General features: G+C 38.4%; 4 protein-coding genes across 8 annotated transcripts; 1 reads left to right on the top strand and 3 right to left on the bottom strand.

Annotated features, from left to right (window-relative positions):
* Nucleotides 1-85,138: 85,138 nt before the first annotated feature.
* suclg1 (succinate-CoA ligase GDP/ADP-forming subunit alph) lies at nucleotides 85,139-109,293 on the bottom strand. Its single transcript, XM_059337717.1, has 9 exons — nucleotides 109,154-109,293; nucleotides 105,721-105,821; nucleotides 101,612-101,728; nucleotides 101,182-101,394; nucleotides 100,630-100,687; nucleotides 99,961-100,044; nucleotides 96,137-96,288; nucleotides 92,203-92,391; nucleotides 85,139-85,561 (listed from the first exon to the last, which is right to left on the bottom strand). The coding sequence occupies exons 1-9, from the start codon at nucleotides 109,185-109,187 to the stop codon at nucleotides 85,535-85,537; spliced, it is 975 nt and encodes a 324-aa protein (XP_059193700.1). The 5' UTR covers nucleotides 109,188-109,293; the 3' UTR covers nucleotides 85,139-85,534.
* A 1,937-nt stretch (nucleotides 109,294-111,230) lies between these two features.
* Nucleotides 111,231-117,041, top strand: cisd2 (CDGSH iron sulfur domain 2). The gene is made up of 3 exons (XM_059337465.1): nucleotides 111,231-111,458; nucleotides 114,993-115,207; nucleotides 115,415-117,041. The coding sequence occupies exons 1-3, from the start codon at nucleotides 111,356-111,358 to the stop codon at nucleotides 115,502-115,504; spliced, it is 408 nt and encodes a 135-aa protein (XP_059193448.1). The 5' UTR covers nucleotides 111,231-111,355; the 3' UTR covers nucleotides 115,505-117,041.
* Nucleotides 117,042-117,054: 13 nt separating this feature from the next.
* si:dkey-162b23.4 (sodium/hydrogen exchanger 9B2) lies at nucleotides 117,055-133,434 on the bottom strand. Of its 3 annotated transcripts, none has more exons than XM_059337421.1 (13): nucleotides 133,295-133,434; nucleotides 130,658-130,923; nucleotides 129,679-129,880; nucleotides 129,255-129,425; nucleotides 127,092-127,234; nucleotides 126,631-126,758; nucleotides 124,585-124,760; nucleotides 124,046-124,152; nucleotides 123,484-123,633; nucleotides 123,200-123,308; nucleotides 120,302-120,438; nucleotides 119,839-120,061; nucleotides 117,055-118,852 (listed from the first exon to the last, which is right to left on the bottom strand). In XM_059337421.1, exons 2-13 carry the CDS (start codon nucleotides 130,790-130,792, stop codon nucleotides 118,791-118,793), a joined length of 1,743 nt encoding a protein of 580 aa, XP_059193404.1. In that variant the 5' UTR covers nucleotides 130,793-130,923; nucleotides 133,295-133,434; the 3' UTR covers nucleotides 117,055-118,790. The 3 variants fall into 3 exon arrangements, with proteins under 3 accessions (XP_059193404.1, XP_059193419.1, XP_059193411.1); XM_059337436.1 differs by having other exon boundaries at nucleotides 119,878-120,061; XM_059337428.1 differs by having other exon boundaries at nucleotides 130,658-130,944; nucleotides 133,295-133,418.
* Nucleotides 133,435-133,484: 50 nt separating this feature from the next.
* bdh2 (3-hydroxybutyrate dehydrogenase, type 2) lies at nucleotides 133,485-142,587 on the bottom strand. 3 transcript variants are annotated; one of them, XM_059337460.1, is made up of 10 exons: nucleotides 142,525-142,587; nucleotides 139,975-140,065; nucleotides 138,651-138,729; nucleotides 137,007-137,103; nucleotides 136,034-136,142; nucleotides 135,639-135,699; nucleotides 135,369-135,482; nucleotides 134,934-134,992; nucleotides 134,687-134,778; nucleotides 133,485-133,897 (listed from the first exon to the last, which is right to left on the bottom strand). In XM_059337460.1, exons 2-10 carry the CDS (start codon nucleotides 140,044-140,046, stop codon nucleotides 133,873-133,875), a joined length of 708 nt encoding a protein of 235 aa, XP_059193443.1. In that variant the 5' UTR covers nucleotides 140,047-140,065; nucleotides 142,525-142,587; the 3' UTR covers nucleotides 133,485-133,872. The 3 variants fall into 3 exon arrangements, with proteins under 3 accessions (XP_059193443.1, XP_059193431.1, XP_059193438.1); XM_059337448.1 differs by having other exon boundaries at nucleotides 133,485-133,885; nucleotides 134,686-134,778; nucleotides 142,525-142,586; XM_059337455.1 differs by having other exon boundaries at nucleotides 133,485-133,885; nucleotides 134,686-134,778; nucleotides 139,975-140,062; nucleotides 142,525-142,559.
* Between the last annotated feature and the right edge of the window lie 1,592 nt (nucleotides 142,588-144,179).

Raw genomic sequence — 144,179 nt, 5'->3', positions numbered from 1 at the left:
ACAGGACGCGTAAATGTCACATTCAACGTGAGGCCAGCTAGAGGGCCTTACTGACACAACTCGTGATCTGATTGGCTATCGCAACTATCTATCAACTGTATTTGCCCGTTCACTTACAGTGCACAGACGCCCGCATTGTTGATTCTGAAGGCCCGGGCAGATTTCATACAGCCTGGCAACATAAGATAGCTGAATTCTGATTGGATAAAAACTCTAACCTAAAAATAACAGCACTGGAAGGAGCATAATATGACATGAAGAGAATATGAATACTTTTAGATATTTAGGGAAAGAAAATTAAAAATTAAATTAACCTTTATCATAATTATGATCATGATTTCTGGTTATGTTAGGCCAGCAGAGAAGGCCTTGCTGGCCCTGACGGCCCACCACTGCAGAAAACATAGAGCAAAAACAGGAAAGAAAGATGTTATGACAGTTCAGGTTCAGGCAGTGGGAGTCAGGTTTTGTAGGCTTTCTTGAGAGGCGGGTTTTGACTTTTTAAAATGGGTGGAGAGAGTGAGAATTGTGGATGTTTAAAGGGAGGGAGTTCCAAGGCTGTGTCCCCCACGGGACAGTGCTTGGTCCTGGTGATGGAGTTCTGAAGGTTGGCGTTGGAAGATCGAAGGTGGCAAGTGGGGGAGTGACGTTGGAGGAAGTCTAGAAAAGTAAGGGGGGGGCAAGGTTTTGAGGGCTTTGTAGGTGATGACCAGGATACTGAGGTGGATTCTGTGCTGAATTGGAAGCTAGTGAAGGTGTTGAAGGATGGGTTTGATGTGTTCTCGGGAGCGGGAGCAGGAGATTTAGAGTTCTAGACATATTGTTCAGTATTCAGTATTCAGTTCTTAAGTATTAATCTACAATGTTGAAAGTAGTAAAAACAAAGAAAAAACATTGAATGAGAAGGTGTGTCCAAACTTTTGACTGGTACTGTATGTGGTTGTACTGGGAATCAAAAGCGAGACATAAGCGATGCTTACGCGAACTGAAGAGTGCTGTCCATTCAATCCACACCGACTCTGACCTCTGTTCACCTATCAGTGTTTTCAGAACCAGCTGTCCTGTCACCAACACAAGGACAAGTCCGTCTTCACTGGCTGACTGACAGCTGAAATCTGCGAGACAAGAGCACACAGGAAGAAAACTGCACTTCTTTATTTATTGATTTTTTTCTCTGCCCATAATAGCAAGCAGGGGAAATCTACTGTTGTGAATCTGAAAGCTCTGAGCAACATGTGAGGCTTTGTGACCAGTATATATACAGCAGGAGATTTATTTAGTTTGACAGCTTCATGCAGCTGCTAGAGATGACCCTTCATTAAGCATGGCAGATAAAAAAAATAAAAGGAGTCCTGTGGTGACATATGTCTCATGTGTATTAGAGTCTGTGAAACATATCTCGTTTCATGAGACGAGCATCAAAAATGCTTCAAATAACGCTTTCTGCATAAGTTGCCTTTAAGTATGAATTGAAAAGCTTAATTATTAACAAATCCAATAGCTTGTCGTCAGCAATCTTCTAACATCATCTGGTAGCTATGGTTACATGTATGCATGTCAGCACATGGGTGCAGGGCTTCCTTTGACCAATAAAATAATGAATAGGGATTAAACCCAAAGGTGTGTGGCACCAGTTGAAAAATACAGAAACTATACCACACATGTTTTTGTCCTGTTTCTGCCTCTTTGTCATCATTTATGACATATCGAGGACTAGTTATACTCTGCTAGACTAGACTATTAATGATCATAATCAATGATGTCCTTGTGAGATCTTTGTGACATGAGAGCAGATCACAACACACTAACGTGCTCCATTACTTGTTATCAGTATTTGGAACTTGATTTCCCAACATGAGTCTATGTAGTGCTGATTATGGGTCACCTCCTTCTCATGGCTGACATGGCTGCTTTTGTGTTTTAAAAAGAAGCTCATGCTCTGAGGTTTATAAACACCTGAGAGCATGAAAGGCTGAGATACAGTGAGCAAAGATGGAAACTTTAATATACCATAACTCTGACCTAACCAAATTAACTGACATCACTACTGTTCACAAGACAAAAGCAATTCTGACTCTTCAACATTCATTTATTTTTTCTAGTAAATCATGTAAAAAAAACTTGTCAAACAGCAAACTTTGGCTTTTATTGAGCATTTTTATCCTAATAATTCAAAACAAATGCTTTGACATGCATCATATTATACATGTCAACTCAATACCTGTTTATTGAAGGAAGGCAAATCGGTTTTTATATCAGCAACATTTTCCTCTTGCTTCCATCTTGAACAACTTAGAATTATGGAGACGGTATCAAAAAGCCTACTAACAGACATCTTTGATTGGATGAGTAATAGTGCTGAGGCCATGATTCTTGATGCGACTGTGTTATTCTGAAATAGTGAATTTTCATGTTGTTCATCATGTGAATAATTTGTACAGACCTTGGAGAGGTCTCAATATAACTCCTTGCAGTTTTCCATTATTAACTCGGAAGCATTCTGAGGCTAATTGGATGGCTGGCTTCATTCTGGTTATTAAGTGTTGTAGGGGGACTTTGAAAGAGGTAATACAGCACAGAGCCAAAGGAGAGGGGGAATGGCAAAAACCTACTGGAGTCGATTGGATGATTATTATTAAAGGCCAACATCTGTTAAATGAGACAAATCAGGGTCATAGGAAAAGAGTTTACTACCTGGAGGTAGCAATTAAACAGACAACATTCAGTTGAAATCTTGGACTTGTTCAAGAACACTAGAGTTAATGAATAACTCATCACTTCAACACATGATTGACAGTTGGCTAATATATTAATGGCATATTTATATATGTATTCATGTGACTTTCATTGAGCATATGCTGTTTGAATGACAGAAACAGCCTGGATGTGATGACTAACAATGACTCTCTTCCAGCATTTACATCACACATGGACATTTTTATTGGTCTAGTTCAGGGGTAGGCAACTTGCAGCTCCGGAGCCAAATGTGGCTCTTTAGGACGCATGCAGGGGCTCCCCGGCAGTGTCAAAAATATTATATATATATATTTTTACATTTAAATTTTAATTTACCAATGGTGTAGGCCAAAAACTATTTGAATTCTTCAATTGTAAAATTGTATAGCTTTTTTACAGCATATTAAAAAAGTTTTGACATTTAAGTCAACTAAAATGTGCTTCATAGCTTACAAAAGTCTCCAGCCTGGCACCTTATCTTTTAAGTTTTGCCAGCTTTAAGTCTAGTTTTGAGTTTCCCTAGATAGACTAACTTTCAAAATCATATTAATAAATGCTCAATATGATTATTAATAACGTTGGTAGATAAATTTAATAGGCTTTCATTTTAGGCTCAAAATAAGGTTTGCAGCTCCATTCCACAATTTTTTCGCTTTTTTGGCCAACATTGGCTCTTTTGTTAGTAAAGGTTACTGACCCCTGGTCTAGTTTATGTCATACATACCATTGACCAATGTCCACTCAAACACCTGATATATAATCTTTGGTCATGCAATCTGTTTCTGATGTTATTAGTTGACAGGGGCTGACTAAATGCAGATTACAGTCATACTGACAAAAAGTCTGATGTATTCCTGCAAATGTCTCTACAATAAAGAAAACAATATTTTTTTTAAAGCAGGGTTGAAAATAGGGGAGTTAAAGTACAATTAATGTGTTGCCTTGTGAAATAAAATATACTATGCAATCATTAAACAAACAAAAAAAGGAAAATACTCAATGGATAGGTCAATAGGAAGAAAACTGATCAAATCAAATTGATAAAAAAAATATTGATTAATCCATAGTCCAGTTGATAAATGAAAGGGCCATGTGGGCCACTCACTGAGTTGAGTCAGGTGTGCCCCTGCTTGGTTGCAACAAAAACCTGCAGCCACATGGCCCTTTCATGGATCAGTTGAACAACCCTGAACTAGAATTGCCACCTTGCGGTTGTTTGCCTCCACCAACAAGCCAAGTCACAGTTGACAACGCAGTAGATAAAAATGGATGCTGCTGCAAAGAAGCTAAAAATAAAAAAAACCCACACATCTTCAACCCCGCAACAAGATTAGTGTGACCAATTCCATAATACCAATTCTGTTCCTGGCATTGAATCAGGGCCAGAAATGGATTTAGCAGAACATTTTGATGTCAAAGTGAACTTGACCTTGGGATATAAAATATCATCACTTGATCATTTTATCCTATTAGATATTTGTGTGAAACTTCATAAGTTCTCGATTTATGGCCCAAAATTTTTTTGTGAGATCACAAAAAACCCTTAACCCTTGATTTCCAAAATCTGCATCAGTTCTTCCATGAGTCCAAGTGGATGTATTACCACATTTTGAGGAATTACTCACAAACATTCCTGAGTTACAACATTCAGGAAAGAAGAAAATATGGATGGACAGGCGAATGAATGGATAACTCAACAACATCACACCTCCAGCCACAGCTGTTGCGGCCAGCACAGAAGCATAATATAAACTCCTACAATTAGTTGGTTCCAGCTTCTAAAAAGTGAGGATTTACAGATTTGCTCTGTTTTATGTCATTATAAGTGGAATAACTTTGAGTTTTGGGGCTATTTAAACAAGCAACTTACAACCCTGATGCTAAATAAATCTTTTCGTACCTTTTTGTAAAAGCAAATATTTTTTGAGCAAAAAAAAGATTCCACCAAAATTAAATTTTCTGTAATGTTTATACGAAAGCAAAACTGACCCTAACCCCTAAAATATACTCACCTAAAGCATAATTTACAATTCTGTGATTATGTTTATGCACTAAAAGCAGCTTTTGGATCAACTTGCTGGGCAAAGTGTAATAGGAAAAATAATCATTGGTTGCAGCCCTCATTTACAGTGAAGATCAAACGAGCTACTTTGTCCTCCGTCGGGTGCAGGACAGGCTAACTAACCTCACAAACCACAAAGCTGCTGGGATTCTGGCTGATCAAGAGACACAAAATCAGGAATCCAGACATCGAGAATCCGACAGCACATGCATGAGTGAGACCACAGCACGAACAGAAGAAAAAATGTGGCCTGAATTAGAGACCTTCAATTCCCACAGCACCCAACAGTGATCATTAGCTCAACAGAGCGACTGACAGCTCATCCCCAACCGGTGGCAGTTCTCTGATACATCATTTCTGCTGCTGCTTGTTTGTTTACTTACTCAAGCGGAGGCCTGACATTCTGATAAGAAGCTGACAAAGAGCCCTCGGGGGAAGATGAAAAATAAAAATGGCGTCAGATATTTAGACCTTATCTCCAGTGTCTTCAGTGTAAAGGACTGTAAAGTGCAGGAGGGGAGGGAGGGCACTGGTCATGCAGGAATATATGAGACAAGGAGACAGACACAAAGAGAGAGAGAAAGAGAGAGGAGAGAGGGCAAAGCATTTTCATCGTCTTTACCGTGAGATTAATGGTTAGAGGAAGGAATTTCGCCATGCCACATGAGCCGCTGGGACATGGTGAAAAGGCAGTATGACATCTGATAAATACGGCTGGGTTCTGACAGTGTTAAGGGGCACTCGAGGGTGAGCTCAACTTATTTTGCTGTCTCGCTGTTGTGTCCAGTTGTTCTACCTTGGTGTGGGCCGTGTTAGTAAATCTGTATCTCTTATGGCTTCTGTTGATTGTCCAGAGAGCTGAGGATTTCAGTCCAAACTAAATTTTATTTTGAATTTTGCTATACATGACCCTTACCCTACAAATGACTTTTTCCACATATTGCATCTGAATACTTCTGCAAACTGGGGTCTCTAAACATCACGTCTTGGGATTGCGTAAATTGGCTATGAAAAGCAGAGACTCATAGTAGCATTTCATTACAGTGAGACTACTTTCTTGAAACTTGACTTCACTGTATAAAATGACCTGCTGTGATCTTGATGATAATATACAGCCTTGTGAAACCATAAGCTAGACACCTACAGCATTTGGAAGATGTATGGCTTTATATTGACGATAAGGAGATTTCTCAGAAGTAAAAAAAGAAAACCCCAAAAAACATTTAATTCTAGCAGAAATCAATTTTGAAACCAAGCACACAAAAACCCTCCGTGGTGTTCTTCAAGGTTTTAGTATTGTAATGTGATAGTGTAGAGGGAGTTTCAATTTTCAAGTGGTAAAAAATGCAATTTGCACCGAATCTGTGTAACAAATCAAAGCAAGAACTTATGAGACATAAATGAAAATGGGAATGGCCTTCAGAAACTTCTAGTATAATGTTATAAGCCCATTTACACTATAACAATATATTTTAATTATTATTTGTCTTATAATAAATGTTTATCACAGATTTCTGTGGGACAATCAAATTAGTTGCCAGGCTGCTAGCTTTCAGATGATATTCACTACGTCTATTTGGCATCAACCATTGACCTGCTTTCTCCCCCTGAACATCCCGTTCCCACCCCTCTAGGGGGTTAATATGGTTACATTTTCTATGAATGTATTGCCTGTTTTGGGCATTACATCAGATTTGTTGACAATAAAGATTACTACTAGACATATCCTTTTGGACAAAACACAGCAGTATGCAATCTTTTCTTGAATATAAAGATAAACATGACAATGGAAAATCACAATAAATGGCAGGAAAGTGATAATTTTGGAGAAACACCGTAACTCTACTGTGTTTACAAATTTGAAGACTGAGAATATCTCAGTAGGTCTATATTTTATATCAAAGGAAACAAAATTGAGGCATGTACAAACACAGCTGATTTTGTTTTTCTCCCATTTGTAAAAGTGAGCACCATTACTTTCAGCCTTTTTTGTGTGTGTGTAGTAAACAATGTCTCTCCCAAACTTTCCAAGAACAGATGACAGACATTTACAGTCCTTTACCAGTGTGCTACTCTGGCGGACGGGTGAACCAGTGGACAGATCCAATCTCATTACACTGGGACTGACAAACAACTCCTGTCAAAATGTTAGTGCCTCCTGTGGCTGAGATAGAAGCTGGATATGTCACACAGGCATACAGGTTAAACTGTAGTCTGATACGGCCTCACCATCTAACACAAGGCTTAGGACATTAATCTCTTTTATGACAGTCCCCAACTCCTACCTCCACCACAGCACTGGTCCGGAGTTTATTGCAAGGTACGTGGCAGATAGCTATGACAAAGGAAATTCTATCTATCGCAATATGTTTGCACGAAATAACTTATGGCAGAACAACAAAATGATAATACAGTGTTTGTGTTTTGATAGCTGCCAGCACATCTGTCAGTAGAGTTAGCAGCTATATATCTTAATATAAAAATGAAACCATAGCATCAGACAGTGATTTACAATGTAATTTTAGTATTGTTACAACCGAACACACAATCTAAAGTACAAATGAATAAAATAACAGTGACATCGTGCAATATTATGCTTTTCAATGCTAAAAACTGCCAAGCAAACTATCCCCAAGAAATACAAGATGATTTTGTCAAATTGCCTTCATTCAGTGGTAATGATGGAAATTAACCCTTCATTTAGTTGCTTTACTTTTAGAGATGGGAAAAATAATCGATAATCGATTAATGGTCATTAAGAATTTGGTTGATCATGTGGAATTTTTAATCGATCTGTGTATTTTTTAATTTTATCTATGACTGTGTATCACTCAGCTGAATCACGGCCGAGCGCTCAGTTCTGCGGCCGTACAAATTAAGTTGGATAAAGCTACAGTTTGCAAACTGAAAGTTGCAATAACAATTATAAAACACACAGAGTATAAATTTGAGCAAAACTAGCTGACTGTATCGAAACCTTGCTAGCATGAATTACTAGGTTTAATTTGAACACAAAACACATTTAAATATGCAAGATTACAGTGAAAACTAACCTTATGCCTCTTCGGTGGCTAAAACATAAAACATTGAACTCCTTGACGTTATCTTTATAGTTTAATCTCATGTGAGTTAGTTTTACAATTGGCAGGAAGTCTCTTTTCATCCTTTCAAAATAAAAAATACATACTATAATTTAGTATTTTCAAAAAAACAGCAATTAATTGATTTATTGATCATTAACGTTATAGATAATCGAAATGGCAGGTTTCCTCCAAACGCCCATCCCTATGTCCATACTTTAAATAATTGTGTAGTAGTCATAAAATATCCCCACACATAAATGAGCTAGTCGCTGCTACACCTATTGTTTTGGGAAAATCTGCTTTTCTGTCAGTTATGCAAATATTTTAGACATATATTAGACGTATTGAGGAAAATCGGATTGTAGTTCCCGGTCTCATAAAGTTGACTTTATCCTCAACATTTCAACTTTTTTTCCTCAACATTGTATTTAAACTTAATTTCATAATTTTTACTTTTTTCGAGAGTGGAGCGGCTAAGTGATATAATCTTTCAGTTTATGATACAAGCGTGAAAATTGACATGAACACTCTCCATGGGTCACTTGACAAGAAAATTGTCCGAGACATTTAAAATTTTAAGATGGCGCCCATTTTTCAAGATGGCCGACACGTAAGTGGAGCAGTTAAGTGATATAATAGTTTATTTGGTGATACAAGCAAACAAATTGGCATGAGAAGTCTCTGTTGGTCACTTGACAATAACCCACCCACAGTTACTTGAAATTCCAAGATGGCGGCCATTTTTCAAGATGGCCGACACCTTAGCGGAGCAATTGAATGATATAATGGTTTATTTGGTGATACAAGCATAAAAATTGGCATGAGCAGTCTCCATGGGTCACTTAACAAGAAAATTGTCCGAGACATTTGAAATTGTAAGATGGCGGCCATTTTTCAAGATGGCCGACACCTTAGTGGCGCAATTAAATTATATAATGGTTTATTTGGTGATACAAGCACAAAAATGGGCATGAGCCGTATCTGTGGGTCACTTCACAATAACCCACCCACAGTTACTTGAAATTCAAAGATGGCGGCCATTTTTCAAGATGGCCGACAACTTAGTGGATCAATTGAATGATATAATGGTTTATTTGGTGATACAAGCATAAAAATTGGCATGAGCAGTATCTGTAGGTCAATTGACAATAAGCAACGCACAGTTACTTGAAATTCCAAGATAGCGGCCATTTTTCAAGATGGCCGACACCTTAGTGGAGCAGTTAAGTGATACAATGGTTTATTGGGTGATATACGCATAAAAACTGGCATAAGCAGTATCTGTGGGTCACTTGACAATAAGTCAGCCACAGCTACTTGAAATTTCAAGGCGGCAATTTTTTTTTTCAGGATGACTGCCGTCTGCCATGTGGATCTTTAAATTATGATTATTTCTCATAGAAATGTATTGGGTTCCTCAAGAGAGGTTGTTTGACTGTGCTTTGTCTGACTCCTTGCCCACGACCTGTACAGTTTGGTAAAACCTGACAGGAGTTCCCTCCCACCGGCGTAGCTCTCCGGGTTCACCGAGGTACACAGGCTCCCTTACCATGACGGCTTTTTAAAATACTTTTTTAAATTACTTTTTTTATAACTAACCATTACTACTGCCATTAAACATGCCAAATAAATACTAAGGGGTGGGGAAACACAGTTGTGGTGCTGAACGGACAGTGCTCCAAAATAATAATTGAGCAATGGTTAATACTGAATGGCAATGGCAATGACAGATACAGAGGCAACAGCAGCTCTGGCTGACACGGAACCATGACAAACAGTATCTGAAACTATACTAGGGAACTAAACTGAAAATGTGAAAGCAATGTTACAAAGTAAAAACTGAACATGTCACAGTATTAGGCTCGTGACAAAATAGAACATAATGCGCCGATGTGGCGAGGGGAAGCCGAGCCATAGGCCTACACTTGAAAACACAAAGGACAACAAGGAATAACACTAGCAAAAGAAACAAGCAAATAAGTTCTAGCAGGGGCAACTGAGTCCATATCTGTAGCATTTACACTTTCCAGTACAAGCCTTGGTGCACCCACATTTTGTCAACTCCCAACAACTCTCCGCAATAGGTGGAAGTGGAGTCCAGAAGACTTTCCACACCTTGTCCTGTTTAACCCATCCCCAGTCGGACGGGCTCAGCATTTGTGGGTGTCTCTTCAATGCCTGTCCCCACACATATCCAGCCTCATAAGAAGTCTGGGATCTTCTTGACCTCTTGACATGGATATCTTTGGTATATTTAGTGTCTTTAGCAGCAGTAGATGCCTTTTTTCGTGCCCTTTCCAGCTGTGTTTCTTGTCAATGTGCTTTCTATGCCATCACCTTCATCTAGTCGGGTTGGACTACGTAAGGTAGGCAGAGCATTTATTTTATGAAATAATGGAACATTTCTTGCAATGGTATCATAACCAGTATGATCTTGGTGTCCTGCTGTTTGTTATCTCAACTGTTATGATGGCTTCTGCAATGTCTGCAGCAAATTCAAAGGCAGAGGCCGAGGGTTTAGCCTTTTACCACCTTTTAATAAGCACTTTGATGTATGGGATACAACTAAGTTCATGCCTTAACCCTACACTTAGTCCAATCGTTCATCCAATGCCATTTTTACCCTGTACGATCTGTACACCACCTGGTTAACTAAAACTACTCAGAGAGTTGTCGTCTCTTCTTTGACTTCACAATTGGCTGACACTGAACCCCACTCTGAGTTTAACAGCAGTCATATATCACCAGTGTGCCCTGGTAGTGCAGATACTCACTCTTGTCTAATCTGTCTATGATCAACAAATCAACACAACTGTATTATGATGTGTTAAAACTTGTTTTCCAGAATAATCTAAAACCCGATACATTTCTATGAGAAAATTGATCTTTTGAGGATCCAGGGGGCGGCCATCTTCAAAATATAAATTTCAAGTGGCTGGGAGTGTTTTTTTGTCAACCCAAGTAACTGTGGGTGGCTTATTGTCAAGTGACCCATGGAGACTGCTCATGCCAATTTTTATGCTTGTATCACCAAATAAACCATTATATAATTTAATTGCTCCACTAAGGTGTCTGCCATCTTGAAAAATGGCCGCCATCTTGGAATTTCACGTAACTGTGGGTGGGTTATTGTCAAGTGATCCACAGATACTGGTCATGCCAATTTGTATGCTTGTATCACCAAATAAACCATTATATCATTCAATTGCTCCACTAAGGTGTCGGCCATCTTGAAAAATGGCCGCCATCTTGGAATTTCAAGTAACTGTGGGTGGATTATTGTCAAGTGACCAGCAGAGACTGCTCATGCCAATTTGTATGGTTGTATCACCAAATAAACCATTATATTGAACTGCTCCACTAAGGTGTTGGCCATCTTGAAAAATGGCCGCCATCTTGGAAATTCAAATAACTGTCGGTGGGTCATTGTCAAGTGACCAACAGAGACTGTTCATGCCAATTTTTATGCTTGTATCACCAAATAAACCATTATATCACTTAACTGCTCCACTTAGGTGTCGGCCATCTTGAAAAATGGCAGCCATCTTAAAATTTCAAATGTCTCGGACAATTTTCTTCTTAAGTGACCCATGGAGAGTGTTCATGCCAATTTTCACGCTTGTATCATAAACTGAAAGATTCTGGCAAAAATGAGCACTTAGCCGCTCCACTATAATGATTTTTTCTTTCATCCTCTCATTTTTTCATTACATGTTTAGGCCCTAATCCTCTTCTGTGCAAATTGTCTCACTTTTTAAATATTAGGACTGTGTATTGGCAAAAAATATGGTTATATGATACACATGATACAGTGGTTAGGATTTAAATTGCAACATATTAAGAAATATAAATTAAATATTATTATATTTACTTTTTTATGCTGTCAGACCAGTGGGCTCTCCATTTGCATTTATCACAGTCCCTGTTACATCCAGCAGCACTGCACTACGTTTTGTTCAATCTGTCTGCTACAAGTCTTTGCATGTAAATCATTAATAAATATTCAATTGTGTTTTTGAGAATTAATACAGCAGTCGTATCACAAAACATAACATTGATACTGAACTTCTCAAGCTTTTAAAATGTTGGCAATGAACACAGAAAGATTGTTGTTGTTGCTGTTACTGTTAAGAACACGGTTGGCCATGAGAAAAATGTAGTTATTACTGGATTCAATCATAGTTTTTGTTCCTGTTATTTTGTTTACCTCCTTCTCAATAGTGTATGAGATCTACAGGCAGTGTAGGTACTGTTTACTGTGTTCAATATAGCCCTTGTTGTACTAAATGGGCCATAGGGATATTTTACTTGGTGAGTAGCTTGGCAGGTTGTCTAACTACAGAACGGATGGATGCCATACTCTCTCAGTTAAAATATAATGTGTATTTGATTATGTGCCATGCTTGAGTATCTAGAGACCATTTTTGTGGTTGCACCTCTGCTCTTGTTGTTGAAGCCTGTTTTTCTCCTGGCAGGTGTTGTCAAAAAAGATGTGTTTAAAAATGTAGAACTACTTCCTTTTGAAGCGTGTATCCAAAAGGTTAAAGAAGACTGGGCTTTTCAGGGGGAGGCAGCATAGTCAGTAAGGTGTAGTTTATAAAAGGGAGTGAGACTGGCAGCTGTGAGAGAGGCAAAGCAATCTAGCAAGGACCTCAGTTAAAGAAGATTTGTGATCACTCTTTGGTAAGTGTTTAGCAAAGGTGCTTGCCAATAGCTTGGAAAGATAACACTGCCAAATTCTTATTCATAGAGATGCGCAAGGATTTATATGACATATGTATTTCACTTCAGATTAGCTGGACGGGTGGAAGACAAATTTTAGCACACCTCTATATCAAAGCTAAAGCCCCTTCTGCCAGTGGGACATTGTTGTTGACATGTCATTGGGTAGTGAGGGAACAAAAAACAAATAGATACTTTACAAGTGTTTTATTTGCTAGTTTGCCTTTTTTATGGATATATAAGAGCATAAATAAAACTTCTACATCTAAAAAGGACCATTCTCAAACCATTTAGGAACAGTGAAGGGGAAACATGCCTACTCTATATATAGGTTGTCTTTTAAAGTCTTGGCAAATCAAATGAGCTGAACTAAGACGCTGAGGTCAGCAAAGAAACCATTCAGTGTCTTTAAGGTCTGCTGATTGAAATCCAGAAGACGGGAGAAAGTAAACCTTTTATTTTACACTTTAACAACAGTGACAACTAAATAGTTCTTCTGAACATTACAGTTAATGAGGCAGTCTTGTGGGACATATTTCACCAATTAATTTGTGAGACAATAACAAAATGGAAAATAGTTGTTTATGTCTAGTGCTGAAGTCTTTAGTCTATTTTTGATCGACAGAAAGTTATTTATCAGCCATAAAATACCCTATTTTTTGCTATCTGAGGATTTGATGATTTTCTCTGTTATATCTTCAAGTTTTGGACCAATGAAAGACCATAGGTGATTAATCCATTTATCACTATTTCTCTGACATTTCATAGGTTATACAAATGGATTAATATGTTTAAAGACTAATCCACAGACTAATTTATGATGAAAATAATCATTATTTGCACCTCTGCCAATGGCTACACAGTTGACCTATAAATCAGAAACAATAACTATGATAAATAAAGCAGCTTCACATTGAAGAAGTCATGCATAGAATAAATCAGGTCTGCAACTAACAACTTACTTACTAAATGGTTCTTATTTAGCTCAAGCTTTTAAATTTAGTTGGAAGTTATTTTAAGCATGTGCTAACTAACAATGAAGTCAATATATAGGAGTTCTCGAGTCAAACATATGTCTATTATTTAACTGCTGCTGATTTAGCCGCAAGTAAAAGATAAAAATAAAATAATATCACAAAATAATAATCGTAAATAGGAACGGGTTTGGAGAAATAATGCGCTCAAGGCGAGGTGAGAGCAGTTTTTAACCCTCTCGGAGAGCTGACGTTAGCTGAGAAACTAATTATCTAATCTGGACAAGTCTGCATCATCCACAAGTCTGACGGACACAAACACAACAACAATGCAATCTTAAATTCAATAAAATATGGTTTATCTGCTCAAGTTCTCCAACAGAAACAGCAGAAGGGATTGTGTGTCAGTACCACAAATTACGGCATGTAGGCACGTATTGCGGCTCGCGTTTCAAGGAATATATGTACGTATCGCGGCGCAGGCCGGCTCGCGGCTCTCGCTACAACGTTCTAAGAGTAGCACACACGTATGGTCTACGGTTGTAAAAAAACAGCTGCAGTTTCTGTGGATTTATGTTATGACCTTAGGTTTAGGGCAAAAAACGTCTGGTAAGGCGTTATAATAGACAGTTTAAACAGTAAATAAATGTATGTAAATGCTGGAAATTAAGCAGTTACACAGGTCACATGACTGACGCAAGTTACGTAAAGGTGATTCATGTAACTTACGTAAAGAACGTAACTTAAAAATGGTTTACTTTTGATTTCACACGGGACGCGAACCCCACTCTCCTGGGTGAAACTCCCCTGCGTGTTTGAACCATCCACCAACCAAATATGGGAATCTGTCCTTTTAAACTTTACTTGGCTGTCAATCACTACTACGTCAGCAAGATGGTGGCAGGAGAAGATGTTTTTGACAGGAGAACAGGCTGATCTGCTGATTGCGTTGCAAGCCAAGCTGTACATTAACAACTATGTGTCTATAACATGAAGCAGAGCAGCCAGCGGGTATCATATTTTCTCTGTTGCATTTTCTCATCAACAATTAATCAGACAGGAAGCCTTGATCTCTTTAACAGATCAATGTATTATTCAATGTAGTTGACACCCCCCCCCCCCCCCGGGCAAATGTGCCGCGTGAAAAGAAGCGCACCTACTGTTTGGCACGCACAACCTTCAGCAAAAATAGCAATGATGTAAGATGGCTCACCCTCCAGCATGAAAAACATGCGTGATGACATAACCGACCAATAATCAGCAATTAAATTTGTCTGCAGCTACTTTTGCCATCGATTTTTGTCGACAGTGTTGACTGGTCGTTGCTCCCCTATGGAATAAATCTTTGATCTCTGGGACGTGCATGCCTGTTGCTCTCATAAACAATGCTCGCTCTTATGTTTCCTGAGACAAACAGAAGCTCTTTGAACATGATGCTTCAGGAAGTGTGTGTGCCTTTGTGTGTGTCTGTTCCAAATATCAAGAAGTGCCCTTGGGTTAATATTGAGATGAGATCAAAGCTGACCGAGAGCCATTCACACACAGAGGCCACCAAGCATGGCCCTCCTTCAGCACCTGTCCTGAGGCTGGAGCTCAGCTGACATTTACAAAGAAGCACTTGGATTTCTGTGTCCTCTCTCTTTCTCTGCAGGAACTCCACTTGACTGACACAACTCTTGGACTGCCTCTCACTTAGTTTCATGTCGGAGCACTTTACGTTGTTTGGCTTCCGTGTCACTTTGCTCACAGGGCTACCACGTGATATCACCGTGTTTTTCACTGTATCTGAAGTGAGTGGTTGCCTAATCATGTATGCATAGCGACAGCCTATTCACAAGTCACTGTAATACGGTGCATGTACACATGTTGGCGTCAGGTCAAGCTGAATGACATTTCAGACGGGAAAAAAACCCGTCAGCTTCATTTGACACAAGAGATGAATGTGGAAGAGGAGGCGGAGGAGGGTCGAGGTGACTTCAGCCTCCCCCTGCCTCTATTCAGAGCTGAGAATCATCATGGCTGGGGAGAAGGAGCGAAGAAGTGGGAGTATAGAAGTGGAGAGAAAAGGGAGCAGGAGGTGAGGAGGGTATTGGTTGGGCTGGTGTGAGGATGAAAATTGATTTATTGCAGCGCTGATGAGGAGCGGCATGCCAGGAGACAGTGGGTGCTCTCCAAGCCATGCTGCGGCAACATAAAACGAAACAGGGGCCCTCCCTCCTGTTATAATTGCTGCAGAGATCTTAGCAAAGGCTCGAGGTCTCTGTGTAAAAATGTATGCAACCCTGACCGTTGGTACCACGCCTGTTATTGCCAATCTCCATGCCTAGATGCCGCAAGTAGAAATATAGGACATGCTTTTTGCTCTGCACTATTGGCATCTTTAACTTACAGTGTAAACACACACACACACAGATCAAAGGCACACTGTAAACATAAACACACATTCGTATAGGATACACATCAGTTGGTTTATCTAGCCGCCCTTGAGCAAAAGCTCTCTGAAAGAAATATAAACATGCCTAATGCGGTCAACAACCTAATCAGCGAAAAGGAAGTTTTTTTCAACTCCAGCGGTGGGTTGTTGGTACCGGTCAAGTGTGAAATTTGTAAGTAAAGTGGGCCTCAATCACATCTATTTGAATTCAAATCATTCACCGAGGCCATGAGTCATTTCACTTCAGAGTTTAAATAACATGCTTGTTGTGTGAATGAGACTTTAAACAGAGCAGCTATTGTTTAGGTGCAGACAGATCTTTTGAAAAAGGGAAAAAAAAAACAACAACAACAGTACGTTCTGACCTTTTCACTGAAATTAGTACTTCCACTGCGGGGCATTTAATCAGGAAAACAAGAAATCTGTCATCATTTAAAAGTACAGTATGTTTAAGTATTCACTTGTGGCTCATTTGTATAAAGTACGGCATTATTTTAATGTAGGGGACGGGTTGTGCTTGGTAAGTATGCCTGCTTAACATACAAATAACACAGAATGATCCAGCAGTGCTAGGCTATTGACAACTGTCTCGGGCTGCTATGTTTAAGTGCCATATAAACAATCCATAGTTTTACACTGGGCATTTTTATGGGGCCTGAAGCTTTGACAGAGGAATTTACTTGAGCACCCCAAAGAGCTTCGGAGCGTGCTGCAGTGGTTTAAGGCAGACACAGCATGAGGGCGGGGGGATGCAGTGAGGGGAGTTAGCCGATACTGCTGACAAAGGTGGTGGTAAGCTTGTTTGTCTGAGTGAGAATGTGCGTGTGTGTGTGTGTGTGTGTGTGTGTGTGTGTGAGAGAGAGAGAGAGAGAGCTGCCTACACATGTGGACGTGTAACTGGAACTGACTAACACAGGCTGTTAATTCAGCAGTGTGAGAGGCTGTTTTTCTTCCCCCACATTCAAATGCCACTTTCTGTAATCATGGGTAATCTTCCATCAAAATGTCTCAAACTAATCAAAGCAAACCCAGCAACAATCTATGTTGACGCTATCGCTGCGCCATCACTAATGACACCTTGAATGACAATTACAAATGGCATGCGGTGATAACTGGCAAAGACAGAAAAGTGAGGGAAGCAGCTGCACACAGAGTGCATCAGTCCATGCTCGTTTCAGAAGAGGTCAGCAGAGGATGAACTGCTGACCTGCAGCTGATCCTCTGCCAGGGCAGACAGCTCATTGGGAGAATCACCTATTTGTCACGGTTATCTTTCTGGCAAATAATGTAAAAGTAATCTGGAGTTCTTCAGATTGTAAAGCCCTTTTGAGGAAATTTGACCTTTTGTTCACTAGTGCGAGAGAGATATGTTTTTTTTTTAATGAATGGGTCCATTTGTTTGTATCTAAGTTATGCAAGAAGTTGCATGAAACACAGAACAATGGCATGTGATCGACAGCTGGTTGAGGTGAAGAACTACGAAATGTAGCAACGGTGTTATATAAGGTAATGAAGAAGAAGACATGGTAAAGTAAAACAGAGGAAACATGGATGCACTACAGTACCAGCCTGTTCTCCCGTCAAAAACGTCAATATAGGTTGTGTCTACATGCAGCGAAAAAGAACCGTCCGTTGTAATGCGGCGGCCGCTTGTTGACGTAGTAGTGATTGACTATTGCGTCATATTTGAGTCATTAGTCGCGGAGCGTTCACACATCTGCACTCTGTAAATTATTTCGTGTCACACACGCAGATTCCAACTGCCGCGCGCACTTGTTTGATCTTCGCGCACATATTCAGCAACCGAGTGAAGCAGAGGCAGGCGTGCGCAAGTAAACAAACAACAGCAACACGCACAACAACACTCTCTCTCTCCCTGGTGCTCGCTTGCAATGGAGCTCTGCTCGCTCGAAGCAAAGACTTTTGGCACATCGGGGGCGCAGACCAAGGCTGACCCCGGCCCTCTTATGATTGGTCATTTTCCAGCCCTCCATGTGGGTGCCTTTTCAGTTTTCTGCTGACAGATATGCAGTAGTGGCGGCATCATCTAAACAACAACGGTTGTTTCATGACGTTCACGATCACAACTCTCCGCTTCATCACTGGTAATAAAAAGGTTAAAAAGTGCTGTTTCTTGTTTCTATTCGTGTAAATAAAACTACTGCTAATAATAGTATGGATTAGAATGTATAATAAATTGTAAATAAATACATACACTGTTTTATATGCCTTTTACAATGGACATCATACAAATGATCATAAACGCCCCCGGCCATTATATGAGACCGGCTATTTATTGAGGAAATATGGTAACTAACCATCATAATTAATGATGTAAGGTTGAATAAAACCAACATAGCAGTCAAAATACTTAAGAATCAATGAATCAATAAAGGCTGGATCCAAGCACTCACTTGGATCGCGCAACTTATGACTCAAATATGACACCATAATTGACAGCCAAGCGAAGTTTAAAAGGGCGGATTCCCACGCTTGGTTGGAGCGCCTTGCAACCAATCCTTTTTTTTCCAGTGGTCACTCAGGGTATTACAGTAAAATATATGAAAAGCATATACCAGACAGCGCCATTACGAAAGACAACTCCATAAAACTATTGACAGAATGCCTTGACCTGAAAACAAACTCAATCATGACTCGTTTTAGTATTCATTTTTGATTCATGAAGGTATATCTTTCGTAATGCAATTGCAGAAAGTTTTGTGATTCTGATATTAGGATTTATTGGATGTCTTATATTTTCAAAACTTTCCTTCTGCCCACAAAAGAAATTAATATAATCTGTGACATCATCACAATGTAAAGTCTATGGGCCAAGTGGGAACTTGTGGCTTGAGCCAACAACAAAACCTTGTGTTGTCATTTTTCAATGTTTTGAATGAAACAATTCATTAAAAAGTTGAGAAAATAATCACAACTTGCTGTCCTACATGTCATTTATATTGCTCGGCTGATTGTCTACATCTGCAACCCAACTGATGAAAAAATATAAAATAAGTTAATGCAGCCTTAAATATGTGTGATGGACTGCTGCTTTAGCCCTGAGGGATGTTGTATGCATAAGTATAAAACCCTGATTTCCTACTTGAGTATGTCTTTTGAAGCTGTTCACTTTGCTGATTTTGCCATTTAGGGGAAACACAGCATCAGGGGGATTCTAAAAACAGCAAGGATCTGTGGAACAAAACAAGTTGAATAGCAATCAGACTTCAGCCAGGGTGGCTAGCATAACATGCATTATGATAACTCGCATCAGCCCCTTGGTCTAAATAATTGATGCTCCTTTTCCCCATTCATCGGCCAACTTCTGAAACCCAATTCCCACCAAGATGAAGGAAACAAAAAAAAAAAGAACGGAGATGGATGGAGAGAAGGTGAATTAAAAGAAAAAAGAACTGAGGCTGCACAGCTTTCTGCTGCGGAGGAATTCAAGAGCTGCCTGTGATGGCTGAGACTCAGAGGAACAGCAAACCCAGGAGGCCTGCAGCCGCGCACTGTGATGGGAATGTAAAATTAGATGAAGAGCTACCTCAATGAGATCTTATCAAAAGCAAACACAAGCTTATAGGGTGGGAGGGGGCCTCAGCTTTCATCAGGGCAGGTTTAACATCCTCTTAACCTTTGTTGACAAATGCCACAAAACGGATGAGACGCACAAAATTGTCGTCCAACAGCAAAGCAATCTAACAAAATAACTGAGGTAGGCAAAAGTCGTTTTTGGTTGTAGCAGGCAAAGCAGGAGCGTCTGAGGCGATCGGGTTGGTAATTAACCTCAAAGCTGTGGCAAAAAGAGGACAAAAATCCTGCCAGGCTTTAATCTGCTTGTCTGTGGTCGGTCAATAAGAAGCCCTGGGTAGACTGCTTTATTGAAACACTCTCACAGGTTGGCCTGCCAGGTACCCGGGCATTAATATTGGCTCCGGCGAGAAGCTGTCAGGATTTATTAGTCAGTATCACTGGTACTCAGCCAGCAGGTGTCAGCTTTGGCAGCGAAGGGGAGAGCGAGATAGATTCATAGATATATATCGAGAGAGAGCGAGAGACAGAGAGAGACGGAGAGAGACGGAGAGAGAGCAGACAGTCAGACGGATCCGCAAAGACACTGCAAAACATAAAACTAGCTTTTCACTGCCCCTCTTATTATCAGTCGACGAAAAAACCTACGTGCAAAAGTGTACACATTGTATTTAAATGTATTAAATTTTAATTAGTCAACTCTCCATTGTAGTGTTTCTCCTCTCTTAGTTAGATGCTATCATTATGAAGAGGAAGGACAGGCAATTAGATGCTTGTGTTAAGAGACATTCATTTTCTGATTGCTGAAAGATGCTGAGACGCTCTCTATCTAGGCCATCTGAGTGTGAGAACACCCACATACACACATGCATAAACACATGCACACACACATGCACACACACAGACAGACACACACACTTGCACACAATATTCACTCTGGGTCTAAATATGGGCTCTTCTCCTTCTTGATCTGTGTTTTGGCCTTCAAAAGTTAACTTAATTGTTTACCGTTTTTCTCCGCTTTGGACTACCTTAACATCGCCAAGCACTCCAGAAGGGGGGCATTTTCCTCTGTTGCTAAGCAACAGGCACAGCCTAACTACCCTGCCAAGGAATACACAGCCGAGCAGTTAATGAGGATACAAAAGACTTAACTTCACATGCCTGATGTTGCTATAGACAAAATCAGAGCTTGTGATTTGGGTTGGAGGATGGTTGTAATTTCAAATGAGATATCGCTGGATGGCACAACGCACAGTCTGCATTCCAGCATACAGACTTCATGTGTGATTTTTGATTAATGTCTCCAGTGACAAGTCCCTGAGGCTACGTATAGATACACTGTGTGTCTCGGAGAGATAACAGCCAGAAGCATCAGGTTACAGATGGAACAGATTGTAATGGTGATAAACTACAGTGACATACAGTAGTAACTAACTGGAACATAGATGTTTAAAGGACAAGTACAAGGGCTGCATCGCACAATTACGACCAACCACGATTAGAGTTGCAACACTATACTGGTAGCTGTATATCCTCGCTGCCGGTATAACAGTAAGTAAATGATTAATTTTCAACTCATTTATTTAAACCTATAATAATAATAATAATAATAATAATAAAATAACTAGAAAATTTCCTCTGGGGAAATTCTGAAAGGGCCGCGGGGGCTACTGCTGGTGTGTGTTCACTATGATGAGATTCTTCAGAGATTTCAAACAATTAATACTTGTAACGTTGATACTATATAATATATAAGCAGCACACCTACAACAAGCATTCCCTTTCAAGTATTTATTTATACAGCAACCTATGCCCTTTCATCCTAAATATGTGTATGTGTGTGTGTGTGTGTGTGTGTGTGTGTGTGTGTCTTCTGGCACAGTGACAGCAGCCAGAGGTAGACAGACTGGAATTTCTGGCCTCGAACAGAAAGCATTTTTGGCAAAACCAAAATACCTATTATTGATCCAACTTCACTTTGAGCATCCTGAGCTCTTCCTGAACAGCTACATATGTTTTTTGTGAAGAAAAATTAAGAAATAGCTTTGTAAGAGCGATCTCAAAAACTTGTAAATGTAGCGTGGGGGGCGTGGCATCAACTGAGAGGGGCGTGGAATCATGCTCAATCACCAGCTCAACCAAAAGGCTAGAGACGTTCCCCTATCATGTTGCCTTCAGGGAATGTAGGAAATGTATCGAAAATGATTTGGCTACACCATATGATTGGCAGTGAAAATACTGCTGTCAGTTTCAGATTTTATGTTTTCAAGTACAACAATTTTAACCCTGATCTAGCTTCATACAAACAATTAAGCAATTAAGTCTGTTTCTCTCTACTGTTGCGTTTCATACAGAGCAAGGTTATTCAATTGTAAATTCAAATGGGCCAGATTTTAAAACCAAGAAAGTCAGCTGGGCAAACACCAATGAATGTAATGAAAAACAAGCAATGTCTATTCATTGTTCCCTTTTTAAATTTGGTCACATCTAACACAGGCACATTTCAAAGTGCATCAAAAAACATACACAACGTATGTTACTAGGCTATGCTGAATGTTGCGTAAAGCTGAAGGCTTGCAAAATGTGTGTTTTCTTCGTTTTCCTCTGCTTTTCTTGCTTGACCACAGCCTGGGCCACTTGGGGGTTGCTCCTGGCCCGCATGTGGCCCGCCATTTGAATAGGTCTGACATGGAGCCTATGTTAGCTGTGACAGCTGACAGTAACCTTAGCTGACATTAGCAAACATTACCGTAACCGTAAGCTGACAGGCTTCGGAGCAGGCTGTGGGTGGTTTCCTTCTCTATGGGAGTGAGAAAAGCTACTGCACAAAACACAATGAAACTGTGGCGGGACTAATTCATTAATGGGAAACACTGGACAATAGACTGAATGACATTAGGCTTAAGTATTTTAATTTAAAAACAGTCCTCAATTAATTGAAAAGACAATCTTCCCAATAACTGACAATGAAATAATAATTATTTAGGCCTAGCCTATAAAACAAACGTCTAATGCCAAGATCACAGTTCCAAATTATTATTTTGTCCAAACAACACGGCTTTAGATATTTGATTTGCAATCACAATTTGAAAAACATTTAAAAAGCTAAATTCAAACAATGTCCAGCATTTTTGCTTGATAATGGACTGGAATGACGTATTTTCTGTCAATTGCCTAGTCATCATAGTGCCACTTCTAGCTTCAATAAATTAAGTACAAAATACATAACTAAAAAACATGTTGGGTATTTAATGGCTCAGCTAAAGTAATTGCACCTCTGATCAAAGAAAAGAAGGCTGGTGCCAGAGACACTGATTTATCATTAAGGGTATCCTTGTTGTTCGGCACATCTGTCTGTGCGTGGTCAGCCTGAAACTCAAATGAGGAGAAGTGCTTGATTGTTTATTGTAGTAAGAACATTATTCCTGAGGCAATATGCATTGTTACAGCATGAGTAGCACGGTGAATTCTGCAGAGGTCCCCTAGTCTGTAATGACATTTAAATAGCTGCATTTCCCTGAGCTAATCCCTCTTTGTTTTCCATTCTTGGCAGGTGTTCTCATTAGCAATGTTATTTCATTCATTCATTCAATATCCTTAACCGCTTATCCGCATTCAGTTTGTGGGGGCTGGAGCCGATCCCAGCTGACATTGGGCGAGAGGCGGGTACACCCTGGACAGGTCGCCAGACTGTCGCAGGGCTGACACATAGAGACAGACAAACACACACTCATTCACACCTACGGGCACTTTAGAGTCACCAATTAAACCTAAGTGCATGTTTTCTGACTGTGGGAGGAAGCCGGAGTACACGGTGAGAACCCACGCTGACACGGAGAGAACATGCAAACTCCACACGGCGGCCCTCTTGCTGTGAGGCGAGAGCGCTAACCACTACACCAACTTGTAGGCCTAGAAATGTTATTCCATTTTACATTAATTCAAGAAAAAAAACACTTGCGTAGAGCCAGAAGTTTATTTAACTCTGCATACTCTGGAGAATTGACCCTTTTCATATTATCCTCTGCAGTATGAATTAACACAAATGTATGTGAGAATGTGTTGACCAAATGCCCTTGCAAACAAATTGTGCTGCTGAAATGTTAAAAAAAATCCTATTCACAGAGAGGAACTTTTCTTAGGTTTGTCTAAATACAATCGGAAAGCCATGAAATCAGCTGTGAGGAAGCAGATCTTTAGACTTACACAGTGAACAAAGATAAATATTATAAAAATACAGTTCATGCCTTTCATTTTTCCCAGTCACATTACTCGACACGTTTGTAACGCTTTGGATGTCTTGAGACTTCTTCAAAGCTGTTTTTTAATTATCTGTATCAGAACGAGGGTGGGTTGGAAGTGTCTCATGCCCCACAGCGTGTTGCATCTACAACGCAGCAGTACTCCACTGGATTACAAAACCTTTAAACTGAACACAAACCCATGTGATGTCTCTAGACAGCTATGGCTGCAGGTGAGCCATTTCATATTGTCTGGGGCATTGTGGAGGCAGTGAATAAAGCTCCATATACAACATATTCCAGCACTGATGGCATACAAATTGCATTGCATTCATTTGTTTAATTATTGATCATCCTTTATTCTTTAGTGCTGATGGTGCAGAAATGCTAAGACACTTATTCGGATGACTAACTTCATTCGGGGTCAAACGTTTCTCAGCGTGGCCATTTATTGGCTGCTGTATTCAGTATTTTTATGTTTATGAGAATCTTTTTTTTGTTTTTTCATCTGAACTGAGATAAAATAACTTTAAAAATTAGCAGATTTGGCAGAGATTCACTGCATTTTCTTACCCAATTCCAATGTTTAGTTCTGAACCAAATTTCCGTCTAGGAAGTAAAGTTGACAGCACCATTTAAAACCATTTTGGTTACTTTTATTTTATGGAAAATCATATATATGAACTTGTAAATGTAATTAAGTCCAGTGGCACACAAGGAGTGTAACCCAGGGTGTGAACAAAATACTTTTGCAAAGCACAACTGCAGAAACTAGAAGATTCTACCTTTCAAATGAAGCCCCATACATTTATTTTGGGATTGCAGTTCTTCTGTTGTAAGCTCTGGCTCAAAATATTTTTTTGGTCTCATCCAAAGCCTTTCCCAACCCTCAACCTACACGGGCATGAAATGAATGAAGCTATGAAATGAATGATGCTACCTTCAGGCGCTGTAAGAAATTTTAAGATCCTCAAAAAGCTCTGATGGAAAACAACACAAGTGTGCTTTAAAGTCTATTTGTGCTACATTGGAGGGTTAAAGTCCACAACAAGGTGTCACACAAACGGGCCATTGAAGTCATTGAACTCCCAAACCACCACACAACCCTGCAGCTTATCACCACATTGCCTAAATTGGTGTGAATGCAGCCTATGAGATTTAGAAGGAGGGATGTGGATGTGTGGTCTAGTGTCAACTGAGAGGCAACAGTCGCTCATCTTTGCTACAGTGTCATATTGAACAATGTGAGTTCCATCATGCAGTAGTGCAGCAGTTCAATAAAAGCTGTAATCTCAGCCAGCAATATCAATACTCTATTGTCTAGCAAATTCATCATTCCAGTTTTTGTTTCCAGTATTGTCACAGAAAGTCTACAGACACAAATCTCATGTTCAGGTTTCACTCAGTGAGGCCACAGCAAGACTTTAGAGTCAGAGGCAGCAGTGATGTGTTGTGGATGGAAATCTGTGGGCTTGTGTAACAGAGGATAGACACCACAGATGTGACACAATGTGGACAAAAAACATTTTTTGTTTGTTTTGCTGTCTTTTTCTGTTTTATTATTTTCTTCTTTGGAAACCAATATGCAATTTTTGTACGAAGAATTTTGATATCACAACACAATTTGGAGCATGTGTTTGCAGTCTTGCAAAATGGGACACTTTTCGTTTTTTCGTTTTCATGTTTGTCATCTATTCCTTAAAAAACTGAAACTATTGTTACCAACAATATATCTGAAAAATGGAGAAAAAGTTGGCTTATTTTAACTAATGCATCAACCAAAGAGTTGTACAACATGGACAGTAATAAACTGGCAGATAAAGAAGCGATGCTGCTCCCAGATGACTTTAAAGATGATGTAAAGGTATACATTTTGGCGAGGAAAAAAACTGGCATGGCCATTTTCAAAGAGTCCCTTCACTTTTGACCTCCAGATATTTGAATGAAAACTGGTTCTATCGAGTCTCTTCTTTACAATAATTCACACTTTATGCTAACCCTGTACAGTTTTAGGTAAATACCATTAGGGTTTTTTTGCATGCAGTACAAATGTGTTATTTTCACCTATTGTATTCATTTTTTTATGCACACTGGGGTCCCTAAGTCTTGGAATTGCATAAATGGAGGATGAAGGCTGAGACTCTTGTGGATTCAATGAGCCCATTTTCATTCATGTGTGATGATGTGAGTCCCCATTGTCTCATTTCATTGTATTCAGAGCTTTTTTTTTATTTGCCCTCACTGTATAAAATGAGCTGCTGTGACCTCTAGGATAATCACAGCCTCAGGAAACTTTACAAACACAAACTAGAGACCTAGGATGTGTGGCTTCCAGATATATCAAAGGTTTTGCCAAAGTCAGAGCATTGGTTTTTCTATGATGTTTCTTAAAATCTTGTGTTATTTTGGAGATATTTTTGAACATTTTCATAAATTCTCAAGTGGTCAAAAATGTTTAAAAAAATAAAATAAAAAAAAGGCACTCAGCGTAAAAAAAAATGATATCAATAAAAAAAGAAAATTGCTGCAACAACTTATCAGACTGAGAATGGCCTTCATATACCCTAAACATAATGGTCTAAGCCCTTGTGCACTCTAAACTTCAAAGTCAAAACAAAACACAATGTTTGTTTCAGATGCATGAGAAGAAGAACTTGACATGCGGTGCTGCCCTTCATATTCAGGTGGTGTGCACCACTTATATGTGGCATAGGCTGTTGACATGCTATCCCTCCTAAAAGATCCCCCGTTCCCCATATAAGAACAAGAAAAATTGGCTCTCAGATGGAATAATCCAGTTTAGCATTAATTGTGACTTAAATTTTTTTGTGTTTACAGCTCACAAAAAGAAAAATATATTTCACCTAGTTTACAAACTGCACTCAGGTATGAATATCACCACAACAAAAGAATGGAAGTGTGCTTTAAAAACAGCCGACTTGAATTGAGTCACTTCTGAAAAGAGATTTCCAAATGTTTTTAGATTCTACAGTCATGTGACTCAGAGTGTGATTCTGTTACGTCTTGAAGTACTGTAAAAGATTTTTAAAAAAATAAAAAAATGGAGATTTTCAAACTTTAGGTTGATGCAAGACAGACAACATGCCCTGTCTAGCAGTAGTGAGGGGAAGAGGTAAGTCTTGTTCCCATTCCCATTCAGCCAGTGACTACACTGCAGCACAAAACAGAGGGCAAAGGAGCACCGAGTGGTCAAGAATATCCCCATAATGTATATGTTTGCGAGAAAGTAAAAAAGATAGCAACCCAACAATGTAGCGAGAGGGACTGCAGATGATATTCCTATATACTGTGGAAATTGCAAAGATGTATGACAATGACTGACAACCACCCCTCCCTCCCTTCACCAATACCATGTTTAAGCTTCATTTTCTTTCATGTCAGCTATCCTATAAAGTCTGTCATGACATTCCATGACGAGAGGCAGTTGTTCATCATGTGTGCCCTCTCCCCGAAGGGGGATATTTTTTACCATAGTGAAAATGTAACTCTGACAATATCTGTCAGTTCAAAAAGCAAAAAGTGGACAGAGTATTTCCATAGCAACAGTGGCAAAAGCCAGTCACGGCACAGCACATCGAAATTTCTGGGCTGTCAAGAGATTATTAAAGTATTTAAGGCTTTTCTTATACCACTTTCATACAGGAAACCCATGTATACCATGCTCTACTGAACACGTATTCGACCCGTGCTCGACCCATTCATAATCCCTGGTTGTCAACATTAAAAGACTCAAGTCTGCATCTGTAGTTCCACACACGGCACTGCTAGACCACAGAACCAGCCTACACTGAATGACAGAATTACATTTTATAAAATAAGTAGCAGTAAAGCTTCAGTTTCAGATAACAATAGTTCTGTATATTCAACAAATAAATTATTTTTTTTCCATAGAGCACATGTTTACTAACACCAAGCAGCTAGGAGGAGGAAATCCTGGTCAGACAACTCTCATTGATCTATTCAACAACTGCAGATCAGGGCTGGTTAATGATTTTTTGATACCAGTGCCAAATGTATTGTCAAGCTTCAGTACCAATACCAAAATTATACTTATTTGACACTTAACTTTATAAACATATAGGGCTGGGCAAATAGCAGTTTATACCGTGCAAGATTTGGCAATACTTTCAACCATGGATTAACATTTTGAAACGGGTACCGGACCCAAAGATGGTATCTATTAAGTTCAATGTGAATTGTTCACCTGGCTGAAGTGAAGAGGGCGAAGAGCATGTTATAGATAAACTAAGGAGAGAATAACTGATGGAACAAGAGGCCGCTGGACAAAGAGTAAATGTTGGACTAGCTTTAAGAGAGCTTCATGAAATAAAAGGCTGCAAGAGAAACACATAGCTGGTCTTCTTGCTGTTGGACCTACGTCAGAAAGTAATATTGGCTAGTTTGCTGTGTTTTGTGTTGCTGCACTTGCTTGATGTTTGGCTATTTTACCAAAGTTGTCAAGCAGTTTTTGATCGACAGTACAGCAAACAAAAGAAATGCTTGTGTACGGCTGTTCATATTTAGTTTAACGGTCTATCAGTGAACTGTTGGGACGTTAAATAGCAAAAAAAAAAATCCTTAGCCGATACCGATCAGTTTAAAATGCTGTGATCGGCCCAGATACCGAGCCTTTGGCATTTGATTGGGACATCCCCTGCCACAGAACTAAGCTTTAAAATGTTATAGTCTTTAAGCTTAAAGGGCAACCATGTCTGGTGTTGCTGTTTAGTAAGAACAAATGCTTTAATGATCCTGCTCCAGATGGTGCCACCAGATTCACATTATGTAAGAATTCACTGAGAGTGTAGTCTTTGAATTTGGTAATTAGTAAATGCCATAAATCCTACATTCTTGATTTGATATCAATTTATCAGGTGTAAGAGACAGAGACAGAGAGAGAGAGAGAGAGAGAGAGAGAGAGAGAGAGAGAGTGAGAAAGTTTGTGTGTGTGTGTGTGTGTGTGTGAGAGAGAGAGAGAGAGAGAGAGGGAGAGAGAGAGAGAGAGAGAGAGAGAGAGAGAGAGGGAACGTCTGTAAGAGATCACTTGGTCAACAACATATCAATCACTCAGCCTTGGGTACTTGGCTAACAAAGCAAGGTGCTATATTCTCTCTTTTGTTTGATGACCCCAATTTACCTCTGTCACCTCTTGTCCCTGCTGACTCAAACAAGGCTAAAAAGAAAGCCATGTTTTCAGGTTTTCATTTTGTCCATCAGCACTATTCTATTGCTAAAGGGGATGGTGGGGGGGTTCCTGTTTACAGCTACCTCTTCCATCTTGATGTTCTTTCCAGCACAGCAGGTTTGGCAGCACTACAGTGAGCACATTAGCGCACGGTTGTGAAGAAACCACATGTTATCTCCTCTTTGCTGACAAACACAGAGAGAGAGAGCAGCGGAATACCTACTGGCCCATTTTTACAGGACACCTATCATCAAGAAGCTTTTTGTTAGATTATAAAAAATGAACAATACATTGCACCATCCCTTGGTTGTAAAACTTTTAACAGCACTCATTCCTCATACAAAGATCACTGCAATGAGAGGGGCTGATCTGGAGACAGCTATGCTGTAGTTATACCTGTCCTTTTTGACAAGAAAAATATCAACTTTCTTTATTGAATTTTTACAGCAGTGTTGAGGTTTTGTATTTTTAGTAGGATACGGCTAGGGGAAGAGTTACGGGTGAAAATGGTAAAACATGACCTGTTCTAGTCATACATGCTCAGATATTAAACATTATGAGCTTCTGTATGAGCAGACAGGACAATAAATAATTTAGAGGAAATACTACAAGGCTCGCTTAATCAAAATGCACATTGTCAAAAACTGCTGCAATGGTAGAAAAGTGTGCTGATCAGCCAAAGAAGGTAGCTGTTGGTACGGTTAACATGTGCAATGCTTGTACATGTACAAACATTGTCCATGTAGTAGAATTTCAGCATGACATAGCTATCTAAATAAAAGCTTTTACATTTTACAGACTTTTCTTCTTTTTTTTAACTTCCCTACCAAAGAGCACCTTCATAATACTGTTTCAAACTGCCAAACACTCCACACCTTTTGTCCTCTGAAGACATGTATTGATAGGTTGTGGTTTTAATGCTTAGCTTAAAGCTTAGCTTATTGTGGCATCGTTGTAATGTGTATTTTTGTTCACAGTTCAATGTTATAATACACAATATGTCATAATATTATTAGTTCTCTTTGTCCTTTCTATTTGTAACATCCGGTGGTGTTGTTTTACAGCAACACAGTGATGATCTTAAAAACAAATACTATATTATTACATTTTAATTAAACATCATAAAAACAATGAGAAAGCAAAGCAAAAACACACAAACCCCACAGAGGCAATGTGACAAAGTGAGCTAAAAGAGAGGATTTAACAGATGTTGATTTTGCCTGCCAAAATCCCTCGCAATATTTTGCAAACAAAGACTATATGCTTTGCTTGGTTAACCTTTGTATCAAATGTTGATAATCTATGAAATGGATATCAGGCTTAGAAATGGTTGCTCACAGCCGATCTGTGATGCAGTGATACGGCTGTGTTTTAGGTGAGTGTGTTTCCATTTTGCTCTCTTATTGCCTTCTGTATCTGCTTAGATTGTGTATACATTTCCCCAAACCTCACCTCATGCAGCCTTTGACAGAGGGCACTCTACCATGCTGCAGACTGTATTGGGCTTTAAATAAAATTGTGGAGGGTATGTCACTGAAATGACTGAGCTGATGGGTGGTTTTGGAGGAGGACAGAGGAGGAGGGTGTGTGAGGCTGGTGGCTGATGTGGTGTGCATTCATAAAATACACCTAATGGCTTGTTTTATGAACAGCAGTGATTCATTCTTCGTTTTTTTTCTGTTCTTTTCTTGAGACTGATTGGTTTTGAAAGATTGAGACGATAATGCTGTGAGATACAAATGAGGAAGCTGTGAAAAATCTCATTTGAAAAAGCAAGGGGAAGCGTAGCCTTGTAAACAAAATTCTATTTCACATTGTTAAAAGGTAATTTGTCTCCATCGTGCCTGGCAGAGCCTTCATAAATAAAACAGTGCACATTGCAGGTGAGCACTCCTTCTCCTTTCTTTTGTTTTTCTCCACTTTTTGTTTTGTTTGCTCTACCACTTGCATGCAAATTAGACATATAGTGAAATGGAAGATAAGAAGGAACAAAATTAATAATAAGTAAATCCAGTGTCTGCATTTTGTTTTCTACATAAATTAATACTAAGCGTGGTTTTCTATTAACTGAAGAATATTGTAATTTTACTGTTAAAAATGAAAATAGCAACATTTTTTTTAACATTTGTCTACTATAAAATTACCTAAAACCTATTTGATACAAGAAATGGCATTAAGCTAAATTAAGAAAAATTTTAACCACTAGTAGGACCGAAGAAAGATGAATAACTCAAAAAGCAAATAGCATTTAGTTGATAAGTTATACTAGGTAACATGCAAATTTACTCATATTGAGCACACAAAAAGCAGCATCAAATTCAACTTTTTTTTTTCTTGCTATCTATGAATGTAAAGCTAACTGGTTTGTAAATATGAAAGGATTCTACAGTTACTAATGAGTCTCCCCGTTACATAACCACTATGATAATAATGATGATCATCATCTAATGATGATAATCCAATGCTAGTTGAGACAAAAACCATGCAGTTTTTTCTCATGCAGTACAATTTTTATTTTATTTTTGCTCATTGTATTTGTATATTTCTGCATACTGGCGTCTCTAAACAAGCTTGAAATTTCATAAATTCAATATATATACAAAACAATAACAGAATAAAGTAATATGTGTCTATCTCACAGCTTCTGTGAGGTTTTTTATTTTTTATTTGACCAAATAGTTTCATCAGAGATATTTCTGAGAGCTTTAAGTTTTTAGTTTGTAACAGATGTGTATGGCATTATGTGCATTCGGATTGAAGTTCCAACTGTGGCCACTATACCAAGAAAAAAATCACCACACAAACCAACATATTTCCTTAGGCTTGTCTTTAACCCAGACTCAGCTAGCATGTAGTTGCAGAGCCTCTATTATATGCAGGCTTTGACACATGCTGTCAGGCCAAGAACGAGTCTTTCTCAGGAAAAGCACACCTGGAGACTTAACCAACTGGGTGCCTAGCAACACAAATTGAGAGTAAATGGTCAGAAATAAACTTATTGTCAAAAGAAGATTAAGTCTGTCAGTGAAAGACAAAATATCTCTTGGAGAGCCGTTTTGAATAGCAAATGGTAGTGAATTTAGGGACAAGTGCCCTTAAATCATGGATGACTTAAGCTTGAACACTGAATAAGATATTATTTTACCAATGTGTTCTAGCTTCACTCTGCTATGGTGAATAATTGATAAACAGGTTTGATTCCTCTTTCTATCCCCACCAGTTAATCAAGTAGCATTGTTATCCTTTTCTATTCATGATTAGACCAGATAACTGTTATAATATAACTGTCAGACAGGAACAGTGCATCTCTATCTTTCACTCTTCCTGTACATACACATACAAGCAGGGATGGAGAACTCGAGTATTGGACTCAGACTTGAGTTGGATTCATGATTTTAATGACTCGTGGCTCAACTCGGACTCCCACTCTAATGACTTTTCGTGACTCATGACTCGACCTTGCACTCTGATGACGCAGACACGGACTTGGACATATTTGATACAAGCAGGGGCATTATTCACAGACAAAAGATGTCCAGAGACACACCCGCTTCGTGCTGTTTGCTTTCATCAATTTCACCTCCAAATCAGGAAAGGCAGCACAAAATGTTCTTTTTGCCAAAGGACAATTGAAGAAAAGACTAGGACAACATCAAATTCCAATAAATCCTGTCACAGTTGCACCCAGAAAAGTAAGTGAAAGCTACGTTAGTTAACCAAAGCTAACATTAGCCTGAAATGTGACTCGAGGTCAAAAAGTTTGGTTAGGTGGTAGTAAGGGAGGACATCATATCATTAGAGCCCAGGTGGATGTGACTGTTAGAAAATAACACACGTAATAGTCCTTTGAGAGGACAATGATGAGTAGCTTACAGTTCTCAAAGTTTCCTCCGTCATGGACACTCCATGACATGTACTTTAAGCACATGGCTACTTATGATGAACAATGGCATCATTCTGCATAATAAGTAGCCATGTGCATACTTGTTACCACAACAAGCCTCCTGTGGGACCTGTGGTAGCACTTGGACTCTGACTTGAACATTGGGGACTCAGGACTTGGACTCATACTTGAACGCGGATATTGATGATTCGACTCGGACTAGGGCACTACTTTGGTGACTTGAACACTGGGGACTCGAGACTGACTTGGACACGAAAATTGGTGACTAGACTAAATGACAGTTGACAGTTAAGACATTACAGCGATGTTAAGACACCAACAACAGGGTTGAGCTCATTACTGTCATCGCCATTTGTTGTTTTTTTCTAATCTTGACCAAGCGCCCACTAATCTCCCATCAATCTCTGTTCTGCTCAGCCAAGAAGAAAAAAGGGTTTTCCAAGAATTAGCAGCAAAAGTTTCTGTCAAAGGCAATCAATTCATGAAGTCACTGTGCAAGGACAGCATTCTGAAAGACCTTAAGATTAAAAAAGAAAACGGCTCAAAGAAAAACCCTCCCTTACAGTTTGTGCACGTCCATCAATGTCTCACCAGTTACAAAGACAAGACAGTCAGTGAAAGTGGACTGGACGAACTCCAGTTTTATAGTTTGTTTCAGAATAACTTGGCCAAGATACAGAGTTGTATTTCATTTAGACAAAAAGCGGTGTGTTTGCTTGTCCGATTAAATATGTTTTCTGTGGGTAAATAGCAGACATGCACTAAGGTTTGTTAGAGGAAGCTCTACACCTGATCAAATAGCCCTGCTATAAATACTTTGTGAAGCTTATGATATTCAGTGTTTTTTTACAGTCTCACAGAGGTGTTGATTCAATACTGAGGTGATTCTGCAGCTATTGGTGGTGTTGTGTTGCATAATAAGATGAGATATTAACATTCATTGTTTCTCTCATGTATGTAAATGAAGGTCAACAAAACACTGCATCAAATTGTACAACTATACCTCATAAACTGAAAGCTCCTGTTCTCCACAGTTCTCAGCTATTTTTTTTAAGCATGGCTTTTTGCTGCACACCAAGTTATAGGTAACATCGAAGGATTGCATCTCTATTGAAGCAAACACCCTGCATGTACCTTCACCCCGCTGCCACTACAGGTAATGTCGTCACTATGGGTGTATTTTAACTGATAATATGTATATACAGAGTCATATGATAGCAAGCTTTCACAATATGTATATATATTTTTTTTAAGTCTGGACTAGGAAACTAGGAAACTATGTTTTGGCTCATCTGTTAACACAAAAATTAAACTTTTAAGATATGGTTAAAAAGAGCAAAGGGTTTTCACTTTTACCTGGTTGATAAATGGCAAGAGGCTGCAAAAAGAGACCATTATGATCCAAAACTAGGCCATTTGTTCAGGTTAAGTGCAGCAATAGGCCTATCTTACTACTGCTGCAGCTGCCAAACAGGCCTCTATATATAATGCAGCACATAAGTATTTTGATTGCACATACAAACGCGCACAAAATATAACAGCTTTATGCAACAACAGCAGCAGGAGTAGAGCATAAAGCAAATTCCTTATGAATAACATTTAAGCGATACACCCAAGACATCAAGCAGCAACCAAACTCTCATTTAAATTAAGAAATGAGCTCCATTAAATATAATCAATAACCCATAACAATAGCATATGATAGAATACAAAATGTTCTTACCTTCTGGCGTTTTTCTTTCTTGATTTCCTCCTCGAAAAGTCCTTATTTTTTACGATTAATAAATCTGTGGGTTTTGCAGGAGACTATTGTAGTTGGCGTTGCATCAGGTACATCATGCTGTTGACCTCAGTTGACATCTGCTGCCAGCGGTTACAGTTATGAACCGTTGGAGGGCGACATGACATTTGGAAGAAAAGTTCGAACATTTTCGAGAAATAAATGACTTAGGCATTTTTTTAACATGCCTTAAGCAAGATTTGGTAACACTTTATTTTGAATTTGTCTACATAAGAGTCACACAAGCCTGTCAGAAACATGACATGACAAGTATCATGAGCATTAATGCTACTTCAAAGTGTCATAAATGTTCATGACACATCCCATGTCATGTTAATGACACGCTCATAGATTAGCTAGCTACTATAACTCCTACTCTCTGTTGTTAGGTCCGAGCGTCTTTATCTGCCTCCATCAACCTTGTGCTGGAGCAACAGGTGAAACAGATAATGTGTGATGTGCTGAGGGTATGGCAATGTTTGCTAAGCTGGCTGTGCCTTTGACTGACGTTTTTTAATGTATCCGGACATACTAGGCCGATAGGCTAATTGCTCCGAATTACCTTATCTGACATCTTGAAGATCCACCGTTACGCTGTTTGAAACACACCGCCATTGCAGGTACACCTCGCTGCAGGTGAAGTAGGGGGCGTGGCTGCCTGTGCAGTCCCACCCCCCTATGCTACCCGATGGTACCCCACTATGGTCCCAAGCTCTAGCTTTGCTGCCCCCTGCTGGTACAACCATGCCAGTACACTCTCAAACACCTCTGGTCATTGTTCTGGAGCTAAATCTAAAATAAATAATGTATTAGGCCCATAGACTGTATAAATAATAGGCCAATAAAATAGGCTACACAAATATCTATAGTTTGTATAAATATTAACCTGGCGCATTCACAATACTACTTACAATACAATACAATAAATCTTTATTATCCACCATGGTGGAAATGTGCCTTCGGATCACCGTAAAGATATAGAATTTCACTAAAAACATACAGCACTTGAGAATGCAGTTAAAACATAGAATAAGAAAAGAAAAAGACAATTAAGAGCAGTTCAAAGTTAGTGCATCACTTATGTTGAGTTGAGGAGGCGAGTAGCGTTGGGGATAAAAGATTTTTTAAAGGCTCCCTTAGCTAGTGGGACCCTCTAATGTCTCCCGGACTTCAGGAGCTCGAATTGGTTGGTTAGGGGGTGGGAGCGATCTGCTGTCATTTTCCTGGCCTTCCTCATTGTCCTCTCTGTGTAAATTTCTGTTAGTGACTTTTGGCTTGCCCTCGACACAATTTTGTTTAGTTTGGTTTTACATTTACAACTTAAGTAACCAAACCAGGCAGGAAGATGGAAGGTGAGCACACTCTCTACATGTGTGGTGTACACCAATTCTAAAATCTTCTGGCTGACCCCCAGGCTGCTCAGCCTCCTTAACAGGTTGAGTCTCTGTGAACATTTTTTTACTTCAACAGGGTCGTCTTTTTCTTTAGTTTGTTCTGTACGTAGAGCACGTTAAACATCCTACATTGTGGATTATGGGTAAGCATTTTGATTAATACTTTTTTTTTTTTTTTTTTTATATTACAGTGTATTTGTGTTTCTCTATGTGTGTAAAAACATTATACAACAGACTTTTATACATTAGTACTAAGTGCAATACTGAACATGCTGCATGGGGCCAGTGGTGTGGCGGTATATTTTCATATATATACCACCTGTTTAGACAATGGTAAAAAATGACAGGTTAAATTGACTCAAATACATCATCTGAGGAGAGGAGGTGAACTCTACAATTCCAGATTAGCCTCTGCTGTGACAGCGGCACAGTACATAAATGATGAACAGCCATGAAAAGCAGAGCATTTTTATTCCCTATAACCTCTGTGACTGAGGATTGAATCAGTGATTCAGCTGATAGCGGCACCACAACAAGATAAGAAACAGCTATCTGAACTCGTGTTATTGTTGGCTCTTGCCCTAATCAATTGTGACGCCGTTAGCCAGCTGGATGTAGCCTAATGTTTCTCATGAAAATGAAACAATGCCATCATAAAAGACTAATGTTTCTGTTGATAGTCTTGGATCTTCTTTATCTGCAGAAGGAACACAATGGGAGAGGTCAGCGGGGAAACACTTAGAGATACGGTATGAAGGAGGACCTGCACCACCTTCACAGGCCTTCAGCAAATGCCATTCACTAATGTCTTTATTCATTCCAGTTTCTCAATCCCTGTAATTATTTAATAAAAAAAATATTATTTGTGTCAATTACTGCACTTTGGCTCAATGGTCAGTACTGTCGCTCATAGCAAGAAGCAGTGTTGGAAAGTTATTAGGTACATTTACTCAACTTTAACTGAGAAGGAAACACGTCAGTTTTGAGAAGCAGCTGGGAATACTGACACAGAAGATAGGCAACATACTGTTGTGGATGGGGACAGACGTTTTTTAGCTGCCTAGAAAAAGGCCCACCAAAAAAAAGCAATACAAGTTTAAGTGTTCAAAATATTTTGAATATTTTTTACATTTTAACCTTTGTCGTCAGCCTGCCCTGCTTAAGATTATGTGGAGGAAACTGTAGCTGTTCTACACCCTCATCTTGTCTGCTAACCTTTGTGTTTTAAAGCTCATGCTAATAAACTAAAGACCAGCCACTCCTGTGTTCTGCCAAGTAGAATTACTATTTTTGTAAATGGGGTTTGGTGGCATTGACGAGAGCATAGATAATGGCTTCTTTCCTCTACTGTTAATTATCTCATGACCCCCGATTTAAGAGGCCTGACCCCTAGGTTGAGAGCCACTGGACTAAAATGTGTAGTAATTAATGAGCGCTAGCTCCACATTGTCTAGCTTCAAAAGGCAACAGATCAGCTACATTCACTTTTGATACTTGATGTACATTTTGTCCATAATACCTTTATACATTTATGATGGACTGTATATATGAAGTGGATGTAGCCACAGTTGGTGGAGTAGTTGCCCACTCTAGGCTGCCATGGTCAGGGGTCAGTGGTTTGATCCCTGACCATGGCAGCCTACATGTCGAAATATCCTTGGGCAAGATACTGAACCCCAAATTGCTCCCGATGTTGCGTTCATCGGTGTGTGAATGAATCCATGATGGGGGCGGGTGGCACCGTTTAGGGTAGCCTCTGCCATCAGTATGAATGTGGGTGAATGAACGCAGTCTGTAGTGTAAAGCGCTTTGAGTGGTTACAAAGACTAGAAAATATATAAAGTATATAATTGTAATATAAGGACTTTGCATTTCCACCTATAACAGCAACCTTAATGCAGCTGGTACCGGGCTAAGCCATGCAAAGTCTTATGAAATTAGCTTTTATATTTCAAATGAAGCAAAAACAAGTTCATTTATTATTTAAATCTACACAAAATGGACATCATCCTGGATTGAAGAAGAGTTGATACTAACAATTTGTCTACTAACAAAGACCATAAACTAATTTGAAATATTTTTACACGTATACATTCAAGCTTCTTCTTGCAACCAGTGAAGCCGCCTCCTGCTGGACATTAGAAAGAATGCAGGCTTAAGGTTCTTCCACAGTGACATCATTATTCAGACCTTTGCGGCTACGTCCACTTCTTTTGTACAGTGTATGGCCTTTACATTAGTAAGATTTTAAATTAAGGACTTTATTCATAAGTGTTGTTTCATTGTTGTATTAGTTACTTTTGGGATATGGATACGTCTTCCACCACTGGCAAAAGGGAGGTCCAGGGTCTCTTTTTTCCAGCAAGCCTGTTAATTCAGATTTCACATATAAGTATGAATATAGTGTCTGTGATGGACCACAGCTGTTAAATACTCTTCACAGAGACCTCTAAGCACTTTAGAAACACTCACCCCTCCATGGGAGATACTGTAGATAACGTAATTGACTAACCACTTCAAGAAATCATAAAAGTAAATTATAATGAGGCAATACACTACTAATTTACAGCGGGGGAGATTTTAAAAATTGGGCGAAAGCTGCTTCTCTCATCATAGCATTCAATCAAGACCACCTGAGTCTTATGCACAGCTCATCTCACCTTCATTTTGAGCACAGGGAATAAATCAGCACGAGCCATTAGTCCTCTTGGCATCCATTCATAAAGAGCAGCAATCATTGAGAGTAGGATAATGTAATGAAATCTGCCAACACATGCAAAAACACTCTCTTGAAATTCAGAAAGCAGATGCATGCTGTGCTGTTCTATCATACCAACTTGCAAGTACCAAATTTTTATTCTGTTACTATAGATATTGTATTTTGATGGACAGCAGTTACATCCGGTAAAACAAGAGTGCAGGATTTTCCGATCAGTTGTCTCAGTCCTGGTGGGATTTGCTTGTCTCAAAGCAGCAACATGCACCAGCTGCTTTGAGACAAACAATAAAAAAATGGCATAATATCGAAGTGAAACACAAACCACTACAATATGATGCTTTAGTTTTTTGTTTGTTTAAGCTCATCAGTGTCAGAATCCTGGTATTGAATATTGAATGCTAGTGTTGCAGCAATCCTACTGCTCTCATCAGTGAGAATATTCGACTACAAACGCCTTCAAAATGCCTTTAAAGAGTTGACATTATGCCTTATCTGATATTTCAGGATTTTTTTGGCTGTAAAGTAAAACCAGCTAAAACAAACAATAAAGTGATTCATAGTTACAGGCTGTCTAGATGTCAGTTTTCACAAACTGTTAAGCTGTTGAAAGTTTGTGCAATTTTAACAAGCTGTGGGAGTTGTCTATATTCATGGATGAAGATAAAGCGAGTAATTGATATTTCGGTAATTGTAAGGGATCACATGGGATTGTGAAAACAATGGGAAAGGTGTCAGTTGTAGTGATGAACTTGCAGATAATTATCACCAGAATTTACAGCTCCCCCAAGCTTTACAGAGATTTATAGCGAGTTTCAGCTCATTGTTTAGCTGTCCAGTCTGCAGCTATTCTGTTTTGGTCCACTCTCACTGCTCTCATAGCAGCAGACATGAACACTACCAGCTCAGCACCAAAAAGCAGTTAACTGCTGGTGAATATAGCAGTGATGGAGTCAACTCAGGTTACTGTTGGTCACTTGATGACATGCAACTTGAATGACTTGTCTATGTTCACTTCATGTTTTCAGTTTAAATATGAAAATATCAACATCAAACATGGTTAATCATTTTAAGAAACTTGTTCGTATCAGTAATTGTCTGTGAGGGCTGATGTTAGTTCATGTTAGTCTCAGATACAATCTGTTCTCTCACAGCATTAACCTGATAACACATATCACCAATCAACCCTCTTGATAGAATAAAACGTTGTCATTGTAATTTTATGTTTCTGCAAGCATTTTGAAACCCAATCTCTGAGTTAAGTTACAATGTTGATCACATTTTAAAATGTTCATGAGTCCTTTCATGCTGCATTATTATGCGTTATCTGTTGAATAATTATGCTTTATTTTGTGACTTGACTTAACCTGTGACATGACTTGACTTGCCAAAAGACAAAATGACTTGCTTGTGACTAGGACCAAATGGCTTGAGTCATATGTCTGCAACATAGTGGGGTATTTAGCATCAGAGCTAGATATCACAACAATCAGCATTAAGAGAGAGAAATATTAGACTTTCTATCATGGGAAAGTGGGGTTTTGGACATAATTGTGGACAGAGGGAACCTTAAAGTAGATAAACACCAACAAAAAGTTGGTAAAGTTAGTGATGCTCACAAGTGTGAGAGCAGAAACAGAAAACCAAACAAATAATAACGAGAAACAGAATATAACAAAAATGACACTTGCACCCAATGAGAAGAGAAGGAGAAAACAAGGCAGGTCCCAATGACCAGAGAAAAAGGAAATGAAGTCACACTAGCACTTCAGCGAGGTTACAAAGCGAAATAAAAATCATGTCCCAATGACCTGCACAAAGCCACAAGAAAACAAACGTGAAAGAACACAGAAAAGTAAAGGAAAAGCAAAGCATAAAGCACAAGAGCACAAAAAACAACTTTGTCACCACTTCTGACATATGGACAATGAGTCAGCACTTGTACAGGAAACTAAGAACAAGATAATTGCCTCCAACACCTGCCTGCCACTCACATTTACTAATGTTAGTGTGATGTTAGTGTAAATAAGCATGTTCAGAAATTGTTTCCGCTAACCCCAGTAGCCAAAACACAATTTATTGCAGGTTTACACTAACAGTAATGATTGTTATTCTCGCTCCCTGGCAGTGAGAGTAACTGAACAAACACTGTTGATGCCTGCATATGACGTATGCCTGCAGGTGGGCTCACAGCATCCACAAGCACTAACCCATCATATGTGTATCTCCATAGTCTTCATGCCATTGATTGCTTTCTATTTTTTACTTGAAGCCTTCTTCTTAACCTTGAATTTTTATCTGGAGCATCCACTACAGTAACTTTTTTGGACACTTTTTAAGTTTTTCCACCATAGTTTTCTTTTTCCTCTTTTTCTTTTGCCACGTCATGCAAAAAAATTTGTGGGGTTAATCAACTTTGTGTGACTCGTTTGGTAAGGGCTTGAAAGTAATGGCCACTCATTTCTATGTGAATAGAATACACTCAGGCTTTAAGAGGAAATTCATATTTACTTTGCAATATTATTTAAAACTTCACCAGGGCAGACTGAGGTAGCTACAGTATTCTCCAAAGTGTGAATACTTTAATCCTGCAGGCTGTGAGTCTTCGTTTTAGCAGTCAGGCAATATAGCAAAGCTTTTACGGTGCAGAAAAGAATTCAACATGATACTCATGTCAGACTGGTTGACACAAGACCACCCATTGCAGCACAAACAATTCTCCAGCCAGGAGCGCAGGAGTCATTAAAAATGCTGTGTATTATTCATGCACATACTTGCAGCATCGGCCCAAATACACGTTTTCTGGTAAGTGTGTGGAAAAAAAGTGTCCGGCCGCTAGACGCCTGGCATGGAGCCTGATTTAAGATAGCATTGAGACTTCATTAAACATTCACACTGGGGCTCACAGCATCATCCAGGAACACTTACTGTAGGATTAAATCATCATTTGGGGCTCTGTATGCACATTCACTTAACAGGATTTACATTGATAATACAGCAGAAGGGACCATAGACGACAAAGAGTGTTTCCATCCAATTCAGGCCATCCTTAAGTAAATGTGCCCCGAGATTGTAAACTTTGCCCTGAGATCTCATTATGTCATACTAATTCAAATATAACTCCTGGCTCAAAAAAACATTATGCAGAGACTGGTGGCCTATACCAAACACAATTTGTTGCGTGATGAAAGATGTACTGTACTGCTATTGTGCAGCAATCAAACCCCAAATTAAAGCTGCTAATTTAATGTGAACACCTGAACTCTTTACTCTTAATGAACTTCCAATTTTAAATGTTCTGTGCTTGAATGCCATTTGAAAGCAACTAAACACACATATTTGCCATTAGAGAGCGGGGAAATTATCAGCAAGTCTGAAAGATGCAGCCAAAGCCCAACAAAGGCATGAGAAAATGAAAAATTGATTACTCCCCATGTTTTTGCTTCTCCTCAACATCTGTTGTGGTCTTTACAGATGGTGGTTACCTCAGCCTCAGGCTAGATGCTGTTTCCAGGCAGCTCATCAAGATGAGTGACAATGTACTGATGCTTTACCAGCTTTAGGTGATAAAGGCAAGAACCAGTAGCGTACAATAGAAAAAATACATATTAGAGTTTCAAATGTTCAATCTGTAACTTGTTAAAGAAGACATCTGTTGGAGAGTTGAATACGGAAGTCAAACTTTAGATTATTTAGTATGTTTACCCGAGTATGGCCAACTTTTTTCTTTTTGTACATTTGCTAAACCACATTTTATTTTCAAGTTATAAAAGCAATTTCAAGAGGCAAACAAGAAAAGGATGTTTACGGGTAGAAATAGGGGGAAGAAAGCATCAGAACGAAGCCAATATAGACAGAAAAAAAAACACAGTCCCTGAAAACTAAGTTTTGACTTCTGTGTGCAGATAGTCCAATAAAATCCTCTCAAGGCTGCTATTGTGAAGGTTCTTGTGAACCCTACCAGCACCTTTGGGCTGTTATCAGTGCAGCCACGTGTTTTCACTGCAGCCTCTCTGTTGTGTTCTCGCTCAGGCAGGCTGGAGGTACATTTTCTCTGCTATAGCAGCTATACACATTCTTGTTTTAAATAAATAGGTATGCACCAGTTAATCCTCATCCAACCAACATTACAAGGATTACATTAAACGACTAAAAGAAACAACCATCATGGCAAGATGGTAACTCAATTCTTGTTAAAACATGATTAGGGATATCATTAATGCCATTGAAAGAAAGCAACAGTACAGAAAAAAAAAACGAAAACAGAGAGAACACATGAGGACATCTTTGTCTGACTCCTTCAAAATGACAGATAGAGTGCCTCTACCCCCTGATAATGTGTGATACTTTAAATTAATACCCATGGCAAACATTTTATGTTACTTTATCTATTGAAACTGCAGAGGCGGAATAAGGTGCTTCTAACTGGGGTCCCCAAGGATCCCAATACAATGGTATTTTTAACAAGCACTAATTAAAACAGAAACATAAAACAATCATATGAAGTCATTAGGAACAAATTGTTATACAAATTATAATGATAAAGTAAAGCATCCGTGAGACATGACAGAAGGTATACCTCTGGGGTCTGTGGGGTGGTAGGTGGTCCTAGTTGTGTAATAACTAATTGAGAAACATTTCCTAATGAGGGATTATTAAAATAGTGCTTCTTCCGCTTCCAAATTTAGACCACAACCACGATGAAAGAAAACTACCAGATTACAGGTTAGGTTACAGAAAAATTAACTCACAGTCCCATTTTATTGCAATGTAATTGTATTATTATTTAAAAAATTGTATTACAGGCTATTTAATATACTCCCCTCCAGTCAGGCAGCACTCTTGGACCAGAACCCTCTTCTCGGGTCCATACCCCATACAATCCAGACTCTGAGGGTCCCTCCCTTGGAGGTGAACACCTATGAGCAGTTTGACCATGATGCCTGGCTGGCCATTCATAAGCCGCGGGAGGGGGTGGGAGTCTCGAGGCAGAAGACGAAGAACTCGTCCTGACAAGCGTGACTTTAAATGTGTGGAATATTGGATGCACATGCGGAGCATTGAATTTGAAGGGGTTGACCCACTTAGTGATGCAGACAGGACCTGCAAACTGGGGTGTCAGCTTGAAGGACTTGACCCTGAGAGGCAGATGACGGATAGTTCGGTTGCAGCGACCGCCAACCTGTCACTTATACCTTGTGCAAGTATGTGGTGAGGTCGAACAGGCGTCCCACCAGGTACATCTCTGAAAATTTGCCTGGAAGACGGAGACAGTGACTATGTTTACATGCACACTAATATTTCACTATTACATCATTATGTGGCAACATTCTTTGGACATGTTTACAGTACATTCTGATTATGCATCTCAATTGTGGCTTTTAACACATTTTTTGACACACTGCCTCTTATCTGTTTACAGTCAGTACTGTCTGTTGCTATGGTTGTTGTACACAAAACGTTTAGCCAGTTTTGACAGTTTTCAAGGCCAGGGTAGAGATGCATGCATAAAAAAAGCCCATATTTTTGGTTGGAAGGAGAAACACACTTACATTATAAAAAGACTTGGATGGCAACAGGTTCTTGGATATGCACAATTATCGCAATGCCAACCTTTGCAAGAAGGTCATGAAGGAATAAAAGAGAGAGAGAGGCTGCGTTTGCACGGTTGAACAAGTCTGCCAGCCGTGGAAAACTCCCCAAAAAAGTCATTTTGATCCAAAGAAGCAAAATGGAACCAGCCACTCCAGCCACTCACTTTTCCTTGACTTGATAAACAACTTGTTGGATTAATCAAAGTGTTCATGGCTGCAAATTAGTGGAATATTAATTTTCTAACAGGTAAACAGCCCTGTGGGTAAAATCTGTGTATGTATATGTAGTCATGAGACTGGAGAGCAGAGAGTCTGGCAACTACAACATCTGGTTAACAACAAGACATGCACTTGATGTTGGTACACCATATAAGGTTTAAAAGAGACGGACGACTAGCCTGGGGTGTCAGACAGAGACAGTCCTTCGCCAAAAACCAAAATAATTGGTTTATTTGTACAGCAGCTTAAAATGACTCATATTAAATGGGGTGCACTTATATATCGCTTTTACACTACACACTACGCTCATTCACCCATTCATACTGGTGGCCGAGGCTACAAGGGCACCTGCCACCATTGGGAATTTATTCGCACACCGATGAACGCAGCATCGGGAGCAATTTCAAATTCAGTATCATATTCAGTATCTTGCCCAAGGATATTTTGACATTTAGCTGCCATGGTCAGGGATCAAACCACCAACCTTCCGGTTACTGGACGAACGCTCTACCAACTGAGCCACAGCCACCCCTGCATTTGTAGTTCCTGTCACCCTCAGTTGGCCATAGTAATTATGAAGGACACCAAGGCTGAAGTGACGTCACATCGTCACGTAGTGTAAAAACGAAGATATGGAGTGCAAAGACTGAAAAAGTTCACTTAGGGTGGGTGTGTCCAATAACACAGGACTTTGACCCAGGAGACCAATGTTATATGAAGTTATGTAACTTAATTTTCATGTGTGACCCGTGCATAGCTACGCCCTGCTTTAAATGACACTTTAAGTCACATGTTAAGTCATGCCACTAAGTTATGTCACTTATGTTACTACCTCACTTCCAATAGTTCTGTTTCCATTTACCTTTCCCCCTAACCTTATGCAAAAAGTTTTGTCGCCTAAATGTATTCTGTTTCTTAAGACGGCGACTGTTATGTTTAGGTATAAGATGTGTTTATTTCCTGCCAGCTGTAGGGGCACTTGTGGGTGGTATTTGAGTATTGAAACAAATAATGATTCTGGTTGTATGGTTTAGAGGAATTGTTGGTTGGACAGGAGGGAGTGACGGCAAACCATGAATCCATATAAAGTATCAGAGGAAACCAGAATATATACAGACTGTGGTAAGATAGTCATGTATCTGTTCTTGCATTTAATTTTTAATTTTTTTTATTTTATTATTGTTACATGGCTATTGTACTGCAGCAGCAACTCTACATCCAGTTTTAAAAACACATCCATTTGTCCATCCATTAGCTACCCATCCTTGAGAGGACCTATGGGAAATTAGATGCTGTGTATTGTATTTTTTAAGGATCAATCAAAAAACAAAAGCTCTGTGTACAACATATGTGCATTTTCGCTAATATGAACAGAAACCTGTAGCTTGTGGTTTACTTTTAATGAATGTCATGTGCATTTTTCCATGCAACAACCATCCGTCTGTGCTTCAAATCCCAGTACATTAACTATGCTAATCAATGATGATACCCTCAGGCTACATGTCCTACTGATATAGCCTTTTTTTCTTTGTTTTTCTTTTAAAAAGGAGCTTGCTTTGCTTTCTTACAACTTCTTTAAACACCACGTCACAGTCACACCCCTTTGGCCAATTGAGGCTGTTGCAAATATTACAGCAACAAAAAGAGCCCCTGATTTGCAAGCTGATTTCAAGAACAATCAGGAAGCACTTGCTAGGTTTAGAGCCTTGACATGTGGCTCTAATCTCCAAGCAGGCGGTGAGCAAAAGTGCTTTTGTGCATCTACTAGCATTTGTAGGAGCACACCTGTGTGGTGTCAATCATGCAAACAACGCGCATTAGATTAGATCTTGCCAGACATCAATCACAGGAGTGCAACTGGAAGCAGCAACAGTATTCTCTCCAGGATTAAGCTGCTTTTAAATTGGCTGCAGTGAACAAGATGAGCTGTGGAGCAGAAAAGTAAAGTAAGCCAGAGGATGGAGAAGAGACAGGAGAGGAAGGAGGAGAAAGCAGTGGATAATGAGCTTTGTTAGGGATAGAGAAAAAAAAAACCTATGACGCCGTGTTTAACTTTGAGAATTACAGGCCTGGTTGTGTGAAATGAGAAAAACTTGAGGAAATTATTCACTGAGTGGTAATTAAATTCACTATGAAACTTTAAATCAGCTAAATAAATTGCTTTTCTCAATTAGCTTCCCTTGATTCCTCCTTAGAGCAGCTTCTGGATCTTATTATTTGTTTGCTTTACCTTAACTCTGCAAAATAGGATGTTTAAGCTACTTTTAGAAAATGTTTTCTCAGGCCATTGATTCTTTTTTGTTTTTGGTGAGAATAATCTGCCTTAAATAATTGGATATGATAAAACATAATTGGATTAAATGTTAGGTTAGTGTTTTAATTCATGCTCACTTGGGTATTATTATGCTTAATCTTCATAGACTACATTTATGTGATAAGCTTAACTATGCAGCAATACAATCACCAGAAAGGGACAAAGAAAATGTTGGACCAGATACAGAAGTCACAGATGAATATTCCAGATGTTAGATTAGTTTTATTTAAGCTTCAGGGAGTTTTGTTTTTGTTGATGGTATTTAAAATAAAATAAAAATATCTGCTGTCATATTGGAAGTTTTAATCTTTGTTTTTATATACACTATTAATGAGGCAACACACTGATTACAAAAAACTGTAAACAACTTAACCTAATCATCTTTATAAGAGTGCAGCCATTATAATCATAAGTATATGCATAATCAACATTTCTGTTCAACCTGATGATTTGCAGGGGCATTAATTTGCAGTTAATTTCTTTCAGATGTACTGAGTAAACATATTTCTCAATAATTTATGGGTTAAACTGTTTTGTCTCATGTCTTACCTTTGCTGTTTTTATATTTTGTATGGTGATATTAAAAAAAACAAATAATATGATACAAGACATTTATAAGTTACTGACTCATTTTAAACGGACTATTTTCTGTAAAAACAAAAACAAATTAGGGCTTGTCAAAGTTAATAATAGTTTATAAGCGATAATAATGTGTTAACCAGACTGGTCTCCCCTCAAATACATACCCATAGGTCATTTGTACAGGCAGTAAAATGCGGCCCATATTTTAAGTTCCTCCACCACCCTCTAGTGGCCGCAGTAATTATGAATGACGGCAAGGCGGAGTATTAAACAAGGAAGTTGGACTCAGGGTGGGTGAAAGGGGCCTAACAGACCTTGGACTTTAACCCAAGAGAACTGGGTTCATATCCCATGTAAAAACAAAAATAAACGATGTGATTTAAACATAACTGATCTTCCGTTCATCACGTTTTGTGCAGCATGTTTTGATGTAACTATGTAACTTCCGGTAGTCACGTCACCCTCATAGCTACTTCAGTTCCGGCACTTACGTACATATATTTTCTGTTTAAACGGTCTTTAATAACGCCTTACCAGGAAGTTTTTCTCCCTTAACCTAGATCAGTGATTTTGTAGCCAAAGTTCACCGAAACTGCAGCCTTTTCTCTATTACAACAGTAAATGTGTATGTGTATGTATAATGTGTATGTATAATGACCTGTACTCTGTACCTCGAAACGCTCATATGGGTCGTTTTGGGTGGTATTGACAAACAACCTGTTCTGTCCTTTAGATTGGAGATCTTGTTGTGTTATTTGCCTAATTTAATAAAACAATCATAGTTAACACAGGTTGTGTTATGGTAAACTTTTGTCCAAAGTTGGATTGCAACTAGCAAACAATGGATAAATAAAATTATATTTTTAATGGCTACATTTAGAGCAGAAGAATATATGTGATTAATCTGTGAATATGAACAATCATGCGACTTATAGCAATTCAATATTTGTTTCCCTTAAAACAAACATGTTGGCCCTCATTTATCAAACGAGTGTAAGACAGAAAGTGAGCGTAAAGTGGGCGTAAGATAATTTCTACGCAAGCCTCGGCATTTATCAATTTGCACGTGAGTGGAGGGTGCAATCAGATCTCACGTCTGCTCTCAGCTCGTGTACGTAAATTTGAGTCAGGGTAAAGTCCACACGTCTAAGACGGAGAATTGATCTGAGACTATAGTATTGATGCCTGGAGCTGATTAAACTCTGGATCGGGTATATATTAGGGCGGGACATTTAAATGGCGCTTGTTTCGAGCTGCCACATTTATCAACAGCTGATCATTCTTACGCTGTGATTGGAGAGATAAGATCGTTTGATAAATCCCACGTGAACCCTGTCGTAAGATGAAATATACGCTCAGATCTGCGCTCCTTTGATAAATGAGGGCCGTTGTGTTTATAATCAGTATTTCTGATTCAGTATATCTGCAAAACTGCACTGTGTCTATTCCTGAGGTGAAACAAATGTGTTGGATATTTATCTTCCTGATGGTCAGACATCAGGTGTGCAGTTCCCCAGGGATGTGTACTGAGCCCCCTGCTGATCTGCTTGTTCACACATGATTGTATAGTCTTGTCTGACTCAACCACCATCAAGTTTGCTGATGACACAGTTGTGATGGGCCTGAAGGAAGAGGAAGAACACCTACCTGGTGGAAGCTACTCACCATGGTAACTGGTGCCAAGAGAGCAACCTCTCTGTGAACATCAGCAAAACTAGAGAGCTAATAGATTTTAGAAGGAAGCACAAGGGGAAATGTGATCCCTTTAGGATCAAGGGGTTCCCGGTGGAGAGGGTGGGCAGCTCGGTGAGGATTTATCATGGTCCTCGCACGTCAGAAGAAGAAAGCACGTCAGCCTTTCTACCACATCAGTCTTCAGACTGCTCTTCAGGGACTTCAGGCTGCCTCTCAAGGTGCTAAAGTCCTTCTACAACTGCACCATGGGGAGCTCTCTCTCAGCCTACAAGACATTTACACCAGAAGGTGAAGGACAAGGGCTGAGAGGATAGTAAAAGATCTCCATCCCCCCATGCACAGACTCAGCTCTCTGCTGTGGTTAGGGAGGCACTGCAACTGCCTCAAGGCCAAAACAGAGGGTCTGAGAAGGAGTTTCTTCCCTCAGGTCATCCGGGTCCTGACCCAGTGACTTTCATACCCATAACTCAATACATATAATTTATAACACATAAATAAAATCCATCCAATTTGTCTGAAACAGTTTGCATTTTATTGTTAAACTGCAATATATAGCAAGAGAACAGCCAGATCAAAGCCATATATCAACATTATTTGTAGTGTTTGTCAGTACGGTTTATAGTCACTGGATGCAGTACCAGTCTGAAAGAAACATTGCATTGCTTAGTATCAAACCTCATCTCTTGTCTCTCTTTCATACTTGTGAAAAGCTGTCTCCATGCCAATCTTTACTCTTGCTTTGCTTCTTTTTCTATCACTTCCTTTTCGTTGCTGCCGTTTCTTGCCAGGAGCGGGTGATTGACAGTCCCCCAGGGCAGCTCTACATCTCCGTCCTCTTGTGTTGGACTGGGTGCAGACTCCCACAATGACTCACCATCGCCTCTCAAGGTACAAGTGGTATTACAAGACAGGGCGGGCCGGGGAAGCTGGTAAGCATGCTCATTTCAGTAAATATCTCTGCAACACGATACATCTCTGCAACATCTTTGACACCACTCATGGTACCCAGGATCTAATGTGCGTGCTTAATAAGGTGATTACTGACAACATGAATATTTAGATACTGTATATACATGCTGTGCTCTATATAAATAACTACCTATCTCTTCCTGTTCCTTCATCACAGCAGGTGCTTTTCACTGATCTTACTGTTGTTTTACTTAAAAACTGACAGTGGGAATGTTCAGAGTCAAGGTACAAAGGCACTACTCTTTTAAAGCAGTCGTTCATTTCAAAAGGTGCAAAAGCAAAAAAGATCCAGTGTATATTGAATGTAGGATTCCGATACAACCACAGATTTTTTGTTTGATTGAAATATCTTTAAAAATCATTAAAGAGAGACAGATTATCTTCCAGTAAACGGGTATATCAGGTTCACCCCACATTGTCTCCGAGATGTAGCCACATGTTTTCATTTCTTTCCTTTCATTATTATTTTAAATGGCACCGGCAACTTCAAAGGCCCCCGTTGTCGGAAGACGTTGTCTCTCCGTACTGTTTTGTCTCCAGTCTCCTGCCCAAACACTTCTTCAACACAAATGGAATCAAATTAATTGCTAAGGAGACTAGCAGCTGGCAGGAAGCGGCTCAGGCAACAAACGACTACTATCCCATTAATATGGAACAGATCTTTTAAACAAAAGAATTCAGTACAGAGAGAAGTTATCAGGTAACGCAGCAGCTTTACTCTGTCTATATGTTCTTAATCATACACATTGTCCTGGTTATATGTGCTTATGTGTCTTCACTGATACACCAGCTTTTCTGTCTTTCACCTGTGAGCCTTTATTGTAAAACAAGCCCTTACTTGTGTCCAGAGGTGTGGATTCGGGTCACATGACTTGGATTCAAGTCAGACTCAAGTCACAAATTTCAACTTCTTTTCAATTTCATCTTTCAACTCGACTTGACAAAATCAGAAAATACTTGCAACTGGACTCAAATTTCAACCAGAGTTACTCAAGACATAGCTTGGATTTTACCCTTTTTGACTTGAGAGTACTGGCTAACTTCCCCAAGCCCAAATATTCAATAAAATAATCACAGAATCAATTAACGTTAATGCTATTTATTTCCCCAGTTGACACCTAATCCCCCAGATCTACTTTGATTAAACCAATACAACAGCATCCACTCAAGGTGCAGGAGAGACCCATAAAGAACTAACGTTATATTTGGTGAAGTGCTCATGATGACTTGTTGAGGACTCGAAACTCAACTTAAGACTTGACTCTGATCTTGGAAGTCTTGATTTGGGATTTGCATTGCAATGACTTGGTTCCACCTCTGCTTATGTGTTTAAGAAACCCCAAACATGCAGACTTTGTCTTGTCAGATTTTGCCAAGTAGTTAAAAGGAGGGTCTCAGATTCAGCTAATCTCTATTTCTACATTATTCCAATTCATGTAATACAAATTTTGTAAAGCCTGGGGTCTTATTGATCTGTTGAGGTCATTTTAATGCATGAATATCTCTTTAATTCAGCTAAATGTTACTTTATTCAAGAGATGAGCCTGATTTCATGCATTCATGTTGTGGCAAATGCAGTCTGATTGCTGACAATGTGAGTTTAGGGTTCTCTCAGCATCTTACTGTTTAATTCACAATGATCAGCATATATCATACAGCACATCTCTGATTTTTAGTCATGTTCTAAAATGTTCTCTGCCTGCTTGGATAACAGCCTGTTCTCCCTTACAAAAAAAGTAAATAACTTGTGCGCACAGACAGCAAAAAAAAACAAGCTATGTCTCCGTATTTCACCGTCCGCTGTAATGCGTCCGCCACCATCTTGCTGACAAAGTAGTGATTGACAGCCAAGCGAAGTTTAAAAGGGCCGAATTCCTGTATTGGTTGGAGGCAGGGGTGGTGGACGGGTCAAACACATTCACAAGATACTTGAAACACTTTTTTGAACGTAACTTGCGTTTTTTAGGTAACTTGCGGCAGTCATGTGACTCAGTGTTGTAGTACTCGAGATCGGTCTTGGTCTCGAGACCGTCTTGAGACCACTTTTTGAAGGTCTCGGCCTCATCTCGGAATCCACTGCATTTTATCTGGTCTTGTCTTGGTCTCAGACGAAGCAGACTCTGGAATTTATTTCAAGGCCGGACAAGACCACAACTGTGCATTTTTGGATTTACTTTTTAATGTCATTACTGTGATTTTGTGTAAATCTTATTGCTTCAAGTACAACCAATAACAACCATTAACGGCTGTCACCCCTCCAGCCTCCTTTCACACACCCCCACAAAATTGCATGTGAGTGACAGGAGAAGAGGCCGTGAAAAGATGTAAGCCAACTCATTTGTAATAAAATTTGGTTACCTGAACCACAAAGATTTTTTTGTGCACAACTACAAAAAAAAGAAAACACAGCTCAACTTGACTCTGTCTCGTCCTGCCTCGGTCTTGTCTTGGTCTTGACCTCTCAAAGTCTTGGTCTGGTCTTGGTCTCGATACACTGTGGTCTTGGTATTGACTTGGTCTCGGTTTAGGTGGTCTTGACTACAATACTGACGTGACCCTTGTAACTACTTCACTTCTGGCATTTATGTACATTTATTTACTGTTTAAAACTGTCTTTTTTAGCCCTAAACTTAAGGTCAGTGGTTTAACAACATAAATCCACAAAAACAGCAGCCTTTTTTTTTTTTACAACTGCAGGCCATATGTGTGTGCTTTTTTTTTAGAACGCCCTGTTGTACCGCGAGCCGCGATACGTGCCTTTGTGCCATAATTTGTTGACACTTCTTACGTTTATGTTGGAGAACTTGTTGTTGGCTAAATATGTATTCCATAAACAATTAATTTATAGATTAATTTATACATGGTCGCCCATAGATTTGGAATAATTTTGTTTTCAGACACAATCCTCTGTTAATTGTGGTTTCATTTTCATTGTGATGTGTTTGGAAGAGATTGATTAATACAGTTCTGAGAAGATAAACACTTTATCTGTCAAGAATAAATCACATTGTCACAATCATTTCATGGAAAGAGGTAAAAATATATATATTTTATTCCAACTTTATGGTTATGGCAAACCTGTATATGCATACATATTTATCTGGATATATGAGTCTTTGTGTCTTTGATTGTAGAACAAGAGCTTTCTTTAGAAAAACCCCAGATACGAAGACTTTCTGATGTCAGTTTTTTGCTGCAAAGCCAATGCAATGGTCAAACTAATATATGTCATTCTCCATGATTCCTATTTATGCAATGCACATATTGCAAAGTCTGGGGTCTTATTGATCTGTTGAAGTCATTTTGATGCATGAACATCTCTTTAATTGAGCAAATTCTAATTTTATTCAAAAAGTTTGCCTCTTTTCATGCATGTATTTTGTGGCAAAACACAGTCTTAGGAGTCTGTTAGCATCTACTGTTTAATTCACCTAACACACCAGATGAAATGCTTTACACTGGGCAGCATAAATCATACAGTGCATCTCTAAATTGGTAAGTCATGTTTAAAGTGTTCTCTGCTTGCTTGGAAAAATTGTTATTCCATTAACGATTCGTTGTTAATGTTATTTTGGTACTGAGAGGGGCATTAGATGCGTACAGATCATCAGATGGATAATTTACTTATATAAAATGCCATAAATTAACATTACTTCTACATAAAAGTATTTCTGATCTTTTAAATGTACGGCACTTCTTCAGACATCACACAAGCTCGCCAGATTTTCTTTACTTTACGCTGCATAGTTTTCAGTTGATGTGGAAACCATTAATGCACTGCACACATGCGACTCCTAATCACACACAAACACAGAGTAGAGAACGCTTCTCTTTATATGTGCCTGGCGTCTAGAAATTTAATGAGTAGGTAAAGTCTCTCACAGTGCTCAGTGCTGCACTGTTTGGCAACCACAACAAAATGATCGTCGAGCATGAGAGAATAAAAATAAATTGCTAGAGAGGAAGGAGAAACATCATTACAGTTTGGTGGGAGATAATGCCACCTGAGCACATTCCTCTCCTGCAACTGTGATACTGTACAAGGATATGCAACCTAGAGGCACAGTATTATGTAATGTTTGGACAAATGTTACATAAAAACATGTCAAACAGGGTATTTGAACAGAAAGCAACTGGAATTTCAATGACCTCTGTCACTTTTGTTCCCAAAGTAAGACTTTGTAGGTCAGAGGTAAATTTGGCCAAAGTCAGAGGCAATGGTGCAGTTTAAAAGTACTTTTCTATACTGTGAAAGTGCCACGCTCATAATCCCACAGTTCTACAAATTATTCATTATCTAAAGCCGCAGTTATTTTGGCTTCATTATATTTGCTTCATTTCAGTTATCACACTATCACATTTGCCATGGTAGTGCTATAAATTCGTGATTAATTATTTTTTACCCCTTTGCAAACTGTTAACACGTTTCCACCACCCTTTACTCATTTTACTGTCACAACACGTCATGCTGATAATCCTTATATCAGCTGTCCACCCACTACCGCCACAGATAAATCCCTACTTTCATTTTTAAAACGTTGTTTATCTCTTATTCTCCGATTTGGGCAAATAGGGAAGAACTAAGATGAATGTGCTGAGCGGTGGTGATCGCTGCTCCACATATGCCTGAATTTGTAAGTCCTCAGAAGTAAATATTTATAATTAACATCTAATTACCTCACCAGCCAAGTGGCTAGCTGACGCCCTGCAATTTATTTGACGTGATTAGACAGCGCTACTGTTGTTAAATGTGTCAGCACAAATTATTTAACAGCCGTGAGTGGAACTCTGGAGTAAATCACTTAATAAGTGTGCTCTCCTGTTGCACATTAAATGTGACTTAAATGAAAGATAATGTGAGGCAGCAGGTGAATTGTCTTCAGTTTAATTATGTCCTTAGAGGATAAGTTGAGCAACTATACGACCATTTTGTTGTCAACAAATCCCACAAAGATCAACAATGAATTGATGATGTATTCTGTGTCATAAAACTCAATTTTTGTCCAAAAAGTATTTTAAAAAAAACACCCTGGATGGCATGGCCACTAAAGTTTATTTTGAGTTAAGACACTTTCCTGCATCAAAATTAATATTAATCCACAGATGAAAGTAGTCCCCAAACAATGCACTGTTTGCTTCTGTTTGAGTAATGTTCTCCAACTGTAATGCTGAGCTCTTTAAGGAAATTACCCCGACCTTTTTAAACATTGAATTATAAAATTACATAATTATGACCCAATTTTTTGGTAAGCATTTACTGTATTGACTTTGTTAAAGACGGTGTTTCTCCAAGGCTGACTACTTTGGCTCGTTGATGGATCGGCTCATTCTACCATCCAAATTCTATTCAAAAAGTTACAACTTTAAGTTTCTTTTAATATTCATCAGTTACTTTCTTTTAAATACATGAAGTTGGAATAAAATATCTTTGACCTCTTTCGATGAAATGATTGTGACAATGTGATTTATTCTTGCCAGAAAATCTTCTCAGAATTTAATTAATCAATCTCTTCAAAACATGAAACCACAATAAACAGAGGATTGTGTCTTAAAACAAAATGATTCCAACTTTATGGGCGACTGTTTATTTATTACTTACTTTATAAATTCTGCATCAACCACTCCTAACATTGGCATCATACGTCCTTTTTAAAGCTGGTTCGCCTGCTACTCCCCTTTTCTCCTTCTTCCACCAAACAACAATAATGATGACTGGTGTGTAAACTACATACTAAGTTAATCAGAGCAAATGAGGCTATATTGCCTCCTAAGTTACCATATGATGTTTGCTGACAAACAATGTAACATTTAAAAGGCTATTTTTTTGTCTGAGTCTGACACAGTGCTCATTACACAAAAACTGCACCAAGGCTTCATCACTTAAAGCAAATTTCACAGAAAACAATAAAGGCAGAACAGCATTACCAATCTGTTTTAACTGAATATTCTCTACAAACTGAAAAACAACACTAAACCCTCTCCTGCAGAGATTGTCTTTAACTTCTACCTTTATCTTCACTTCACCCGTTTAACTGACTTAAACATTTTACGTAACAGACACTCTGCTGTCCTAACCACTTACCTTCATAATGGATGCATAATGAATACAGGGGAAACACTGGGATGAGCAGGGCTTCCTGGTTAAAGGGGAATCAGTAATAGAACAACACCATCTTTAAGTGTATAGTCACGATGCACTGTTTTTGATTAGTGTCACAGACAGCTCATGAGGAATTACAAACTCTATCATATAAACTGCAGGTGCATTAACATGCAATATAGAAGAGTGGTAGTTTTTCCTTGGAGGGGACACCAAACAGATTGTTGACCAGTTGCTGGTATCACACCTGTGTCCCTTGTCAGCTGTGGGGGCAAACAGGACAGAAAAAGAGCATGAGAGCATGCAGAAGGAGCATAAATAAATCACCTGTTTGCAGCCAGTCAAGTCAAGTCAAGTTAAATCAAGTTTAAGAATAGCCCTTTACTACACTCTTTAAGATCTACACAGTGCCAGTATGGTGGAATTGATAAATGAATCATGAAAAATATGGAAGAAAAAAAAAACGTCATTAGAAACAAACATGAAGCTGCTGAAAGTGTCTGACAGAGAGGGAACCATCTTCGAGAGCGGGCATAGAGAGGGGGTAAATGGAGATTGAATGCTGAGAACAACTTGGAATATATTAACAACTAACAAAATGAATGGGAGAGCACTGGGGTGAACATGTTGATGATTTTGGGGGAATCTCAAAAATGCTTTTTTGTCATCAAGGTCATCATACCACTGACTTACAGAAAAAAAAGCAGTTTGTGTAACGTGTGGAATATGACCAATATATATTTTACGTTGTGAAACAGTCGCAAACTTGCTATTTTAAACATCGATGGTAACTTGAAAAAAAACTCAAGAGTACACGTCATCTAAATTTTTCCTAAAGATTTCTTTCATTTTAGGTAGTTCTAATACATACTGAGGTATGTTCAAGTGTTAATTGTTTCACATCTATTTCAAATCATTACGCATCTCTTTGTTGCCATTTTGTAGTTGTTTTGCATCTATTTGCAGTGGTTTTGCATTATTTCGTGTGTCATTGTGATTGTTTTGCATCTAACTTTAGTCCTTTTGTGTCTCCTTGTAGTCGTTTTGGATCAATTTTAAGTCATTTTATGTTTTTTTCTTTTCTTTTTTTGGATGATTTGTATCTCTGTACTCTTGTTTTCTACATTTGGTTAGTCAAGACCCCTGATACTTTGGGCCCAGTAGACCAGTCTAGTAATCCATCTTCACTGACATATATTTAGACTTGTGACCTTCCAAATGTAGTCTAAGAGTCTCCTGCAAGCTCTAATATCCAGCTCTTCATTTGCTAAATGCTCCACTGTGTTCCCTTGCTAGTGTTTGTCTTCAGTTCAATGCTGGGTAGGTAGCCTACAGTGGGCCGATCAGAGCTTTTCCACTGAAAACAGCTTCCTGTGACCAGAAGCTCCGTAGAGATGGAGGGAACTGCAGAGTCAGGTGGTAAATCGCTTCACACTGCTTCCTTTGGCTAATAACTTAATTATAGCGACAGCACCTTATAAATCAGTCCTCCTCAGTGCTCCATCTCTCTCACTGGGTTGAGAAATACCCCGAGGCATCGAAAGAGAGGAGTGGTCTTTCACCCTTCAACTTCAATCAAAGATTGTCGAACCAATGGAGCGTGAGAGGAACTTTTGAAGTATTTTTTCTGAGAGTTCAGCAGCAAAGAATTGACCACAGCACACCTGTCATAGTAAATCATCAGGCGTGTAGATCACATATTCTAGCCGGTGAAGTTTACCTTTCCCCCGAGGATGCTACAGTCTGATACGTTTAGTGTATCGCAAGATGACATCCGCCAGTCTAATCCCGTGGAATTGTTGCAGGCTCTGAATATGAAAGCCCCCTGGTGTATAATGTCAGAACAATGGTGTTATCGCAGTGAAAACGCTGACTGACTGCAATGATGGCATTAAATACAGGAAGTCCAAAAACTTTCTGCTGCTCAATATGCTCATTTTATTTTATTTGACTTTGCACATGCATCGGTGTCCAGCCTATTAAATCACAGAAGGTTTCCCCCCCAGTAGACTGTGGCGCGCAACGTAAATCGCTGAGCACATCACTCCTGTGCTTAGAGCTTTACATTGGCTCCCTTAAAGCCTCCTGAATTTACTTTAAGATTGCACTTCTGGTTTATAAAGCACCGAATGACCTGGCTCCACAACACATCTCTCACTTGCTCACTGTTTATCAGCCGCAGACCTCTCTGATCATCTGGTTGGGGAATTTTCGTTGTTCCAAGAATGGAATGAAAATCTGGCGGAGCCGCTTTTAGTCACTCTGCCCCGAAACCGTGGTGGAACAGCCTGCCAGATGACCTGAGATGTGCCCCTAATCTTATCAATTTAAAGAGTAGGCTCAAAACATTTCTCTTCTGCCAGGCTTTTTATTAGTTTTTATCCAAAGCCCCTGTGTAAGTGTGTACGTGTGTGTCTCTGTGCACTGTTGTTGTTGATGGCGGTGTGTGTGTGTGAGTGTGTGTGTGTGTGTGTGTGTGTGTGTGTGTGTCTGTGTGTGTCTGTGTTTTTGGGCAGGGAGGAGGGTGGTTTAATCTTGTGTCACGCATTTTGGACTAAGTATTTTAAATTGGCAGTGTTGTTTCTCATGTGAAACTCCCTTTGTACGAATGCACAAGAGGGTGGATAAAAAACAGGGACAGCTGACAAAAGAATGTAATCAAAGTCATTAGAATAATGCCACATGTGTAAATTTATTTGTTATTTTTATTTGGATCGCTTGGCAAGAGTTAGATGAGAAGATGCCACTCACATATCTGGCTCTTAAATGTGGCGCAGCCAGCAGCCAATTAGCTTAGCTTTGCATAAAAAATGGAAAAGGAGGAAACAGCTAGCCTGACTCTGTCCAAAGGCAAATAAGATATGTCTCACAGCGCCTTTAAAAGGTCACAATTTAACACATTATATCTCACCCGTGCACAAAAGCCAGAGTGAAAACAAGTTGTACTTTTACTTGCTATTTCTTGCCTGCGAGTAGTGACTTCCTGGAGCTGTTTCCTCCTGCTTCCAATCTTTATGTTAAAGCCCCCCTTCACTCAAAACTGTTTAAGCTCTTGTTCCTGCAGTTGGATGTTTGAGCTTCACTGTGCAGAATGATGTTATGTGTTTGGCTGTTTCACACTCATCTGCAGGAAGTGCTTTGCTTATTGGATCTCTGATTTTAAAGGGTATTATTTGTGACATTGCAAATAGTTCAGAAGTCAATCCTCATCCAATTTGAAACTTTTACAGGTGTGATGTTGAACTTGAAGCCATGAGTGCACACACACTGAGAATCAACCTTACAGTGAAGTAGAGACATCGTGATAGATGGATAGATGTATGTACTTTATTATTCCAAATTGGGAAATTGTTGTTATAGCAGCAGCATGTTGTCAAGGCATTACACAGTGAAGAGTAACAGTAACATGCAGAGACGTTGAAAAAACATCAACACTGGAAGACAGAAATATATTTCGACAGAAAATTAACACAAGTATATACTACAATAAATATTCTAAAATATGACTACAAAAACTCAAACATATGGATGGGATGAAATATATATGTATATATATATACTCTAATGTATATAATATAGTATACTTTATACATCAGACAAGTGTCCTGCAGGAAAACTTGAGAAATGAATAAAATTAGCATATTCATTTTGAAATTTTAAACAGGGTTTGAGTGCTAGATGCCCGGGATTTGAATGTGTAAATTGTACTCTTTTCTATATCAGACTCACATTATTGTTCCAAACAGACTATGTGTATGTATCAATAGATGTCTGGAGGGAATCTTTAAGTTCAGCTAAGTGCTGCTGGCTGTCTGCCCAAAATGTCAAGCTACTGCCCAAATAGTTCAATATGCTTGAAACTAACTACATTGCACAGAAATATAAAGTCAAAATGCCCCATGTGGGAAAAGGAAATACATATTCAATTTGAAATGATCTGTTAAAATTCAAAATTCTCAATGTACAAGTACAGCAGTGTGTCTGACCCATGGCTATTGTTGTTCTCTTTGCTGGTGCAAAACAGAAAAAAACACGGAGCTGTGATGAGCAGATAATGATGACAACAAACCATCTGAAAAGTCATGTTTAAATTCAACTATAGGAAGTGAGATTGCGGATAGAGGTGAGCCTGATCGCTGACATTGTAAAATGCAACTGCATTACAGAGCATTAGCTTGTCAGGTGAGGCTGTGGACACACTGCAAATGAACACATGGTAATTCTACAATGTACTTTAGGCTACGTGGGTTGCATTTTAATTCATTCAAACTAAATATGTGTTGGTTAAAATTCACTATAGAGACTATCCTGTGGTTTAACATGTCATCTGACCACAAAAAACAGCTATCATGGATTAAAGAGGGCTGATGAATCTGATAAATGGAAACTTTCGGATGCTCCTCAAATAGATAAAGTTGTCTGGAGATAAATGGTGATCACGTTAGGTTTATTTGAAGCACACAGATTAGTAGTTATTGTTTTTGTTCTTGTTGCATTGACTCAGCTCTGTAGGGAGGTGTTTCTGTTATTTTGTCCTCCCCCGGTATGTGGACAGACTTTGCTTCAGGTTTCAAACTGCACAGGAATTATAAAGTTGTTATTCCCTACTTTAAAAACACTGTCAGCCATTGGGGCCTTGTCGCCACGAGCACACAAAAATCCATATGCATGGGTGCTCACACACACACACACACACACACACACACACACACACACACACACCATATGGCCATAAACTGTGAACAGCAACATTGGCACCAAACTTTGTCACGCCATGATACATCTAATTTAATTTTTTGACAGCTCAAGTTAGAGACGTTGCATATGTACAGCAAGTAAACTGAAGTGTAGGGTGCACATTATGGCATCTCACTGAGAAGATGTTTTCACATTTATAATATGATTCACAAAAGGAGATTTGAAGTGTTGTTTAATGACCAAGGAGCAGCTTTACACTTATTTACTTCTGAGGAATGTTGATGCAGCTTCAGAGATCTGAGAAAGAAAAATAAACAACAAACAAGCATTCAGTGCTGCTTGCTTCTACACAAAGACATATCTTATGCTTTGTTATTTTAAAGGGATTTTTTTTAATTGGGGTTGTTTGAGGGAGATGGCAGTGAGTGCGCCCCCAATTTAGAAAAGTAGAGATGTACTGCTGAGGATGGGGGCAAAATGTAGTTAATCCACCTAAAAAAGGCCCACCTAAAGAAAATCAAAATCAGTTTAAGTGTTCCTTGCCATCGCAAAGCCCCGTTTAAAAGTATTCAGTGGGAACTGAGGCCATTGGCTATACTCTCATCAAAGCCACCAGACTCCATTGACAAAAACAGTAATTTTACTCTGCAGAGCGCATGAAATTGACTGCTGCTGCTGTTTCTGTTATTGAGTGACTTTAGCATTTTAAAGGGTTAATCAGATTCACCAAAGTCACACAATAAGAAAAAAGTAAAAAAAACAAACAGATTGGTACAGTGGTAGACCAGCAAGTCCCATGTTCTGCAGGGTAAACGTGCAGTGAGGTCCATTGCTGGTTAGGCAGGATCAGCCAGAGCTTAAATCGCATGCAAAAATATACATTATGTTCATCAGCGCATTACAGAGCGCACACAATAATCAACAATCACAACAAAATTATTTAAAAAATATAAAATATATAAAAATTATAAAAGTATAATTCTTATTTATTTATTTTTTTCTAATTAGCCTAGGTGAGGCACTGCCTCGTCTGACTGCACACCACTGGTAAAATGACTGTTTTAGTCTAAGGAGGGCTGCAGGCTTTGAAAAAAAGTATACTGGCTTCAGGAAATAGAACAAAAATAGTTCCTCCATGAAACTGCTCACAAACAGGGCTGTCTGACAGCAAGGATAAGTGGTGAAAATACTCTATATGTAGCATACACTTAAACTGTTATGGTTTTTTTAGGTGGCTAGAATATGTCCACAGCAGTACATTGCTAAGTGTCCTGGCCTGCTGCTCCAACTCCTCTACCACCATCTCCTATAGATAATACACTGACTGTGAGTAAGTACCCCATACAACCCCACTTCAAAAGATCTGAAGTGTCCCTTTAAGTTGATGTTAGAAAGCTGACAGATGATGAGGATGGCAGGGCCAAAATAAAGACTTAAAATTTTTTTGGAAACATATGCTTTGCCATGATTGATTTCCGGGATCAGCATAACCATAATGAGATCCCTTCCATCTACCATCTGATTGATTTAAACAACACTGTCAAACGCTTCCTTCCTGGCCAGTGCTAATTTAAAACAGATGGCATCACCCCTTTTTGGCAGGCACCTTGGAACGAGCCGAGCTATTAAACAAGTGAAAGTATGTATATACTTTATAATGGTCTGCTGGGATTGTTTTTGTCCTTACAAGGACCCATTGATTACTTGTCAAATGACAGCAGAGGATATACAGTAGATGTCTAGAGGTCGTCTAATCTGAGAGAGCTCGTCAGGTGAAGCACTGATCTTTCCTGGGAACATAAAGTACAGAATGATTGCTACACGTGGATTTATCTTTTCAAACGGCATCAGACGAAACACTTAAAGGTGATTACATCATGTTCATATTTGGACTAATTGGCAAACAAGAACCCACAGAACATGATTGAAAGACTACAGCACCAAAAGATGCAAAAAGATTGAGATACAAAGCAGCTTCACAGAACTGGAATCAATTTTGTGAAGTTTTCAGTCACTGCAAACCTAAAAGAATAACTGAAGAGTCAGGACAAGTTTGAAAACATTCACTTCTGTGGCGTAATTATCACTAATTAAGTCATGAGGGAAAAAATATCACTTTGAACATTATCTCTTTTTTAACATAAAAGTCTGTGCAAGCACTATGCCATTAGGAAATGCACAGATAAAGGCACTTGAGCAGTCAGCAAGACGTCTTACAGAGTCTGCCAGTATCTCCCTCTGGGTGCAAGCTATCTTGTAGTGCTGCAGCCAAAGCAGTGTGATTGAGCAGGGCAGCTCAATGAATGCAGATATATTTACTCAGAGTGTTGCTTTGGGAAACATCAATCCAATAGGCGTCGTCTCTCCAAAGTTGAGGGATCATTGATCCACAAAACGTGCTAAATGATTTAAGAGTAAGCATTTCTTCGGCAGCACTTGTGTACCAGCCAAAGGGCAAAGCTTGTAAAGGAGAAGAAACTAAGTTTATGTATACTTGCACAGAAAAAAAAAAAGAAGACACGCTCTACCAGCTGGAAAACAGAAACAGAATAAAAATGTATGCCCGATCATCAGACTGTATCACAGTGCCATTTAAAGCTTCATGGCAAACTTGCCCTTAAATAACCCAGCTGAAATCATGAATAATGTGCCAAGTTTTGCTACTTTATGTAACTGCCTCAGATAATCTAGCGTGACCCTTACTGAGAGTTATTACTATTAGCTCCACATAATGATAAATATGTTCTTATGAAAAGAGGCCACGTGGAGGATGCTTAGGCTGAATAACTAAAATAAAAATAGCGGCATGTACACAACTGGGGAATGGAAAATCAATATGACGTACATACTGAATGCAGCAAAGAGTTGGTAATTACTATCAAGGATGCACAAAATGGATTTTTTTCAGCCAACACCAATAATAACCTGCTTCTACGCGTTGATACAAATAAAATAATCCAGAAGATAACCGAAGATCATAACCTGTAGTTTATTCACACCTGGGGGTAAGAAAGGCAAACAAGTTTTAACTTTTCAACTGTTCATTTATTTTTCAAATCGAGAAACTTCATAGACATACTTTGGCTTTTAAAGGGAATTTTGCTCAAGTTTGTTGAGTTTGTAGTTTCATGTTTATTGGTACTCTAAACATCACCATCTACTGTATACAGTGTGCAGATAATAATAATAATGATAATAATGATACATTTTAATTAAAAGGTGCCTTTCTTGGCACTCAAGGACACCGTACACAAAGAGAGAAAAAAGAAACAACAATAAAATACACAAAAAATAAGAACAATTACAATAGATGGGACAGGACAATTGGCATCAGAGGGAACAGGCAGTTTTAAACGGATGTGTTTTGAGTTGTGATTTGAAATGGGGGAGTGAATCAATGTTTCTGAGTTGGGGGGGAAATGAAGATGCTGCAGTGTTAAGTATTATCAGCCTAATTAATCGGCCCGACAACGGACTGAATATAAAGATGAACGGCCTGAGAAATGCCTGTAATGGAAGCTAAAACATATTGTCGCCCCCTGGTGGCTGGCTGCAGTAATGGCCATAAACCCCGCCCCCTCCATGTACATGAGCCAAATTGAAAAATAAAATATATGTCAAATACATGTTTCCTAAGGTGGTTCGTGTCATTTGCAAATGTTTCTGACAAGGTTGGTTTTAAATAGTTGTTTAATGCTAAAAAACGGGGTGTATCCTCATGATTGACAGCTGTGACTGAGTTGTGATTGGTGTGATGGAGTAGTTTGGTTTCATTTTATGACAGTGGGAGGAAGTGGAGATGAGTTGCTCTTCTGTTATACAATCCATACGCTCTTTATATATCATGCAATCCTATTTCCCGTGCTGCTGAAGGCGCTTACTCTAATTACTTTACCTCTATCAAAGTACCCTGTGACAGTACAGGTAAAATGGACATAGAAAAAAATCCATTTCAGTTGCCGTCTTACATGCATGGGTTGTTGTTGCAGCCACGTGTCTTTGTCCAAGTGACATAAATTGGCCCAGCAGGAAACATGTGCTTTCTGTGCTGTCTGACAGTTGTTGTAGAGCTGACATGTAGACTATTTTATTTTTTTCATATATAACCAGTTTTCTATAAAAGGTATTTATAGTTTGAGCACATGGCTGGGTAAAGTGCAGTTTGACAGTATGTCAATCAAATGAATGGACTACAGCTCATGTAACTACAGCTCATGTTATTCAGTTCATCCATACATGGTGCGGTTAGAGAGGTTATTCCTTTTGATTATTATTTGATTATCTATCTTCAAAATGAAACATTTCGCGTGATCGGCCGGTCTCCTGCAGTGCTCTATAGTGTAACCGGTAAGCTGTGTTGCTACGAGGAGTATTGCTGCCCCCCACAGTCGACACCACACAGTAAATTTTGAACGGAAACTGGCATCATTTCAAAACACAAACACACACACACAAAAATAAACAAACACTTCACAAGGTAGAAATAAGGTGAGGAGATGTACGACAGTGTTGTATATGTAGATACACAGGTTTACCTATGTGCATCTATGTACAATTAAAGGGTCACTTTACAGATTTTCACACAAGCATCACTTCACTGAGCTTGTGAAAGAGGTTGTATAATATCTTCTCTCAGGGTTGTCTTTGGCTGGGAGACTACAAATTCACAACAGAAAGATGCTGGAAACTTCAAAGGTGTAGGAATTTTTGAAGTTTACTGTATGATTCAGCATTTTTTGGAGCTTCACCCATACCAGGGACTAAAAGTCAGGATATCTACCGCCTTGTTGCTTTGATTTTGACCATTCTTGATTAAAATCGGTCTCTTATGAGTTCCCCAACTTTATGGAAGTACATTACTAAATCACTGGAGCATCCCTGTAATAACATGGAGTTCTTACACTTAATTAAAACAACTTCAGAAATATTTCCAATTTCGTTCCAGACCATGATTAAAAATGAAGCACAAGGAAGTCTTTCTTCCTACACTACACCACACACACACACACACACACACGCACACACACACACACACACACATACACACACACACACACACACACACACACACACACACAGCGCTAAGATGTTGTGAACATGAATCTCTCAGACCAAACCAAAGGCTCAAATGTGTTAATGATTTGACACATGCAGTAAGCAGCTCCTGCTGTATTTTATCTAGTTTAACACAATGTAGTGGACTTTACAATATGATGTCATAATATCACAGTTACTGGAGTTGTACATGTACTTGTATCAAAAGAAGATTTTTATTTTACCAGTATTGAAAAACTCCTGGCCGAATGTTAAACAGAAACAGGACCAAGCATTTCATCTTGTGCAAGAATTGCATGGTTTACTAATTGCAGCAATGACACTGTTCTGGAATTGTTTATGCTTAGACACATAATAAACTTCCAAACGTCCAATATTTCCTCATGTCATGAGTCAAGATGACGACACGCACTTTCAAATCTTTAGTGGCTTTACAAAAAAAAAAAAACTAAAACTGATATTCTGCAATGGTTAAGTTCCCGGAGAGTCTAGCTCCATCTGGTGGAGATTATTTGCTCATTGGAGTGCACAGAGACAAACAGCCTGGCAGAGAACAGACACATGTGGCAATGACAGAGGAAGTATAAGCCAGACACGCAGGCATGGATCCAGAATAGGCTAAGAGCGACCATAAACCTGTTGTACTTAACATATTTTTGCCAATACTTACTATCTTGTTAATAAACTGGTTACTAACCACTGACAGTTGCATTATGGTGATGTAGGATACAAGCATAGACTGTTTATAAATAATGGACTCACCCATTGTTGTTTGGACTGCCCGTTTGAAGCATCAAGTTCGATGTTACAGCTGTCGGCATCTTTGATTTTTAAAACCAGCAGAGACCATATTTGGACTGGGGAGGAGCGAGGACGGATGTATCTAGAAAAAACAAAATGTACATTACTTCCCGGAAACAATGAACAGCCAACTCCTTGGAGTGTCATTTAGTACAACTGAATGCTGAACAAGAATTGTTTTGCTTCTGTCCTGATTGACAGCTCACGTGTAAGCGACCTGTCAATCAAAGGTAACCGTGCCCCAAATCATGCCCTGCTTTATCATCTATTTTCTACAAAATGGGACCAATATTTACACAAATAACATAATATTCTGTTGAAGAAGATTTGAAACTCGCAATTGAGATCATAATGCCACGATAATTTTTTCTGAGGTGATAAATCAAGTGAGAAGTCGTCTCATTTTGTATTGACATAGATAAGACCAGAGTTCTTTTGCAACCGCCATTGCCGCCCCGTTAGAATTTTGAAAGATTGCTGGCTTAAGATACTTCCTGGTTTGCTTCACTGGGAGGTTGCTGCCTGCATATTAGGCAGCAAAAAAACATAACTTAACATATCCAGACTTCATAATAATAATAATAATGCATTCATTATGTATAGCGCTTTTCAAGACACTCAAAGACGCTTACCCTTAGCTTGGCTTTGGAGATATCATGCAGACTGCACACTTGACTCTACAATGCAGCCTCTAATATTCGGGGTGGAGCAAGACTCTTCGGGGTAATTGCAACAGAACCTCAGTTCAGATGACAGTCTTACTTTTAGTTTTAGTTTAGCTGCTAACTGTTGGAGAGCACCAGGTCACTGTGTCTGTGAGGGGCAGTTTTACTTCTTCGTCCTCTCTTGTTGTACTGAGGGCAGACAGTTACTCACTAAGACAGAAAAGGCCAGAGCTAGCTGGTTAGCATGCTTATTTAAGAAGATATCTCTGCAACACAATACATAGACATACATTCTGTTGATAATGTTATTTTATTTTTGAGCGGTTTCAACTAAAAACCTATGATTATATATTGTACCTTTAAGGTTCCTTTTGCAACAAATAAATAACAGTGCACAGTAATGGAAACGGCTAGTTCATGTTAATGGTTAATTAGCAGGATGATAAAGTCTGTACGAAGTGACACTTCAGCACTTCACTCTGCACTTCTCCTGCATCAGTGTTCAGTTCCCCAGGCTGCTGCTGAGAACAGGTTTTCTGATAAATTAGTTCAGCTATTTAGCCTCATAACGATCTGCAAACCTAAAAAAAAAAAAAAGGATATATATGTAAATATATATCAGAGATTTCAGATACTCCAGTATCTTTGGAGGATGGTACTCATAAAAACATTCCATTATTTATGAATAACCTTTATGTGTAAACCGTAATCACGCCGAGAAGTTCTCATCCTTTTATGTGAACAAGACGACAAGATGTCTTCAAAAAACCCAAGGCATCCTTTTCAGCTTCAGCGAGCCGGATTTCTCTCTCAGCTAAGTTGTTATGCAAGTGTTCAGCTCAGACACTTGCTCATTCACAATTCATGCTTATTGCTCGTACACCCACACACCAAAACCTCTCCACTACCACCCTGTTTTTGTCCCCTGCTCCCCCAAAACTGTAATTTTGAGTCCCACAACACAAATCATTTCATCATTTCATTTCGCTCTGCTAATGGTTTGTACTTCCTGGTATGTGTGAAGCTGCATGTCACTCCCAGGGCAGGACGTCATTTATTCAGCAGGAAACAATTTGTATGGTCTTTGCAACGTTCTTCTTCTCCTCGTCTTGTTATCCTCTCCACTGCGGGAATAAGAGGAAGCCAGCATGCTGCTAGCTGTTCTAATACATTTTATAGGAGGGTGAGTGGAACAAATGTGAGCAAACCGTAAGAGTCCAGTGTTGCACAGCCAATCTTGTGTAATAGTAGTAGTTATCTAATCAGAGTACTGCTCTCTAGTCACTGTCTGATTGCCTTCAAATTGCTTCAGACTCCAGCAGAGTGTTGTGCAGAACACAGTATGTACAATTTGAATGCCATTATTTAGATGCGGGCGTCCGGGGTAGCAGAAGTGATATCCTTATTAATGTCCCTATCGAATGTCAGCATTTTATTCTGTTCCCACACATTGGCAGGCAACAAAGTGTAAAGTGAAACAGAACCTCCGCACTGTGAGAAGCAAATTAAAACACAGTATGAGTGGTAGCCAGCCATCCTAATTAGACCATTTTGTTTAACACGCCTGAAAACGATGCTCGCATTTTGCTTTTGTGGTGTAAATGAAACATTTTAGGGGAAGGGGGGGGGGGGTTCCAGAAAAATCCAACACCTGGCGAGCCATGCTAGGTCAGCACTGCTGTTACACAGGAGAGAAGTTTGTTGTCTCACAGGAAACGGTGAGAAAATACACAGAGAAGAAGGCTCGTAGACCACCACGTTCCTCTGGGAATGGGAGTCGTCTTTTGATGTGAGTGTTAAGAGGTGCACAGATAATAATCCACTTTGGGACTTGGGAGCAGCTAAACATTTTCTCAGACATCATTATGCTATTATAAGTGCCAGGTGATGGGCAGAGCAGAAGCTGAAAAACATGTAGTTTAGGTCTTTAGTTTTGCAATAATGACAGGGGTATATTTTACCCTGAATGCAAAATTATATGTATGGAGCCAATCATGATGTTTGTTGACAATAACAGCTGCGTCAAATATACAATATAGGCGAGGAGGAGCTATCTCTCATCTCATTCATTTTAAATGCATGTTTGATGCTTTCATATCTCATTAATAAAAAAAGAACTTTCACAAACATGAGGTTGGAGACCTTAATTTCCTGTTGGGCCACAAATTAAAGAAAATTAGTTTACCCAAAAGTCGCAGGAAGTTCAACCGGAGGTGAGTTGGCACAAGTTGTGTTTCCATCAACAAATTTCTATTCGTATTTTGAGGATTTGCATGAGAAAAGCTTGATAGAAACACCAAAATTAGATAAAACTTTTGAAAATGTGCATAAGTTTTTATGCTCTCTTGAAGTGTTTTTTTGTCTTTTTCAAAAATGAGTTAATGCACTTAACGGGAGATGGAAACGCTTTTTCCAAATAAGTTCTGATGTAGCGAACATTCATTTAAGTCACATGCCAGTCAAGATGAGCTGACATGAAAGAACAATTAGAAGTTGTCAGGTTGAATCCATTTCCTGAAGACTTTTCTCCATTTTTTCTCATGAGTAGCCAAAGTTGTCTGATTAGCAAACTCTTTTTTGTTGTTGGTCTTTCTCTGTTGCGCAATCTCGTCTTCTTCTATTGTTTACTGACAGATTAGCCTACCACAATACATTACACTGCCATCTTCTGACCAAAGTACATTCATGCAGCTGTGTTTATTCGCTTTTAACTAGCTGATGGAAACGTCCCTAATTCGCATTCCTTTAATGCAACATTTCAAAATATTTAGCTTCAAAATTTGATTACACTTTTAATAGAAACATGGCTACTGTTGGTAACATTAGAATTGGTTTATCAAAGATAAAAATGCATAACTAAGTCTAAATCTAATGGGCAGTTATGGGTTATGAGTTGAAATAATAACATGGAGGAAAAACTCACCTGCCCACACATGTCCAGACAGTCTCAGGCACTTTAACACACATACATACTGCATGCTCCTGGTTGCTTCACACTGGTCCGCTCCATCCTTACATTTTCATTTAATTTGTCCAGAGTTGTCCCAAGGTTGCTATGGCCCCATTGACTGATCCCCAGGCTGCGACCTTTAAGTCAGACCTGCAGCTGTAATTAATCTGAGCAGAGTGATACATTCAGAGGTTGAACCAACACCTAACACAGGCAGCCCTCCTTTCATATGAATACATTTAACACCGGGAGAAAGCACTGAAACCCTATGTACATATTCCAACAGCAAACGTATGAATGCAATACTCCCCGAGCTTAGAGCTTTAAGGAGAGGTTGAACTGATAATAAAGATTTAAATAAATGTCGAGGAGAACCTGTGCTCCATCTTGGGGATATAATATCTTTGGGAACAGTTGGCGGAGAAATTCATGAGACAAATATTTGCACCAAAAGATAAAAGTAAAGAGCCAGGGATTTGAGTCCCACACCTCGCTGAGCACTGCTGGTTTGGTATTCATTTCCCAGCTGGATGAGAGCAGAATTTAGTGGACACATAGATTATTCATCTGTGACTCCTGCACAACCACTTACAGCCCTATTTCTCAACAACAGACCAGAATGTAAAACTGACTACAACTTGCTCCCTGATTGATGGTGAGCGTGAGATATTTATGAGGCAAATGCACTGTCCTAAAACATGACGGCACTTCCACTTCAAACGAGAACATGTACTTTTCCTCTAACTGCTATTGATAAAAACAGGCAGCACTGCCAGAGAAGTCAGATATGTTATGGGTGTGAATTATTTCTGACAGCACAACTTGATTATTTTTGTTGTTTTTATTCATAGAGTAGGATCGGCAGGAAAAATAGCATTCGCCCAATTCCATTTTTGATGCGATCAGGGGATTCTTAAGTGAGTGTGAGTGATGGACTTAAAACATGGATGAATAACTGATGGCTGGAAAACAGCTGAAAATGAAAAGAAAATCTCCAAGCCTGTCTCGCACTCCCCCTCCCGCGCTCGCTTGTTGTCCTCTCTGCTTCGAATGCAGCAAAGCATTTTCAATGAGTTACCATAGAGATGATTATTGCAGTTGCTGTTGTGAAAAATTTCCCTCAAAACCTCAGGGACAGTACCAGCATGGCAGATATGCAGAGCAAAGGGAAAAAGATAAATAAACAGACATTGCTGGAGAGAGAGTATGTGGAGGTTTTCTCAGGTCAAGAACAACTAGTCTACCCTCTACAGGAATTTAGAATTATATAAATATTAATTTTCCTTTTTTATTTTTTGGGTTGGGGAATGTTCACTCTCCTTCCCTCAAGTATTTATGTATATTTATTTTTTACAAGAAGCCGCATCAAATGAAAGCACACAGTCGAGGGTCATGTCAGGCCTTGAAGGGGTTTGTCACCACTTTCGTCCAGGTGCCCTTGAGTAAGACACTTAACTCGGTTGCTCCACTGGAGCCACTCATCGGTCAACAGTTGAAGACTGCGGCTGTGCTGAGCTGCTCCCAGGCGTGAATGTGTGCAACTGTACCATGAATGTTAAGCAGCGCATAGCTGGAAAAGAGCAAGCATGCTCAGCTGACTTTCCCCAAGATAAATAAAAGTAAAGAAGAAAAAAACCCTCAAAAGCTGCTGTATTTTAAAGGTATGTCATTTTTCAGCACAGTGAGCTCTGAGTCAAAGGTTAGGGCTTACAAAACTAGTCTGAATATAGAGACAAAGCTGTCAAACGCAAGATAAAAACAACAACTGAAAAAAGGAATCAAAAGGTGAGAGCTGGTGGAATCAGAATGTTGCAAATAAGAGAAAACAATGTCACCTTTTTCTGCTGTTTGATTCCAGCGTTGAGGCTGAAAAAAAGGTGTCATAAGAAAGTGTCTGCCTGTGGAGGAATTCAAACAGGTTTAGTTGGTGCATGTACGGCAAACCCTTTAACACTAAATCAATAACGGTTATAACAATTGCACATATCAACAACAGATCTTTCACTAGTTTGAATTCAGAGCCAAAAAGGATAATGATCTACAACTTAGTTCCCTGTCAAAATAATATTTTTTTAAACCAACAATTACTAAAAGAAATATTATTGTAGATATCTGTTACTTATTTTCAACTAGTCAACTTTTACTATTTACTTCTATTAAAAATCAATAACAGATATCTATATTTCAATTTTGACGTTTTATCATTCTAAGTGGACATATACATAATGTAATTTGGACTATTCGCAATTCTAATTAATGATCTACAGCTCAATTCTCACTACTAACAATGTTCATTGTTTATATCTACAATTGTTCATACATTACCCATATCATAAATGTAATTCTAGATAACTTAAATTAAAATTTGACTAGTCAAATTAAAATACTAACTGAAAATTTGATTAATACTAGTTACAATTGAGTTTTCTGCAATTCCTTTTATAACTTTACAGAATTTAATCTTTTTTCCAACATGAGAAAATTCAGTTGTAGATATCTATGTATCTGCAATCAGTGTTCTGATTAGTGCCAAGGAATAATTTGTATCTAGTTAAGGAGTATAGTAGTCGGAATGTAATCTCTACATGTGAAAATATATTACTGCATATTAAAATATTTTTTACAGCACGTGTAATGTATAAAAGTTTTATATTAACATATTAGCTAGTCAAGTGTCATGACATTTAGGTTAAATGTATTTTGGCTGGTAACATCAGTGTTTGGTTTTGGTTTTTATGTTTTTATGAAGTTTTAGTTTTACAGTAGTTTTAATTTGTTTTAGTTAGTTAGTATCAAAGCTTCTTATACACACAAAATGCATGGTTGGTGTACTAGAGAGGGGTGGTCAGGTTGGCCATAATGTTTAATATTTAATCTTGGTGCTACTTTAGTGTCCCATGTGAAATAATTACAGTGTAGCTTGATATCCTGGAATGTCAAGTCCATTCAATTTATGTGGCTCACTATTTATACAAGTTATACAAGTTGAGGGAAATGTATGCTCCCTTCTAATTTGGATAGTCATATTATAGCTAGAAAACTAAAATTGAAATTAATTATTGTTCATTTTTATTATTATTTTTTACCAAGCCACAAGGCCGCTTTAATGCACAGGCTTGTGGCTGAAGCCCAGAGGCCTCCCAAGTTCATGGGCCTCCCATAAGCTGAAAAGGTCATTATTGTTTTGTAACTTGTCAGGTTTTCTGTCAATCACTCTAATTGCACGTTACGTGGCTGCTGATTGATCAAAATTAGGAGTGACCCACATGGCCCCATAGCCTATCAGAATGTCTATAGCTAGTTTTTGGGTGTGTCCCTCTACGATTGAGTGACATTAAGTTGAAAATATCGGGGAGGATGTTTGAGAATGGTGCCCAGAAAAGAAAAAAACTGATTTTTTAAACCAGCTGCTGCTGAAGATGGACCCAGCACGGGAGGAAGCTTGATATCGTGAGCGGAGGAGGCACAGGGCGTGCAGGTGGATGCAGCTGGAGTTGAGTTTTTCTTAAAGGATAGTTTGCTATAATCAGAGACTGGTCTCCCCTCAAAAACGACCCAATAGGTTGTTTGTACAGGCAGAAATACGACCCCCGTTTACATTTTAGACTGTCCTCCACTGCCCACTAGCAGCTATGAATAATGGGGAGGTGGAGAATGAATCATGGAAGTTGTATTTGGGGCAGATGGTGGGACTTTCACCCAGGAAAATAGGGTTTGTGTCCTATGTGAAAACAAAAGTAAACAAAGTGATTGAAACTTCCGTGCCTCATATTTTTAAAGTAACTAAAGTAGTAATGTCACTTCCAGCAGTCACGTCATCCTTATTTACAACATTTATTACTGTTTAAACTGTCTTTCATAACGCCTTACCAGGAAGTTTTTTGCCCTAAACCTAAGGTCAGGGATTTTGTTGCATCAATTCAACTAAACTAAAGCCTTGAATCGACGTGTACGTAGAAAATTATTATTTATACAGTCTATGATATAGTGATGTGTGCGCTATTTAGAATGATCTGCTCTACTCTGTACAGCAAATGCACATATGGGTCATTATGGGTTGACTTGTTAAGTTGGAGATTTTGTTGTATGATTACCCTATTGGCAACAATTCTAAAGCTCAATAATAATTATTTAGAAAGTATTGTAGAAACAAAAATTTGCAGTCTTGACAAACAACAATTTATTAATTCCCTCAATACTTCTTGTTCATTGTCTCTGTTGACTGCCTTGCAACCTCATTGTCATGACCTGTGTCACACACTGATCGGACAAATAAAATATGTGGTAAATAGCTAAGTTAAGAGCAGCTAGTGGGCAGATTTTGGCCAATAAATCTGATCAAATTCTGATTATGCTGATTTGAGTCTTTTTGCTAATAAATGAATTGCCTCATTAGGAGAGTGGTATCAATCTTCTTATCTAACTCTCTGCATGAAAGCAAGTAAGTGTATCTCTATTCAAAACTATTCCTTTTAAACTAGATTTCCACACAGAGCTTCAAGATCAGTAAAAAAGAAAGAGCAGGAAACTCCTTGAAGCCAGTTGTTATTGTGCTACAGAGTATTCCCAAACTCCCAAACAAAGTTTCAGTTGATCAAATTACCACAAACCAATTGCCACACAGTGGATCTGGGTGTTTTGAGGGCCGCTGGGAGTCTCAGGCCTCAGCCCAGACGCCTGCTACACTCAGTTTGTAATCCAGCTTTGGTTATTGGAAAACTGAGATAAATTGTACAGTAAAAGAGCAGAATGAGGCAGGAACACCTCTGCTTTATTTAATTATTTGAGTTTTTGGAGCAACAAACTGCCATATACAGAAAAGTCCATTTTACCCCGAGTACACACAACATTTACAAGCAAACCACATTTCACCATACTGCTGCGTCAGTTATTACTCAGGTATATTTCACCAGGAAGCTCTGGTGTTATAAGACTCCCTTTAGGGTTTAAGGCCAATGAAAGCGCTCCAATTTTCTTCCTTTTGTTGGCATTAAACCTGTGACCTTTAAATCACAAGAGATTCTCTCTCAGCCTTTTTTTCAAAGTGTTGTTATACAGAAGCGGTTTCCTCCTTGGATTTTTGTCTACCTATCAAGCTGCCCATAGAGACTACCCTAACATACCTACACTGGCACTATATTTAATAAAGGCACAACATAGAGAAAAGCTTAAATTGTGTTAAGTCTAACATTACTGGAACTGTTGTGTTCACTCGGGCTATGATGGATAGGCAGCAGTGAGGAGGTACTCCACAGCAGTCTGATGTAAGAGACTGAAGGAGAAGATCACTGACTTTCTGATGAGACTCTGGGCTGATAGGAAGCTATTACACGGCAAAATGCAACGTTCTTCAAACTCCCTCTTATCAAAAGCAGGTAAACTCACATCTGTGCTGTGAGGAACTCAACGGCTGTGATCAATACATCAATCAAGGGACGATACTCGGCTTGAGGCAGCTCTTACTAGTAATCATCCTCTTCATCCTTTTTGAGTTTAAATAGAAGTTGCAATTTCTTTATCAACAGTGGGGCTGTTTTTGATGTAAAGCCCATAGGGGCTCTGAAGTTGTCAGCAGGTAAAAGGGACGATCATGACGATTAGTGTCCACAAAAGAGACTGGTCTCCCTTCAAAAACGTCAATAATAAGGTGTTTGAACAGGTAGCACAATACGACTCACATCTAAGTTTCAGACTGTCCTCCACCTACAAGAATATGGGCCAATATATCAACACCAGAAATTTTAAATTCACAATATCAGTATCGCCACTGGCCCTGAAGTCAAGTATCAGTTGGGCTCTACCCATATACTGTGTATATTAAGGGACGTAGTGACCATGACGTTGCCCATTGGTTTGTGGACTGCCCGTTTGATCTTGTGTCGCCATCTTGTTTCTGATATGGAGAGCAGACCATATTTGGACTGTGGAGGAGCGAGAGGGATCTGACGACACTGACTAAACGCCTCTCTAGTTGCCGCTAATTAATGTTAGCATTAACTGGAACATTAACTGGGATGTTCATTTTGGCTTGCAATAAACAAAAACAAAATGTTTGTTACTTACCTCAGAAAAATGAACAGCGACTCCTTGGAGTGTCTGTTAGTCCAACCAAATGCTGAACAAGACATGTTTAATGAACAAATAAACATAAAGTGAAAATACAGTGTGAAAGGATCAAAGTTATGAGACCAAACCAGTAAACGTCCTTTTTTATATGTATATAACGATATATAACTTTATTGACACGTTGCCGTGGATACACATTGTTCTGCTTCTCTTCTGATGACGGCTTGCCTTGTTAGCGACCTGTCAATCAAAGGTAGCCACGCCCCAAATCATATGATTATTTATCTTCTATTTTCTTCTAAATGGCACCATTATTTACACTATTAACATCAATTTGTCTTGAAGAATATTTTTTACTAGTGATCGAGACCAAAGTGTTGTCCTAAAAAAAATTCTGAGGTAAGTTTTCTTATTTTGTATTGAAATGAATGGACAGAAATGCTTTTCCAGCTGCCATCAGCACCCCCTGTTGGAATTTTTGGTAGAATGCAGCTTAAGGCACTTCCTGGTTTGCCTCCCTGCTCAGACCCGGAGGTTGCCGCCTGGCTCTGCCTCAAATTGAATCCTTTTTTAACACATTGTTAACATATTCAGTTTGCTAAATTAAAAGCAAAAAAAATCAATCTTCAGTTAAGGAAAAAAGTACAGGGTTAGGCATAGAAAAAGATAGGCGTAGCTACCTTAAGTGAGGCAGTTAGGTAATGTCAAGTTAAATACCAACTTGGATTTTTGGTTTCACATGGGAGATGAACTCCGGTCCTGCTGGGTGAATGTCCTGTGTTTGACCCATGGGTGTTAACTGAGGACTGACTGGCTTTACTTTGCACTTGGTAACAAGATCTGAATAACTGATGTATAAATGATGATTTTAAGGGTGAAGTATTCCTTTAATGACCTTCATTATGTGCTTCATGTTCGACGGCTTCTCGAGTCCTAAGGCATTGCCCGGAGCTGCTAATCATGACACATAAAGAGATAAATCCATCCTCTGACTGCAGTCAAACAAACCAGCACGTAAGCTGAAATTGAAATAAACATTAACGGATCAGAACAACTTATATTCATTACACATCCCTCTGTAACCTCAGATTATTGCATGTAAGCCTCTGCAGAATATCTCTCCAACATGAACAGGGAAAGTAGTCTTCTGTAACCAGGCTCATGCTTTTGTGTTTTTGCACAATCGGATAAAAAAACAACAAGGAATGCTGGCATGAATAAAGATGATGGGACAACGTAATGTTGTGGGCAGATTGTTCATGAAATGATATCCAGGCACACATGATAGGAATTGTAATGGTCCTGTCAAGGCCTAGTTGTGCTTTTTAGATTTTCTTGTCAGTCCTGTTCCTATTTTTACAAACACCATTTGTGGCTGCCAAGCGAACTAAAGGCCACCCATGTTCATATCACAAAATATACCCCTGCACATCAAAACCCATCTCTCCTCGGGATTAACCCACATGGCTGTCATTCCCACTGGGAGGAATCCTGATGAGGAGCCGCAGCACCGACTGGTCGGACATGATAACCCAGCATGTGATCTCAACATTACAGCCATTATATGGCCACCAGCGGAGACACATGTAAAGTCATTCCTCATGCACACCTTTCCTCTGCCGAAACATACTGCATCTCTCTAATAAGACTCTCTTTACAAAGGGTTTATACATTGCACCTAACACCTTTAAATAATTCACAAAGGCTTTAGAGATGAGTTATAAGCCATTAATAAGCCATTAGCAAGTTTATTTGCAGAGCACTTTCAACAACAGGCAAATTGAACTACTTTAAGAAGGCATTAAGACAAGACGTTAAAAAAAAGTAGATATATAAAAAGGCATAAATAGGTTGCTCCATCTGGTGTTCAACCTCCGCAGCTTTCTCACTTTCTAATCAATAAAGAGTCATGGGTTTCACATGTTCTGTGAGCCATCGGAAGAAGTTATGGGCAATTATGAATGTTAATAAGTCATTAATTGTTGTTAAAGGGCTATCAATCAAGTCTGCAGTTGTAAATGTTAATAAGATGGTAATAAATGGATTTAGGTCTCGTTGCTCTGCAGCCTTTTCTCAATGTTAAAGTCTAAAGAAAAGTTATTTTTCAGCTATAAACTCTGAGCACCGGAGTGCTACATGCACACACACAATTTTCTGTCAAAGTGACACTTTTGTTTATTTCTATTTCTTTATATTGTTTATATTAGTGATTTCTGTATTTCTCTCTCTCTCTCTCTCTCTCTCTCTCTCTCTCTCTCTCTCTCTCTCTCTCTCTCTCTCTCTCTCTCTCTCTCTCTCTGTGCTCACTTGTTTAAAGTAAACAAGTAAAACATGTATTTTGTGCACCGATCAGGATTTTGTAACATTTAAATCGGTCTGATGACATTTCAAGGCTTGTTTGGTCACTGTAAACAGTATTTAAGTGTTAAATTCTTAAAAGGCAATAATAAAGATATTTCTTTTTTGTATTTTTTCACTTTGATTGTTGTTTATTTAGTCATGCATATTTAATGTTGTGGGGACCAGATTTGAATCTATCAGTTGAGAATATGTGACGATTTAAATGATGTGTAATAAAGTACTCAGTATCTTCTTTGTAGCGTCCATGTTGTTTCTGCCTTCTGGCTTAAAGATCATGAACACACTGAAGTAAGAATACTAGCCAACTAGCTGCTTGCTTCAGCCTTACATTTTCTATGGAGAGATGACAGTGGCATTTATTTCTCACCAAATTTCCCAAAATGTCAAACTATTCTTTTGAGTATTGTCAATGTCATATGACAGATTAATAAAGATTTAGCCATAAGCCACTAATATAGCTAGTTACCACTGGAAACCCAAGGGTGCCATGTTAGAAAGTGGTACCAAAAAACATAAAACTCAAGCAAAAGATTATTTAGAAAACTACACTCAAGGCGGCTCTATTCTCTTCTGCCATTGAACAGATGCCAATAATATGAATTAATTTTCCAAAACCTCAGTCATGTAAAAGGAGCAGCTCACTCTCTCTATGAAGCATTGTCTTGTGTCTTTCTATCATCGTAAGCCAGACAAATAAAACCTTTCCTGTCTGAAGACGAAACCAATCCACAGCTGACTTGAAAAAAGAAAGGGGCTCTGCTCCAAGATCCCTATACATCCGCTCCTCTGTCCTCATTCTTGCCCTCAATTCCCAAAGCAATCTCAAGTCAGTGCTTCTATTAAAACAATACTGCTTCATGCAAATTGCTACTGTCAAGCCCCCTGGTTTTATTTCTCGTCCTTACCGCTGCACTCCTAGGCTCTAATGGAGATTGTGCCAAGCAGACTTTGCGGCATCAGGTAGGATCAATGGTATCAATAGAACAATCTGACAATGATCGCCAGCACTTTCAGGCTAAAAAGAGCAATATGTGACATTGAATGGATGAGCACTTCATTGAGTGCTGCTGCCAACAAACCAGGTAATTACAAACAGGGGCAATAAATCTAACCTGCAGCTGTACAGCTTCCAGATCGCTCAACTTTTTGGTACAGCAACATAATTATCCTAATTGGCAGGTGGCAGCCTGTGCTATTGTTACATTTCAATGGCAATGTTAACGGCTTGCCGTACACAGCATGTTAGCGCCTACTCATCCCTGAACGCAGTGTGGGGAAAAAAAGAAAAGAAAGAGGGAAAAAAAAGGCCTTACCTCTTAACATAAGATTTATCTTGTCTGTTTCATTAGCAACCAATTAATTAAATAACTGATTTACATGCTGGGCACTTTGGCACTGCTCAACTTCTCCCCACATACATTAGTCATAAGGCGGTGCTGTGTGCGCAGGGGCACTTGCGGAGTACCCTGCTGAGTTCATTAGGTCTGTCGTCTGCTCCGTGGAATATTCCTGTTTCTTCGACTCAGACGATTGACTCGGCTGAGGTCTGCACTCTTTTAGTAATGAGGCCTTTGCTGTAGGTCTGTGGGTGGGTCTCAGTCGGCCATTCGTGGGTTTATGAATAAAGTCAGCTCTTTGGTCTGAGAGAATAAATTGTTTGCCCAAGGTTTTTTCAGTTCTTTCTGGCAAAAAGATGACATCAAAACTGAATACAGCGGACATCAGTGCCGCTTTGTTACAAGGGTCCAAGGTTGAAAATGGTAATGAGAATTTTTGCAAAAAACAACTTTTATTGATAAGTCAGTGTCAAAAATCCCCAGATATCTTCTAACTGAGTGCCCTCAAGGTTCATACTAAATTACACAAATTATTTTAATTCAGTGGGCTTGATCTCACATTATTTTGTTTTTTTCCACGCTATAAAATCAAACACTACTCAATGTATTCTTGTATGATATTCTAGGAAATAATGTTCTATTTAATGCTGTAAGACAGAGCTACTTGCTTAGATTCAGGCACCAAAAGTACTCGGTTGAGGTTAGTAAACAAGGCTTGGTACTTGGTACTCGTATGCAACTAATGCACAAGGTTTGCACAGGCCATGTAGGTGGCATAGACCACAATGGATTCACATATGGAAGTTTATTTAATGGTCCTATGTCCTATGTTCATTTGCTCGATCCATCTCCCCACCCTCACGCCCTAAACAGATTTTATTGAAATTTATATCGACGATGTCGTCTCACTTCCTGCTTGGCTGCTGTCATAATAACTAAGGCCACTAGATGTCTTTGTAGCAGCACCACCTGGCCCTCCATTATGTGGGTTTCCTACGAATTTCAGTGCATTATTTTTTGCAAGGTATACCTGTAAACGGTGAAAAGAAAAGCCTGTTCTAATGTACAGTATATAATAAAGCCAAAGTAGGAGAGAGAGAGTGGACGGATTGGCTCTGCACACAGTCAACCAGGTGAACTACCCTAGCACCCATCCCTCTAATTTCATGTAATTTTATTTATTTAGGATAATCCAATGCGATGCATCATCTCGTTTTCCTACATATAATGCAAACAGTCAAAGCAACAAGATAAAAAGAGCAACAGAGGTTTTTTTCATCGACTGCTGTTATCAGGTATTAAATGGGGACACATATATCCCGAAGGATATTTCCAAACAATAATACATTAAGTGCTGTATTTTTAGTACATTTTGGCTAGTAAGACCTATCAGAAATGTAATTAGTCATTATTTGATTTGAAGTATCACACACTGTGGGATGCAGCACGCAAGTGATTTTTAAAGTACAATAACAATAACGAGATAATAACACAGTGGGTTTTCAAAATGGGTTTTCTTCAGCTGAAAAATTAATTTCTCTTGTTTTGTGTGACTCGTGATTAGATGAAAACACTGAATTATTCACTTTTGTGGCTGGCTTCACATAATGCAGCTTCAATTTTTTTTTTTTATGTGCAACCGGTACCATGACAACCAATTAAAACAGTTGTTGTTGTTGTTGTTGTTGTTTTTAAACAGGATGAGTGCAGTGACACAATTTAAGTTTCATCTTGAACCTGCAATTAGTTGCACTAAAGTTATATAAAGTAAATAAAATAAAACAGAAGCTAAACATCACCAGAAGGCAAACTTTGGCCTCTTTCACATCTTATATGAGTCAAAGCAGAATACAGCTGGGCAACTTCAGTAGTAGGAGAAGGAACTTCTGAGCCTCTAAACAAATAAGCTTTCTGTTCTACTGTCAGTCATTATGTTAATTCGCTAATGCAGATTAAAAAGTAATTGTTAACAATGTGTACACAGAATAATCTGCCTTGGCTGACTGCTGTGGAACAGATAAGAATAGGCTGTAGAGATGTCCAGTGTAGGGCATTATATGCTTCATTACACACTTTTGTTCCTGGTGTGTTAATTTAAAAAGATTCAGTCAGAGCAGAACCAACTGTAACCTTATCTTCCCCTTTCATTTTCCTCTACTAAGTCAAATTTCACCTTGTGTACAGTAATGAGCTGTTAATTTAACCTATGGCTTGTTCATAGAACTTGAAAGATTTGTCTTGATTAGAGGATAATCTGAATCTTTTGATGTGTTCACACAGGCTGAGTGTTTACATCCCCTATCTTTGATTGTGTTTTAGCCACATGCTAAACAAACACGTCTGCACAAACTAGACAATTTTACCTTTCAAATGAGGCCTCATACAAGTATTTTGTCCAGACAGCTCTTCTGTTATAAGCTTTGGCTCAACTTTTATTTGTTCTAATCCTAACCCTCACCCTAAACCTACCCACACAGGTGAATTTTAAGAAGTTAAAACAATACCTACATTTTACCTGAAAGATGCGTTATATGTGAGACTTGGTAAAATGCACATTGAAAGATAATCCCATGTTCAATTGTGCAACTCTCAATAGAAGCACAACAACTAATGATTGCTATTGTTATCTGCATATCACTTTCTAATTGAACTGACTGGTTTATATAATGTCATCACAATTTCCCAGAGCTAAAGTCAATATCATCAAAATACTAATTTTGTCCTAAAACTGTTTCCCAGAAGAAAAAAATAAATGCTGTAAATTCTCTTCAAATTTGAGAAACTGAAACTATTGAAATAAATTACCACTGGGATTTTAAATTACATTAAAATACAGAATTAAAATACACTCCCAGTCTTCTGACACTACACTACAAAGCATGGCACTCTCATAACTGCGGATCATCATAAAGGTACGCTACATAGCAGTTAGCACACCGTTACATTAACGTCCCACTGTTGCTATGCTAACAGTTACTGAAGCGACAGTAGTGATGACAAGTCTTTTTAGCTGGTAGACTACAGCTAGAATATTATTCACAGATCCCGATTTCATCCATCTATATTCCTCCAGGCTTCTGTAGGTCTTCAGTAACCTTCCACAGCAGGGTGAGGGAAAGTTGATCAGGTAATCATAGATGTCTGAATACTGGAGGTCCTTAACTTTGTCCTTTCTGGCTGTTTCAACACAGTGAAAATCCCCCCCGGGGGTATTATAAGGGTTAGTAGTGTTAAATCCAACAAGTTTTACAGCATAATGTTCAATGTCCTTTGATTAAAAGTTGAAGCTTGAAATTAATGCTGGTTGGTCTTCACTCACTTTTCCTGCCAAAATGGCGGCATAAACAAAACGTGTCATGTGACGTCTGGAGCTCTCTGACAATTTGTTCTCATGGTTTGTACATCAGTTCAAGTGTCAATAGGTAATAATCAGGGTTAAGGGTAATAAAAATGTTGCTAAATAGTCTAGGGACATAAAATCAGTTTCACATCCACAATTGCAGACACTTTCTCATTTGTGGAGGAGTTTAGACTTCAACAGAGGAGGCTAATAAATAAAAAAGGATGGCTAATAAAGCTTATAAACTACAACAGCTGCCTTGATTTTGGATTTTGCGACCCTCACAGATGGGGTCATTCCTAAATTCCCACAAAGCTCACAATGGGAGCCCGAAAATATGTTCCACTGCTCTGTATTTACTGAATGATATGGGCTAAGGTTAGGATTAGATTAGGGTACTTATAACCATTAGGGTCATGACATTGCACTGGTCTAGCACTGGCTAATAGTTACTTTTTTGTACGCAAAAAAAAAAATGATATAAAAATGAGTCGACCAAATTAAAACAAATGCAAAGGAAAACAGAAAAAGGGAGAAAAATAACTGGAACATGTTAAGGTTATGAAATCAAGTTTCCAAACAAGTTTAGATTATGAAAAAGGCCCAGGGTTAAACAAATGACATCTTCAAACAGGTTAGGGTTAACTGAACAATATTTATACATTTTAACTTTATCACAGCAGGAGAGTTAATGTATGTTAAGAGAATTTTGGGGAAGTACTGGGAAACCTAGGACCCTGGGAACATAAATATGCTTGCTCACTGATCAGCACTGACAGCTCACTAATGGTTAAGAGCGTGAATTTGAGACAAATGGTCACAAAGTCATTTTCAATTCAATTAAATCTTTGCAAACTTTTGCCACTTTAGCTTTTGATGGACTAATTGATAAGTCTGTGGTTTATGCTTTTCCTTAACAGTCTTAAGTATATAATAAAATAAAATAATTTAATTTGTCAACCAGAAAAACAGAGAACACTGATTGTCTTTTCACTCCTAACAAAGGAATAGTTCAGATTTTTAAAGTGGAGTGTCTGAGGCTCGTATACAAAGTTGGTATATTACCGATGGCGGTCGGTACACTCCCGGTTTGGAGATATCTAGGCTCTCTTCAAATCGAACAGACTTGGGAGTTCTGGTGAATCCGAACTAATTCTGTGAAACTCTACAGCAGCACTATAACACAAACAAACTAACCATTTGTTACAGCGGCAGAGCAGCAGCTCCTGTGTTCTGCAAGGTAAAACTACAGTTTGGTTTTCTTGCTAGGGCTCCTGCCACAAGCCATCAAATGCACTGAGTATGGACAAGTAGGTTATACAACCCCACTTCAAAAAATCCAAAACATACCCTCAAGATGTATTCTATGAAAGCCCCTTCAACTTCAAACCGCACTTTGTAATTGATTCTTTTCATACCATATGTAATTGAAAAGCTCATGCCCACTCAACATAAGACCTTTTGTATCCCTGTCTGTTCTCTTACATATTTTAAGATGCTCAAAACGGCAGAAAGCTGGACACCCGAAATCTTATGAGTAATTCGACCACATCTGCTTCTCAAATGCACAATATGAAAGGATTGAAACAACACAGCAGGAAGCTGATATGAGAAATATTTCTTATTCAGGTGGACAGCCAGTGAGATGAGTGATGGAATACAGCAAGAGTATAACAGAACGAAACAGATCACCAAGGTTACCATGGCATCTTCCTCAGGCTGTCTACATTTTGTGAAGGAAGGAAAACATCTATAAAGCTTTTACAGTGTTCACAATGAGTTGTTTAAGATACCGGTAGGACACTATGTTTTATTCTTTCGTTATGTGCAAGGTACAAGTTCATGGCAGAAATTACAATATAAACACTGCATGTGCGCTTTGTAGTTGAAATAATCAGGTTGTACAGATGCTGTCGGCCATATCCAACTCCAGAATCAGGCAGCTGTTCGTCTCAATTTCAGGACAGCAGGTAAAAGGTCGGATGTCTTCTCACACAATTTACAACATCTTCCTCTTCTCAAACTCCTACAGAGATGGACAAGAGAGAAAAAGAAGAAGACAATGTGAAAAGGAGAGAGATGGAAGTAAATGATTTATTCATGCAAAATCCACACAGTCTCTGTTTTGATCCCGTGTTTCAGATCTGTTCTTGAGGCAGGGAAACAGAGGCAGCTGGAGCTCTGGAGAGCCTGTTGTTTTTTTTCCTAGAGAGTGCAAATCATGTAGAGTCGTACGTGTCAGTAAGTTCCAGTTGTCAACATTAAAACAGCTCACTTCCTGTGATTGATAGAGGCTACACTCACAAAAAAAATCTGATTTATGTGAGGTTACAGTTGCTGTGTTTATCTCAACAGTCCAACCATGTGCCTACAAATGAGAAAGCATTATGTTAGCCATTAAAAAGGATGTAGCTATTTACATATTCAATTTGGGAAATATCACACAAACCGTAGGATGATAGAATATGTCGTTCCCCAAGAATTTTCCATTCCACAGGGGGAAAGTAACTTAATGCAAATGTCATTTATCAGGTCTGCAGAACACACAAGCACTCATGCACATGTTGGCCCATTCCTCTGTGGCTTTGGGATACCTGAAGCTCTACTGCCACCTTGAGGAGGAAATATTTTCAGGTTTCTGAAATGCTTGAGAAGCAACCTTGGCCTCTCTGAGCTTGACTTTCTGGGAAGAATGATTTCAATGAGGAGACATTTTGGGTGTCGGGGAGGTTTTTTGATTTGCAGATGAGACGGGGTAAAAGAGGGAGCAGCACAGGGTTTGGTAATTAGTGACGAAGCTGTGAGGACAAAAAAAAAAAAAAGATGAAATGGGACGGAAAGAGTGCAGAGGCAGAAGGAGGATATGTGTGACATAAGCAGACAGATGCTTCATTGGTTCAAAGTAGCAGACAGTAATTCAAGGGTACAAGACAAGAATCATAGCACCAAGGTAAAAGCAGAGTTGTTTGTGATAGAGAGGTGGAAAAAAAAGAAGAAAAAAAGAGTTTTCGTGTGAGACAGACTCAGATGCCTGACAAGTCAAGAGGGAAGGGGAGGGAGGGGGGAGTAAAATATGGGAAAGTAAAGGTTGCCACTCAGAAGGGACGGGTGAAGATACGTCTGGATAGAAAACTGAGGAGAGCAGAGAAAAACATGACATGTAGCAAAAGTCAGACAGCTAGCAGTGACAGGCACTTTAACACACCTGGGGCCAGATATATGAGGGGTGCAGACATCGTAAATACGGTCTGTGCACGCTGCCTTCAACTTTTGAATTCATTACACAAACAAAATCTTGAGATTAAATGTGTCCTGGTTCTGTTTGTCTGCACACATTTAAACACACATGCATGAAAGCTTCACTGTGAATATTGAGCAGGAAGGGATAATACTATCTGCTGCTGCGATTAGGAGTTCCTGATATTTTGTAAACAAGTAAAAGGTCATAATTATTCTACCTTGCATATGAATTAAGTCCTTCGGAGATAAACACAAGTTTTCTGATATCTTGTCCTTGCACCAGTGGCACTGAAAATTCCTCTGGATATCAATGCAAGCACTGCATATTTAATTTGGCTTCAATTTGCCATTTTCATTGTCAAAGGCTCTGGAATGACATTTTCTCAGCAGATATCTCGTGTGTCTTGCATGACACACATTTCTCTGTAAAAGTTGCAAACCCGATTCCCAAAAAAAGTTAGCATGCTGTGTAAATATAGAGTCAGTCTATATATCAATACAAAAAAACAAAGTCTTAGTAGTAGATCTTGTCTTTGTTAGTATTTAGTTTAATGTAGGTCCCAAAGGATTTAGCCAATTATTTAATTATTTTTTTTATTTTATCACAGCATCCAAATCTGGCTGTGTAACAGTATTGGTTATTTCAGTTGAAAGATTTATTTATTTGTGTTTTTTTCTCTCGTTTCTCTTGCTGTGCAGTGGCGCAGATGTACTGATAACATGAAAACATTCTCCAGTGGCTCCCTGTTGCTTTGACAAAATATATATATATAAAAAAAAATAATATGAGAATATATACATTTGGTTGTCATTTGTATTCTCATTAGTCATTGGTGTAGGTCTAAAGTGATTCTTACATTCTCCAATTGTAAACATTATGTAGCCTATAGAGAGAGAGAAATAGCCTATGCACATCTGGTCAAATCGAAAAAAAGAGAAAAGGAAAATAGATTTGTTTTCTTTCACCTCCAGTATTTCTGGCTTAGTGGCATGATTGATAATTGTTACCATTATAAAGGTTCAAAGATGTTTTGCAGCTCCAGGTGGATTTTGTCTCCGTTTTTAATCAACATTTTCGATAGAAAAGGTTGCTAACCCCTGTATGCTGCTGCAACAACCAATCCAAATGTGAGTTCAATCACAAACACCTAAGACAATTACAGCAAGTGATAAGATACTTAAATACTGATTGTGAGAATCAATACAGTATACAATCCGCAGTAGACATGCAGAATATAAATAAAAACAACTTCAAAACTGGTGATATTTCTGGATCAGAGAAGAGACATGAATTCTTTTTTCACCCAAATTTTTTATTTGGGTACTTTTCTTGTTAAAAATCACTTATTTTGTATTTCCTTGTGCCCAAGGTCTCAGACAGGCGCATTGTATTTCCAATAAACTCACTGCTGATGGTGAAACTTCAACTACATCTTTTGAAGGTTTTCATTTCCCTATGTACTTGTCCATGAGATGTGCATTAGACAACACACCAAGGAAAAAAGAAAATGTTAACTTGCTTGCTGCATCTAGTTTGCACTAATACAGAATTGGAGTGTATCTAATTATTACGAAGATAAAATGGAATGCCAGGATATGCTCATGTAATTTTGAGGACAAAAGCATCCAGCAGAGTTTGTTTAATTTGATGACGTACCTCTCGGACGTAAGAGCTCCATTACCGTCTGTCAGAAATAGTTTTATTTGCAGAAAAAAACCCTCAAAATACACAGTTCAGAAATTCATGTTCAGAGACTTGAAACATGACTCATGAATGAAAGTATGTACTGTAAAGACAATTTTAAGCTTATTTTGTTAAGTTTATTGTGCCTATTTTTATATTTAAAAAAACTCTGTATTAAACATGATGACGCATGTATCCACTTTCTGTAGATACATGTTTTCACCACTCGTGTACAGGCTCATGCAGGTGAGTGACAGCAGAGTTGCTCCCGCCCACCCCGAGCAGCTGAGACCGGGTGGGGGGTCGTCATTGTTTCTGTCCACACTCGAATCATTATGCCTACTTGCTTCTATTACTTCGATTACAGCGGTCAATAAGATTAACAGAGATGTATGAACACAATGTACAGCAAAATGAGCAACCACGTCGCACGTTTTTCATCATTACACACAATGATTATGAATTAAACTTTGAGGAAAAAAAAAAAAAGAAAAAAAAAAGTGTGTAAATCTATATCCGCGTGCAGTAGTGCCAGCAGTGGTAATGAAAGTATAAGATGATGAATGGGTGTAATACATGCTTTCACTTTTTATACATCTTGTTAACAGTGCTTCCCTGGAGATAAATTGAAATAAAGAGGCAGTGGCGCCAACTCAGCCACTGTCAACACGCGTTTATTAATTTCTGCCCTTCTCTTCTGCCTTTCTTTACGGCATATTAAAAGTTCAATCTTAAACCTTGCTAGTCCCAGAAAAAAAAAAATTCTTGTTCCAGTAAAACCTCCCGCATTTGTAACTGTTCAGTGATGAAAGGTGCTGCTACAAGTTCACCAGAATCACAAGATATTTGGTTCTAAAGATGAAAAGAAGTATGTTTACTTATTACTATGTGGGGTTTTTGTTACCTCTAAGTAATGTAATGATAACGTGATCTCAGTATTTTATCATTTATGTATGATCTTTTTCTATTATAATTTGTATGAATTGCATTAGTTCTGATGAGGGATGTCATGGTAGACTCAACTCACGATTCGATACACTTAATGATGCCATTTTCTCACAATTGTTTTTAACATGAGACTGAGCAGAAATGATGAGTGAAAATGTTTCCCAGATGTTCTCAGACGAGAATCTACAAAATATATTTTCCATTTTCTTTTTCTAAATCTATATCAAATTAAAGAATGTTTAATATCTTGTCTTAAATAACTAAAACACTGAAACAGATTTTAAACGTGATGGTGCATCCTGACGTAAGACAGGATGCACTGCAGTACAGCAATTCCGTTTTCTGTCTGAGAAAGTATTGTCACATCGCTCGTTCTGAGTAAATCAATGACACACCGACATTTATATTTGGCCAGTTATTATTAGGTTCTGGAATATTTTTTTGTATGATCCTTCATTTCTAATCCTCAATTCTTTTCATAATAAAAGTACCCACATTTTTATTATTTTTCTATGATGGTAAAAATGTGGATAAATCAGACTGTGGTAGAATCAAGAATGTGATCAATTTAATTTTTTGTTTGACAATATGAATGACTTAACCAGCACAACTGTAATATTGTAAACACAATATGCATTCTGTGACCATGTACATAGTGACCAGTATTTTATAATGCTTATTGTATGTTTTGTATATGCTGTTTGTATTATTGCTCATCAGCCCTGGGACTTGGGCTGAAAAGAAGCCTTGAGCTTTATCTCTGTATGGATTGAAAATTTTGAAATTCCTGTTTATTATATGTTGCGCCTGTTAAAATAACCTTGTAAATGAAAAAAAAAATCACAGGTAAACATCGTATTAGATTTGAATTTGACAGCAACAGATAGAAACTGCAGATGAAGACAGAAGCCAGACTCAAGAAAAGAGACGAGATGCGAATGATGGATGAGCCCATAAAAACATCTGAGCCCAATATATTTGGGATTATAATTTAGTGAGTAAAACATAAATTGGAGAATGTTACCGTGTGACTGAGCATTTTTAAAGTGCATGTGTGCGATGGTGATGATGCAAATTTGAATAATGTATGTCTCTTGTAAATAAAAGCCCTTTTCAGACACACGAAGCATTGCTGACTTCATCTATCTATTAGTAATGCTAGTAATGGATTTTTATTGTTCAGACATAGAAGCCTGTTACGTAAATGTTTAAGATTTTATTCAGATATAGCATTAGACTCTTAGAAGGCAACATGCAGTATTGTGGAAATGTTACTTGGTCCAATGTAGCAAGATTGTCATTGCAATCTTTACATAAAAGACTAAAATTGCCTTTATGTTTATATAATGAGGTGCATGTCTGAGAAGTGCAGAGGAGCAGTTTAAATAAGATTTAATAAGTTTAAATAATTTTGGTGAACTTGGATCATAAACTAATTTGTTTTGGGGAGGGTTTAAAGTACAGATATATTATCAGGATCAGTGTGAGATCACATATTCACATATGCAACAAGAGTAAAAGTAAGCAAGTCCAGCATTCAACATCTTCATTACCAGCAAAACAGTGTTTCCCTACTTCCCTCAGAGCAAAATAAAAAAATGTATTTATCTAATGTATGTGCACTGGATTCATTTCAGCTCAGTATGAGACTCTTTCTAGTGCTGTAGCAAATAGTTTAAGCATTTGAAGGCTGTGAAGTTTTTTTATGTCATTTGAGTGTCGGCGTATCTGCAGAGAATGCTGTATTAAGTTACTGCATTTCATACTGCAGCAGTTTCACATTAAAAGCCTTTAACTGGCAAAATCTGTGTTTACTTTTATTGTGAAGTAGCCACAAGAAATGTAATATGTTAGACTGACACTGTCGAAACAAGACAATGGTAATCTTCAGCATTTCTTGACAGCAGATCAGTTTGAAATATTGCAGCGAGTACTGATCAATCAGGAGCTTCCACAGTGAGCCATTAGATGAGGAGCTGCAGGCAACATGCTCCACCTCCAACTGCTCAGCAAGTTAACCAACTACTTTCACTTTCACTGTTTGCAGACTCAGGCCCTGTGCAGCATAAATTAGATCACGGTTGGTCATGGAATGATGGAAATATCGCATACCTTAACTCAAGCAATAATTGCCATACTTTGTTTTGCAGAAATTTAACCATACCAACTAAATTTACACAACCACAATAAAAAAACTTCAGCCCTAGCACTGTTTTAATTTAAAATTTCATTTTTTGGCTGACTGCTGAGGTCTGGCCTACACACAGGTGTGTATGTGACTGAGTAATCACATTTTGTTCGGGGGGCGGGGCTGCTTAAGGCTGCTCGTCAGCTATCCCCTACGTTCACAACACGCGTCTGTTTTCAAACACTATGTTAATGTCCTCATAAGGACAGTGCTTTTACTTCACTTAAGTCATTTCAAAATGTATCACAGCATTAATGTATACCTAGCTGTTTGTGGATTATACAATTGCATCTACATACATGTTACAGGAATAGTTATTGTCATTTACTATTCCTTTGACTCACAAACACCCACAACATCGCATTGCAGTCAGCCATTTATGAGGTGTTGACCTAGTTTTTTTCTTAAAAGGTGATGACCACTGCCACCTACTTTAAGTGATACACTGACTGTTGATAAGTACCTTATACAGCCCCACTTCAATACATCTGAGCCACCCCTTTAAGTACAGTAACTGAGTAAATGTACTTGTTTATATTTAATGCTCATGATTACTATTCTTAAAGCGTCAGTAAATAGTAATGTCTTGCTGGAACAGAGGACTCACCTTGAAAATAGTGCTACCCAGCTGGGCAGGGGACATGCTGACAACAACTCCAGCTGACTGGAGGGCCGCAATCTTCTCTTTGGCTCCCCCCTTTCCACCAGCAATGATGGCGCCAGCGTGGCCCATCCTACGGCCGGGAGGGGCAGTTAGCCCCGCGATGAAGGACACCACGGGCTTCGAATTAGCACCCTGGACATAGAAGAGGGAGAGGAAGAGAAAAAAAACATGAGTAAAATGAGGTGAAATGGACAAAAAAAGTAGAATAAGCTCAAGGGAAGGAGTGCAGTGAGCAGAGCAAAAAAGTGGAGAAGGAGGAAGGAAGGGAGCACACTGAGGGGAGGGCTGTCTAAAATAGAGAGAATAAGCTTTCTGCACCTGCATTTTATTCATTCATTAGAAATTAAACACCCCATGTCCTCCCATTACAGAGCTCCCATGATAACAGGCTTGTCTAACCAGTCATCTCTGTCTCAGCCTGCATTATTAAAACAAAGGGTCAATCAAGCCATTTAATTGCATGGGTTGGTGTATGACCAGATAGGGGCTCAGGCTCCTGCCATTTCATATCATCTCATTTCTGAGATGGTAATTAGTCATGCAGGCACTGATTAGCTCAGTGCCTGTCTATGCTGCTTGCTCATTGATGGATGTTACGTTCAACAGTTCAGATCATTTCCAAGGTGAAGAGAGCTAATATTTCATCTTCAGCAATAACATAAGCAAGAGGGACGGCGTGTGATTGCGTGTGTGTGTGTGTGTGTGTGTGTGTGTGCGCACGTACAGCAGCTAATATTTCATACTTAGGAATAACAACATAATTGTAGAGGACGGCTTTGTGCAATGAGCGTGCACACACACACACACACACACACACACACACAGCCCTGAGCTTTCAATGGAGGCTGTGGCTCATCTGGCAGACGGCTTTCAGAGAGTGAATGTGGCGTGTTCGACAGCCAAAGCAATACAGCGAGGTCCTTCAAAGACACCCACTTCTACTGCAATTTCAGCTCCAAATTCAGACCTAACACTGGCAGGAACAAGATGGCAGCCGCTACTATAAACTGGAGATGACTTTTAGTAATTAAGACTAGCAGGACGTGCATCAGCCAGGGGAATGTTGAGGACTTTGGATAGAAATGCTCCGCTAATGAGACATTAACACTTGCACGGTTAACATAGAAATAAAGAGTAAAGGAATATTCCTTTAAAGTGCTCTAAATATGTTACAAGCATCTCTTCTGTGAGTTGAAAAATGTAAGCACAAAACAAATTAGCACCGAACCCCACTCACTATTCAAAAGTCCAATCACGTTCTGAATAAACAAACCACCCTCATGTGAATCAAGTCTTAAATCTACCTCAAACGAAAGGGGTTTAATTACTCTATTAATCCCTGCCTCCCTTGATACTAAGTGCTAACAATGCATACAGGGAGGGGAGTTATACTATCATTCACTTTACCCGTCTTTTGTCTTCCACTGTTAGCAGTTCAGATATATTACCTTAATTATGAGACCAAAGGGTAGTTCCCCCACCTCTGTACTGTGAGCTAACATGACTGGAGGAGGGCTTTGTTCCATAAACACAAAAACAGCACAGCTCCAAGGTGAGAAATTGTACTCAAGCTTAAAAAGCCAACCCAAGACAATTATACGCCCCTATAAACATGACAGGTAGGCATGAATAAAACTGGCATGTGTGCGTACACCAACGCTTTTCTCACCTCAGCCTTCCTCCAGACTACAGCCTGCCTTACTTTGCAGTGTTGTTCCTGCAGAATTACAAGGGGTTTAGCTAAGCTCAGCGGAGACAGGCTGGGCTAAAAATCAAGGGGTTGAAATAGAGGAAAATTCAGTAAACCTCTACGGAAGCTTGGGTGCCAAATACTCCAACCTACTTGATATGCATGAAGCAAATTGTAATATGGTTATTCTGTGTAAAACCTATTTCTGACTTCAGAAAGCCTGTGAAACTGTGGCAGTGATAGGCAGACCTTTGATACAGGTGACTTTTAAGACCATATTATGTTGGCAAGCGTCACCGACGCTGATGAAGACTGAACCTTGAAATATGCCCTGCATCATAAAATCTGACAGCAGAGCTGTGGGAAGTATAAGGTTGTTTTCTTGAATTCTACAGAATTAAGTTGTTGGTGGATAAACAGTCTGCAGTAACTCAACTGTTACACAGAAGGATACTGAAATCAATACTTCTTCACCTTTTGGTACAATGTGCAGCAGTTCAATATATTTAATGTTGCATGACACAAATCAATCGTGACACTGGACCTTTAATTTCACTGAGCACTCGAAACTAAATGTTTCCAGTGTGGCAGAATTTGTCATTTAAATGTGAAATGCAGCATCTAAAAAAGAAACCTTTTCTTAGTTAACTTCTAACTATGAAAAATGGTGTCCTATTATACATGAACACAATGTTTTCCCAAGTCATTTATTTATTTATTTTCCCCACATGATGATCATTGCCGACAGGAGCCAGTGCTGATTTGCCTGGTCGGGTCAAGAAATGTTCACTTTATTGGCGGGGTGGGTCATTTAGGATTAAATATGTCCAAAACAGCCTAATGCTTAACAACACTGGTCCTTTCTCAGTTCTCTTACATGCATCTTCGTTTCCCTCACTTATGTCGTTTCCTTCCACGGAGAGAAGCAAGGAAACAAAGCGAGGAAAGAGGAGGGAGGAGAAATAAAATAAGGAACATAAAAAAGGACCACAGTTGAAAATATGCGGTTGTGCGGGCAGGATGGAGCGGGTCAAATTATTAAATAAATGCGGGAACCACGGGTTGGAAAAACCCCGACCCGCGCATCACTAGTGTGTACAACAGATCAGTGAAACTCCTGAATTGACTAAATCCTCTTGATCATCAGAGAGCAAAAACAATCTCTGTCTTCACTGTTTTGTAGTATTTCATTATTTCTGCTGATCTTACAGTCCTTCCAGGATCATTGTGCTCTCCAATAACAAAAATACTAACATATGTGGGAGATGCCCTTGGTTAGTAAATTGGTGATACCAATTGAAATGTATTTAAATCAAATGAAGTTTACACCAAAGTAACACTGTATCCAGAATACTTTCTGTTCTGCTCAACTATTAAGGTCCGAATACACCATTTTATGTACGATGTTCTACACAAATGACCTTCGACGAAAGATCTGCAGCTTACTCCCACGCTCTGCTGGGCTTTTTCATGCACGTGTTTCATTTGAACTGTCCCTTGCTGTCAACACTCTGGGTGAGTGGGTGAGGGGGTGGTGGGTGTTTGGACTGTATTTGTTGAGTGAGTGAGAAGTCATTCTCCTGAGACGCCAGCGGGATTTGCATGCATTAGAGCAGCCGAGGGCAAATCAAATCCATTTCTCAGCTCAAGAGCACCGTAAGAACGCGCACATGCACAGAAACAAACATGTACACATTGACAAAATTAACAGGTTACAAGTCATCTGTGGGAAGCAAAATTGCCAAGTACAGGCCTGGTGAACAGAAAAATGTCGATGAGAAGTTCGCAGCCGCTTGGCCACATAAGCCAATCATCACCCTATTGCTTTTTATCACATGTGGGCATCACAAAAGGTTCCCTGCTCGTCAACACTGCAGATAGCTAGAACATGCCCTGTGAATCATACCTTCATCCCATCTGTTACTCTTTATACACCGACACAGAAAAGTGAGAAAATCAGCCTGTGGCGGTGATCAAAAAAAGAAAAAGGACACTTTTCTGTAGACATACCATGGTTTCCTGTGTTCACTACAGCTGATAGATTCGAAAGGGCATGACTAAAAGCTAATTCAGAAAAGGATACATTTTTTATGCGAACAGATAGATCTGCAGAGGTGAATCGCTGTAGTAGAGGATATTACAAGGACTGTGAGGTAAAATAATGTGCCCAGTGTGTTATTTCCTTACAGAATTGTGCTGTTTAAGGTACTCCGCTGCATTCTCCTCAGCATTGCCTCCGATTTCTCCAATAAGGATGATGCCCTCCGTCTTGGGATCCTGCAGGAACACCTCCAGACAATCTATGAAGTTTGTACCGTTGAAAGGATCCCCGCCAATACCTAGCAGGAGACAAAGCAAACACTTGTTGTAGACTCAAGACTCTGAAAAGATAATTCCTGTGAATATTTGAGGATCACATGGCTGTTCAGCCAGAGAGCCGAGAAAGAGGCAGGTGGAACCAAGCTTTCTGTCAATACGGTCTGATAGTCAGCAGTTAGAATGCTCAGAGTTCTTCAGCGGGTTGCCAGAATCCATTTGGCTGAATTCCACTGAATGTTTCATGTGAGCACATTCAATGTTACTTGTTAAGTTCTGCATGATTTTACAACAACATACATTACCTTTTCAGTTAGATTTTTTTTTAATGCAATGTATTACCTTCACTTTTTACATTTCTTGCTACTGAGAGATGCGTTTCTTCGTAAAACACTCATTTGAAAAAATATCAGTGTCTTTAACTGGTAAATGCTCCTAAAGTGAAGGGGAGATGTGGGCCTGAAAGCCAAATCAATGAGCTTAGAGATTCTAAAATCCTTCAGAGGTGAGGGGACCTGCAGAGTTGGGTGATAGTTCTGTTTGTTTTTCTGTTCTGTTGTTTGTCACTACATAATATAAAAATATAGATTATAGCTGTGTTAAACTGAGCCCCTTTTACACAACAACAAAGTGTAGATGGAGTTTTTTTTCATACAGATATTACACTGGACTGAAGTTTAAGGAGCAGTCTTTTTCTTTTTTATTTCAAAGTCACTTTGAAGGAACAATTCACTCCTTCCTTTTACCTGTAGCGCTATTTATCGATAAAGACTGTTCTGGTGCGAGCTGCCGATTTTTGGAGGTATCAGCCGTAGGGATGTCTGCCTTCTCTTGATGATAATGGGACTAGATGGCACTTTTCTTGTGGTGCTCATTCAAAAAAAAAGCAATGTCTCTTTCCAGAAATCATGACCCAGTCACGATAGATAATACACACACCTTGTTGTGAAACATGAAAGTGCTCACAGCAAGGTCTGTGGATTATCTTGAGTAGGTCATGATTTCTGTGATGAGACATTGCTTTTGAGTTTTTCCAACTATATATTTTTTGATGCTTTGAGCACTACAAGTGAAGTGCCACATAGTTCCATTATATTCGAGAGAAGGCAGACATCTCTAAAGTCGATATCTCCAACACGCTGCAACTCACACCAAAACAATCTGAACTGATAAATAACAACTACAGGTAAAAGGAGAAAACTTGTTTTTTATTGTGGGGTGAGCTGTCCCTTTAAGACTTTCTTCAATCTTACAACTGTCCCAGTCCACCTTTATCTCTGCATGGGAGTTTTATGACACCTTCCCTTTCATATCCGCGGAACATGACTTACGAAGCTTTTCCAAATCCCAGGGGTCCAATAATCATTTTCAAAAAATAATTTCCACAAAAACATTACACCAGGATCTATAAAAGCATGGGCAAACCTCCCCGAGATAAATCCCCACAGACAAAACGTCACCTAGATTTATATTCTTACCATTAAAAAACCTGGCAACACCAAGAAAAAAAAAATTACATGAATAATAATCAAGAGAAGCACATTACCAGCAACAAAGATGACAGTGATATTAAATATTGTATTAACTGTAATTTGCTGTAGCCCCTAGGTCATACTCAGACTTAAGAAGTCACTAGCAGAACCACCAATAAACCTCCTTAATGAACTCTACAATATTTAATACGGTTGCAGCAGTGGCTTTATGAAGTCTGGCTAGAGGACACTCCATAATTAAAATGTCTAAATAATAATGAAGCCAAGTTGTTTTTCAGTTAATTTTGGTGTCCAACGAGCCCTTTAATATAGATTTTCTGGTGGTAGTTAAGTTGGCCAAAGGAATTTGTTTTCGTAAAATAGTTAATCATTTTACTTTCGGTGTTGCCAAGAAGTAATAGAGCTGGGTATAATGGCATCATTACAGGAAGTCAAGATGGTCTGATGGAATTAAAACAGATTGCAGAATGCAGCTGCAACAACAACAGACATGTAAGGGCTCTCAACTGATCATTTCACTAAGATAACAACAAGCAACCATGGGCAAATTATGAGACAATGAGCCCCTTGGCACAGAAAGGCTCCGCCATCTTTCCTACATTGCAGCAAGACATGGAGTTTGTGATGCTTCAGCCCATTTTTGTTGCCGTTTTGCATCTCTTTGTAGTTGTAGCACATCTCTGTGATTTTGTGTCACTTTGTGTCTGTTAGTGGTTGTTTTAAGTATCTTTGTGGTTGCTTTGTCTCTGTAGTCTGTTTGTTTCTTTGAGATCTTTCTGTGCCTCATTGTGATCTCTGTAAATCGTTTTATTGTCATTTGTGCCTCTTTGCGGGTTGTTTTATTTTGAGTCTCAGTTATTTTTTTCATCTCTTGTATGTCATTTGTCTCTTTGTGGTCGTTTTGCCGCTTTTCGTCTTTTGTCTCTTTGAAGTTGCTGTGCATTTCTTTGTAGTAGTTTTATGTGGTCATTTTGCAAAGTGGTTGGTATGCGTCTCTTTGAGAGAACTTTGCATTTGAAGGCTGGGGGGGCCCTGACTCTTTGGGTCCCTGTGCCTGTGCCTTATAGGCACATTTAATGGCTGAACACATAGTTGGTGAGATACATTTTTCACAGCAAGAAACATTGATGTATACACAGTAATGTCAGTTTCCTGTCGTGTTATAAAACTGTGTGTGTTGCTAATCTACAGTGGAAATCAGTAAATTATAGAATCAAGGCTGTGAAAATTGCGGGGAAGAAAAGTAAGGTAATAATAGGATATACTGTTAATGGGAAGATCCATATCTGTACTAGAGAATTGCAGTAATGACTGTATTACCGGCAATTCATACCGAGCCTGGCATGAATCAGCCAAGTTTTAAAAATGTTGCTGCTTCAGGACACATTTCAACATTTATGAAATCAATGCTCTATAAATGGTTTGGCTTCTAAAGGGTGTTCATGTAATATATTATAGTAAGGCCTTTTAGTTTTTAACCTCTTTGTTTCATGTAATACAGAACCTCAGGAGATGAAACACACTTTACTCAAGATTTTAAGGGAAAGATATTTAAAAGTAGATATTGAAAGTTTCCACTTGCATCTGAGGCACTCGATCGGTCTATTCAATCTCAATAGTGCTCTTTAAAGATGGCAGCAACTTCAATGTTCAGATCTGACAGGAATATTTTAAGCAATGATCAGAGAGGTGGTTAGTGCTTTTTCAATACAAAGCCTCTGTGCTATTCGATGGAATGCAGCAGCATCTGATGAGTTTTGGTTCAAGGTGTATTTAGTAGATTCACCGTACTATTTCTAAGAAGTTCAGTACAATGCGAGTCGTTTCAAAAAGAAATACAGCATTAAAAGTTAAAAGTGCATTTCTTTCGTTCATTTCTGAAGCAAATTCACGCACAGGCCAGATCAACATATTTATGACAGAAGATAGTGAAGCTCATTGAAACACGACTATTTTTTTTTCCATAGGGGCTGCCAAAATCAACACAAATGATGGTTGCTTTCAATTAAAAAAAATGATTCTATTGTCCTGTTTAATGTCCGCAGCCAACAACCCATAAAGCAAAACAGTGAATCATGATTGATTTGATCTTACAGTGGCAGCTAATCGCTTATTTTTATTGTTGCCTGGCTATAAAAGTAAGAGCTGTGTTACTGTGTGTTAAATTTAAATTCAATATACCACAGGTCATTGGTAACCTACCAATGCAGAGTGACTGGCCCAGGCCGACTTGTGTAGTTTGGTGCACAGCTTCGTATGTCAGGGTCCCCGATCTGGACACGATGCCTGAAAGAAAGATTTACAACATTTTTTTTCTTTTGCAACATCACAACAAAAACACTGCTTCAATCAAGGGTGATAAAATGATATATGATGCAGCTGTCATTTCCTGCCAAACACTGAATAGTTTCATCATGACAGCAAAAACAAAAGAGATTGCAGCTCTGGAACAGCTGTTCTGTCTGTGCTGGGAATGATGGAAGTCGATTTACTATAAAAACAGACTTCCTGTAAAGGTTCAGTGGTCAGCAGCAGCGCACGCTGCTTATCAAGCTGTCAACAGCAGAAGCTCCATCCGCAATTTAAAGACAGTGTTTAAATTCTTTAATTTGGGAAGAAAGGAAGTTATAAGTACAGCATGAATTACTTTTTCACCCCCCTTTTTGTTCATTTAAAGATTGCTGCGAATAACCCTCACATATTTATGTACATGTAAACTGTCATTTAGAAAATATTTTAAAATAAATGTATATTTAGCATTTGAGAGGGAGCGAATAGTTTTATATAAAAATAAAATACATATATATCCAAACAATTAATTTAATATGTGTGATTTAATGAAATTTCACTGGCAAATTAAGAAAATCTCACCAATTCTTCCTTTCTTGTGAATGTGGCCTGGCATGATCCCAATCTTGCACTCCCCAGGCTACAGAAAAGACACATGAAAATAAAGAACATTTACTTTTTACTACTGCTCAGTGATGCATCAACAGTTCGCCAACTTTAAATTATTTCTTTACAGTAGAAAAGCATTTCTCTATGGAACAGTCATTTATTATTTAGCTTATTTTCTGTGGCATAAGCTCACTCTAAATAAAACAAAAAAAAAAACTCAATAAATATGTACTCCACAAATTCCCATATGTTAAAGTCTACTTTGTCAAAATGCAAATTCAGCTATACTCTATAATCCAGAAATACTGAAATATTAAATCCAATAACAAAAAAACAAAAAACAGCAGCACTGCTTTACTGCTTAAAAAGGTACCAGAATATAAATGCATTAAATCTAAAGTACTACTGGATCCTTGGGAGGAAGATTATACTTTCAGCTCTCTCAGGCAAAACTAAAAGAAATATATAAAAACATGCATTAGTGTGTGCATGTGTGTGTGAGAAAGAGAGAGAGAGAGAGCTTACGTTGATGACTCCTGGGCAGTTGGGGCCTATGAGGCGCGTGATGTTCTGGCGGAGGAGTTTATGTTTCACTCTCACCATGTCCTGCTGGGGGATGCCCTCGGTGATGCACACCACCAAGGGTATCTCGGCGTCAATGGCCTCAATGACGGCCGCTGCCGCGAACGGAGGTGGTACATAAATCACAGTGGCATCTGCCCCTGTGCCCTCCTTTGCCTGAGGCGAGGAAAAAAGGTATTGGTGGCGCATTAAAAATGGAAATTCTAAAGTTATGAAATAGTGCCACCTAATGTTTCTTTAAAGTGCATCTGTGAAAGCCTCACAGTCCTCCACAGGATATAAGCAGCAAATCTGTCACATCCATATCTACATATTTCAACAGATTTAATAAAAAAAGAGGAAAAACCACAGATGGATAAGAAGTCGTACATACCTCCTTGACGGAATTGAAGACTGGCAGGCCGAGGTGCGTCTTACCACCCTTGCCAGGGGAAACACCTCCAACTAACTGGGATCCATAGTCGAGAGACTGCTGACTGTGAAACGTTCCCTACGAGGAAAGAGGAGTCAGTGTTTATATGAGTGTGTAATGAAGTGAGGTACAGCCACTTTCTGAAGCGTCAACCTTGAGATATCATTACAGACAGAGAGGAAGGAGGAAATATGCTGCCATCCAGGATTAATCACCTGTGCTGCTGAGTAAAGGGATGGATACAGAAGTGACGCTGGGTTCTTCCAGGGGATTCAGCCCGACTGGTAAATATATTCAATGAGGAGGAATCAAAATGTTCTTGACAGATAAATAATGATGTAAGCTTAGTTTAATCTCCTTGCAGAATATTTGAAGAACAAATCAAAAGTGGCTTTGGATATTTTCCAACATATTGCCCAAGAAAGATAGTTTCAAAAAATATATTTTACATACTTTCACTTCCATGTAGGTTATAGGGAACCCAAAGCAGACACAGGTCTTATTCATAATTTACATTTACAAGTATGTCTTCTCAGAAGAGCCTAACAAAAAACTGTATAACTTAATTTAACTGTAATTGCTCCAATTCCAACATAAATCCTGACATATATGTGGTGGACCCAACAAAAGTAGTGCACTTTCAGATTTCTCTTCACTATATAACTCCGTAGTCCATTTCACAGTTGTAAACATACATTCTGCAATGTGCGTAATGGACCATCGATGTTGCCTTGCAATGCAGTTCCACTGATTTACAGCTTTTTTTAAATTTGAAAGACCTATCAAGCAAATCTTTAAACTTAATCTTTTTAACCGGGCTTTGCTGAAGAATGATATATAGACAATGTTTACAATATTTTATTTACTCACTTGTACTCATGTCTTCTACTTTACGTTGTGTTCAATTTTATTTATCTTTTATTTGTCCAATTTTCTCTTAGCTCAGCCTAGAATTTATTTAAACAAATTTATAATTATTATTATTATTATAGCATTTAAATCTATTTTATTGTCATCATTTTACATGTCGTTTGTCTTTTTAACCTATATCATTGTTTAATCTGAGTTTTATTTCACCCTGTTTTAATGCCATTACTGGTATAATAGCATTTAAATCTATTTTATTACTTTTTCACAATTTTTATTGTTTGCCGTGCATTGCTCTCAGACTGTTAAATTGTTGTCTTTTTTTTCCCAAACTACTCTTTTATTCTGTTGTCTACGTTGTCAGTCATCTGGAAGGTGTTATACCAATAAAAGTTTGATCTACTTCTTCTATTATTATTTTTGATAAGGAACCCATAAATACATTTTTTAAAGGAATTTTGACCTATATATGAACTAAGCTGACACACTTTACACTTAATAATAATATTAAATATGTGGGGATTTTTGTCTACCATTTTCTGTAACTCCTATCTCTATACTTAACTAAATACCAGACTGTATTAACAATGTCTTGAACCTCTTGAAACCTGCCAGTGGGTAAATCAGTACAAACTCAGGCTGTGCAGCCAAACTTTGTTCAAACCCATGTCAATGTATACAAAGAAAAGTAGAAGAAAAAGTACAGAAACTAAAAAACTCAGAGTCCAAGTTGAACTTTAAGTTCCGATTGTGACCTGGGAAAATGGATAATTTGAAATATCCTTGTCAAAATGCATCAAATGCCATATATATATATATATATATATATATATATATTACTATGAGCTGTAACAAGCCGATACAGAATATGTAACGTGAAAAGGTGGAAACTGGATATTAAGAGGATATTAATATGTGTAGATAAAGACACTGGTGCTGGTAATCTCAGACAACTGTTATTGCTTGCTGTTCATAGTGTTCTGTGTTGGTACAAATATCACCACCAGGCCCCATTGAAATGAAAATAAACAAGATAAAGCAGCAATAACACTAAAGGGAGTACAGTGTGTTTTAGGACTGAATCTCAGTTGTACTTTCCCACAAACGAGTACATCAAAGCTCTGTAAATTGATTTTCTGCTGAACAAATCCTATAAGTCTTTAGTCTGTTAATTATTACTGAAGATGCTGAAACAATGTAGATAAAGTAGCCAAGGGTCATAACCGCAGGTGCAAATAAATGACCTTCATGTAAAAAATATAACTAGCCTATTAAGAGGAATTAGAAGCGATGAATCAGCATTTTTCTTTTCCAAATGGTAATATACTCCTTCACCTTCTGCTAACTTTGCTGTTTTTGCCAGTCATTATTATCGCATGTGTTGGGACAATAAATTTGAAAAATTGCTTGCTTATCAACCCAGAAAGACACGACAATGTGCACTTAATAGCACTTGCTTCATTTCTCATCCCTTTCTAATTACCCAGAGTGTTCACTGGAACTATATTTAACAACCTTTTATTATGTTGAAGAGAAAATGGAAGATGAAAAATGGAATGTGGGTAAGGACAGAGGCGGGATATAAATCTGTAAAGTCCAAGTTTCTGGCTTGTTGAACACACTTGCCAAGATTTTTATTCTCCTTGACTGGACACGGTTCAAAGTGAATCACCTGAGCTTTTTCATGCTCTTGAAAATAACTGGAAGGTGTTATTACTGACTAAAACAACGTCTAAGGGTAGTCACAGGGGGAAAAACTGAAGTCAAAGTAAAAATCAATTTCTACAAAACTTGCTGAAATAAAAACACAAACAAGCCTGATCTACAACCCTTTAAGGGAATGAAACAACTCCCGCAACAATTACACTATAACAATTGTGAGATAGGTTACAACAGAATCAACTAATATAAGGACAAATCTCAGCATTTACACAGATCATGAACACTTATGAATACTACAAATAAAAAAATAAACAACAATTCTTAGCACAGTCTCGACTTTACTCAAAATTCTTTTACACTTTGCCTGAAACTATTTATGTTATACTTGGTATTTATTTATTCATAAATTTAAAATATTTATCCCACAACCGTCCGGCATGTGTAAAAGGCACATTTTCTTAACAAAATAAATAATTATAATGACTCGACAAAATTACACCATTCATCATAAGCAGACACTTTAAAAAAAGAAACTATCATTGGATTTGCAAATTTGTTGCGGTCATTTAACAAATCATGTGAGACGATTTGTGAGTCAGGAAAACTTAAAATAGTATTATTTCATACTATATTATTGGTGGATATTTTATACTAACTGGATCCTGTGAGAAACATTAAATTATGTGCTCCTCAGTGCAACTGGGAAGCCATTAATGACAATCTGTGACAAAAATTAAGCAAAACGTTGAATGAACTACAGGCTGTGTTACACAGAGTAGAGAGGAAAGGACAAGTGAGGTCCTAATTGGAGGTTGAAAAAATGTAAAAAGTCCAATATGTAGCTTATAGTTTTGGGAACCTCCATTTTTTTCCCCAATATTGGCAACACTTTGTGTCGTTGTGAAAATTAGGATAAAACAGAATCTAGTAACAAACATAATAAACATAATTGAAGCTTTCTCCCTACTTCTTGAATCTTCATGATTCTGCTGTTTCTATAGAGGTGCAGGACTTGTATACTACAGTGCAAAACAACACTACACTGAGTAACATATAACGCAAGTTTTTGCTCCCTGAAACTGCTTGGGATTCAAAGTGTTAACTAAATTGACCGAATATTGTGATTATGTTTTTCTCTATTGTAGTTCTACTGGTGTTACTTTAGTATATACAAAAATAAATTAAATTAGTTTGTCTGCTTTGAGAGAGGGACAAAAAAGTCCCTCATGTGTGCCAGTTGTGAAGTAGTTCCCGTAGGACTAATGCAGTTTTTTTCTAATCTTAACTGAGTCTATTGGACAGATTTAAAATATTTCTGATTTTGGGCTATATAAATAAAATAAACTTGAGTTTAATTGACATAATTTAGCAAATGCATTGTGAACACATTGAAAGGGGGAAAAAATGAACTTAATAATCGCTCGTCTTTGCTGCTTTACTGTGCTTGTGCATGGGTGTGTCGTAAGGAAAAACTGAGATTTCACAACAAGATTACAGTAACCCAAAAAAAAAAAAAATGATATGGTGCTTTCAGTACAAACCTGCTTCCCTGTGAAACCTTGGCAGATGACCTTAGTGTTCTTGTTGATGTAGAGGTGCTGTCTTGAAGCTGTATAACAGTGCCTGACTCCATTCTGCTGCACTGAATGGAGAAAGAGAAAGGGGTCAATAAATGTATACGTGAAATGCACAAGTCAATACTAATCATTGAAATCTTAGAGAGAGATCTTCCTATCCACTTGTCACTGAAGGAAAATAAATGTACTGTTATGTGCAGATTCTTTTTTAAATTACAGTTGCTTTATCTAGTTGTGCAAATACCAAAACATATGCTTTTGTAGAAAAATGGTTTGGAAATTAAAAAAAAGAAAATCAACAAAATCCTTTATATTTCAACAATCCTCTTTCTTTTCAAAGTGAATGGTAAAAGGTTAATATAAGAACAGTCTTCACTTTTCATCCAAGAGTTTAGACTCAGTGTTTTGGCAACAGTGCTACTGCAATAATCTTTTATTGCTGCTGGGCAACAATTCCAGCTTTTGTTAAGACGTGACAGCTGACTTTTACTGCACTCTAGTTTTCTAAGATGTACAAGGAGTATTTTTTAATTAGAGTTGGTCGCTTATGCTCTGAAGCTGTTAGCAACTACTGCAGAAATTGTAAGACAATGCTATCAATTTCAAGAATATTAACAGCATTTTTTGCATACTATAAGCTAAAATCTTAGGGTAACTGCATGCATTTAAAAACCATACACTTCATTAAATACAACTGACATTGCAATAAAGGACGACATCTACTCATAGGGACGAACTCACGGGTAATTTCTTTTATTTCGATCCTTTTAGCTCAATGTTTTGCCTTCAAGCACGCATATTTACTGTTCGTTTCAGTTCAGTCCCACAGGTCTTATCAACTCTGTTTCCAGCTGTTAGACTTTTTTTTAATGACCAGACTTATAATTACTGTGGTAAGTAGCAATTCAAGTCAAAGTGCAAGTGAGGAGGGTCGGTCATGGTTTATTCTACTGTGAGACAACTAATAAAACAAAAATATCAGCTGTTGTATAACAGCCTTACTCTACAGATAAAACCAGAGACATGCTGCATCTCACTATGAGCTTTAGACAAATAGTGACTGGTAAGCCTAGTTTTAACTGAATGTCCATTATGTTTTCATGAGGTAATTAAGGCTAGTTGTTTGCATGTATGATTTACAGTCATAAAAAGAGTATTTTCCTAACAATGGGCAAACATTTTTCTTAAGTAAACACACAGTTTAGAGTTGAATCAAGAAGGATTTGGATCAATATAGTCATAGTCAAAAATAATCCCTCTCATCACCACTTATGACCCACTAGAATTGTGTGGCGATGTCAGTCTGCAGAGACCTTTTTGTCTGCCTGTATTTTTTCTTTTAGTTTCATTTTGCTATGTTCGGCTGTTTCTGACCCTTGCTCTGCTTCCATCTGCTACTCCTCAACCTCTCCTCCCCCGGGGGCTCCGTTCTGCCCTGGCTGACATTGCAATCGGTGTCGTGTGAGTCAGGAGCTCTGCTAAATACTCTGCTAAAGATCCCTGAACTTGTTGGATTGAGTTTGAAGACAGCTACTCAAATTTCATCCAGGGTGCTGGAAACTTGTGGTGGCATTTTCCCCCACTTTCTGACATTTTGAAAATCAAATTAATTAATTAACAAACATATTTTTCACTGCAGCCTCTGATTTATGAAACACAACTTCACTCCAATGTTGCTCCATAGAAAGATGACATGACACTAGCATGTTAATGAACACTACAATACAATTGATTGCCTTTCTTCAGTGCACTAGTCTACACAAGTCACGCAGATGTGCTGAAACCTTAAGCTAATTAATTAAATTTACTAGGTTAAAAGCTTTTCATGTATTGCATGCGAGTACAACCCTGCACAAAAAAGCATCAAACAAAAGATGCCTGCTAGCAGCAATATAAATGATGAGATAAGGCATATATTAGGGAAAAAACATAAAACTATGTACCAATGATTGTTTTTATGGTCTCGAAGCTTGTGAGTCGACTTTATTTCAAAGAATTGACAAAGTAAAAGTAAAGTAAAAACTTCACCAAAAGTGTGACATATGACATTTATTGATCATTTCACTCAAAAAGGATGTAACAAAGGATGGCTATTGGCATAGTAATAACACTGTGTGTAAAGTATGTAACTTAAGAGATATAAATGACTTAGGCAAATTTTTGAACATGCCTTTGTGACTTAAGCAAGATATGGTAACACTTTATTTTGAAGGTGTCTACATAAGAGTCACACAAGCCTGTCAAAACCATGACATGACAAGTATCATGAGCATTAATGTTACTTAAAAGTGTCATTAATGTTCATGACACATCCCATGTCATGTTTATGACACGCTCATGTCACTCTTATATAGACACCTTAAAGTGTTACCAATATTAGTGCCAACAATAAAACACTGATAAACTAAACTGATAACTAAACAATCTCCCTCCAGCTCTTCTTTGCTGGATTCTTATCTGATGCCTATGAATGTGGCAAATTGTCAAAGAAGTGATGATCTTAAAGGGGTAAAATAACATGATCTGATCAGCTGAGGATGTAGGCGATTTTACCATAGGTGGCCGGCGTCATGAGGAGATGATTTAGGTTTGAAAAAAAAATATTTTGACAAAAACTAAGTTAGGCGATTATTTTAACAGTGTGACGATGTGGGAAATCCAAACAGTGGCTTCTGACTAGACTAGCGTAAAGTAGCAGCATTCACCCTCACTGGCTGAACTTTGATCTTGTGTCAAAGACAACATACCAAAGACACTGTACAAAGTTCAGTTGTTCACACTATCTCAATGCCCTAACAATGTGAGAGCTACTAAACTACGATTATATCTTAATAACCGAGCAAACTATGGCTAATGCATCGCCTGAAGCAAACTTACTGTAAAAAAAAAAAAAAATAAAACTGTCCCATTAAGCATGCATGCTGCAAACAGATTGACTGAACAGCTAGCTAGCTGTTTCAGCTGCTTCCACTCATAACTGGGTGAAAAAACAACGTCAAATACAACTTGAGCAAAGTGAGTAGACACGCTACATTTAGTCGAGGGGACACACAGGGTAAAACAACAATACTTGATCTGGGAGCAGACAGGCAGAGGGTCAAGTTAGATTTCAGTTGGACGTTGGCGAAAAGCTAGCTAGTTAGCAGGCAGGCTAACTGTCAGTGACTTAAAAACTCGTACACGTATGGAAGCAGGCTAATGTTGCTAACTAGCCTGGAAGCTAACTGACAGCCAACCAAGGGGATATTTGCTAGCCAGTGCAAGACTGTTTGATGCTGCAGAGCTCCTCTAATTTACAACACAGAGCCAACGAGTCAGCCAACTAGTCAGTCTGTTACGGAATATAAACTGTCAAACATTTCAGGTGATTATATATAGAATTTATTGAAATACTTACAAAGCAGCCTGGCAAACAACCTGCTATGAGACATCTTCGGTCATTCACCAATGACACCAGAGGCTGAGGACCCGACACACAGATGTTAGCTGACTACAAATATAGCCAACAACTATGGATTTTTTTAGTTACATTGAAAACGTGAGCTATATGATAATGAACTCCGGGGTTCATGTGTTTATTTCTAACTGCCAGTTGAATGCTTCATTCAGGAGTTGTAAATATAGTAGATTAAACACATACAGGAATTATAAACATTCAGGCGAAATAGCACGCTGCTTTAATTTACACTGCACTCTGGGTAAAGTAGTTCTGTACACAGTGCGTGAAGTAAACATTGCCAGCACTAGAGGGAGCATCAACCACATGGATGTGGTCAGTAAAAGGTTACCCTGATTGCCCTTGGCTAAAAATACAGTCGAAGCTTAAAGTTTATTTTTGACACACAGTCTATGCAAAGGAGACAGTTGTTAGGTTAATAAAATGTCCATTTACTTGTCTTTTCTAGAGCCTTCCACCAGATACTGTAAAGTTTAATGAAATATAACACAATGATGTGTAGTAGCCTACACATACATCAGGATTAAGATTCAGTTTTGCGCAAACACACACACACACACACACACACACACACACACACACTGAAAGAGCAAGCAGTGAATTTGTCCTCTGTATTATTATTATTATTTTTTGCCGCCAATACATTTACACAGAAAAATAAATAACAGTGAAGAACAAGGACAACAAGGTTATTGCAAATGTGTCAAGAAAAGCCTGCTCCACTGGTTCTTGAGCATACAGTCGTCTTTCATCGGCTGTCACAGAGTTCCTGGATACTGAGTTTTATCTTTTCTTTTATTGGATACCTACTTTTATCAAAGACACACTTAATGTGTTGCAGACTTACTCACAACACCCACCAATAACCAGCTTTTGTATTTAATTAATATGGTCATCATAAAAGAAGCCAGGCTTCTTAAGAAGGCTATTTGAATATATGGAATCAGGTGTCAAACTTTAATTGCAGCGAGATACAAAAGTAACCTGGGGATATTTTTTCTCATAAACTATTTTTCTGTGGGGCATCCAGACGGTGGATCAGTATATCAGTATATTGTCACATTATGACCCACAATATTTTTGCAATTATGTCCTATAAGCTGATGAAAAACCCTGTGAGGTGATATCATGACTATTATTATGAAACAGTGATCAAAAGACTGCAGAAAGTGACTTTGAATGATGGAAAGCATGCAGGTCCATTAAAAAGTTAATGGTTCACGGTCCAAAGTCTGATAGTTGAATGCACTTATTGCAAGGAAGTATCACTTAAATCAATGTAATGTGGAACAACAACAACAAAAGAAAAGATGTAGCCTCATATTTATACAGTATATGTGTGTGTAGCCTATACATTATAATATTTAACATACAGTTTATCAATGCATGTATCATTTTGTCAACAAAATTTGTTAAACTTTGAATACATGTGCACATTTGTCCAATGACACAAACTGCTTTTGTCACAAGGTATTGAATACTGATCAGTTCTAACATGTGAAAATATTAAGTTTGGTCTCTAACTGGAGGATAGAAAACACAGTTTTGGAATAATTATTTTTGCTAAAATATTTTAGACACCAATGTCTTTTTTTAAACTAATCCTATATTTCTTGCATATCCAAACAATATATTACTATCCAAAATTATGTCAAATGTTCAATTAAAAATAAATGTATTCTTTTGAATATATACTGTATGTACCTTGCTTCCTGATGGACAAGTTGTGTTTTCATTTCATTATTTATTTTTGTCACGTAATTTATTTTTATTGTTTGTCATAGTTGTCGCTCATTTGGTTCTTGTAAAGTTGCAAACTGCACTTTCTTAAATATCATGATAAACATTGAAGTTTACGAGGAGCATTTGAAGTACACAGAAACCACCTTCCTCACGCCGGATTCAAGCTGTCCAATCAGAAGCCACCAACTCCTCCAACGCCGATTGGCCGCACTCTACGGCGTCACAGATCGTTGTTACGTGTATTCACGAAGACATCGACGCATTTCTTCTTCAGTTGATTCACGCTAGGAGTTTACGTACCGGTGACAAGCTGCGCTCAGAAATGAACGCAATGACATAAACGAGCCCCAGGAACTACCCAAGTCAAACACAAAAACCTGCCACACTGAGAAATTCAACATGGTTTTAGAAACTATTTCACGGATAATAAAAGTCCAGCTTCCAGCCTACCTCAAGAAGCTTCCGCTTCCGGAGACAATCGGCGGTTTTGCGAGGTTAACAGGTAATTAACTGTGTTGAACTTCTGACTGTCAAGTGAAGATGACTTTTCCACTCATCGTTGACACATTTCAGCACATAACTCTTTACTTTAGCTAGCCTGTAAAACGACAAGTCATGCTGTAGTTGGGAGTGTCCCACTAAATATGTGTTATGTTCTTAAGTGCTGCTTGTCTCCCATAAAACTGTTTATCACAGTTGCATTTGTTGTTTTGCTTTGCAACATCAACTCAATAATAACCATACGTTTTAAAGCAATACTCTGCTCAGTTACGTTTGCTTGTTTGTTTGAATGTTGATACAAATTTGACCTTAAAGTGTCTGCATGGTATGAATCTACAACCTGTCCTCAGCTGTGTAAGTGATATCCGGTTAATCCTAACAATTGGTAATGTGATGCTATGTTTGTCTCCACCACAATATCTAACCAAGTCATACCAGCAAGTGATGCACAGGCATAACAGTCCCAGACTAGAGGATACATACTCTACAAAGTAGTTTAGCAAAATGTTTATGTCGTCATTTCCATTTATGCAGCTCTCCAACAATTACCCTATTATTTAAATAATGATTTGTCATTTTCCAAACAAAACATAGCAGTCATTTATTGATTCTGATTAGAGATGCAGCAATTAGATGACTAATAGATTTGTAGTACATTGGCAGATAAATAATAGTCAATTATTTTGACAATAAACTAAGTAAGTTTCATGTAAAACTGGCCGGGAATGTTGTTTACTGCTTCTCAAATATGGAGATTTCCTGCTTTTCTCTGTTTTATATCATGATAAACGGAATAGCTTTGGGTTTTGGACTGGCAAAACAAGGCATTTAAAGACATCACCTTAGACTTTAAGTAACTTTAAGAGACATTTTTGCACCATTTTCTGACATTTTATAGACAAAATGATTAATCAAGAACAAACAAAAAATGTGTTAGTTGCAGCCCCAATTCCAGCTTCTCAAATGTATGTTATTGCTGCCTATTCTTATCTTATATCAGCAACTTTATAACTTTTTATTTATTCGTGTTTTGGACTTTAGGTCAGACAAAACATCTCAGCGTGTCATCTCAGGCTTGGACTATATTCTGGTGTTTTACAGACTAGGTGATTAAAAAATATGTAAGAAGCTAACTGTTAGTTGTTCAACTAAATTAAAGCATTGCAAACATTTTGTTTTCATCAGTAATGGGGAAACTCCAGCAGGATTATTTTGAATACATTAAACAAATTTAATGGCATCAGTCATTGGTCTCTACGACACTGACCTTATTGATTGGTACACATTCAATACAATTTATGATCCAGTGTCATTATAAAATCCAGTGTTCCTGCCATTATTTATATTCTAGTGTCCACATAGTGTGGTATACAGATTCTACATTTGGTGAAAAAGAGCGTTCTACTAGGATTATTTCTGAAACTGTAGTCTCAATAAACCTCTCCTGGACTACATCATGAGTGTTTTGTACTATCAGATATGGCATGTCTTGCTGCTGTTGAGAACATAAAAGCTAATTCATTAACTTATTCACAAATATTTAACAAGAATACTTGGTCTTACACTGAAAAAAAGAAAGGAAAAAGTCCACAGTTTAGATCAAGGAGAGAGATCTAAGTTCAGTAGTGGTTTAGAAAACCAAAGTGAGTCCACCTTGATGCAGATCAGGAACTTCAACTTGCCCTTTCGGCCAGCACATATCTGTGGAAAGTATCAAATTTAGCCTAAAAATAGCCCCAAAAAGTTGAAAAGCTGAGCTTGCCGAGCATTACTGAAATGCTCCTGTGACAATTGACAAGTTAGAACCATTTCAGTAGTACCTCTCTGAGACCCATAAAAGCAAAAATGCACATAAGATAATTTAGTGGTTGTGGTACATAGTGCTAAGTGATAAGGCTTGTGAAAGTCTTGCTACATTTGGCTTTTGAAGTTAAGATGTTGCCTGAAGGTAAAACCCTATTTCAGAAGTTGTGTTTTCTGACGTAAATTAGTCTGTCAATGCAGATCAGAAGCTTAAAGATTTATTAAATGTGTGAAATATAATTTCTTAAAGAGATTAAGGATTAGACGTGTCCCATTAGGAATCAAAATCCTTTTACTTAATGTATTTTAATTGCCATAAGAGTATTATTAAATGTTTCAGGAGACTGGGTATAACTCACAGCTAATAGCAACATTATATAACTGTGGTTAATCCTGTCCTCTTCATGTATGGTACACTGTGTGATGGGTTTTCCCAGAACACTTTTCTGGGCTCACTGTAGCATTCCCTGTGATAATAAAGTGCAGATAAGAGGTGAGCTAGTCATCCAGCTGGTCCTGCAGATAAATGTGTCTGCACTTAACTCTCTAGGATGAGGGGGTTCGACTCACCTAAATCAGTTTATAGGAAAATGTATTTTCAAAACTGGAGTTGGCATATTTGACATCAACACTAACTTAAATCTGAAGATGTTAAAATGTCTCAATAACATCCTCGTACCTTATGTCAGATGGATCATGCTTTAAAAATGATACAAGGAATTTGCTGTGGTGTATTGGTGAATAAGAACAAACAAACAAAGTACTAAAATGTAGATGTACATTAAAGCAAGTAATTCAGCAGTTTAAATAGAAAAGTCAACAAACAAAAATGTTTAGAAATATAAACAGTAGAAACAATATTTACAAATATGGAATTATTTTTACAATGACCATTGACTGTAGAGGCTACTCAATTACATACATTTTTATATATCTTAATGGAAATATGAATATTGGTAGTGGTGTTGCCTCAAGCATCTGATGCAGCAGTATTTGTTTATTTCCTGTCATGCCACTGTCTGATATTGTCAGTCCCATTACAGAGTACGGATCTGATACCAGTGTTGAATTAATGATCCGGATGTCTCTCTGTGTGGAAGTGACTGTGATCATTAGATAACATCAGGCTTCACTGAAACATGGCGTTCCTACCTCTGTAAGACAAATTGTAATAAATTCATAGATATAGATGTACTGAAATGTTATTATATAAATAATAAAACCAGCAACTTAAAAAGGGGGTCCAAAGTAAAAATCTAAATTTCAAAATTGGTCAAAAGTTACACAGGAATTGAAATTCCAGTATATGCCAATTATCTTCTTCTAATTTTCTCTATAAATAGTGAAAATGCCCATCACAAATTTATTGAAGCCTAAGGTGACATTCAAATAACTTGTTTAGTTCATCTAACAGTCCCAAACTTACAGTTACTCAATTTACTTTAATTCATAGAAAATACATTTAGCAAATCCAGACATTAGAGAATCTGGAACTGGTAAATATTCAGCATCTTTGCTTGAAAATGACTTTATGATAGTCCAAATAGTTGCTGATTAATTTTCTGTCCGTTGCTAATTGATTTAACTAATCATTTCAGCTCTGAATTAGTGTTTTTGAGCTTCTGTCTAGTTACACAAGTAAGCCAGTGCTGTAGTTGGTGTTTCCTAGTGTGTGTGTGTGTATATATATATCTCTCACACCATGTAATATATATATGTCATGTGTCTGTAGTGTCTGAGTGGCTCAGGCTGCTGCCTCTCCTGGGTATCCTGGCTTTGCTGGGCTATCTCACCATTCGCCCATTCCTGCCCAAGAAGAAGAAGCAGAGAGACAGCCTGATCAACCTGAAGATCCAGAAAGAGAACCCAAAAGTGGTCAATGAGATTGACATCGAGGACCTGAACAGCACAAATGTGTGTTACTGTCGCTGCTGGCGCTCCAAAACTGTAAGTTCTGTGTGAACCATATTACCATTTGTTTTAAGAGTAAACTGGGAGTTTTTTACCTGTCAGATAGAATAAATAATATAAACTGTATACTTATTTACACACCTCCTTATTACTGAAGTCAGTATTTAAATATCCAGGATAAGGAGAAGTTTAGTGTTTCTGTATCTTGCTGATCAGCTAATATTAAGTTGTTTCCTCTTCTAGTTTCCTGTTTGTGACAAGTCACACTTAAAGCACAATGAGCTAACTGGAGACAACGTTGGACCGCTCATACTCAAAAAGAAGATACTATAATTGGCCACTGATGGGAGTTTCCCTCTCACCTCCCCAGTCTTTGGTTTTCATTTCTTAACAGCTTGTTGTTTGTCTGTTTTTTTTGTCATGATCTCGCCTTAGTGTCATTTTGATGTTTCTCAGAAATGTAGACCATCAGAGTCTTCACTTGAAGTGGTCCTAATACTCCTAAAAAATACAGAATTCCATATTCTGTGTGAAAACTGCATTTTAGGTTTTTTACATGCAGTTACGAAGCTTTTTCTTATATTTTATGTGCTTTTGTTTTTTGTTTACTTTTGTGTAACAGAGCAGCCTTTTTATGACCGTAATTAAAGTTTATCACATGTCAGTCTTTTTTGGAATAAATCACACATCATTGGGACCACTTTGAGAGGAAAACTTGAAACATAAATGCAGTGACTTTATAATGACTTTAAATAATCTGAACCCATCAGGGTCAAAGTTATTTCCCAGTCAAATGGTTGTTTAAATGAAAAACGTAATACCAGTCCAACCAGATATCAACACTTTGTACTGTATGCCTCATTTTGGACAATTCTTTGGTGTTTTTTAAGAACCAACCTTTTGTCTGTGTGCCAAATATAAAATACTGTTCACTCTTTCAAGATGTGATATATTGTCTTATAAGTTATTGTTTGTGTGTAAGGCTACTTGTTATTCTTCAAATGTATTTTGTTCATAGCCTTTAAACACTTGAGTTTTACATTTTGTATTCAGCTGTGATGCCTTTCAAACATTTCAAACCACTGCATTTGCGTAATAATATCCAGTTATACACTTAACCTCACTACCGTGTTGAGGTTTCAGAAGCAACTTCTGCAGCACAAGAACTGTGCTGTATTCTGCTTTTTTCTAGCTTCTGGTTTGTCATAATGGCTGTATATAGTTGACCTCCTGCTGGAATATTCCTTAATCAGCAAGATTTTATACACAAATGGCTTGTATTGTCACATCTGTAGTTCCACGATGATGCTGATGAATGGCTGTGTATATGAACCTTTGTAAGATGATGGCTTGAATTGATTCATTCTGTGTGCAATTTGTAAAATGTAAAAAAAAAAAGAATAGTCAGGATGTTAAACTCAACAGTTTTTGGCAAACAGAACTGTAGCTTCATTCCCTTCTTTCACTATAACTGGGAAACACTCCGTGTCACCTTGAGCTTTTAGAAATGAATGATGAGGTAACTGAGTACATAACTTTCTAATCATCTGCCACTCATTTGTTATTCATACGAGTGCATTTTTTGGCACTTCTGTCAATACAGCCTCTAAAAGGGAAGAAAATGAAACCAATGGCATCAAGTGTCCTCATGCTCATGCAATGCAACAAGACTTAAGTCGCTGGTGAATATGAGGCTGCAGAGTGATCCTCTATGCTAAATGCTAACTTTAGCATTCTAACAAACTGATGTTTAGCAGGTAAAACATTTATCCTACTAGGACTAATAGTAAAGTTTACTCTGTACTGCCTTTCTGCTGTAGCACTGAACTGAACTCAAAAGGCACCAATAAAAAAGTGAGTTACATTTAAAGTGCAGTTTTCTATTTATACATTTATCTTACATAGTCTTTTAGATATTTTAGACAGAGCTCTGCTGCCAGCATGGATGAAAAGCAAATGAATGAGAAGCTGAGACTTAAAGGGACAATGACTCAATTATAATCATATAGCTCCACCAAATAATATATTCTTAAAATACATTCAAAATACAAGAGAACAATTCTTGGTATGTTTTATCATTTATTGTTTAAAGAATATCTGGTAAAAAACTAATGTTTAATTCTGTTACTTTATCATAAATAATTGCTAATAATACACAGAGGCAAATTCAAATCAAAAACACAAAGTTACACTGCATACGCCTGTAATAATAATAATAAAAAATCAAAATGTAACAAAAGTGAAAAATTTACTTTCCCATACAATCAAACAATGGGTTTATATGAATATTTCTGAAAGGGACATGATGATTTCCATAGCATATGAAGCAAATGAAGGACGTTTTAGCAGCATTGTGTATAAATCAGAGGAAAGTATTGCAAATATTTTCGATGGTTCTCCTGAGTTTTTGTTAACTACATAAACTGTTCTCATCACCAAGACACGGCTAATACACATTTTATTAAAACACAAACACAACTGTAAAAATATTGTTCTGTCGTGCAGAAGACCTAAAGACTTAAATGTGTGTCAACTGTTCGGTCTAATTTAAAACAATAAAATATTTCTATATCAGTGCATTCAGTTATGCATCCCTTCAAAGGAAACTTCTAATAAAATACAGCATTACCACCTGTACAAGTCCAAATGCAGCAAATATGATAAACTGTCATAAACATGTGCTGTGTTCCAATACCCATACTTCCATGAGTACACTTAAATGCAGTACACTATCCGCACTCACAAAGTACACAGATTTCAGCAGGTGAGTGTTGTTCCAAATCTAATACTCCGTGATGCACTTACCGGAAATGATGCTCGCGACGGCCGCCGCAGCTCGTCACCCGCGAAAAACTTCCGGCTTTAAACGGCGAAAAAATTATAATTTTGTGTTGTTTAATCTTTACTTCTACAATCCGGCAATATGGCTCCATTAACGCAGCAAATGTGGAAAATGCGCCGGCGTCGTCGGCCGCCATTACAAACATTTTTTTCGAGCTGAACGGCTCTGCCTGGCTCCGCCTCTTCCGCTACGTAGACAAGATGGCGGCCGTTGAGTGCGTATAGTGTACATCGTTCCACACTCAGCGTTTTGACCGTTATGAGTACAACATCCGGGTCCTTTAGGTACACTTCTTTTCACCGCGATCGGAATCGGAACACCCTGCGTACTCAAGCTAAGTATAGTGAGTATGGGAAGTATGGGTATTGGAACACAGCATTGGGCAAATGTTGATTTCACTGAATGTGACAGGCAGGAAAAATATCCACCTCTACAAACATGTAAACAGCATTCGTGCCTCACACAAATACAGCTGGTTGAAAGTTAATTTGGTACCAGAAACAAAACCACTTCTCTTCTACTGTCATACAGCGTGACCCTGCAGATGCTGTGATGTGGGTCATTTGTTTGGAGCCTGAGGTCTGGAAACCACCAGAGGCTATAAATACAGTAATTCATGTGTTCTTCTGCATGGCAAACATCAGAAGCTGACCTGCAGATAGAGAGACGAGACAGAGAGCCACTTGGTGGCTAAAGGAAAGCTCAAACATCTAAGGTGTGAAAGCACCTGGGAAGTCTCTTTAAATGTCCTCGCTTACTCCGTGAAGACAGGTGACGTCAGAGCGTGCTCTCATAGGTGACGGGAGTTTCATCGTCATCCTCACCTCCCGCCTCAGTGCCTGGAAGACAGAGGGAGAAAAAAGTTATGACGAAAGCTTCAGAAAAAGGCTTTTACATTTTTACACAGATTGCATGTTAGTCCTTTTAGTAAACAAACTGAAGTGTACAACCATTAGTTGCACTGCAGTTCATCTAGTGTACTTGAAGGAATGATTCACACCCAAATGATCATTTGTAGATCAATTACTCAAAGTGTTAACTTGAATTCATGAAGATAACGTTTAACAAAAGCAAAACTATATTAAAACATCCATTCTCTCGCACAACTCATGCAGCATAATCCAAATCTCATTTATTTGTCTAAAATCTTACTATTCACAGAAGCGTGTGACTTTTTAAATATTGCAACTGGATGAATTAAACTTGGATTATACTGCATGAGTTGTGCAAGAATGTGTAAATGGATGTTTTTAATATTAGTTTTGCTGTTGTTAAACCCCATTTACTTCAATTAATCAAGAACAGTGACACATGTGGAAAAACAAGGTTTTCATGGGCGATTAATAGATATACAATGATCATTATGGGAGTTAAGTATTCCTTTAAAGTTTGGCTGAAAACTTTGTGTCTTCACAGTGTAAGTAGCATATAAGTGTAAACAGCTTTTGGCTTCCCTTGCATCATTTGTGATGCAAAAGGCATCACCCTGTAGACTTGGCCGGCAAATGAGCGGGGCAACATGGAGGGAAGCCAAAAGCCATTCATGTGCATTAACTATCCACACTACAATGACACAAAGCTGGTTGAAAATGGGCAAAATTTGCATTTAACTTGCAAGAGAAACAATGCCAGTATTGTGTAAATGTAAAAGACACAAGGGCACTAGGTAAACAGAAGCGACCCACAACTATGCAAATCCTTATCTGAGTGAATGCATCTAACAGCTCTACAGGAAAGTAGGTTCACTACTCAAGCACAACTGCGAAGCGAGGTTCGACGGAGGTGTTGAGCGGAGTTGAAGTGTTGAATGTAAGACTTTACATACCTAAGAAAAAGGCTGATAAATTGGGTTTGACTCGCTCACCACACGTAGAGTTCTTTGGTTTTTGTAACAGGTAAGGACCAGTGAGCCCTATGATAAGAGCTCCAACAGGGGCTGTGAGAAGGATGGCCAGCACAGCCACAGTCAGGACATCCATGCCGTACTTCTGCTGTTGCTCGTCCATCTTTTCCCTGGCCAGGTCTAAAGCTGTGGAGCCTATGGCTGCCTGATGAGGAAAAGGACACTTAGTGTTTCCTCTATACTCGCTCACAAATGACATTTACCATCACAATGAGAGGACATTAAAAGTTAGAAAAAACATTTCAGTGTCTGTATTTTCCAAAAGACAAACATTTGCAGATGTGTGCCACAAAAACAATTTACTGGAAAAATCCTGAACGGAGGAGAAAGTAAAGCTGAGAAAGATGAGTGTACCACTGACAAATATTTTAGAACTGACACATACCTGCACTGTGGCTTTGGGCAGCCACGCTAGGGCTATGAACACTTTTTCCTTCGTGCTAAAGCCAGCACACAACACGCACACATAGGTGAACAGGACTCGAACCAGCAGGGCAATGAGCAGAGAGGCTATACCCAGACCTACACAGACACACAGACAAGAGTCATACAGAGGTATTACACCATACTGGTTATACTGCTATAAAAAACAACCTTTTTTCATCATCAGGACTTCCTCTCAACAGCTGTGGGTAAGGAGGGGCACAAGGGTGGTGAAAAACACAGGCTGGCTGAGAGGTGCTTAAATAATGTCCAACTTAGAAATATCTTGTATTTGTGGGCTAAGTGGGATGCATGTACACCTTCGAATATTTCCTCTTACACCTCATGTCATGTCATCTTATCGTACTGTATAAAGTAAAAGGAAATACAACAGAGTGTTAAGGAGATTTTGCATGAACTTTTTACTTTTTTGGTAAAAAAAAACAACTTTAAAGTAAATGTCCACAATTTTCAAGTCATATATTTCACTAAAGACAGCAGCAGCAACAATTAAACCCACTCTACCAGTGAATTTATTTATCGTACTCCATGTGTCACTTTACTAATTGTTTCATTGTCATAAACTGTACAATTTCAAGTACAGAATCTGTACAGTGGCTCATCTGGAAGTGACTGGAGCTGTAACCGTACGAACACATTTTTTAAATGGATGAACAGCCTGCAGTCTGAGGAGGGATAGATGAACTTTTAATAATGCCCACTGCACCAGCTCATCCTTTAAAAGCATCACAGTTACTTCATGGTTTTAAAATATGTCATTTATTAAAGAAGACACTCATTGAATGAATAAATAGGCCTAACAAAGGAAGAAAATATGATTACTGTTAATACTATAACAGAAATGACAAGGACTGTTTTTAAGAGAAGAAAGACTGATGTGACTGAATGAAAAATAAGGTAAATATATTAAGAAACTTTTGAAATTGGCCATTATAATGTACACATTATCCCCGCCAACGGCTAATGCTATATGCTGGTCCTTGGCATGGCAGTGGTCTCGTACACACTACATGATTTGAGCCCTGATATTCCAGTCGCTGACAGTTTTTTTTTTGCAGTTTTTGGAGCTCCCCCACAAAAGAACAAAACGTCCTGCAGTTTTTGTGACAAAACAAAGTCTGGAGACCAAACACGCTCCCCTGGGAGTCCTCCTAGTGAAAGATCTTGTAGTGTGTGTGACCTCCTGTTCCCAGTCAGTCATGTGACAACCACACCGACTTCAAGACAAGACAACAGGTAGTGTAGTGTTAACCTTAGCCTACAGCGATCTGACGAATTTGAAAGGTGTGTGGTGTGCAGGGCAGGAACATGGCCCTCGTGCCCTAGCAATTTGGCCTCGTGCCCTTAAAAAACATATCTGCCCTGAGGCCACGGTGGCCTTGATGCCCCGCCTGCACTGCCCCAGTTGGTTTTACGGTTTTGTAGTCCGTCTCTTTTCTGTCAACACAACTTTGACACCTGCCACTTTTAAGGAAAAAAAAGGCTCTTTTGATGACATTCATCATCAGTGGTGGGTTTGATTCGAGCCTGGCATGAACGGGCTATAATGACAGCTCGACACAAATCTATCACCGGCGAAGCAAGGAGACTTTATCAAACGCACTCTAATCTGTCCCGACATAGTCTCATGTGCTGCGCTAACGTCACATTTCAAGCTACTGAAAGTTTTTTTACATGATCTATAATTTAAAGTTCTTTTGCGTTGTGTTGCTGTTGCTCAGCAGAGTGTCTGTCAGCCGTCGGTCAGTCAAACCCCGACCCACCTTTCGGTCCTCCGAGACATGCGAGCATTCACCCACTTACACACAAATCGACCACATAATTTACAAGAAGACTGTCAAAATAAAATGCCTTAAATAAAATATACAATAACCTTTATTCTCCTTTAAAATACTTCTTAAAATATGCAAGATGAGTGTATATGAAGGAATAGTTGCATTAGAATTTGTGAGAGGCACCAAATTTGGGCTTTTATGGAAAAGCTATTTTTCCACACTCACTGGCTACTCCATGTCCTAGTGGAAAGCATGTTGACAGCGATTAGAAATGACACAGTATAGGATAACAAAGATTCTATAATATGGTATCTCCCGACTGTGAAAAATGTTATGTGAGGTGTTTGCTCTCATTTAGCTCTCAAAAGAGCATGAGGTTGATGCATTTTACTTTACATGGAGATGTTTCTTTACCTGCTTGACAGTTTCAACCAAGACTCCAATATTCCTCAGAAGCGTCATTACTAGTCCTTGAATTAGTTTCAATATAAACATGGACCTAAAATCATTGTTTCATTTTATGGCCTTGGTGCCCTGGCTTTTGGCCTTTGTGCCCTCAAAAAATTGACAACACAAAAGGCCAAGTGGCCTTGCCCCTAAAATGACAAAATTCCAGGCCTGGTGGTGTGAATTAAACATTAGGCAGATGATGCTCTAGAATCACATCACAGTGACACCTGCAAAATTTCTGACATGATTTTGTCCATAGTAAGTATTTTTAGTAGAAGTTTTTTAGTTACAGCAACTTGCACAACAACAATATATGTTATTTTTGCCACTTTTGCAACTGGCTCAAATAAGACTACTCTTTGGGAGAAATCTCAAGTCTGTTTCCCAAGCAACTCTCATACAAGACCTTTCGCGGATGTACAGTATGCGAGTGCTAACACAGAATCAGGTTTGAATATTTACTGGACACAGCCAGAGAGATAAAAAATCTCCTGGGCTTCATTTTTTGGCTATGGAAATAAATTTACATTCATACAGCCACATTTGAATTTCTCACAACGATAACAGCCACCTCACTGTGTTGTTTTGTGTATGTATGTGTGTGGTCGTCTCACCAACTGTGTGTCCATCCAACTGAGAGACTCGAATTTCGGCTCCTATTAGTCCGAAGAGTAGAGGCTGAAACACGTCCCACGCCCACCCCACCACTTCCTCCACACGTGCCTAAAGACAAACAGAACACGCAGAAATGTTTAAAAAGGTTATCTTCAACATGCAGCAGTGCAGACAATGAAGAACTTCCTGTACAACACCGTAGGGTGGTAAACAGTATGCTTGAATAATTATATTCAAAAACACTTCTGTATGTACAACAGATATGGCATGCATATGTTGCTACCTTTTCTGACCCCCAGCCGAGGCCAGCCAGGAATGCCAACACCAGAGTGCAGAGGCCTCCAGAGCCAGGAAACCCAGCCGCACCGCTGCCGAACACGGCAAAGACAGACAGACCCAGCACCAAGAAGGAGCGCTTCATTACTACGTGTTTCTAGGGAAAAAAAGGCAATGATTAGACATAGAACATGTTCATATCATCATATTAGTTATTAGGTAGCTCATGACAGTTTACATCTAATCTTCAAAATGTACTTGTATGCAGAATTGTTTCGTGACAGCTCTTGAGTCTGACAGGCTATTAAAAATCATCTGTTATGTAAGGACATTCATGACCCAGAAAATCTTCCACTGTATTCCTGGACAATTCCTCACTTAGATGAATCCAAAATGCTCTCATCAAAAGTCCTTAGCGTTTTTAATTTCAAATCAGAAGTGGAACACACAAGCTTTTGTTGGCTCTTCCCAAGTATTCACACGCAAGCTGTGGTGTCAAGTGGCGTAAGGAAGGCTGAGGAACAGTAAAACCAGCTTTTAACATGGTATTACTGTGAAACCATGCCTACCTGATCAACACTCGGAAAGTACTGGATGAGGAAGCCAATAAGAATCCCAGCAACCAACCCGCCAGCTACTTCCAGTACACCTCTAAGGAGGTTAAACCAAGTGGAGCCTGAAAGAATCAGCAGAGAAAATATGCAATTATTTGATTACAATACGTGCAACAAACCATCCTAAAAATGTGTGGAGAATTAATATGACAGTATTAATCTGAGTAATCATTGGTGCTATTATTTTATGCTTTACATATAGTTTTGTGGCTTTACATTGTGGTGAACTTGAGTCACTGCACAGTGAGTTGGCACAATAAAACATTTTAACAAGAGTAAACAGCACTCTCACACCCTCTGCTGAGCTCCTGACAAATTACAAATAGAAGTTACTCATTGCATATGCTTTTTAGTCCTGACATACGCTGCAGTATACTGCTGCCACTCCCCTGGAGATAAGGTGGTGTTGCATTTCAAGAAAGGAACATTCAAATCAGCACTTCTTGTTTTTTTTATCACCTTTCCACACACGCAAACATATATCTACAGGTTACCTGTGGCGAAGGCCATGCCAAGACATGTGGTGAACCCTGTGATGGCAAGAATGTCGTCAAAGCTGCCTGCTGCCATCAGCAGGGTGGGGATGCCCTGCTCCACGCCATAACCGTCCTTCTGCAGCAGCAGCATGGAGGGAACCACCACTGCTGGAGACACAGCACCCAGCACAAAGCTGCAATGTGGAGGACACATCATGTCTATATATATTAACATAAAATCAAGAACTGCCTGTGGAGAACTTTGAAAAACATCAGCCTTGAAATACACTGAGAGAAATGCAAACAGGAGGCATTCCTGCAGCATGAAATGCTGTTTACATTGTAGCTGAGATGTGTTACCGGGCCTGAATTAGACAGTGATTTTGATTCTTTAACAATCATCATTTTGCTGCATTCAAATTTTGCAAAAAAAAATATTTAAAAAGAATGTACAGAAAATTAATACACTCTAAATTCTGTGTTCTTAAATGCCACTAGCCTCAAAAATGTACATTTGAGTGGGACAGTACATAAACATTTGTACTGGCTCCCATCCACCCTTCAATTACTGATAAGCAACACAAGTTCCATTTCAACTACTTATAGCGGGAAAACTGACGGTGCAGAAATATGAAGGCTGTTATTTTGTGTGTTAAATGAGAAAAAAAGGCCATAGTTCATCATCCATCTTGTCGTCATTAGTCAGAAGCCCTACACTAACAAATATCCTATTGTTGTTTTTGTTTGTATCCACATTTGTTCTTATTTTAAAATCCTAAAATGTTTTTCCAATGCAAGAAAAGATACATTTTTTACTTTGTGGAAAATTAAAAAATAAATATATGCACTATAGATTATTATAGTTATACATTAAATTAATATATATATATATATATTTATTTTTTTCCTGTGACCTCAGTATTGCCTCTCTGGAAAATCACATTTACTCAACGTCAGTTTCATTACTGAGTGTCTTCTTCCTCTTACAGTCTGGATTCGTTAGATTTTTGGTTGATAACAGGTTGTAATGTGACCTAGTGATTCTCAAGGAACAGCCGGTTTTATGTTCTCTGCTTCATGGGAACGTGTTCTTTGTCAGTACAGTGTGGTACAGTATCAGCCTAATTTATCTTTGTCATCAAAGTTCAACCTTCAGCGTCTTGACAGACTTGGCATTCTCACCCTGCTACAATCTGGCTCAGCTCCTGTAGTCGAGGAGCTGAACCGTCTGCTCCTCCTCCCTCTGCTCACACAGCAGATAATGGAAGTGTAATATAAGAACAACAGAAAAGTCGTCCGAGTCTTAAACTCTGATAAGGGCTTTTCATATAACTTGCCTCCTTGCTCTGCCAAAAAGTGCCAGAATTTATAATTGTTTTTTCATCTTTAACAGCATCTTTATTGGTTCCAAGTTCCCTGCATTTACTACATCACTTGTTTTTTTAATAAAATTTTTTTTTTTTTTAATTTGAAATTGAAATGGTATCTGTTTGGCTTTGTGGTTAAGGCTCATACTGTCCTCTGTTTAATTCCTTTAGGGGAACTTTGTCACATGTCACACCTCTCTCTTACTCCCTACATATCTCTAATGGAAAAAAAAATCACAGAAATAATTGTTAGAGCCATTTTGTACATTGTGGAGAAGCTGATAAATAATTCAGAATTGTAGTTCATAGTTCATAGTTCTTTATTGAGGTTGTAGGAATGCCTACTGGTTCGTAGTAATTGCACTCTTCTTATTGGCTGAGATGTGTGTAACGTCAAAATTGCGTACTTTGTTTTAATTAAGATTATGGAGACGAGGAGAGCACACTAGTTTTTGACCGTGCTCATAATTATTATTCTTTTTTGGATTGCTGCAGTTTATTGTTTGTCATGCTCAAACGAAAGGTTTTCAATAAACCATAAGAAAGAAACTGTGGATTTTTTTTGGCTTAAGACACGCGTCAACTACATCCTCACGCTCCATAATTGAAGTGTGCGTTTTAAGTAAAACTAGACGAAGCCACACTAACAATAATGTTAGTGTAGATGGAGTGGGAGAGAAATAAGTGTTGTACTTACCCTAGGATGAAGCCCCACACCCAGGGCAAGTCCATGAGGAAGTGAGACACCAGAGCCGCTGTGCAAGCCTCTATAATGCAGGGGCCACACGCCACACGAACACACACAGATTTCAGTTTCCTCAGAGCCTGACAGCAGAAACACACAGTACATAATTTAAGAGTTTGTCACAGTGATTAATCAACTTTTTCTACAGAGTTATAGAGAGAATTAACAAGCACAGTGATGCATATTAGTGATTTGTTGATTAATGGACTGGAACATCTGAAAACTTGACAGATATGCTTTAAGGCGATAATACCAAACATTAGCTGGTGGCATCTTGTCCAGGGCTTGCATTTTTGTTTTCTTTTTCTCATATCATATCAGTGGAAAGAAGAGACTAGCACGTAATTGTAATAGCTCTTTAAACATTTCTGTGTGCAGACACAAAAGCTTCAAAAGTGGAGTTTGTAGCATACCGAGGGATCTAACCCCAGACCAGCTCGAGCCAGAATGACAGCCAGAGCGATGTTTCTCAGTGACGCGGACCATTTGAAGTCAATGAACACCCCGTCTGTTATAACTGGGATGTTTCTCAGCATGAAACCCATCAGCAGCATACCTGCAACACAGCAACACAGCAGAGGGTGTGAGAGAGGAAAGGTGATCCTGTAGCACTGTCTCTCACACAGATACAGAACCAGAATAAAGCCCACCTGATGCTTTTAGAACTTACAGTGCTTATGTTGGATACCTGAGACTCACTGTGGGACTGTGGCTGCTGTCTTGCAGTACTAATAACTCAAGTTTCAATAACATTATCCAAACATTCACTCAAATATTCACAAGTCAAGTGCCGATTGTTCTATTCAAAACATGCAGCTTGACTGAGAATATTACATTACAATCTTACACTACATTATTAAGATATGTGAAAAGTATGCTACATTTAAGATATTTAGGATTACAGCTATAAATGTGTTCTTTCATGACCAGTATTGAACTATAACAAGTAAAGTACTTCACTTTTCACCTTCAGGCTGACCACAATCTTCTAATGTTTTACTTAAGAACAGACATATAACTGCTAAACAAAAATACACGCTTGATGAAAAACACAGGAAAATGTAGTTTACATAGACAGATCTTCGAGTTTGTTTCTAAGTTGAACTTCAATCTACCTTTTGACGTTATTTGCCAATTAGGAGTGGCTCTAGCTTCCTTGATTTTTATCTTTTTAAGGGCGCAGCTGGTGGCTTATGGTTTCAGATTCATAACACTAGGAATCCACATCATATTACATTTAAACCAATTGTTAAAAAACACATCTTCTGATAAATATTGTGATTTATATCAAACCAGTGTTATTTACACAAATATGGCAGCCCATCACCAAGCACCAGCAGCAAATGTGTACTTAACTAAGAACGGAACAAGTGAGTAACATGGTTGTACAGTTAATCAGGAGCTCTTGTTTGACCCTATGTCCTTTTTACAATCAATGACAAAGGTTAAATTACTCATTCGGGAGATTTCTTTCTTATAAGTCACCAAATGACTATGCAGTTATTAATATGGTAATAACACAATTCATATACTCAGTGTAGGGCTGTTATCAATTTGTAGGTATCTGTTATTTTCTGTACATTGTGCGTTTCTTTACAAAGGGAGAAATAATGAGATGTACATACATTTTTTAGGCAACTGGACAAACTGGAGACAGCTGAAGTAGCCAGTTAGTAGAGGTGGGAATCAGCAGGCCCCAAGAAACAATTTTAATCCCGATATTTAAGTCACAATATGATATTTTTGTGATTTTAAGCATTTTGCGATATGGTGAGTATTGCGATACAATATATTGCGATTTTACTGTTTAACTGCATTTTTTGTCCACAAAATTAAATACAATCAAGAATTGTTTTGTCAAATAAGAGAAAATTCTCAGTCTATTCATCTCACTTCAGTCTTTTTATTTCTCCACAATGAACTGAACTGATATCAAACATGTTTGGACGTCAACGACTGCAGCATTTATCAAAGTTTCCTCAACTTTAAGCTTCAATGCAAATTTTTTTAATGAAATATAAAAAAAGCCAAACTTTGCAGCGTCATTTCGACAACTTCCTGACATGAACCGGTATAACCACTATATTCCTAAAAGTGAGCCTGCTACGGCTTCGTAAAACAGCAAAAATACTGCCGGCCTGCCAGAACTCCAAACACAAAATACACAAAATATCGCAATACCATGCTGTATCGATTTTTCCCCCACCTCTACCAGTTAGGCCGAAGAATTAGCAGAAAAAGTGAGAGATATGGCTCACTGAATGCACAAAGTGCGTCCACTACAACATCCTCAACCTGCCATTGATGAACCACTAAGAAATATGCCCTGATCTTGCTGAAATATATGACTACTCAATCTGCTACACCAGTAAAAAAATTACTGGAAATAATAAGTGATCCTTTAAATATTTTGTCTAATCATTCTGAACAAGTATATGAAAAAATTGTCTTGTTTTTTGTCAAATAGGCTGTTTTAACACTGAAATATGATGTATCGTTTTACTAAACATCCCCCTGGTGGAAGCATCTGTGTAATAAAATATGAAATAAAGCTGTGTATAAACAGTCAGCCTTACCGAGGAGAGGTGGGAATGGTGGAAGTCTGGGCAGACGGATGAAAGACACCAATTTACCGCCGGCGAGTGCACAGAGAAAGAGGATTGTGATGCCAAACAGGTTTCCCCCTGGAAGACACTCTTTCTGAGTGATAGACCACACCACCCCGAAGAGCACAGCTGCCAGAAGGACTGAAGAGAAAACAGGACGCTGATGTTTGGTGATAACGTCATGTCATGTAACAATATGATGTTTGATGAAGAAATGATTACATATATTTCTATTGTGTTATAACTACATTTTTTTTTACTATCTAGTAATTCAAAGACACAAGATACTAATGTTATCTGCAGTTTTTCAGTCTTTTGTAAGAGAAGAGCTTGACATGCAATACATTTCCTTAGTAGTAACTCACTGAGCCAGCTGGAGACCCTACTCACTTACCTTTAGTAACAAGAGAGGCCAGAAGGCCTTTTGGTGGACATGGGCAAAATCTGTGGAGCAAGGGGCAGCAGACCACTGGCGGGTCTGTGTTAGTGCCAGCATCGACTACAGGGTTTCGAGGAATAAAATAGGTGGTCTCCTCCGTGACATTTGGACTGGAGCAACGCCGTACAACCACCTGGATCTGGTTGACGTTTAGGTGCTGGAGAAGGAAGATCAGAATATGGACGATTACAGGTCACATTTGCCTGTTGGACATTGTGTTTTGTTTGATATGTTTCTTTTATGAATAAAACCAAACCTGTGTCTTTATCAGATGGATTAATATTCAGATTAGTGTATAGCCATGTTTTTATACATGGGACCTCTCACACAGGACATCAGATGTCACTCTGACAAATATAAATGAATTTCGAATGGAAAGATTAGAAAACTTGTAGATGTCCCTGTAGCCTCTTTAATTGCTGAACCCTTATTAAGTATCATGCCCTATCAGTGCTGTTGACACAGAGGTACGTCATACCAGCAGATTACAGGCTGCTGTTTCTTGGCAAATAATAGAGGGAAGATATGAATTTGCTGATAACTGTGACTTACAGAACACCCTCTATTGTCATACTGCTCAGGTGGGTAGTTGAGCTCGACTTTCCCTCCAGGCTGCATTTGAATTAACTCTCTCATTAGGATAACAGCAACAAATGATGAACAAATTATCGTAGGCGAGCAATTAATATTACAAGGTTAAAGAACAGCATATTAAAAAGGTATAAGTAGATAAACAAGACAGTGGACTGAGAGAGACAAGAAGAAGAGCCACTTGACAACAACCACATCTTTTATATGTAGCTTAAAGTTTCTTACTGAATAAATATAAACATTGTATTTTTTTTTAATTAAGAATCAATGTATATTTTCAGGCTTGAATATAACCGAATATAACAGAAAGCATAAGCGATTCTTATGAATAAAATATTTTTACCTCCACATGGTTTGCTGTAGGTATAGGAATTCTGTCCAGCAGTGGGCTGGGTACTGGACTCGGTGCTGGACTTGGTGCTGGACTAGGTGCTGGACTGGGCTCCGGGGTAGGAGGCTTTGGCTGTGTGTCCTCCATGGCAATCAGCTACAGTATTTCTGGTCCTCTCACGTCTCTCTTACAGTACATCAAGCCGAGGGGTGGGGTTGGCCATTGATGGGCAGTTCCTTCACTTCTGCTTCTGTAAGTCCAGCTCTGACGGCAGGCTCCTATTCATGGAACACGTTGGTCTTATCAGTAGAGAAACAAATAATGTTGACTTAATAAATACTGGAGAACAGTGGTGTTGGTACAGGTGTGGAAGTTGGCATGGCATGAAATGATAAGTTGCCCAGTTTTGCCAAACATAATATAGGCTTTACATTGATGATGTCCATTTAAAAAAAAAAAAAAGTTGAATTTACTTAAACAAATACTGAATTGGGTCTGACCAGGACGTGTTACTAAGGGAAAAGAAAACTGGAGTGTATCTATGTTCCTATGATCCTATATAGTCATGGTCCTATGTTCCCAGGGTCCTAAGTTCCTAAGTATTGTGTTTGGGTGGTTTCACATTGATGTGTTTCATAAATATTATCTGAAACCCATAACCCTATCCCAAGTCATATTAACCTATAACACAGCTGGGGAACATCTTTCTCCAGATCCCTAGTGTGTTTATGAAGTAGAACCAACATAGGTATCTATCAGTAACAGCTTGTATGTTTCCCGGTAAACGCTAATACAGAAATTATAGTGCAGAGACTGATGTTTGGTTGTAAATCTGAAATTAAAATGAATAACGAATGAATATGTTGTTGTAGTATGTAGTTTATTTCCAGTTTTAATTTCTATAAGTGGTTGATATAATGTACACTATTGTTAAGTATTCTGAAATAAATGTATTTGCTTTGGAAAACAGCCTTTTGAGTATATTTGCATAGTAATGTTGTTGCAAAATAGAAGCACAACTCACATATAATAGAAAAAGTCTATTTTCATTTCAGCTCAAAAATTCACTATATTGTCCACAATATTGTCATCACAGATTATTTCTGCTAGACAGACTGATAGATACTTTATTTATCCTATGGAAAATTCAGGTACCCAGTAGCTTACAGAACATACTGTCCAGCAAAGCACACAATAATATCCACATCAAAGACAGAAAATAAAACACTGAAATAACTATATAAAATATTAGAAGGTAAATATTAACTACCTATCATAATAAGTCGTGTAGAGCATGTGCTATAACTGAAAAGTGAAGAAGAAGAAGAAGAAGAAGAAGAAGTGTGTTTATAGTAAGTGCAATAAAGTGCTCATATAGCCAGTAACTGTTTAGAAGTTTTGGCAATTTGTGCTATTTAGAGCAGGGAAACATGGGACCCAGGAACCTGGGAGAGCACATACAGTATGTAGAACATAGCACCACCCTCTGTCATGTTCCCAAGATGAATCTGGAGAACATAGGAAGGACACAAAGTAAACAAACCAGGTCACATGATTGTCTAAATGAGGATCTAATAAGGCTAATGTGTAGCTAACTGTTACATACTGGCTACTGGGTGCTGTGTTTTTAACATGTCTTACTACTTTAAAGTGACTGACCTGTATTCAGGTCAGCTCATTCAAACGCACAATTAGCTATCCAACTTTATGCTCTTAATACCTTAATTTCAAGCTATGTTACACACAAACGTTGACATACATTTCACAAAGCTGACTGCACAAGTGATTTAAAGTAAAGCAACGCTACTACAATGTTTTGACAGTTGCTTGTGGCAACAGACGTCGGCTAATCCACTTGCGAACAGACCACACTAATCAATGCTTACAGCTCGACCATATGGCTCATCTAGTTAGCTAGCGGTTGCTAGGGCAAGTATGTTAGAGTTTACCAGGAACTGTCAACAGCATACCTATCCAACTAGCATCTGTGGCCATCTAGCTAGCCAGCAAAGCAAATTTTGGAGGTTGAGTTGCGTTTGGTTCAGTGTACAGCTTCATCGGCGCTCACACAAAACCACAACTAGCTGAAGTCATTAGCTAGTGAAGAGATAAATCCACGCCTCAAGATAAACCATACCGATGAACCCATTATCGGACAAGGACATGCTTCCTCAGCAGGGGAAGCTAACCAGCATAACTTGCAACATATCCCCTCATTTTAAAGTGGTTCAAATATTAGCTTGGCTTTTTAACTGAAAACCGTTTATACAAAACAACGTTAGGTTGCAGATAACGTCAGATTCACGATACATTAACGCCAATGCCTTCAGACTGTATTGCTACGGCAACTAATGAGCTGTGAAGCGACCCTTCAGTGCAAAATGGACCCGGTCACCGATTAAACCCTGATTTCGGTGACAATAGAAATGCACAATTCAACCTTTCTGTCCGACACACATGGTTTTAAATTCGAGAGGGAAGCCCTGTCCGATATTGGATTCCTTGACAGTAGCTGTCTGTGTGTGCTCCAGACCAACAGCTGTCAGTGAACTCTCCACACTGGCTCCACATGCACAGTAGCTAGCAAGAGAGAGGCTCTGACAGGGCTACCACAATATATAATGTATTTAAAGGGAAAAAACAGCTCACCTCATATCGTAAACATGGCCATCGCGTGTTAACCTCAAGTGTGCAGCGTTTCTGGCAGCCAAGAGGCAGATAGAGCAGCTGGGAATTGGGAATGAGGCGGATTAGTGATGTCCAAGTATGTATGTAGCACAGGAGTGCTGCTTGGCTGAGGGGGGAGTAAGTTGAGTCAAACAGAAAAGCCACTCAAAGGTATTTGTGATGAAGACATTTTAATAACAATTAAACATATTTCACCATTAATCAAATTCACAGATTTCTTTTTAAATGATTTAGCAATGGATCTTTTTATAATGAATTGACAACACCAGTTAGTTAGTTAGCTGTGTTAGTCAGTTTATTACAGTGTCAGTCAGCATATTACTATTTTGGCATTTGCAGCATATATTTGAGTTTAAAGAATGGGAAATCTCTCCCACAGAATATATAAACACAATATGCAAAATCAAAAACTTTTCTTTTTTTTTTTTTTTTTAAATCTTGGCTTCAAATTAGAAGAGAAGTCTCCACTACTGCTATAATAAGCCTCCAACCGTTTTCTTACAGTCGCCATCCTCCATCGATGATATGCTCCGTCCCAGTCACATAGGCAGACTGTGAAGGAGCCAAGGAACATCAGGTCACTGGGATATCATTTCACTGCTAAGCAATCAACAGCAACTTTATCTGCATTTATACATTTGGGACATTAAACGTTTACTTTGGGGTTAAGCATAGCCTACATACACTAGGAGAAGTAGCAAGGAATCTTTTTTATCACACACCAAAAATAGAGTTTGTAAAATCTTTTGATAATTTAAAATTGTAAGAAAAACATTGTAAATTTTATTTCCCACCATGAGGATCTAAAGCATTTACCATTCTCCACATTGCAGGAAATACAATTCTGCTGAATCCTTTATTTCTTATTAACATATATTTTTACTTTGTTAAAGCAATACTTCAGCCTTAAATAGATCACTATTTGATTAGTGTGCCTGCACAAGCATGAGATGGTAGTGGTGAAAGTGTTGTTAATATAAGATTACAGCAAAAATGCAGGTTTTTATGTGGGTACTGAGATTACGACTAGAAAAAAAACGAGACTTGGATTATACTGCAGTGTGAGATTGTAAACGGATATTTTGCTGTTAAACATCACCCCCATTTACTTCAATACATAATGGATTTGCCATGATGTATTTAACATGCACAACGTTTTCCCAAGAATTCACTGTAACATGATAGAGTTACAGTGAGGAATTTATGGATTCCCTCTAACTCCCACTAGGCTGCAAATTCCCTCACATTTATTGAATAAAAAGTACCTGGACCTCTGTGCATATAAGGTCCTGCAAACTCTGCAGGAAGTGGATGTACTGTTACATGCGTATGATGATCTGCAAAGGACTCACCTCATCTGAGGCCAAGTATACACACAGGAATGCCACCTCTTCAGCTGTGCACATTCTGCCAGTTTTCTGTCTTGCCATGAAATCCTTGTAAGCCTGAGGAGATAGAGTTGCATCATTCATTATCTCCAATATCTAGGATTTCTTCTTGTGGAAACCAAGACAAGATGTACCTGTTTGATGACTCATGCAGGCATTAGTGTCAGATTAAGATTAAAGAAAACGGTAGAGTAAATCAGAGCCGACTGTACCTGTTCTGGATCAGGTTGGGCCTGGATCCTACCCCTCAGTGATGGAGTATCAACGGTACCTGAGAAATCAGGAAAAAGGAACCTTCAATTTTCTGTAAAACCTCATTCTAATACTGAATAGAGAAATATAAATTCCCTTTGACAAATTAAATGATTTTGATGACCACATACATATAAATGGGTTCCAAAAACCCTGATGAGTTTGAACTGCAGCCATTTAGACTGGCTTTAAAATGAACAAACTCAAGGCTTGTATATATTTTAAATACATAATGTACCCAAATGGAATGAGAATATTTCTCAAAACATCCGTGTACTTTTTTTTAAGGACTCCTTCAGTACATTTTGTGTTTGTTAGATATTGTTCAGAAGCTATTAACATTATATAGTACTTGAAGACATTTGGTTTTATTTTGAAGGGCGTTATAAACTTACCAGGACAAACACAGTTACAGCGAATGCCTTTCTCAAGGAAATCAGCGGCAATAGATTTAGTGAGCCCAATCACTGCAGCCTTGGAGGTACTATAGACACACCGGTTCACAACACCTGTGTCGAGGAAACACATATGTCACTCACACATGGACACACACGCAGAGCAATTATCTGAGCTAAGAGGATTACAATGAACATGGTCATACTTCAACGACTTAATGTCCCTTTAATTGGGCATAAATGTTGTTCTACAAGCATCGGAAGATTTACCTTTTATGCTTGATGCAACAGATGCCATGTTAATAATGTTTCCTGACTTCTTTGCCAACATCTAGAGTGACAAAACAAGTTAGAAAGGTGGCATATTAGCAGAATATAAATGGTAAAAGTAGGAGAAAAAATATGCAATGGTTTTCATAAAATTAACGGGAAACATGCTATGATCCAAGCTTTAAAGTGCCCTTTGAGATGGTTTGGTTAGTTTGCGGCTAAAGCTGGATTAGTGATTGGGCAGTCACTGCCCATCATGTCACAGGCTCAGAGTAATACAGCTAATCCCAGTGGACAAAGGATGAGAACAAAAGAAAAGCATATGTCACTCAATTTATAATAGCACCTATTTCATTCTCTCAGGAACAGCATTTGGTAAAGAGGGCAAAGGTCACCTTAGGTAGGAAAGCCTTGGACATGAGGTACATGCTGCGCACGTTCACATTCATTGTGAAGTCCCAGTCGGCCTCTTCACACTCCAAGATGGAACCATGGTGCACAAACCTGCATACAGTACATGAGATGTAAACTTAGATCTCACGGTATCACAAAGGATAGTACTATACATATGGCTTTAGCTAGGAGATAAAATACCTTTAATGTCAATCAATCTGAATCATAAACAAGAGTGCAAGTGATGATTTGAAATACAATTATTAAACAGGAAATACATGCTGGTCCAACTGCTGCGTTAACCCCCTCAACATTTGACTGAGCCAAACAAGGGGCCAATTTAGAGACCGTTGTTAAGGAGATTGACACAAGGTCAAGTAGAGGTTAAACCTTAAGGTATAGGGATTTTGGAAATGTTGTTAAGCAGGCAATGGATAAACATGCTTAATGTGGGGACAGCAAAACAAGTAGAACCACTATCCAAACTGCATGCATGTATGTTAAAGGACAAGGCTGGCAATATTTATTGGATTTGTTATTATAAACAAATCCCATTAAAAGACAAAACCAAACACTAATACTTTCTGACTTCCCGTGCCTGTCTGCCTGTACCACTGACAAGTAAATCTTTAAAACTATGGGCTGAATAAATGTGCCTTGGGTATAAATGGTAAAAAAAATGTAATTATCTAAAACATCTGGACACGCTGGTGGCACTGCACTCGTCCCCCAAGTTTCATTAAATTTGGGCCAATGATTTTGCCGTAATCCTGCTGACAAACAGATTTACAAACCGAGCTGAAAAAAAGACCTCCTTGGAGGAGTTAATGAAGTAACACGTCGCCCAGTGCAACACTGTGGCTCATTGATTCACAAGATTAAGTCTGATGTTATTCTATTTTTTACTAAGCAGAGTTGATCAATATAAGCAATCTGGTAATTCAGCACAACATACAGGAAAGACGGAAAACGTACCCAGCAATGTTGCACAGGACATCTATATGGTCGTGTTCCTTGGCTAGGGCTTCGACTTGGTCCTTCTTAGTTACATCCACGACCTTAGTCTTGATCCCTGTTGGTAAAGAGAAAAAGTAGAGCTTTATTTGTGGAGAAAAAAGTCCAGATTATTTTTGTCTTTAGTATTTAACATTTTATTGCAATAGATATTAGTTTAAGATAAGGCAGTCAGTCACAGCTGTACAACCTCAATTCTTTTCTGCAGGCCAGTTGACGGTCACAGAAAAGCAGTTAGAGGTGAAGTGGTTTTCTTGTGAGCTACCTGATAGGATGGGTTGTGAGAGGGAAGCGTGTTGATGAGCTGTTTTTTTCAAACCTCGTCCTACTGAGCCACAATTTTCTGTTTCTCAAAGGTATCACTGACTGCTTACAAACAGCAATTTAAATATCATTTTGACATTTTGAAGTTGTTTAGAGCCAAGGCAAATACAAAGCTATAAAATAAATTAAAATAACTTAAAGACTTGTTAAAAGGGATATATGTTGAAGATGCTGTTAAAAAATATGAGCATACAGTTCTTTGTGATAATTATCAGTTCTGATAAGATGGAGACAGCATGGTTTAGTAGGTCTTAGTTGGCTGTCAACTGACTAAATATTGCTAGATAGGATAGTATTGATTGAGGAGATCAGTGAGCAGTATATCACTTATACATTATAAACTAAACTGGGGCGCTACGGTGGTGCAGTGGTTAGCTTTGTAGGCCCTGCGATAGTCTGAAGACCTGTCCAGGGTGTAGCACATCGATATTGAAATATCATATCAATTAATGAAATCTCTACTGGATTATGATTTTTTGTTGTTGATTTTTTTGTTTTGTTTTTTACAAAAAAGTATGTTTCCAGTACCTTTCCATCAGAAAAATAAACAAAGCTGCATAAACGTACTTTGGTCAGAAGATGGCAGTGTAATGTATTGCTGTAAAATAATCTGTCAGTAAACAGTAGAAGAAGAGATTACGTGAGAGGGAAACAACAACAAAAAAGAGGTTGCTAATCAGAAAACTTTGGCCACCCACAAGAGAAAATGGAGAGAAGTGTTGAGGAATTGGATTCAATTGGGCAACTTTGTTCTTTCATGTCAGCTCGTCTTGACCAGCTGAGCAGAAACAGCTGATCAGTCATGTGGGTTAAATGTCCACTGCGTCAGAACTTATTCAGAAAAAAAAAGTTTCCATTTCCTTTTTAGCAAATTGACTGTTTTTTCGAAAAAGACAAAAACCACCTCCAGCGAGCATAAAAACTTTCATGCACATTTTCGAAAGTTTTATCAAATTTTAGTGTTTCCATCAAGCTTTTCTCATGCAAATAGAAATTGGTTGATGGAAAAATTAGTTTTGTTACTGATAATTCTTGGCCCCTAGGTGCAGACTGAGGGGGACATGATTCTGTGACACTGTATGATTCCCAATGTGTTTTCCCCAATGTTTTCCAAGAACTTAGAGCAACTAAAGCGACTATTCTACCAAGTTACGGAGGTTAGGCTCCTGATCAAATTGTTAAATAATTTGAAAAAAGCAACAACATGCCTAAGGGATGCTGCCTGCATCACACTGGTTACCCAGCAGAGGGCAGCCTCACACCAACAGAACTGAATCTTACCTGGAATGCCATCCAGCTCTTTCAGCTTCTCTCCATTAATGTCTGTTGCTGTGACTTGAGCTCCCTCCTTTGCAAATGCCTGCATAGTTGAAAGACTTGAGTCAGTGCTATGCAATTCCAGAGAGTCTGCACATGTCAAGGTATAAAAACAGGCAGCTCAGTGTTCTCTTGTATTAGAAGTTAAACAATTTTTGGTTTGTTCCTGTCATTCAAAGAAATGTGTTTAAATTCCAAAATGGCTATGGCTCTTTTGTTAAAAAAAAGCCACTGAAGGCTGGTAAAAGTGAGAGACAGGTTAGTTTTTCTACTTCATCTTTATATCTGAATGGTTGCCTGAATGCACATTATTACTTCCTTTGACTTCAGACAATAATTCAGGTCACAGTGCTGACGCTGAGATCTCATTACCACTTATCTATAGCCTTATAATGATAGAATTTTTTACCTGAATCCTTCAACCCTCGCAATAAATTCATTCCACCTCCGCTTAGCTGGTCACTGATGGACTGACTGCATCATTAACCAGAGAGCAGCAAAATGCACCTTTAAAGGTTTAAATGGGAAAAGCTCCATAGACCTCTCACACCATATGCAATTTTAATACTATGTAATTTGAACCTAATGATGTGTGACGTAAATAGACCACTCTGTATTGTAATTCACACACACTACACACAAAACCAAAATCCCTGTAATACAAGGCACTGTGTTAAAGACATCACTTGAAGGGAATGGATGTGTGATGACCCAATCTTGACAAGGATATATATGTGAGAATTTCAAGTGTTTTGCTATCTCTTTGGCAAGAACATCCCCAGAGGATTGTGCACAAGGATTACCCTGAAGCTGTGTTTGCATCATCTCAAGAACTGCCATTACAGCACTTATTCAAGGCGCATGAATGTAGCATATTGGAAACATACACAACAAAAAGTCTGTACTCTTCATGTAGGTTGAAAACAGTTATTTCTATAACACAATGTATTCTGGAAAATTGTATAATAAAAATGTGTTCATTTCTTTGTAGAATTCAGCTTTTTCCCCTGTTTGGTAACAAAAAATGGGGTAAAAGTATCATTTATCATTTATTTATTTATCATTAACCTATTACTGATGCAGTGCTACACTTTCAAATAGCTATTACAGAAGATATAAGGTACAAAGGGATGTCAGCAGCATTATTTGCATTGCACAAAAACTGTCTGAAATATGTAATGAAGTCAAAATACACACTGCTTTGACACCACAAGCTATTCAATAACCAATTTCCTCTGTGATTTTGTGGGAAATGTATCAGTGAGGAGTTCTTATTAGAGCTCATTACTATTGCTGCAGCACGTCCAATCCCCTGCGCAGCAGCAGACAACACAATCACTTTCCCGTCGAGGCGGCCCATAGTGCACCTTTCACTGCTGCTGTGATCAAAACAAACAAACACAAAAAGGGAATTGCACATTAATAACAAGTTCATTTTGATGAAAAAGGCTCTCTTTCTTGAATAAAAATCTCCTGCTGATTCCTAAAATGTGCTTATAAGATTATTTCATCTGTGCGTCTGCAATAATGAAGAATAAATGTGTACAAAACACTTTTTTTAATGAAAATATAGCAAATTTTTGATAATAAAATTCTGTGCTTTCTGTTGAAGCGTCTATCAATCTCACACTTGTTTACTGCACCTACAAACTACAGCTTCAGAAAAGAATCATATTAGACCCCCCATGTATTATTAAGTAGCATGAAACCTATAGCAGAGCTTATGTGGTACAGTATCAGATCAAAACAATCTGAATTCATTGGACAGGAGTCCATAATAACAGATAGTTGCAAAGTCTAAGGCCATAAATATGCATGTTGGTTTTATTACAATATCACTCACAATGACACATTGTCTGCAGTAGCAGCCCTTATGAGGAAATGTGTCATTGTATGTTATATCTTTAAGGAGAAGTTAACCACTGTTTCATTCTAATGTTCTACCAACTGACACTGCCACCAGCTGAGCCAGCTAACTTCTGAATGACTGAATGGATCACCAAGCCAATAATGGCCTGTGTGTGACCAAGTGGCAACTGCTGGGGCTGAAAAGTGAAGCCAAAAGCTGAAGTGCCAAAACTGTTAAATTCCTCAACTGTCCACTTGAGATAGGCTCCGAAAGGGGACTTAATCCTCATTGACTGCCATGTTTAATGACTGACTTTACAGAAAAAAACATTTTGTGCCTGTAGCAATTTCCCCATTCCTGTTTAATTCATATTAAGGCTTAAGTTTATGCATCATTAAGGGCATGGCTGCTTTGATTGACAGGCGGGTGCTCTCACAGGTGGCTCGCACTGAATTCAGTCAGCCTCAGCTCACCTTTGCTTCACCCCTTTGTTCCACATTTGACTTTACTTTTCAACACCAGTCTAAAGTAAAGTACAGTAAACTAAAAGCAAAGCTTTCCAGTGCCACTTGCCTGTTTTTCCGAAAGACATATTCCTGGCATTGAGATAATTTTATCTTACAGACAGTGATGTGTTCAAAGAAAATTTACAGCAAAGCAGCAGTCAGGTTTTGCCCACTTTACTTTGTTTATTTAAAAAGTTAAATCAGAGTGTCAAGGCCCTTGATTTTTTATGTGTAGACACATTAATACCAATAAGTATATATGTAATAGGTTTGATGATCTCTCACATGCTGAAGAATGAAATTGAGTAAAAGAGTAAAAAATCCCTGTTTGAGCACTCATTAAGTCAAACTTTCGTAAATCCCATTCTGTCCCTGTAAATATCCCCACCTGCTGCTCCCCCTTCTTCTTCTTGTCCTTTGTTTACATGTTTTCTTTTTTTTAATTATGTTTAAATTATTGTATTCTGTTGCACTAAAACCAGAGCTGCTCTTTTTAATTTTGCTGTACTTCTGTGCAATGATTATAAAAACTATACTGATTCTGCGTTTGGTCAGGATTTAGGCTTTAATAATGCACAAATGAATGACAGTGGCAGCTGCAATTATCTAGTATAACCTTACAGTGGCTGCCTCAGTGGCTAAAGGACATTAATATGATTGACAATCACATTTACATTTACATTTATCAGACTCATTTATCCAAAGCGACTTACAGAAAAAAGAAAACAGCCCTTTAAAAAAGACACTGTAAGCTTTATTTTGAAATCCCTACATAGGCCTACTACTACTCTACATCAGTTCCTAGATCCCTGCTGCGCTTCACAAAGCATGTGCAGATGTTAACTCGTCTAGATTCTCTGGCACAGCAGTTTTCGACCCTGTGTGACACCCTTCTGACTTAATAGAAACAACCCATTTTGGCAAATTGGCACCATCACAGGGACGCCGATAGAGCTATTAGGGTTCCTAATATCCTCCTATTTGCACCCATGGACTTCAGGCAGCTATCACTCGATTACTTGAATAGTGAAAAATAAAAACGTGAGAATTCACACGCAAGTTTTGTTATAAGGAGCGTGCAACTTCTATCTGCACTTTAGCCACTGCTATACACATATTTTTATGGATTTGACTGTTTTCAGGTGTTAACTGGCACGCGTTTTTTCAATTTGCATTGAGCTGCTATTGTTGTTTCTTCTGATAAAGGTTAAGAATATTTCTTCTGCTACTGTACAGGTCTGCATAATGCTGCAGCTCTGATTGATACTTTCTCTTATACTTTGACTGGTTTCTTTGACTCAGATTGTTGCATAACACGTTTTTTTAACGCAAAAACCCTACACTTAATTATTGCAGCACGGGAAAAGTCAGGTTGTAGCTAAACAAAATGTGACGACCTATATTGTAGAATGTTTACATTTACTATTCATTCATTGCAAAGTTTAGTACAAGTTTGGAAAGAACTATTATTCTTACAACTCACCCTCTGTTTAGGTCGGACACGCGGCACGTCAAAGATCAGAAGGAGCACCTCATGTGACCTTCTGCTTGCATCGCTATTGGTTCTCGACCAGGAAGTGTGCAGACAGCAGTTTGTAATTTGAGAAGATGAAATTGAGAGCAAGAGAGTGCAGTGTCCTCTTTTTCCGGCAGACGCACGTTTAGTTAAATCTAAGTATTTGTTTCCTACAAGATATTTATTCGACCATGTACATTTTTAAACTACAACTTCAGGTGTGTTAAAAGCAGTTCTTAGAGTTTCCTGCAAGCATATGCTACCATTACAGCAACTATTAATAAGGTCCTTTAAACATGCAGGAGTTGACTCGTATAGTGAGCGTGAATTTTCTTGTTAATAAAATCAACTATCTTCGGAAAGAATTGGACATTCACCTTTGAGATCTGTGCAAAGTTCTTCTTAGGCCAAGTTTTATTATAACTAAGGGTTAATGGTTTGTATAAAAAGAAAAGACAATATGGAATTGAATTCAATAACTGGCTGTGTAAACTGAAATTATCCTTCATTGCACACCTGAAGTTTAAGCATGGAAATTCATTCTTTACTTTGAAATTTGGCATTTAGTTGGTTTGAAAATTCCTATAACAACCAAATGCCACATTTCAAACTTATTTTTTTTTTAAAGTCAAGAAATAACTTTAAGACTTAACGTTTCTGTTTTTCATATAAGGCACCATGACTTATAAATCATACTGGAATTTTTATTGCTTCTGGTGATTCACTTTATGTTTCGTTACTTTTCAATCTCAGTACCAATTATCTTCCACTGGCGTCCTTCAAGCGTGACCTGTTCATTTTGGCTTTTTGGAAACATTACCCTGTGGTCAGTATTATATGTGAGATTCCTGACTCAAAACAGTCCATAATTGCTTTTTCCAACAATGGGAATTTGTAGAAAGTGCATTATTATTTTTATTTATTGCCATAATTACTCTGTATTGGAATAGCTAGTTATATTAACCTCCATCACATTCGAAGTACAATAAATAACATTGTGCAGATGCATGGAAAAATTTATGTGTTCATTCACCTTATCAGAGCTTGGCACAATGATTAGAAGCACTGCAAAAGCTCGCGGACATGATCATTCCTTGGCAAGTCAGTTTGATTACCATAATAATAAACACTCAACAAACTGTGACTGACTGAAATGTGGTCTGTTGAAAGGCAGACGGGGTCTGTTGAATGATAAAATATGTATGAACATTTTTCCATTCGCCAAAGGCTGGAGCGGCCTGCCAGCTGTTTTATAATGCAACCAAGGATGGGTGAGGGCACCATCATATTCCTTATCGCCACAGTTATGTGGACTGGGAGTCAGTCTGTTTCACACCCGGGGGACACACTTCAATCAGTGGACAATAACATCTAATTACATCATGGCAGTTTCCGCAACTGGTCACTTGTCAATGTGTGGCATTACAGTTTCTGATACTTAATCTTATAGTACAATATACAATATGCCTGCATGTGTTTCATCTGAGTAATATGCTGTTTATTATGAGTGCCCTAAGGGATGACTTTATCATCAGTATTCATTTCATTTGTTCATTCTTAATTGATTCAAAAACTCTGCACCCAAGCATTACAAGACAATGTAATGCTTGGGAGATTTATAG

This window comes from Centropristis striata, chromosome 1 (genome assembly GCF_030273125.1).
Source record: "Centropristis striata isolate RG_2023a ecotype Rhode Island chromosome 1, C.striata_1.0, whole genome shotgun sequence".
Taxonomy (NCBI): domain Eukaryota; kingdom Metazoa; phylum Chordata; class Actinopteri; order Perciformes; family Serranidae; genus Centropristis; species Centropristis striata.
This window is presented reverse-complemented; position numbering and strand designations above follow the sequence as displayed.

Bases quoted from the DNA above. Each gene is read 5' to 3' on its own strand.
- suclg1 (XM_059337717.1), bottom strand. From the start codon at position 109,187: ATGTCTCATAGCAGGTTGTTTGCCAGGCTGCTTT. The intron at 101,729-105,720 runs GTTTGTACTGAA...CTTTCCTCGTAG, and splicing joins AAGGTTTCACAGGGAAGCAG to GGAACGTTTCACAGTCAGCA. The intron at 96,289-99,960 runs GTAGGTTACCAA...GTCTCCTGCTAG, and splicing joins GGGCCAGTCACTCTGCATTG to GTATTGGCGGGGATCCTTTC.
- si:dkey-162b23.4 (XM_059337421.1), bottom strand. From the start codon at position 130,792: ATGGAGGACACACAGCCAAAGCCTCCTACCCCGGAGCCCAGTCCAGCA. The intron at 129,426-129,678 runs GTAAGTGAGTAG...TTTTCTCTTCAG, and splicing joins GGCCTCTCTTGTTACTAAAG to TCCTTCTGGCAGCTGTGCTC. The intron at 120,062-120,301 runs GTATGTGTCAGT...TTTCCTCATCAG, and splicing joins TGCCCAAAGCCACAGTGCAG to GCAGCCATAGGCTCCACAGC.
- bdh2 (XM_059337448.1), bottom strand. From the start codon at position 140,046: ATGGGCCGCCTCGACGGGAAAGTGATTGTGTTGTCTGCTGCTGCGCAG. The intron at 138,730-139,974 runs GTAATGAGCTCT...TCAACTATGCAG, and splicing joins TTGGACGTGCTGCAGCAATA to GCATTTGCAAAGGAGGGAGC. The intron at 136,143-137,006 runs GTACGTTTTCCG...TACTGTATGCAG, and splicing joins GTCCTGTGCAACATTGCTGG to GTTTGTGCACCATGGTTCCA.
- cisd2 (XM_059337465.1), top strand. From the start codon at position 111,356: ATGGTTTTAGAAACTATTTCACGGATAATAAAAGTCCAGCTTCCAGCC. The intron at 111,459-114,992 runs GTAATTAACTGT...ATGTGTCTGTAG, and splicing joins CGGTTTTGCGAGGTTAACAG to TGTCTGAGTGGCTCAGGCTG. The intron at 115,208-115,414 runs GTAAGTTCTGTG...TTCCTCTTCTAG, and splicing joins GCTGCTGGCGCTCCAAAACT to TTTCCTGTTTGTGACAAGTC.